Source organism: Pan troglodytes, chromosome 17 (assembly GCF_028858775.2).
Source record: "Pan troglodytes isolate AG18354 chromosome 17, NHGRI_mPanTro3-v2.0_pri, whole genome shotgun sequence".
Lineage (NCBI taxonomy): Eukaryota > Metazoa > Chordata > Mammalia > Primates > Hominidae > Pan > Pan troglodytes.
The window spans coordinates 35,830,975-35,975,153 of record NC_072415.2 but is presented as its reverse complement, the minus strand read 5'-3'; the positions used below and the strand labels follow the sequence as shown (position 1 = coordinate 35,975,153).

Below are 144,179 nucleotides of genomic sequence, written 5' to 3'. Positions count from 1 at the left end.
ATGACTGTGCTACTACTCTTCACATCAAAGAATCAAGAACTATTGAAAACAAAGTCTATACCTGCCTCTCCTAACTGCCTGTCTGACTGGCAGGGAGCAAAATGAACTTCCTTCAGTATTGGTGAAGGAAGAAGCAGGGTGGGATGATGTTGAAATCTAGAGTAAAAACTGTCCAAGGTGTCCTGTAATGCTGAAAAATGCAGTTTAATCAGAGTGCCTTTAAAAAATGATTTTAGTTATTTGTATACACAATTTCTTAAATAAAATTTAGCCTCTTCAAAAAAAAATAGACCTATTCTCATGGGTACTAATAATACCCAGTTTTAAATAATCTCAATCCATAATTGGAATAAAGCCGTAGTTTTCAAACTGTGGCCCACACATTTTTGGAGGTGCTCAAAAACCTTTCAAGGGATTGACAATGACAAAACTATAGTAAAAATATTAAGACAGTACTTGCCCTTTTCACTGTGCGGATATTTGCATGGACAGTGCAAAAGCAATGATGGGTAAAGCTACTGAAACCTTAATATAACTCAAGGCAGTAGCATTAAACTTATTCTATGGGTTCAGTATTCCTTATCCAAAATGCTTGGGACCAGAAATGTTTCAGATTTTGGATTTTTTACATATTTTGGAATAATTGTATATACATAATGAAATATATTGGGAATAAGACCCAAGTTTAAACACGAAATTCATTTTTATTATGCTTTATAAACATAGCTTGAAGGTAATTTTATAAAATATTTTAAAATAATTTTGTGCATAAAACAAATGTTGTGTATATTGAGCCATAAGAAAGCAAAGATGTCATTATTTCAGACTGGACAATCTGGTTGTTTGACACCCCCAGCATTCCTGACTGAATTTATATGCTACTGATGAGCAATCATTTTCTTACACGTATTCACATAAAAGTAATTAACAATAAACAATATGACATACCATTAATACAGTGAAAAAATAACGCTTTCAGGGCAATGAATCAGCACAGTATCATTACCAGAATGCCCATTAGTTGTCAAACAACAGCAACAACAAACAACAACAGGCTTTCAATCTCCACCTGCTATGCTCTGATTTGACTGAAAGGTTACAATGCACTGTAATTTTTTTTTTTTAAGTGAGAAGAAACGTCAGAAGCAGTTCAGGGACCAGGAAGTGGGTCCTCTAGGAATAAGGAGGCATTCTGCTGGATGCTTTTTAAAAAGGTTTCCTCCAGAGTCATCTGCCTCATTAATAACTGTTTTTGTGTTAGAAGTCTCTCTTTGATTTTATAAACGGACATGACTTCTTGTTCTGTTATGAATGCATCTGCTTTAGTTCTTCAATAAGCCCATTACACATTTTCACCATGTTGTCTACAGGCACTTTTTCTTTAGTGTTAACGACATCACCTTCTTCGTCACTGTTATCACAGTCACCTTGATTCAGAACCATTTAGCATTTATCATTAGCCAATGAATGAACATCTGGAGCCTCGTTATCAATGTTAAAAACTTCTTTGATATCCACTTCTTCCAGCTAAGTGACTGTATTAGGCTGTTCTTGCATTGCTATAAAGAAATACCCGAGCAGGATAATTTATAAAGAAAAGAGGTTTAATTGGCCTAGGTTCTGTGTAGGAAGCTGTATTAGGATTCTCTAGAGGGACAGAACTAATACATATATTATATATATATATAACATATATATGTATATGTGTATATATATGTATATATGAGTTTATTAAGTATTAACTCACATGATCACAAGGTCCCACAATAGGCCATCTGCAGGCTGACGAGCAAGGAGAGCCAGTATGAGTTCCAGAACTGAAGAACTTGAAGTCTGATGTTCAAGAACAGGAAGCATCCAGCATGGGAGAAAGATGTAGGCTGGGAGGCTAGGCCAGTTCCTCTTTTCACATTTTTCTGCCTGCTTAGCTTATATTCTAGCCATGCTGGCAGGTGATTAGATTGTACCCATCCAGATTAAGGGTGGGTCTGCCTTTCCCAACCCACTGACTCAAATGTTAACCTCCTTTGGCAACACCCTCACAGACACACCCAGGATCAATACTTTGTATCCTTCAATCCAATTAAGTTGACACTCAGTATTAACCATCACAGAAGCATAACAGCTTCTGCTTCTGGGGAGGCCTGAGGAAGCTTCCAATCATGGTGGCAGGCAAAGGAGGAGCAGGCGTCTCACATAAGAAGAGCAGGGGCAAGAGAGAGTGAGGAGGGAGGTGCCACACACTTTTTAATGACTAGATCTCGTGAGAACTCGCTGTCATGAGAGCAGCACCTAGGGGATGGTGCTAAACTATTCATGAAGGAGCCACCCTCATGATTCAGTCACCTCCCACCAGGCCCCACCTCCAAATTACGATTTGACATGAGATTTGGCTGGGACACAGATCCAAACCGTACCAGTGATGGACTCTGAAGATGTATTTTTGCATATCTAAGGAGGGCAGATGTCATTTTTTTCCTCACTTGACATATGAAACCCTTCAAAGTCACTATTTTGTTCATCATCATGACTGAACATAGTCACAGGCCACAGGTTGTGCCAGGCATGCACAACTGTGTCTTCAGTTACTGTTCCTAGCGTCGGCAACAGCGTGTATGGCATCCTTTATGCTAAACTCCTTTGAAAACCTTCCTAACCCATGACTCTGTTCACTGCTGCTGGCATGCTGCTCAAGAAAGTGTTTTTAAAATATGTATATTTCACTGGTCTAAGGATACCCTGGTCAAATGGCTGAATTAATGAAGTCACATTTGCAGGAAAATACATAGCATAAATACTATTATTATTACTATGTTTTTTGAGACAGAGTCTCTGTTGTCCAGGCTGGAGTGCAGTGGCGCAATTTCAGCTCACTGCAACCTCCACCTCCTGGGTTCAAGTGATTCTCCTGCTGCCTCAGCCTCTCAGATAGCTGTGATTACAGGCATGCACCACTATGCCGGGCTAATTTTTGTATTTTTAGTAGAGACGAGGTTTCGCCATATTGGCCAGGCTGGTCTTGATCTCCTGACCTCAGGCGATCTACCTGCCTTGGCCTCTCAAACTGCTGGGATTACAGGTGTGAGCCACTGCGCCTGGCTATACATATTTTTTAAGAGAATTTCAACTGGAGGATGAGCAGAACTGTTGTCAAAGAGTAAAAAAACTTTCAGTTGTCATTCAGTGTAGTTTGCCTGCAGTGAGCATGAGCTGCTGGTACAAAATGTTTGTAAAACCGATCTGAAGAGATGTCTCTGGTGATCCATGACTTTTTCTTAGCATAATAATGGACTGGTAAGAGTTCACTCCTTGAAAACAGCAAGAATACAAGTTTTTGTCTATCACGTCAAGTTTATATTTATATATGTCTGCTACATTAGCACATCCCAACACAGTTATTCGTCCTTGACATCCTTAATTCTTTTAGGGGCTGTTTCATCAGCTATAATCAGGTTCTTTCTGGTGCAGTAATGCCAAAACAATGATGTTTTATCAGCATTATAGACTTGTTCTGGGATAAGATTTTCATCAGCAGTAACTCTGGGATAAGATTTTTATCAGCAATGACTTTGGCAAAGTTGTGAATGATTTTTTCCACTGCTTTGTGGTCATCAGATACTTTATCACCACAGAGCTTTAAAATTTTAATGCCATGTTGTTTCTTAAATTTCTGCAACCAGCTTGTTGAGTATTCACAGTCCTCCTCAGTTTTCAGTTCATCATGATAGATCTTTGCTTGTTTCCTGATCAGCATACCATTAAGAGGCATGTGTTTACTGCCACACCAGTGGATCCACTCTTTCAATACATAATTGTGATCCTCATTTTTAGCTTTATGTAGCATTTTTCTATTTTTGTTTAACTTCTGTTAATCATTTTCAGCATAAAACCTCAACAGTTTATTTTTCTGTTTCTTCAGGTCATAGATAGTGGTCATTCCAACACCATACTCTTGTAATTCATTTAACACTTACACAGCTGTCCAGTTTTTCCAACGGTTTGACTTTTTATGCTATAGATAAACATAAATGCTTTTTTTTTTTTTTTTTTTGACATTTTCTGTAATATTTTTGTACCACAGAGGAGAGAATAAGCAAAAAACAAAAACAAAAACCAGTGGGTAATACACATAGATCTTGGCCCATGTAGAGCACGGTGGGGTACCTGGTATTGGTGCATCTGGCCTGCATATGTGCAATTTTATTATTATTTGTGATCGTGCTTGGGTGGGGAATCTGGGCGTGTGTGGAAAAAATATAGCTGAAGGGGGCTGAGAGGAATTTTTTCCATTGGAAACACTGAATAAACTGTATTGTGCACTGTGTTTTGATTGCAACTTGTCATATGAAGCCAGGTGTGGAATTTTCCACTTGTGGCATCACATCAGTACTCAAAATGTTTCAGATTTTGGAGCACTTCAGATTTTGTATTTTTGGATTAGGGTATTCCACCTTTAATACACATTATATTCTTTACCACTTTTTCATTTTCATGAAAAAAAGCCAATTTAATTCTAGAAGGTCATTGTATACATAGTAAATTATTATATTCGGTTTTGACTTTGAGTAACTATTTTTTTTGATATTCAGAATGACAAAATGAGAAGTACACATAAAGCACTTCTGCTGCTGCCTTCAAAGTAAGATGGTTAGCTTGAAGAAAAAGTAGTTGTGTGAATCTTTGCGTTGCTAGCTGAACCATCTCCCTTTCTCATGGAACACTATTTGTACTTTAAAGAATGATGGACAGGCTGTTCATGGTGGCTCACGCCTGTAATCCCAGCATCTTGGGAGGCCAGGGTGGAGGATTTCCTGAAGCCAGGAGTTTAAGGCCAGCTTGGGCAACAAAGTGAGACCTCATCTCTACATAAAATTTTTTTAAAATTAGGTATGCATCTGTAGTTGCAGCTACTTGGAAAGATTGCTTGATCCCAGGAGTTCAAGGCTGCAGTAAGCTATGATTGTGCCACTGCACTGTAGCCTGTCTGAGAGAGTGAAACCCTATCTCTAAAAAAAAATTAATAATTTAAAAAATGAACAAATTTTGGTTATTTAGAGTTAGATACTTATGCAGACATTTGAAAATGAACAAAGTGAGCTTGTCACTTAAAAAAGAAACAAAACAGGTCTTATCAGTTTCCTAGGATAAAATTCAAGTTTTTAGTAAGAAAGTTTTGAAGAGTTTTATTCATCATGATGAGGCTTGACAACTTCTGAATACTTACTTTACTTTAGAGATCAGACTGATACTGATATTTATAAATGTGATTTTCGATATAGTACATTTAGAAGATATGCATAACTCTCTGAATCAGTATTTTCCAATAACCAAAGCATGATACACACTTATGCATCATAAGTTAAAGAGACATTCACATAGATAGAACAATGTATTTTAATTTTTTTTTTTTTTTTTTGAGATAGAGTCTCACTCTATTGCCCAGGATGGAATGCAGAGGCGTGATCTCGGCTCGCTGCAACCTCTGCTTCCCAGGTTCAAGCAATTCTCCTGCCTCAGCCTCCCAAGTAGCTGGGATTACAGGCACATGCCACCACACCTGGCTAATTTTTGTATTATTTAGTAGAGATGGGGTTTCACCGTGTTGGACAGGCTGGTCTTGAACTCCTGACCTCAGGTAATCTGCCTGCCTTGGCCTCCCAAAGTGCTGGGATTAGAGGCATGAGTCATCGCACCCAGCCAGAACAATGTATTTTAATGTAAAAAAGTACTAAAAGTTCATAGATATCCTTTTACATTACACATTTCTTTGTATTTCCAACTTTTATTTTAAGTTCAGGGGTATGTGTGCTGGATGTGCAGATTTGTTACCTAGGTAAATGTGTGCCATGGTGGTTTGCTGCACAGATCATCCCATCACCCACATATTAAGCCCAGCATCCACTAGCTGTTCTGATTTTCTCATGATCCTCTCCCTCCTCCCAACTCTCAACCTTCCAATAGGCCCCAGTGTATGTTGTTCCCCGCAATGTGTCCATGTGTTCTCATCATTTAGCTCCCACTTATAAGTGAGAACATGTGGTATTTGGTTTTCTGTTCCTGCATTAGTTTGCTAAGGATAATGGCCTCTGGCTCCATCCATGTCCCTGTAAAGGACATGATCTCATTCCTTTTTATGGCTGCATAGTATTCCATAGTGTATATATACCACATTTTCTTTATTCAATCTATTATTGTTGGGCATTAGGTTGATTCCATGCCTTTGCTATTGTGAATAGTGCTGCAATGAATATACACATGCTTATGTCTTTATGATAGAATGATTTACATTTCTTTGGGCATATACCCAGTAATGGGATTGCTGGGTTGAATACTATTTCTGTCTCTAGATCTTTGAGGAATTGCCACACTGTCTTCCACAATGGTTGAATTAATTTACATGTCCCAACAACAGTGTAAAAACATTCCTTTTTCTAGCTAGCAGTCTATTTTATTAATTTTTTCAAAAAACTAGCTCCTGGATTTCTTGATTTTTTGAAGGTTTTTTTTGTGTCTGGATCTCCATCAGTTCAGCTCTTACCTTGATTTTTTTTTTTTAATCTTCTGCTAGCTTTGGGGTTTGTTTGCTCTTGGTTAGCTAGTTTTTTTAGTTGCAATGTTAGGTTATCAACTTGAGATCTTTTTAACTTTTTGATGTGGGCATTTAGTCCTATACATTTCCCTCTTAACACTGCTTTAGCTGCGTCCCAGAGATTCTGATACGTTGTGTCTTTGTTCTTACTAGTTTCAAAGAACTTGATTTCTGCCTTAATTTCATTACTTACCCAAAAGTCATTCAGGAGCAGCTTGTTTAATTTCCATGTAGTTGTAAGGTTTTGAGTGAATTTCTTAATCTTGGGTTCTAATTTGATTCTGGTGTGGTCCAAGAGACTGTTTGTTATGATTTCGGTTCTTTTACATTTGCTGAGGAGTGTTTTATTTCCGATTATGTGATCAATTTTAGAGTAAGTGCCATATGGTGATGAGAAGAATGTATATTCTGTTGTTTTGGGTTAGAGAGTCCTCCAGATATCTATCAGGTCCATTTGATCCAGAGCTGAGATCAGGACCTGAATATCTTTGTAAATTTTCTGTCTTGTTGATCTGTCTAATATTGTCAGTGGGGTGTTAAAGTGTCCCACTATTATTGTGTGGGAGATAAAGTCTCTGAAGGTCTCTAAGAACTTGCTTTATGAATCTGGGTGCTCTTGTATTAGGTGCATATATATATTTAGGATAGTTAGGTCTTCTTGTTGAATTGAACCATTTATCATTATGTAATGCCGTTGTTTATCTTGTTTGATCTCTAAAGTCTGTTTTGTGAGAAACTAGGATTGCAACCCCTGCTCTTTTTTTTTTTTTTTCTTTTTTTTTCTTGTCATCATGATGCTAGCTGGTTATTTTGCAGACTTCTTCATGCGGTTGCCTCATGGTGTCACTGGTCTGTGTACTTCAGTATGTTTTTGTAGTGGCTGATACAGTTTTTCCCTTCCATATTTAGTCCTTCGGGGCCTCTTGTAAGGCAGGTCTGGTGGTAATAAATTCCCTCAGCATTTGCTTGTCTGAAAAGGATCTTATTTCTCCTTTGCTTCTAAAGCTTAGTTCGGTCAGATATGAAATTCTGGGCTGGAGTTTTTTTTTGGAGACAGGGTCTCGCCGTGTTGCCCAGGCTAGAGTGCAGTGGCGCAATCTCAGCTCACTGCAACCTCCGCCTCCCAGGTTCAAGCAATTCTCCCACTTCAGCCTCCCGAGTAGCTGGGAGTACAGGCAGTGTGCCACCATGCCCGGCTAATTTTTGTATTTTTTGGTAGAGACAGGCTTTCACCATTTTGGCCAGATTGGTCTCAAACTCCTGGCCTCAAGTGATCTGCCCACCTCAGCTTCCCAAAGTGCTGGGATTACAGATGTAAGCCACCTCACCTGGCCTGGAATTTCTTTTCTTTAAGAATGTTGAATATTTGCCCCCAATCCCTTCTGGCTTGTAGGATTTGTGCTAAGAGAGGTCCACTGTTAGTCTGATGGGCTTCCCTTTGTAGATGACCCAGCCTTTCTCTCTGGCTGCCCTTAACATTTTTTCTTTCATTTTGACCTTGGAGAATCTGACGATTGTGTACCTTGGGGATGATCTTCTCATGGAATATCTTACTGGGGTTCTCTGGATTTCCTGAATTTGAATTTTGGCCTGTCTAGCTAGGTTGGGGAAGTTCTCCTGGATGATATCATAAAATAGGTTTTCCATATTGATTCCATTCTTCCCATCTCTTTCAGGTACCCCAGTCAGTTGTAGATTTGGTCTCTTTACAAGCCCATATTTCTTGGAGGTTTTGTTCATTGCTTTTTATTCTTTTTTCTCTATTCTTGTCTACCTGTCATTTCAGAAAGACAGTCTTCAAGCTCTGAGATTCTTTTCTCCACTTGGTCTATTCTGCTGTTAATACTTGTAATTGCATTGTGAAGTTCTTGTAGTGTGTTTTTCAGCTCTATCGGGTCAGTTATGTTCCTCTCTATTCTGCCTATTTTGGCTGTCAGCTCTTGCATTGTTTTATCATGATTCTTGGCTTCCTTGCCTTCGGTTGCAACATGCTCCTTTAGCTCACTGAAGTTCATTTTTATCCACATTCTGAAGCCTGTTTCTGTCATTTCAGCCATCTCAGCCTCAGCCCAGTTCAGAACCCTTGCCGGGGAGGTGTTGTGGTCATTTGGATGAAAGAGGGCACTCTGGCTTTTTGAGTTTTAAGTGTGTTTTATGCTGATTCTTTCTCATCTTTGTGGGCTTATTGACTTTCAGTATTTAAGGTTGTTGACTTTTGGATGGGATTTTTGTGTTGTTGTTGTTGTTTGTTTATTTTTCTTTTAATAGTCTAGCCCCTTTTCTGTAGGGCTGCTGCAATTTACTGGTGGTCTGCTCCAGACCCTAGTCACCTTGGTTTTTCCAGTACCTGGAGGTATCACCAGTGAAGGCTATGAAACCATTGAGGTAGCAGCCTACCCCTTCCCTCTGGAAGCTTCATTGTAGAGGGGATACTGACCTGTTGTCCGCCCAAATGCACCTGTAGGAGGTTGCTGGAGACCCCGGTTGGGAGGTCTCACCCAGCCAGGAGGAACGAGATCAAGGATCTGTTTAAAGAAGCAGTCTGGCTGCATTTTGGTAGAACAGTTGTGCTGTGTTGGGGGATCCCTTCAGCCCCTGATCAGTTTGGGCTCTCTAAGAACTGCAGGCTGGATCAGCTGAGGTGTATAGCAGCAAAGGTAATGGCCCTCCTTGCCCTCCAGGCACTCCATCCCAGGGAGAAATTAGAACCTCTGTTCACTGTAGAACACTGGTGGGGGATAGCTGGAGGCCCCAGCTGGGAGGACCTGCCCAGTGAGGAAGAATGGATCAGGGTTTTTCTTAAAGAACCAGTCTGGCCATGCACTGAAAAAACAGCCGTGCTGTGCTGGGGAACGACCTATGCCTCAGTTGGCTTGGACCCTCCAAATCCTGCAGGCTGGAATAGCCAAGTTGCCCAAACAGCTAAGGTGGCAGCCTGTCCCGCCTCCCAGGTACTCCGTCCCAGGGAGAAATCAAAACTCTGTCCATAGAATATAGGCAAGGGAGGCTGGAGGCCCCAGCTATGAGATCCTACCCAATGGGGAGGAATGGATCGGGGTCCCACTTAAGGAAGCAGCCTGGCTATACTTTGGGAAAACAGTTGTGCTGTGCTTGGGGGTCCCTTCCTGTCTGGACCATTTGGATGCCCCAAAGTTGGCAGGCTGGAATGGCTGTGTGGTCCAATCAACAAAGGTGGTGGCCCACCCCTTCCCCCAGGCACTCCATCCTAGCGAGAGATCAGAGCACTGTCTATAGAATATGGGTGGGGGTGGCTGAAGGCCCTGGCTAGGAGATCCTGCCCCATGAGGAGGAATTGGATCGGGGTCCTGCTTAAATAAGCAGTCTGGCCATGTTTTGGTAAAGCAGCTGTGCTATGTTGGGGGATCCCTTTCTTGTCTGGACCGTTTGGACTCTCCAAAGCCCATAGGCATGCTGGAACGGTTGAGTCTCCAACAGCAAAGATGGCAGTCCGTCCCCAGCCCCCTACCTCTGCCCCCACCCAGTCCCGGCTCTGTTCTGTCTCAGGCAGGGGCTACCCTGTTGCCAGTGGCTGGCTGGAATTCCAAGCCAGTCAGTCATATGAAGTGCTGTGGAAGTGAGGGCCCCTGGATTCAGCCCTCTTCCTAGGGGTATGTACCGACCTCCCACCTTGCCTGAGTTGCAGTCATTTTTGCTGGAGATCCCAGGGCTGGAATATGTAAAGCTCCTGGGTCTTTGTGAGTGCCTGAGCAGTTGCTTTGCTGAGGCTCTAGACAGCTTTGTGTGTTGGACCCCCAGGCCCTAGTGGAGTGGGTTTACGAGGGGGTCTCCTCATCCAAGGGTTGCAAAGATCCATGAAAGAAGTGTGGTTTCCTGGGTCACACATTCACTCACCGCTTCCCTTGGCTGAGGCCAGGGGTTCACTTGGCTCTGTGTAGCTCCTGGGTAGGCTGTCACCTTGCCCTGCTTTTCTCTGTTCTCTGTGGGTCGAGTTGTTTCCCTGATCAGTCCCAATGTGAGTACCTGGATGTTTCAGTCGAAGGTGCTGTATTTACTCACCCCTTTCATTCCTCTCTGACACAGCAGGAGCATTGCCATCTTGGACAAACAGCACCATTTCAAGTTCCCTTTGATTAAAAAACTGCCTAAATCCGGCCCCAAACACATCAGCCTAATGGCTAATGTCAGCATGACCATAAACCACAAAGACGTCTCCGACCAAAAATATTCCAACCCCGAGATAAATTCCCTTCCACCCAGAAACATTCCGAGCCTGCGATAAGCTCTTCCTCCTTAAAGCCTTAAATACACTTAGTCTGTAAGAGAGATGCTCCTGACCTAAATCGGCCGGAAGCCCCTCTCAGGTTTATTCTCCAAAAGAAATCTGTCTTTGTCTGTTGAGCCATTTTCATGTTTCTTTCTGCTTTCTCTGACCCTGGTACTCTCCATGAGTGCCAAGCACGGTAGCTGCTTCTAATTGACTATCTTGACCCCACTGAAACTAAGTTATACATTTTAACTTAAAGAAACTACCACTTTTTGAGTGTTGGTCTAGTATCAAGGAATATCCAGTGATTTGAAATCATTGAATGATTGATCTGAAGTTATCTAAAAAGGCTACTTAAATAATACTCCTCTCTTTCCTAATATATATCTTTGTGAGGCTAGATTTTTTCCCCATATTTCAACTAAAGTAACATTTTAGCCATTTGAATATAGAAGCAGATATGAGAATTCAGCTGTATTCTATTAAGCTAGACATTGAAGAGATTTGCAATGTCACTCTTTTCACTATTTTTTTTTAATTTGGAAAATATAGGTTTTTTAATAGAAATACATTAATATGCCAATATGTAATGAGTTTATTTTTTCATTAATTAATAAGTAAGATATCAGGCTGTGCGTGGTGGCTCACGCCTGTAATCTCAGCACTTTGGGAGGCTGAGGCAGACATTCAGACTGAGGTCTGACTTGAGGTCAGGAGTTCAAGACCACCTGAGCAAGATGGTGAAACCCTGTCTCTACTAAAAATACAAAAATTAGCTGGGTGTGGTGACAGACGCCTGTAATCCCAGCTACTCAGAAAGCCGAGGCAGGAGAATCGCTTCAAAGTGGCATGGAAAGGTTGCAGTGAGCTGAGATCACGCCACTGCACCCCAGCCTGGGTGACAGAGCGAAACTCTGTCTCAAAATAAAAAAATAAATAAAGTATCTTTTAATTTCTATTTTGGTAATATTGATAGAACCCATGAGGGGAAAAAAAAGCTACTTGAGGTCTTCAATAATTTTAAAGAGGCAAAGTGTTCTTGAGACCAAAAGCTTTAAAGCACTAGGATAAAGCATTGCTAGTGTCCCTGGATGACTAACTGCCTTCCAGAAGCAAAAGTAAATCCTCTGTACAGGAAAATAATATCATGCAGAGTCTCAAATAATTGTTGCAATTTTTCATATGCAATATGTTCTGCTCCATCAAAAATAGCCATGCACACAAAAGACATGTTATCACCAAACAACAAGAGAAACAATAGACAATAGAAAGAGATGAATATAAAGTTCAGATAATGAATTTATCAGATATATATTTGTAAAACAATTAAGATAATTATATTCAAGGGATTAAAGACAAGATAGAGATTTTCAGCAGGGACTAAAAGTGTCAATAAACAGTCCATTGGAAATTGTAGAAGTGAAAACTACATTAATGGAAATTGAGAGCTCAATGAATGGATTTTAAAATGGGTCAACCTAGTTGAAGAGAGAAGTGAAGAGCTAGATGATAGTTAAAAAAAAAACTGTATCAAAGCGGCCAGAGATAAAATGATAACACTGAAAAAAAAACATATTGGATGTGTTGAAAAATCTAATGTATGTATAGTTGGGGTACCAGAAGAATAGAGATTTTAAAATAGAGTAGAAACAACATTAAAAGATACTTGGTTTAGAATTTTTTCAAAACTGACAAAAGAATAAAGCAACAGATTCAGGAAAAACTGTTACCACCAAGCAGAATAAAATTCACACTTAGAAAAACCACAATAAATCTGCTGTAAACCAAAGACAATGAGAAAATCTTAACACTATCCAAAGGAAAAAAATAGACATATTTCCAAAAAAGGAGCCACAATAGGGCTGTCAGATGATATCCAGGCGGTTACAATGGAATTCTATCTTCAACTTGCTAAAATGAAATAAATGCAAACATGATATTCTGTATTTAATAATGTTCCAAATTACAAGGCAAAATTAAGGTATTTTTCAAAAGCAGAAACCAGTCACCGATAGACACTCAGTAAAGGAAACACAAAAGAATCTTCTTTAGACAGAAAAAAATGATCAAAGATGGAAGTTTGGAGATGCAAGAAGAAATGAAGAGCATTAAGGATAATGTACATGCACAAATTCAAATAAACATTAAATAAACTCATGGGTTTATAAGAGTATTAACATTTGTGACAAAATAATATGTAAATTTGGTAAGGGGGCAAATGGAGTTAAAATGTTCTAACCTCCTTTCATTATTGCAGTAAGTAGTAAAACTTCTAATTTATATTCAACTCAAGTGGTCCAGAAGGCATGTTGTAATCTCTGGGAAAACCACTAAGAGAATCATATAAGAACGTTGGCTGGGCGTGGTGGCTCACAATTGTAATCCCAGCACTTTGGGAGGCCGAGGCAGGCGGGTCACTTGAGGTGAGGAGTTCAAGACCAGCCTGGCCAATATGGTCAAACCCTGTCCTTACTAAAAATACAAAAATTAGCAGGGCGCAGTGGTGTGCGCCTATAGTCCCGACTACTCGGGAGGCTGAGACAGGAGAATCACTTGAACCCAGGAGGCGGAGGTTGCAGTGAGCTGAGATCATGCCATTGCACTCCAGCCTGGGCATCTCAGCGAGACTCTGTCTCAAAAAAAAAAAAAAAAAAAGAAAAGAAAAAAAATGGGCCCAGTAGCTCACGCCTGTAATCCCAGCACTTAGGGAGGCTGAGGCGGGCAGATCACAAGGTCAGGAGTTCAATACCAGCCTGACCAACATGGTGAAACCCCTTCTCTACTAAAAATACAAAAAATTAGCCAGGCATGGTGGTGCACAATTGTAATCCCAGCTACTTAGGCTGAGGCAGGAGAATCACTTGAACCCGAGAGGCGAGGTTGCATGAACTGAGATTGCGCCACTGCATTCCAGCCTGAGTGACAGATCGAGACTCCATCTCAAAAAAAAAAAAAAAAGAATCGTATAGGAATGTATAATCATAAATAATAAAATAATCTAAAGAACACATGAGAAGAGAGGTAAAGGAACAATAAGAGACTTGGATAATAGCCAATAGTATTATAGTGGATTTAAAGATGCTATATTAATATTTATATTCTCTATAATGGAATGAGTTTTTTTAAACTTATATTATAAGTTCACGGATACATGTGCAGGTTTGTTAAATAGGTAAACTCAAGTCATGGGGGGTTTTGTTGTAAGGTTATTTCATCACCCAGGTATTAAGCCTAGTACTCATTAGTTATTTTTCCAGATCTTCTCCCTCCTCCCACCCTTTACCCTCTGGTAGGCTCCAGTGTCATTCCCCTCTATGTGTGTATGTGTTCTCATCATTTAGCTTCCACTTATAAGCTTCCACTTATAAGTATTATAAATACATGTGGTATTTGGCTTTGTTGCTGCAAAGGGCATAATCTCATTCTTTTTTATGGCTCCATAGTATTTCATGGTGTATGTGTTTCACATTATCTCTCTTCTGTCTGTCATTGATGGGCATTTAGGTTGATTCCCTGTCATTTCTGCTGTGACTTCTGCTGCTATGAATATATATGTGCACATGTCTTTATGATTTATATTCCTTTAGGTATATAGCCATTCATGGGATTGCTGGGTCTAATGGTAGCTCTGTTCTTAGCTCTTTGATGAATTGCCACATTACTTTCCACAATGGTTGAACTAATTTCTACTCCCACCAACAGTGTATAAGCTCTCCTTTTTCTCCACAGCCTCGCCAGCACCTGTTATTTTTGACATTTTCACCATAGTCATTCTCACTGGTGTGAGATGGGATCTTATTGTGGTTTTGGTTTCCATTTCTCTAATGATCAGCGATGTTGAACTTTTTAAAATTAAATTAAATTAATTAATTAATTTATTTATTTATTTTTGAGACGGAGTCTCGCTCTGCTGCCCAGACTGGAGTGCAGTGGCGAGATCTCGGCTCACTGCAAGCTCTGCCTCCCAGGTTCATGCCCTTCTCCTGCCTCAGCCTCCCAAGTAGCTGGGACTACAGGCGCCCGCCACCATGCCTGGCTAATTTTTTGTATTTTTTTAGTAGAGAGGAGGATTCACCGTGTTAGCCAGGATGGTCTCGATCTCCTGACCTTATGATCTGCCTGCCTCGGCCTCCCAAAGTGCTGGGATTACAGGCGTGAGCCACTGCACCTGGCCAGCAGTGAGCTTTTTTATACACTTGTTGGCTGCGTGTATGTCTCCTTTTGAAAACTGTCTGTTCATGTCCTTTGCCCACTTTTTAATGGGGTTGTTTTTTTCTTGTAAATTTAAGTTCCTCATAGATGCTGGATATTAGACTTTTGTCAGATGTGTTTATTGAACAGATATTTCTTTCCCCATTGTTTATTTTTGTCAGCTGTTGAAGACCAGATGGATGTTAGGTATGAGGCTTATTTCTGGGCTCTCTATTCTGTTTTATTGGTCCATGTGTCTGTTTTTGTACCAGTACTGTGCTATTTTGGTTACTGTAGCCCTGTGGTATAGGTTGAAGTTGGGTAGCATGATGCCTCCAGCTTTCAACAGTCAAGCTGAGAGCCAAATCAGGAATGCAATCCCATTCACAATTGCTATAAAAAGAATAAAATACCTAGGAATACCCCTAACCAAGTGTATTAGTCCATTTTCACATTGCTATAAAGAGCTACCTGGGACTGGGTAGTTTATAACGAAAAGAGGTTTAATTGACTCACAGTTTTTCAGGCTATAGAGGAGGCAAGACTGGGTGAGGCCTTGGGAAACTTACAGTCACGACAGAAGGCAAAGGGGGAAGCACACACGTATTCATGTGACAGGAGAGAGAGAGAGAGAAGGGGGGGATGCCACACATTTTTAAACCATGAGATCTCATGAGAACTCACTCACTATCACAAGAACAGCAAGGGGGAAATCCGCCCCCATGATCCAGTCACCTCTGACCAAGTCCTTCCTCCAAAAGTGGGAATTACAAATCAATATGAGATTTAGTTGGGGATACAGAGCCAAACCATATCATTCCACCCCAGCCCCCCTTAAACCTCATGTCCTTCTCATGTTTCAGAACACAATCATGCCTTCCCAACAGTTCCTCAATGTCTTAACTCATTCCAGCATGAATTCAAAAGTCCAAGTCCAAAGTCTCATATGAGACAAGGCAAGTCCCTTCCACTTATGAGCCTGTAAAATCAAAAACAATTTAGTTACTTCCAAGATACAACAGGGGTACAGGCATTGGGTAAATGCTCCCATTTCAAATGGGAGAATTGGCCAATATAAAGGGGCTACAGTCTCCATGGAAGTCTGAAACCCAGCAGGGCAGTCATTAAATCTTAAAGCTGTGAAATAATCTCCTTTGACTCCATGTCTGACATGCAAGGCATGCTGATACAAGGGGTGGGCTCCCAAGGCCTTGGGCAGCTCCACAAGCCTAGGTGACAGAGCAAGACTCCGTGTCAAACAAAACAAAACAACATTAAAGAGTAAAGAAACTTTGAAAGTAAAATGATGAAAAAGATACATCATGCAAACACTAAACAAAGAAAGCTAGTATAACAAAGTAGACGTTGGATCAAGATGCATAGCAAGAGAAACTGAAGGACATTTTGTAATGATAAAAGGTTTAGTTTACTGGGATACCTAACAATTCCTAATTTGTACCTAGTTCCAATCCTTGTTGTAGGAGATTTTAACAAAGTGGTTTTTTTTGGTAATTGATAAAATAAGCAGACAAAAAATTAAAACCGTATAGAATATTTAAACAACCCAACTAATAAACTTGGCATCTCTTTCACTTCTGTCTATCTCTCTGTCTCACACACATACCCCAAACAACTGTGGACTAAACATACATTTTGAGCAAATGTGGAACATTTACAAAAATTGGATATATGGTAGACCATGAGGCAAGTTTTGCAAATTGTAAAGCATTAAATGCATATAGAATTTTTGCATCCCTTCCCCTAGTGCAGTTAAGCCAGGAATCAGTTACCAGCACCATAACTAGAAATTGTTTCATAACATTTATTTTTGAGACAGGGCCTTACTCTGCCACCCAGGCTGGAGTGCAGTGGTACAGTCAGATCTCACCATAGCCTCGAACTCTTGGGCATAAGTGATCCTCCCACCTCAGCCTCCCAAGTAGCTGGGACCACAGGCACATGCCACCATGCCCACTTAGTTGAAAAAAATGCTCATGGGCCCAAGCAATCCTCCTGTCTTGGCCTCCCAAAGTGATTATAGGCATGAGTCACCATGCCCAGCCCACAACATTTTCAAAGTGTATTTGAAAAATTTGTAATGTATTTTGAAATAACCAAGGGTCAAAGAAGAATTCACAATGGAAATTAGAAAATATTTTGAACTGGATCATAACAAAAATATAATGTATTAAAACTTGTGTGATGCAGCCAAAGCAATGATCAGGAAGAAGACGATTGCATTAAGTGCACACATTAGAAAAGAAGAAAAACTAAAAATCAATTACCTCAGTATCAATTTGAAGATGTTATATTAAACAATAAGATACTTGAGATTCAGGAAAATGTCAAAACCCATTTCAAGGAAGCTAAGAATCACAATAAAATGATGCAAGTGCTCATAGATGAAATAGTTATTATAAAAAGGAACCAAACTGATCTGATAGAGCTGAAAAACAGACTATAAAAATTGCATAATGTATTGTAAGTACTAACAGCAGAATAGACCAAGCTGAAAAAAGAATCTCCAAGCTCAAAGACTGGCTCTCTGAAATAATTTACTCAGTTAAAAATAAAGGAAAAAGAGTAAAAGAGAATGAACAAAACCTCCAAGAAATACATGTTTATGTAATGAGACCAATTCTATGACTGATTGGCATCCCTGAAAGAGATGAGGAGAAAGCAAACTTGCTTGCAGCTTGGAAAACATATATTAGGATTTCATGTATGAAAACTCACCCAACCTTTCTAGAGAGGCCAGCATTCAAATCCAGGAAGTGAAGAGAACACCCATGAGTTATTACACAAGAAGACCATTCCCAAGACACATGATCATCAGATTCTCCAAGACTGAAATACAAGAAAAAAATGTTAAAGGCAGCTAAAGAGAAGGAGCAAGTTACTTACAAAGGGAACCCCATCAGGCTAACAGTGGACCTTTCACCAGAAACACCACACCACAAGCCAGAAGAGATTAGTAGCCTATATTCAAAATTCTTAAAACAACAACAACAACAACAATAATTTTGTATCCAGCCAAACTATGCTTCATAAGTGAAGGAGAAATAAGATCCTTTTCATTCAAGTAGATGCTGAGGGAACTTGTTACCACCAGACCTGCCTTACAAGAGGTCCTGAAAGGAGCACCAAATATTGAAAGGAATGACCATTACCAGCCACTACAAAAATACACTGAAGTACACAGACCAGTGACACTATAATGCACAAACAAGTCTATATAATATTACCAGTTAACAACACAAGTGCCTTTTAATTGGGGCCTTTAGCCCATTTATATTCAAGATTAGTATTGATATGCACAGATTGAGCCTGCAGATTTGATCCTGTGGGCAGATTGCTTGAGCTTAGGAGTTCAAGACCAGTCTGGGCAACATGGTGAAACACCATCCCTACAAAAAAATAGAAAAATTAAGCTGGGCATTGTGGCATGTGCCTGTGGTCCCAGCTATTTGGGGGGCTGAGGTAGGAGCCTGGGAAGTCGAGGCTGCAGTGAGCTGTGATCTTACCACTGCATTCTAGCCTGGGTGGCAGAGCAAGACCCTCTCTCAAAAACAGACAAACAAACAACAAAAAAGGAAGACCCAATGGTATACTCTCTGCAAGAGACCTGTCTCACACACAATGATATCCCATTGGCTCAAAATAAAGGGATGGAGAAAAACTACCAAGCAAATGGAAATCATAAAAAAAGCAGGAGTTGCAACCGTAGTTTCAGACAAAATAGACTTTAAACCAAACATATCAAAGAAGACTAAGAAAGACATTACATAATGGTAAAGCATTGAATTCAACAAGAAGACCTAACTATCCTAAATATATATGCACCCAACACAGGAGTGACCAGATTCATAAAGCAAGTTCTTGGAGACCTACAAAGAGACTTTGATTCCCACACAAAAATGTTGGGAGACGTCAACACCCGACTGACAGTATTAGATCATTGAGTCAGAAAATTAAGAAAGATATTGAGGACCTGAAGTGAACACTTGATGAAATTGACCTAATAGACAGCTATAGAACTCTCCACCCCAAAACAACAGAATATACATTCTTCTCATTGCCACATAGGACATATTCTAAAATTGGCCACACAATTGTACGTAAAATAATACTCAGCAAATTCAAAAAAACTGAAATCATCCCAACCACACTCTTGGACAACAGCACAATAAAAACAGAAATTAATACTAAGAAAATGACTCAAAACCATACAATTATATGGAAATTAAACAACCTCCTCCTGAGTGAGTTTTGGCTGAACAATTAAGGCATAAATCAAGACATTCTTTGAAACTAATGAGAACAAAGATAAAGCATATCAGAATCTCTTGGACACAGCTAAGTCAGTGTTAAGAGAGAAGTTTATAGCACTAAACGCCCACATCAAACGGTTAGAAAGATCTCAAATTGGCAACCTAACATCACAACTAGAAGAACTAGAGAAGCAAGAGCAAACCAATGCCAAAGCTAGCAGAATATAAGAAATCACTAAAGTCAGAGCTGAACTGAAGCAAATTGATATATGAAAAACCACAGAAAAGATCAATGAATCCAGGAATTGGCTGTTTGAAAAAATTAGTAAGATCAATAGACTGCTGGGTAGACTGATGAAGAAAACAAGAGGGAAGATACAAATAAACACAATTAGAAATGATAAAGGGGACATTACCATTCATCCTACAGAAATACAAAAAGCATCAGACACTACTATGAACACGTCTAAACACACAAACTAGAAAACTTAGAAGAAATGGATAAATTCCTGGACACAAACAATCTTCCAAGAATGGACCAGTAAAAAATTGAATCCCTGAACAGATCAATAATAAGTTCCAAAATTGAATCAGTAATAAAAAGCCTATCAACAATAAAAAAAAAAAAAAGCCCAAGATCAGAAGGATTCACAGCCAAATTCTACCTAATGTATAATGAAGAGCTGGTGCCTTTACTACTGAAACTATTCCAAAAAATTGAGGAGGAAGGACTCCTCCCCAACTCACCGTATGAAGCCAGCATTATCCTGAATACTAAAACCTGGCAGAGACATGGCAAAACAAAACAAAACAAACTTCAGGCCAATATCCTTGATGAAAATTCATGCAAATATCCTTAACAGAATACTAGCAAACCAAATCCAACAACACATCAAAAAACTAATCCATCACAATGAATTAGGCTTAATCCCTGGGATGCAAGGTTGGTTCAACATATGCAAATTGATAAATTTGATGAACCACAGAAAAAGAATTAAAAACAGTCAAGGCATGGTGGCTCATGCCTGTAATCCCAGCACTTTGGGAGGCTGAGGCGGATGGATTACCTAAGGTCAGGAGTTCGAGACCAGCCTGGCCAACATGGTGAAATCCCATCTCTTCTAAAAATACAAAAAATTAGCTGGGTATGGTGGCAGACACCTGTAATCCCAGCTCTCAGAGGCTGAGGCAGGAGAATTGCTTGAACCTGGGAGGTGGAGTTTGTAGTGAGCTGAGATTGTGCCATTGCACTCCAGCCTGTGCAACAAGAGTGAAACTCCGTCTCAAAAAATAAAATAAAATAAAAATAAAAAAAGAATTAAAAACAAATCATGATTAATCGATGCAGGAAAGGCTTTCTATAAAATTCATTATTCCTTTATGTCAAAAATCCTCAATAAGGTAGGTAGTAAAGGAACATACTTAAAAACAATAGCCATCTTGAGAAATCCACAGTGAATTGAATGGGCAAAAGCTGGAAATATTTCCCCCTGAAAACCAGCAAAAGACAAGGATGCCCTCTTTTACCACTCCTGTTCAACATAGTATTGGAAGTCCTGGCCAGTGCAATCAGATAAGAGAAAGAAATAATAGACATCCAAATAGGAAGAGAGGAAGTCAGAATACTCTTGTTTGTAGATGACATAATTTTTTTTTTTTCTTTTTGTGATGGAGTCTCACTCTGTTGCCCAAGGCGGAATGCAGTGGCGTGATCTCAGCTCACTGCAACCTCTGCCTCCTGGTTTCAAGCGATTCTCCTGCCTCAGCTTCCCGAGTAGCTGGGACTACAGGTGTACACCACCATGCCCAGCTAATTTTTCTGTTTTTAGTATATTTGGGGTTTCACTATGTTGGCCAGACTGGTCCTGAACTCCTGACCTCGTGATCTGCCCACTTCGGCCTCCCTAAGTGCTGGGATTACAGGCGTGAGCTACCACACCTGGCCACATGATTCTATATCTAGAAAACCCCATATTCTCTGCCCAAAACCTACTTGATCTGATAAACAACTTCAGCAAAGTTTCAGGATACAAAATCAACATAGAAAAATCAATAGCATTTCTCCCAACAACATCCCAGCTGACAGCCAGATCAGAAATGTGATCCCAGTTACAATTGCCACAAACAGAATAAAATACCTAGGAATACAGCTAACCAGGGAGGTAAAAGATCTCTACAATGAGAATTAAAAAACACTACTGAAATCAGAAATGACACAAACAAATGGAAAAACATTTTGTGCTTATGGATTAGAAGAATCAATATTGTGAAAATGGCCATATTGCCAAAGCAATTTAGAGGATTCAGTGCTATTTCTTTCAAACTACCAGTGACATTCTTCACAGAATTAGAAAACAGATGGTGGCTCACACCTGTAATTCCAGCACTTTGGGAGGCCAAAGCCAGTGGGTTACTTGAACTCAGGAGTTTGAGAGCCTACCTGGGCAACATGGTGAAACCCTGTTTCTAAAAAAAAAAAAAAAAAACCCACTATTTAAAAATTCAGATGGAACCAAAAAAGAACTCAAATAGCTAAGCCAATTGTAAGCAACAAGAGCAAAGCTGAGTTATCACATTATCCAACTTCAAACTATACTAAAGGGCCACAGTAACCAAAACAGCATGGTAGTGGTACAAAAACAGACACATAAACCAATGGAACAGAATAGAGAGCTCAGAAATAAGGTCACACACATACAACAATTTGGTCTTTGACAAAGCTGACAAAAACAAACAATGGGGAAAAAAAGAGTCCCTAGTCAATAAATGTTGCTGGGATAACTGGCTAGCCATATGGAGAAAATTGAAACTGGCCCTCTATCTTACATCACATACAAGAATCAACTCAAAATGGATTAAAGACTTAAATGTAAAACCTAAAACTTTAAAAATTCTGGCAGATAACCTAGAAAATACCATTCTGGACATAGGAATGGGGCAAAGATTTCATGATGAAGATGCCAAAAGCAATTGCAACAAAAACAAAGATTCACAATTAGGATCTAATTAAACTAAAGAGCTTCTTCACATGGAAAGAAACTATCAACAGTGTAAACAGACAACCTACAGAATGGGAGAAAATGTTTGCAAACTATGCATCCAATGAAGGACTAAGATCCAACATCTGTAAGGAACTTAAACTAATTTACAAGAAAACAACAAACAACCCGATTAACAAGTAGGCGAAGGACATGAACAGACACTTTTCAAAGGAAGAGATACATGTGACCAATAAGTGTATGAAAAATGCCCAAAATCACTAATCATTAGATAAATGCAAATCAAAACTGCAATGAGATACCATTTCACAACAACCAGAATGGCTGTTGTGAAAAAGTAAAAAATAAGAGGTACTGGCAAGTTGGTGGAGAAAAGGGAATGCTTATACACTGTTGTGGGAGTGTAAATTGGTTCAGCCATTGTGGAAAGCAGTATGGTGATTCCTCAAAGAACTTCAAACAGAACTGTCATTCAACCCAGCAATCCCATTATTGATTGTATACCCAATGGAATCTAAATTATTCTATCAGAAGGACACATGCAGATGTATATTCACTGTAGCACATCTTTTACAATAGCAAAGACATGGAAATGCTAATTAATGATAAATGCTCATTAGTGATAAACTGGATAAAGAAAATGTGGTACATGTAGACCATGGAATACTCTGTAGTCATAAAAAAGAATGAGATTATGTCCTTTGCAGTAATGTGGATGGAGCTGGAGGCCATTATCTTGAGCAATGTAACACAGGAACAGAAAACCAAATACCACATGTTCTCACTTACTAGTGGGAGCTATACGATGAGAACACATGGATACTAGGATGGGAACAACAGACACTGGGGCCTACCAGAGTATGAAAAGTGGGAGGAGGGAGACGGAATAGAAAGAAAAAATACCTATTGGGTACTATGTTTATTACACAGGTGATGAAATTATTTGCACACCAAACCACCATGATACACAGTTTACCTACATATCAAACCTGCACATGTACCTAAACAAAAGTTAAAAAAAAAAAAAGGAAGATACATTTGAAAGGACAAAAAACAAACTAAAAAACAAAAACCTCCCCAAACCCAGGATATTAAACCCAAGAAAGGTGGAAGAAATGAAATAATAAACATAAGGATCGGCTGGGCGTGGTGGCTCATGCCTGTAATCCCAGCACTTTGGGAGGCTGAGGCGGGTGGATCACCTGAGGTCAGGAGTTCAAGACCAGCCTGGCCAGCATTGTGAAACTCTGTCTCTACTAAAAATACAAAAATTAGCTCAGTGTGGGTGTGGCTGCACGTGTAATCCCAGCTACTCGGGAGGCTGAGGCAGGAGAATCGCTTGAACCTGGGAGGCGGATGTTGCAGTGAGCCAAGATCACGCCGTTGCACTCCAGCCTGGGTGACAATTTTATGGCTGACTACTACTTGATTGTTTATACACGTCACACATTTTTTGAGACTCTGTCTCAAAAAAAACAAATAAAGATAAGGGTAGATAAAATGAAATAAAAAGTGTACAATAGAGAATGATAAGAAAGCTGAAGTTTGGATTGTTGAAGTCTAGTCTTGAACTCCTGGGCTCAAGCCATCTGCCCACATCGGCCTCCCAAAATGCTGGAATTACAGGTGTGAGCCACCATACCTGGCCAATTTTAGCTCTTAAATATAGGTCTTTGTTTATATTTACATATGGTATTAGGTAAAAGTCACCTTCATTCTTGTGTACATGGGTATTCAGTTGCCCAGGACCATTTCTTGACAAGACTGTTCTTTCTCAATGGAATTATGTACAAGTGGTGGCTTTTTAAAAGGTGTATTCTGGTATGTAATCTGAAACCTTATCAGTGATTTTTTTGTGTGTGTATTCTGTTACATTAAAGTTCATTGGTCTGTTTTGTACTTGAAATAGAGTGGTATTCATCTTTGTTTTTATTTTCTGAAGTTGTTCAGGTGATTTTAGGTCCCTTAACAGCTGCCAAATAACTCATAATAAGTTTGTTAATTTTTACAAAATAAAGCTTGCACTCTATCTCTACTATCTGACACGTGAGAACACAGCAAAAAGATGGCCATCTGTGAACCAGGAAGAGGGCTCTCTCCAGAATTCCATCATGCTGGATCTCAAAACTTCCAGCCTTCAGATTGTGAGAAATAAATTTCTAGTGTTTAAACTATATAGTCTATGGTATTCTGTTATAGTAACCTGAACTGAGAGAGAAATTTTCTACTGTGCCATTTAACCCTCTGTTGTTTCTTTAATATATTTTAAAAAGTCATTTTCTTTATGGTTTCCTTGGGAATAACAAATAACCTCTTAATTTATAAGAATCTAGTTTGGCTTACTACCAACTAAGTTTCAAAGCACACCTATGTGTGCTCCAGTGTAGCTTGTCTTTCTCCACTTCTTTGTACTCTTTTTGTCATACACATTACATCATTATACTTTATCAGCCCATCAGCATAGCTTTATAATTGTTGCTTCATGTAGTTGTCTTTTAATATGAGAAGAGGAGAGAGTTACAAACAAAAATATATTTATACTGCCTCTTATATTTATCTATGTAGTTATCTTTGCCAGTACTCTTTATTTCTTTGTATAGATTCAAGTTACTTTCTAGTATCATTTTAGTTTAGCATGAAGGGTTCCCTTTAGTATTTCTTTCATGACAGGTCTGCTAGTGATAAATCCTCACAGTTTTTGTTTATATGGAAATATCTTAATTTCTCCCTTTTTTTGAAGGATAGTTTTGCTGCGTATCAAATTCTTTGTTAACATTTTTTCTTTTTTTTGAGAAATATTGATTTTGATGAAACATAATTTAAACTCTAGGCATCCACCGTCTTTCAGCCTAACATTAGCAAAATTGTTGATATAAGGCACAGTTTTTTCCCCATACTTGTTACCTGCCTCTAGCTTTTTTAAAAAAAGGTTTATGGAAATCTTAAAGATGAAAATAGAAGTCGAAGGCTGGGTGCAGTGGCTCATACCTGTAATTCCAGCACTTTGCAAGTCTGAGGTGGTAGAATCACTTGAGGCCAGGAGTTCAAGAGCAGTTTGGACAACATAGTGAGGCCTCATCTCTATTTTATTAAAAAAAAAAAAAGTTCAAGATTTTAAAATGTGTTTTAAAACTCCTACAAAACTTGTCAAAGTTGTTCCTTATTTTACAAAATAGCAACCAGTAAGGACAATAAAGGATATTAAAAACCATTACAACAGCATTTAAAACATGCAGTTTGTTTGATGTTTACCTTAAAAACATAAGTTGTTTTAAATAAAAAAGGAATTTACAAGCTCTAGAAAGAGGCTTCACATTTTATGGCAATTTTTCTTCTGCCATCTTTTAGTTGACGGTAAAGAATGAGGAATTTGCTTCTGCTCCTACTGTCACTGTTTCTCAGTTTATAAAAGGGATTTTTTTGCTCCTAATCTGTCTGGGGACATCTGGCTGGGTAGGGAGTCATAGGGGGTGGGTTGTATCATTTGGAGGAGGGGCCTTGCTTAAATTTTCTTTACTCCCCTCACATGGGGAGATGGGGGAAGATATTGAGAACCTGTACTTGTCTATATAATGTATGAGAGTTTATAACATCATTTCCTGATCTCCCCTGAGGACTCTACTGCAATCACTGGGAGGGATTTAGTTAAGTGTGGTCCTGTCCTTAAGTGTTAGTAATATTAGCCCTGACTATAATGATGACATCATCCCTACTAATATCATCATCATTGTGGAAAATACTCTAAAAGGACCCTGGCAGCAGACTCTAGCCCTTAATTGAGGCAAGAGAAATGTGTTTAGTAAATGTAAGTGTTACCAGTGGAGGGTCTTGACTATGAGTCATCCAGGTTCTTGGTGTGTTGGACAAAGAATTGGACAAAATACCAAACAGAGCAATGGGAGACGAAAGCATAGATTTATTGAAGTGAAAGTACACTCCATAGGGTGGGAGCAGGCTTGAACAAGCCAAGAGCCCCAGTTGCAAATCTTCTGGGGTTTAAGTACCCGTTAGAGATTTGCTATTTTTTACTAAGTAATGAAGACTTGGCCCATGACCAGTCGGACTCAGAAGTGAAGTTATACCTTACGCAAATGAAAACTTGGCCCTCAACCAATCTGAGGCTGATGTGAAGGCTTGGCCCTGGACCAGTCAGAGACTGAAGTGAAGTTACGCCCTCTGCAGGTGAAGACTTGGCCTGCGACCAATTGGAGGCTGAAGTAAAGGCTTCCTGTCTCTAGACCCTATTCTCCTGCCTCACAAGAACATTTGTGTGTGTGTGTGTGTGTCACACACACACACATAATGTCATGTATATACATAATATATATACATTATATATATATACACATTATATATATATATATATATGATTCCCTCTTATGCTAGTGCTAGAAGAAGCATCCTAGGTCCTTAAAATGTCCCTTAGCTACATGTCTGCCTACAACTGCATGCTCCTATAAACATGGAATAGCAGACATTTTGAAACCTAAAGTTTTGGAATAACTGTCCTGGGTGATCTTTCAGCATTAACCCAAATATTGGAGAGCTGTTGGCAGTTTTGTTCTGTCCCCTGAGATTTCTGATGAGAAGTCAGTTGTTAATCTTATTAAGAATCCTGGCCGGGCACGGTGGCTCATGCCTGTAATCCCAGCACTTTGGGAGGCCCAAGCGGGTGGATCACGAGGTCAGGAGATCAAGACCATCCTGGCTAACACGGTGAAACCCCGTCTTTACTAAAAATACAAAAGAAAATTAGCCGAGCATGCTGGCGGGCGCCTGTAGTCCTAGCTACTCGAGGCTGAGGCAGGAGAATGGTGTGAACCCAGGAAGCAGAGCTTGCAGTGAGCCGAGATTTCACCACTGCACTCCAGCCTGGATGACAGAGCGAGACTCCATCTCAAAAAAAAAATATATATATATATATTTGTATGTAATGAGCTCTTTTCTTGCTTTCAAGGCTATTTCTTTGTCTTTCAACAGTTTGACCATGTTTAGGCATGGATCTCTTTTGGGTTTATTTTACTTGGAATTTGTTGCGCTTCTTGAATACACAGTTTAATTTTTAAAAATCAAATTTAGAAATTATGGGAATTATTTGTTCAAATAATCTTTCTTTTTCTCTTCTTTTTTCTTCTGGAACTCCCATAATGTGTATGCTGGTGGGCTTGATGGTGTCCTGCAGGTCTCTATGGTTCTAAATACGGTTAATTTTTAAAAATTGATACATAATGATTGCCCATATTTCTGGTTTACATATGGTATTTTGACACATGCATACAATGTATAATGATCAAATCTGGGTAAGTGGGATATCTGTCACCTCAAGCATTTATCATTTCTTGTGTTGGGAACATTCCAAATCTCTTCTAGCTACTTTGAAATATACAATAAGCTATTGTTAAATGTATTTACCCTACTGTGTTATAGAACACTAGAACGTCTTCCTTTCCACTGTAATTTTGTACTCATTAGCCAGCTTCTCTTCATTTTCCTCTATTTTCTTTTTTTAATTTTTTTTTGAGTTGGAGTCTCACTCTCTCCCCCCAGACTGGAGTGCAGTGGCGCGATCTTGGCTCACTGCAAGCTCTGCCTCCCGGGTTCACGCCATTCTCCTGCCTCAGCCTCCTGAGTAGCTGGGACTACAGGTGCCCGCCACCATGCCCTGCTAATTTTTTGTATTTTTAGTGGAGATGGAATTTCATCATGTTAGCAAGGATGGTCTCGATCTCCTGACCTCGTGATCCACCCGCCTGGGCCTCCCAAAGTGCTGGGATTACAGGCATGAGCCACCACGCCCGTCCATTTTCCTCTCTTTTCTATGCTTCCCGGACCGTTGTAACTGGCATTCTACTCTGTACCTCTATGAGATTAATTTTTGTTTGTTTGTTTAGCTCTTACATGTGAATGAGAACAAGTGATACTTGTCTTTCTGTGCCTGGCTTATTTTATTTATTATAATGTCCTCCAATTCTATTCATGTTGTGTCAAAGGATAGGATTTCATTTTTTTATGGCTGAATACTGCTTGATTGTTTATACACACCACACTTTTTTTTTAATCCATTCATCCATTGATGGACACTTACATTGATTTCATATCTCAACTATTGTGAATAGTGCTGCAATAAATGTGGGAGTGCAGATATCTCCTCAACATACTGATTTTCTTTCTTTTGGAAATATACCCAGCAATAGGATTGGTGGATCAGATGGTAGTACAGTTTTTAGGTTTTTTTCGAGGAGCCGCCATACTTTTTTTCATAATGGCTGTACTAATTTACATTTCCCTCAGCAGTGTGTAAGTTTCCTTTCTCCACATCTTTACCACAATTATCTTTTGTCTTTTTGAAAATAGCCATTCTAACTGGGGTGAGATAATATCTCACTGTGATTCTGATTTACATTTCTTCAATGATTAGTGGAGTTGATCAATTGCATGTATTCTTTTGAGAAATGCCTATCAGATCATTTGTTCATTTTAAAATTGGATTGTATTTGCTTTTTTGCTATTGAGTTCCTTATATATTCTGGTTATTAATCCCTTATCAGATGAATAGTTTGCAAATATTTTCTCCCATTCCTTAGGTTGACTCTTCACTCTTGATTGTTTTCTTTGCTGTGCAGAAGTTTTTTAGCTTGATATAATCCAATTTGTCTATTTTTGCTTTTGTTGCCTGTGTTTCAGGGGTCTTATCCAAAAAATCTTGGCCCGGCCGGGCGTGGTGGCTCATGCCTGTAATCCCAGCACTTTGGAAGGCTGAGGTGGGCGGATCACGAGGTCAGGAGTTTGAGACCAGCCTGGCAAACATGGTGAAACCCTGTCTCTACAAAAATTAGCTGGGCATGGTGGTGCACGTACCAGTAATCCCAGGTACTTGGGAGGCTGAGGCAGGAGAATTGCTTGAACCTGGGAGGCGGAGGTTGCAGTGAGCCGAGATCATGTCACTGCAATGCAGCCTGGGTAACAGAGTCTGTCTCAAAAAAAAAAAAAATTTAAAAAAAAATCTTGCCCAGATCAGTGTTCTGAAGCGTTCCCCAATGTTTTCTTCTAGTAGTTTCATGTCTTACATTTAACTCTTTAATCCATTTTGATTTGACTTTGTATATGGTGAGAGATTGTGGTCTAGTTTCATTTTGCATGTGGTTATCCCGTTTTCCTAGTACATTTTATTCAAGATAATGTCCTTTTCCCAATGTATGTTTTTGGCACCTTTGTTGAAAATGAGTTCACTGTAGATATGTGGATTTATTTCTGGCTTCTCTATTCCGTTCCATCGGTCTATGCATCTGTTTTTATGTTAGTACCATGTCTCTTTTTATGTTAGTACCATGTCGTTTTGGCTACTATAGCTTTGTATTAATAGTATATTTTGTATTAATAGTATTAATAATACATTTTGTATTAATAGTATATTTTGAAGTCAGATAGTGGGATGCCTCCAGCTTTGGTTTTCTTTCTTTCGTTTCTTTCTTTTGGTTTCTTTCTTTGGTTTTCTTTCTTTTCTTTCAAAGCTTAAGATTGCTTTGAGTATTAAGGATCTTTTTGTGGTTTCATACAGTTTGTTTTCTATTTCTGTAAAGAATGTCACTGGTATTTTAATGGGGATTGCATTGAATCTATAGATCACTTTGGATAGTATGGACATTTTGACAATATTAATTCTTCTAATTCATTAGCATGGAATATCTTTTCATTTTTTGGTGTTCTCTTCAATTTCTTTCATCAGTGTTTTACAGTTTTCTTTGTAGATATTTTTTACTTCTTTGCTTAAATTTATTCTTATATTTTGTTTTGTTTGGTAACTATTGTGAATGGGATTGTTTTCTTGATTTCTTTTTCAGATTGTTCACTGCATATATAAATGCTACTTTTTTGTATGTTGATTTTGTATCCTGCAACTTTACTGTATTCGATCTTATATGTTTCTAAATATAAAATCATGGTTCTGCAAACAAGTATAATTTGACTTTTTCCTTTCCAATTTGGATGCCCTGTCTTTCTTTCTCTTGCGTAACTGCTCTGGCTAGGGTTTCCAGTACTATGTTAAATAGGAGTAGTGAAAGTGGACATCCTTGTCTTTTTCCAGATTGTAGAGGAAAGGCTTTCAATTTTTCCCTGTTTAGTATGATGTTAGCTGCAGGTTGGTCATATATGGCCTTTATTGTTTTGAGGTATGTTTCTTCTATACCCAGTTTGTTGGTTTTTTTTTTTTTTTCATGAAGGAAGGGATGTTGAATTTTATCACATGCTTTTTTAGTATCTATTGAAATGATAATATGGTTTTTGTCTTTGTTCTGTTAATGTGATATATCACATTTATTGACTCATGTATGTTGAACCATACTTGCATCCCTGGCTAAATGAAGTTAACTTTTTCCTAATTATTTTTTCTGTTTCTCACACTATATAATCTCATTTGACATATCTGCAGTTTACTGATTTTTTTTCTTCTAGTTCTAATCTGCTTTTGAACCTTTCTCATGAATTTTTTATTTCAGATTTTGTGCATTTCAATGATTTTTTTGTTTTTTGTGGTTTTTAATAATATTTATCTTAATATTTTTGGGGGTGAGAAACATTGTTTTCATGTTTTTCTTTAATTCTTAAGTTTTTTTCAGTTTATTAATCCTTTTGTGAAAAATCCATGCAGTCAGCACAGATGAAGTCATTAGTCATTGCAGAATCCATACTCCTACTGTTACCCAATCTCTAGCTCACTTTTTGCTGGCACCATTGGCCTTTGCAGTCCACCTGACTTTCTTCATTCTGTTCTTGCATTTCTTTTGCTGTTTTCTTAAGGTCTTTTTCTTCTCATACAGGCCATGTCTTGTAAGTCTATATTTGCGTTCATTTTTCTTTGCATAATCCAAAGAATTATAAAATCATGCCAAAGCCAGTTGTCTTGCCACCACTAAAATAGGTTCTGAATCCAAATTCAAAGATGACATCCAGTGTGGTATTGTACATTTTGGCTAGTTTCCCCCAAATTTCTGTCTTAGGTACTGTTGCCTTCCCAGGGTGAAGGACACTGATGCCCATTTGTTTCCTCTGAAGTAGTTGGTAGGTCATGAACTTCCTCGTTGAAATAGTTACTGTTTTGTTTGTGATGGCAGTCGATCCTTAGGCAGCCAGGAAGTAGGGGAAAAGTTTCTTTAATTCTTGAAACATCATTTCTTTTAGTTCTTTGAATATATTTACTATGGGTGATTTAAAGCCTTTGTATAGCAAGTCTAATATCTGGGCTTCCTCAGGGGCAGTTTCTATTGATTGCTTTTTCCCCTTGTTTACAAGCCACACTTTCCTGATTTTTTTGCCTGACAATTTTTTTGTTGACAAGCGTACATTTCATGGTACCATTAATATGGCAACTCATAGTCTTCCCTTTCCATCGTTTGTTGTTGCTCTTCGATTAGGACTTTGCTGTGATAATTATCTAAAGTCTATATGAAATTTCTACTTCATTAGCTAGTTATCAGGTGATGTGTGGGTTAAGACTTCTTTTTAAATGCCTTGAACCAATATATCTCTCTCCCTTTGCCAGGGCTTTATGTATATGTTGGGGCATAATTTCAATTCTCCATCAGTTAAAAACTCTGCTTTCATTTTAACTTCCTGCTTTCTCAGATCCTCAGGGTCAAACAAAAGTGAGAGATTAGGGCCTTTGCAGGTTGTACCTGGGCATGTGCACAATTCTGCGTATGCACGTGGCCTTTTACATCTCCAAGAATATGACAGAACTTTTCAAAGCAAGTCTCCTGTGTACATCTCATTTCCCTAATTTTCCTTTTCAGTTTTTTTTTTTAACTTATTATTATTTTTTTGAGACAAGGTCTTGCTCTGTTGCTCAGGCTGGAGTGCAGTGGTGCAATCCCAGCTCACTGCAGCTTTGATCACCTGGGCTCAAGAAGCCTTAGGCTCCTGAGTAGCTGGGACTACAGGCACATGCCCCCATGCCCAGCTAATTTTATTTTTTATTTTTAGTAGAGATAAGGTCTCACTCTGTTGCCCAGGCTAGTCTTGAACTCCCACGCTCAAGCAGTCATCCCACCTTGTCCTCCCAAAGTGCTAGGATTATAGGCGTGAGTCACCGCACCTGGCCTCTTTTTCAGTTTTTGGACCAGTCTCTTGTTTACTCCAAATGGGATCTCTGTCTCAGGCAGCTGCAATGTTAAGCAATTGCCACTGTATATTCTTAGGTCAAGTAAAGACATGTCCTACGAATCTAGTTTTGTCAGAGACCTACCTGACAGGTCAACTAGTGACAGATCTCTGGGGATGCAGCTTTGTTGTTATTAATTCCAACACTGTTCTGTCCCCTCCAGTGACTGGTATACTGCTGATTTTTACAAGTACCATGGTTGTGAGTCTGCTGGTTTTCAAGTATGCCATGGAGCTTGGCAGAGATGGATGAGTATAGGGCAAGTTAAAAAGTTACAAAGCTCACTATTCTTACTGAGATTCAGCCATTTTCTTAAATATACACTAGGCTTTGCAAGACTTTGGTTAATTTAGGATTTCCGCAAAAGTTTATAAAGACCTTTTTTCCCCCGTTTTCCTGTTGTTTTATGGAGCATTGGATTTACTGAGGCAAAGTTCTAACTTCAACATTTAGGAAGTGAGGCAGGAGAATAGGGTTTGGAAACAGGGAGCCTTCAGCCTCTGATTGGTCACAGGCCAAGTCTTCATTTGCAATAGGGTGTAACTTCACTTCAGCCTCTGATTGGTCAGAAGCTGAACCTTCACTTCAGCCTCTGATTGATCATGAACCAAGTCTTCATTTACATAGGGTGTAACCTATAGGAAACCTCTAAAGGGTATTTAAACCCCAGAAGATTTGCAACCAGGGCTCTTAAGCTGCTTGCTCAAGCCTGCTCCCACTCTGTAGAGTGTACTTTCACTTCAATAAATCTGTGCTTTTGTTGTTTCATTCTTTCATTGCTTTGTTTGTGCATTTTGTTCAATTCTTTGTTCAACATGACAAGAACCTGGACAACTCCTAGTCAAGACCCTCCACCGGTATCAGAAGTGCTTCTCCCAATGTCTGCCTTTTTTTTTTTTTTTTTTGAGATGGAGCCTCGCTCTGTCACCCAGGTTGGACTGCAGTGGTGTGATCTCTGCTCACTGCAACCTCTGCCTCCCAGGTTCAAGCGAGTCTCCTGCCTCAGCCTCCCGAGTAGCTGGGACTATAGGCGCATGCCACCACACGTGGCTAATTTTTTGTATTTTTAGTAGAGATGGGGTTTCACTGTGTTGGCCAGAATGGTCTCATCCCTGGACTTCATGATCCACCCACCTCAGCCTCCCAAAGTGCTGGGATTACAGGCATGCGCCACTGTGCCCAGCCATGTCTGCCTTTTAACTGGAGTCTTTTGACTATTTATTTTTAGTATATCAATAGCTTGGCTTGAAATCTATTATCTTACTTTTTTTGTATTTGTTTCATAAAAGTTTTTTTCCTATCCTTTCTTGAGTTATTTGAATACTTCTTAGTATTCTGTTTTATCTTCCTTATTGACTTAATAGTTATACCAGTTTTGTTTGTAAATATGATTATTTTAAAGTTTATTGATGCTAGGAAGTATCATGTTGGGGTCCCTGGAGATCCTCTGTATCCTTTTAGAGGTCCAAGGGGTTAAAAATATTTTTGTAATGACAATAGAGGTTTTTTGTCTTTTAAAATTCATTTTCTCTTATGAGTGTACAATAGTTTTTCCAGAGTATACATGATGTGTGATGATCTCATTCCCCTGACAGCTAATGGAGTCTCTGCTTATGTTTAAAAGTTTCCAAGTTTTAATTTTTAATTAGGTAAATATTAAGAGATATTACCCAGCTAAACAAAAGGGCTTTGAGGCACATGATAATTTTTAAGGATGCAAAGTATTTCTGAGACCATAGAGTTTGAGAACCACTGTTCCTGGGTTTGCAATGTGCATATTGAACTTATTATAGTGTACTTATAAATAAAATTGTACCCAACAGTGCAATTTTATTTTCTTCTATGTTTTGTACTGGCTTTAGCATGAGTTTTATCTCTATAGGGTATAATCTCCACAATATTATATTATTTTTCTTTTAAGGAAAACATATAATAAATATAACTGTTAGGTTAGTTTAAGACACCATATTTTGTAATATATTTAATAATTTATCAATTTTTACTGCATAATGTCTAATTCAAACATAAATGTTATATTGGAAAACAACATTGTATTGGCTTCCTATTGCTCATCTAACAAATTACGACAAATTTAGTGGTTTAAAACAACACATATTTATTAATATCATAGTTTTGGAGGTCACATGTCTGAAATAGGCCTCACTGGGCGAAAGTCACGGTGTCAGCAAAGCCAGGAATGGCCGATTTAATCTTTCTCTCAAGAAACCCTCTAATTCTGACTCTTCAGCCTCACAGATTCCCATTTAAGGACACTTATGATTTCACTGGGCTCACCTGGATAATCCACATTAATCGCAGTATCTCAAAGTCAGTTCATTAACCATCTTAATTCCATCTAAAACCTTAATTCCACTTTGCCATGGAACCTAACATAATCACAGGTTCTGGATTAGGAGGTCGTCATTTTTAAGGTGATGAAATTATTCTGCCTACTACACGCATTCGTAGCGAAATTAGTTAACAGATAGTATATTATAATCCTCTCTATAAATTGTGAACTAGTTCAAGAACAGTAATATTCTTTTACTAAGTGCAGAATAACCGCATATCATGCCCAAGGGCACAGAACATGCTAAATGTGAAAAAAGAACATTTGATATTTAAGGTCAGCAGATTTCCCAAGGGTAGACTGCCCTATCAAGTACTTTGGATTATAGTCCTAAAATGTCCATTTTTCCTAATTATATTATTACATTGCAAATCTTGTCCTTGTTTAGTAATTTACAATATCCCATTAATTTTTACACATTTTATATGTTAAAATTGAGACAGTCTTAAAGGATCTAATGGAAGGTAATTGTTTAATTAAGGGATCTAATGTAAGGCACAGAGGCTAGTGCATAATAAATGCTAAATAAAAAAACATTATTTGTAATAGCTTTTTAGATATGGCAGCTGTTTTTCAGGAAGTCCAGTGAGATACAGAAATGACCTGTCCAGTATTATGCCATGGGTAGAAGAATTGGGAACTCCAAACCTATGCATCTTTCACAAAGAGTGAAAGCTTTCCATAGGAACTAATTTTTTTAAAAAGCAATACTTTTCTATATCATTAAACCCAAAAATATAATTGATTCAGTTCATAATTAATTCTGTATTTGGTACTATAAGAGGAGATGAAAATGCCTCCAATAGGCTTTGTTATAGTCTACTTTGAATGAAATCTTCCATAGTATCAAAAATAAAAGTCCTTTACGGAGAATTGGGAAAGGTGATTTGTTCTTGCCTGAATAATGATTATATAAATATATAGATGTATGCTTCTTTCTTTACAGTCTTGAAATCTGTGGGAGCCACAACTCAAATTGACTCATCAAATGCCACAGGGACTGTGAACAGAAATATTTTGAAAGATATTACCTGAAGGGTTTTGCTCTGAGCCCAGTTATGAGCAGACAGGCTTGGTCTATGCCTTCTCAATGTATTCTAAGAATTTATGACAGCTCAGGGGCTTAAAATATCAGCACATTTGGTAGTGCAGATACTCTATTAATTCTAAAACAATACATATTAAAGAAATGCTTGTATGAAAGCAAGATTATTTTAGTTACCTATTCGTACATATTTTTTGTGGATTAAGATAATTTTTAATGCCATGATTATATAGTTTCATTAAATATTGAACATATTACAGGAGCACTTCACTTTGTCAATTCATAAAAATATATTTAAGGAATACACGGTCAGGTGTGGTAGCTCATGTCTGTTCTCCTAGCACTTTGGGAGGCCAAGGTGGGTGGATCGAGACCAGGAGTAAAGGAGTTCAAGAACAGCCTGAAAAAAATGGTGAAACCCTGTCTCTATCAAAAAATACAAAAATTACCCAGGCATGGCGGTGCATGCCTGTAGTCCCAGCTACTCAGGAGGCTGAGGTGAGAGGATCGTTTCAGCCTGGGAAGTCGAGGCTGCAATGAGCTAAAATTGTGCCACACTCCAGCCTGGGTGACAGAGTGAGACCCTGCCTCAAATATATATGTGTGCGTGTGTATGGGGGGCGGGGTGTATTTTAAGGAGTACAAATTTATATAAAACAGTTTAAAAATTGAAACAAAAAATCAAACATGAACAATTTTATTTTTTTAATCTTTGTTAAATCTGCCTACTTCATATTCATTAGTGTGAGTAATCAAGAATTAACTGTTCACACAGATTATTTTTCTTATTCTGACCCACTCTATATGTTCTTCAATTTAGGATTCCAAACTCCTTCTACCTCTTGGTTATGTGAGTTGGATTCCTTCTTTAGATGTCTCTCATTCAAGAGCAGTTTAAATAGTGGGACTGATTTTTTTGGTTGGGGAGATGGTTGCCTGAGTAGCTTACCTTTAAGTCCTTAGAGTCCTTTCCCAGTCTTAGGCCAACTTCCCATATTTGTTCTCCTTTTCTTCGTAACTAAATGCTAGGGACTGTTTATTCTCCTTCTACCAACTCTGCTGCCACTCTGTCTACCTTGGGATTCCTCTTAAAACTAGTGGTCAGGTGAGACGGGACTTATTATGTTCCCCTAAGTATCCCCTAGCTCAGGACTCTTACATTACAAAGGCCCCAAAATTTTAAGAAAGATCTTCCAGGCTTCAGTCTCAATCTTTCCTCTTTCCGAATTTTCTATTTTTCCAGGTCAGGCTAACTGATTGGATTGATTGGGTTTTAGCAAGGAAGCTTGAGGGTGAAGTAGTTCTTTTTAAGTATCCTCTCTCAAGGAGATCATTTGTATTTCTGGCTGGACTTATAGAACAATGCTTTTCAACTGATTTCATGTGATCAGACACAGAAAATAATGGTATCTTTATGGCATACATGGTGTCACAGAAAAGACTGTGGCTATCCATGCCTGCAGGCTATGGGTTCTCTGGGCCCTACCCTGCTACTCTGAAGAAATAAACATCTCAGGCCAACTGTAACCTGTTTTCAGTGGATTTCCCTTTCTCACCTTTGGGGAGCTGTAATTTAAATAAAGAAGGTAACTAGCTCCAGGTGCCTCCCTGGAATAGAAGCCCCCTTGGACTACTTATTTTTTTGCTGGGATATGGAAATTAGACAAGTGTTCCTACTGGTTCATGTTGCTCTTTGAAGTTTCAGTGCTATCTGCCAAATGCACAGAACTGGAGCAGTAGGACTATTTACGATTCATGTTTCCTATTGAAATACTGTTCTTAGCTACTAAGTACTAAGGTACTTTTGTGTAAAGCATTGAGACATGACTCTGCATGCTAGGTGTTGAGTGCACAGTGATAGTGGTAGACAAGTATTGGTTTCCAAATTTGACAGAAGTTTTCCAATTTGGTGTGATTGCCTTAAGTCCAGCTATACCAGAGTGTTTTCTTCAAGGCTTACAATAGTGAAAGATAACAATTAAATTTTTAAGAGTAATTACTGTCAGTAGGAGCATAAACTTTCTTCCCTTTATTCTTATGACAGCTTGAGTCTTCATCCTTTAGGTCCCAGTTTAAATATAATCGGGAAGACTTTTCACACTAACTCATGTAAGTGTCCCTGTCATTCTGTTAGTCCCCCCCCCCCTTTTTTTTGGCTAGTTTTTCTTGGGACTTTGCATATATACATATTTGTTTGTTTCTGGTCTGTTAGTCCCACTAGTGTATAAGCTCCTTGAGAGGAGGTTCCATGTCCAGCTTATTCACAATCGTACCCTAGGTTTCCAGTATAAAGCCTAACAAACAATGCATTTAATCAATGAAATTCTTGACATTTTTGTGAAGAGCATTTATTTGATACTTGATTTTTCTTTCTTTTTTTTTTTTTTTTTTGAGACAGGGTCTTGCTGTGTCACCCAGGGTGGAGTGTGGTGGGGCAGTCATGGCTTACTGCAGTCTCCACCCCCTGGGCTCAAGTGATTCTTCCACCTCAGCCTCCTTAGTAGCTGGAACTACAGGTGCACACCACCATACCCAGCCAATTTAAAAAATTCTTGTAGAGACAGAGGTCTCACTTTGTTGCCCAGGCTGGTCTCAAACTCCTGGCCTCAAGTGATTAAATTTTTAAAATAATGTATTTTTTCTTTATTTTTCCAATTTATATAAAAAATGGAAATATTTTTTATTATTCATTAACGTTGGGTAACACTTTATATAAACTTTCCCTTTGTGTTATATGGAAGTCTAAATTTACAGAATACTTTAAAACCCCACGGCAACACAAAACCCACATTTGTCCGTGTTCCTTCCATAATTTGAAAACTTTGCCTTTTTCCCTTACACTGACTTGAAGCCTGGCAGCTTGGGCCTAATTTACAAGGCACTAAGTAAGTACTCTCTTAAAAAACAGAGAGTGAGGATGCCCTGTTTCACAACTTAATTCCAAAGAGCCAAGTCAGACGAAATCGACCCACTTTCCTGCTAAGGGTTTGTCCCAAGAGGCGAGCTCTTCTCTGTCCGCTCCAGCCAAGCTGGCCGATTGCCCCTGAGCACTGGACACAACCTTGGTGTCCCGGTTTCGGGTCAGGGTTACTTTCCAATTGTTAGGCACGACTTTGTGCGTGCGTGCGAGACTGTGGACTCGGAGGTGCGCATTTGGGGCGTAGCCGAGCCATTTAAACCAGCGAATCCGCGTTCACCTTGTCCTTCCACCTCTGCCCTATCTCGGCAGATGCTCCACGGATTTGCACGAACTCCCGAGTCTTGACCTTCCTCCCCTCTCAGGGCTGCCGGGACAACTCGGGGCGGCCACTTCTTGCCAGGAGGCGTAAGTAAGGATGAAGTTGGAAAAACTGAACTAGGTCTAGGGCACGCTCTGCAACACAGTCGGGGAGACGCTTCAGAGGGCCGGAGAGGGAGGCAAGTTGCAACGGCGCGAAGGGGGCGGGCCGGCTTGGGCCGCTCGCATTTCCTGTGACAGGGGCTGCCCCAGCCTGTCCTTCTCCCGCGGCGGCGGGACCATTTCCTGAATCGCTGAAGCGGAGGGAGGACTAGGGCGCGACTCTACCATTAGCGCAAAGGGCCAGGGGGTGCCCATAAGGAGAGCTCGGGGGATGCGAGGACGGTCAAGAAAGTTCGGCCAGGGCTAGGGGTCCCCCAGAGTGCGCAGAAGCGAGACATCCCTGGGCCAGAGTGCCTCCTTCAGGCCTGCCCCGCCGCCCGTCCGCTTGGCCCCGGAGCATCCCCCCTCCCCGCATTCCCGAGGTGGTTCAGCCCGAGAGGCCGGCGTCTCTCCCCCAGTTTGCCGTTCACCCGGAGCGCTCGGGACTTGCCGATAGTGGTGACGGCGGCAACATGTCTGTGGCTTTCGCGGCCCCGAGGCAGCGAGGCAAGGGGGAGATCACTCCCGCTGCGATTCAGAAGGTGAAACCGCGCGGGGTTGCGGATGCCAGGCCCTTCCCGCCTCTGGGAGGGACAGATGCGGGGGGAAGGGCCGGGCCCGGAGTCGACCGGGCCGGGCCAGGGGCCGAGGCGGAGGCGGGCCTGCTGGGAATCAGCAGTGTTTGGGAACACGGACTGCTGGCTGTGCCTGAGTGGGTGGCGGAAGAGGGTGAACCGGTTTTTCTCGGAGTCTTTCACGCATTTACGCGTTTTTCTACAGACACAAAAGCCCAAACAGCCGCCGCCTGATTTCTCTAGGGATGGGGCGGTGTTCGGGCTGCGGGGCGCGTGCGCCCGGCGGCGGCCGCTCAGGGAAGGGCGTGTGTCGGACCGGCGGCCCCGCGGCCCCGCGCGTTGCTCCGGAGTTACTTTGGCGTCGCCCCGCCCCGCGTGCCGCGGCTGCTTCGTGCGGACCCCACCGCGGGTCGCGGCAGGCAGAGGGGAAGTCGGAGCGCTGGTCGCCGCCCTGCAAACTCAGCCGAGTTTGGGAGCTCGCAGGAGGACTTGGGGAACGCTGGAGGGAACCTTAGTATAGAGTTTGAGGAGCGGGCAAGGAAGGTCCCCATGGACTCTGGGGTTATCCCCAGAGCCTCTTCTTCCCTTCTGCATCGCCGCCTATTCATTTGTTCTGCAGCAAATATTTATTGAGCGCCTATTTTAGGCGCTGAGGCTACTGTGGTGAGTCATGGTCCTTGCCTTCCTGGAGCTTACAGTCTAATGGTGGAGACTGTCGTGACCAGTTAATGTAAGTCGTGATAAATACACAGGGAGCTGCCTCCTTTTTAAAGGATAGAGCTGCTGTAGTCGCTGCTGTGTTACTGCCAGTCGGAACACAAAGGTTTTTTATTGTGCTCTACCCCTTGTTGCCTACAAGCAAGGCAGCATTCTAAATTTTACTGACCTAGACTTTCAGAAGTTGCTGCTGTATTTAGCAGTTTACTTTAAATATTTTTGTTTTGTTTTATGCTGTGTAGCAAAGATCAAAATAGGAAAAAAGGTCAAGTTTTAGTACCACTCAGACCACGTAGATTATGCTAATCGGTTTTTGTTTACTGTCAGGTTCTTCGTAGTGTGGCTTTTGACATTTGCCCAACTGTTGCTTTATTTTATGAACAAACGGGCTTGGCAGTGCCTGGAAATGCAGTGCTTTCATATAGTGCTCTGAGTTAAGTCTGCAGCCTGGCAAACAGCTCCAAGTACGCACTCACGCAAAACTGCGTTTCTGGAGGGCTCACCTTTTTTATTTTTGTACACAGGAAAAGTCCAGAGTTTTTCTTTTTTTCTATAGTTTCTGTTACATAAGTCTGAAGATATTTATCATGGATAATGATTAATTCGGAGGATGCTGATCAATTATTTTCCATTCTCAGCTGAACAGAAAAATGGGCTCTAAATTAATTGCCTTATTCTACAATGGGAGAGATTGATATTAGATGTGAGACAGATATTTTAATGGTGAAGTTCAATAGTTTGAGGAATATACTGGAGATAATAAGTTGTGAAATCATTAGGTTGAGGACTGGATTCGTGCTTTTTAAGGACTTTTTTTGGTCATCCAATGGTTCTATTTAAGAAATAACTGCATTTATTAGCAGATCATGTTAGTGGTTTTTTTTTCCCCCAGTAAGTGAAGATTATGATTCACGTGCATAAAAAAGTGACAGTTAATGTTAAATGGATGTTCCTTTTATTTAGATTGCGTGATTATGGTATTGTGCTAATACTTTTGAATACTGGTAGGGTGGGGCAGGTTCTGGAGGAGCATCTCCTGAGTCCCTTGATCTTACAGCTGAATCAGCCCCTGAAAACTTAAGTGACTTGCTCAAAATGGCAAAACTGGCACTGAAACTAACTGGCCTTTTAATTGCTACAATCAGTACTCTTTCTTCAGCTCCACTTTACTTAGATGAATTATTTAACCCTCAAAGCCAAGATTGCTTTGAATGTTAAAAGATGATAGAATGATAAATCGGTATGTTTTTCCTCTTAAACTTTTGAGACAGCATAATTATGAAGTAAACTCATAAAGTCTGTAACAAATATACATGCATAGAAATTATTATGTTTAATTATTATCTCATAATTGGAGAGTCACAAAACCATGCTGTTATAAAACTTGGAAACTAACCAGCTACCTCATCAAGACTCCTGGGCTGAAGTTTTCATGTATTTATTTCATTCTGGAGAAGGACAGAATTTTTCTTTACTGTTCCAAAGCATTAGAATGATGAAAAACCAACTCGGACTCTTAACTTTTAGTCTTAATTGGCTAAAGCTTCTATTACAGATAGCAGAGGTAATTAAATGTTTGATATAAAAGAATTCAGATTTTCCCTTCTGGGCTTGTTTATTCAGAGGGAGAATAATTGGAATATTAAAACATTATTGATTAAACACGATATCATTCCAAAGGTGTAAAAATAAGATTTTTTTGCGGTGAGCTGTCATATATATTAAAAGGACCCAAGGGGATTCAATTTCTGTATAGATGAAACATTTCTAGAAATCTGAAGGGAAAAAACTCAGTTATTGAAAAGATTGTCCGTATGAACTGTGCATGGCATATTTTTACAAGAGATTTAAACAGTACGTAATGAAATTTTATGCAAGAGAGCTGCTGATACACTAATCTTGCTTTAAATTATATTTGTTATTAAAATGAATTTTAAAATACTTTGTAACAGCGGGTAGCAACATTAACAGAAAGTCATTTTAAGGAAATTTTGTTTTTTTTGTGTTTCCATGTTTGCTTAATGATTTATGATAGTAATGATTGTTTGCAGGGGACAGTATTTTGTTAAGGGATACGCTTTAGAGTTCTTGTACAAGCAGTATTTACTAATGCCCTCCCTTTCTGAATTTTCTAGTTTTTTATTTTACTTGATGCACTAGTTTTATGCTAAACCTTTTCTAATTCTGTTTCAGATGTTGGATGACAATAACCATCTTATTCAGTGTATAATGGACTCTCAGAATAAAGGAAAGACCTCAGAGTGTTCTCAGTAAGATTGATAAGAAACTTTTTTTTTATTCAGTTTTTTGTATTGGTTAATTTTTTACTTTTTACTAACAGCTTTATTGAGATATAATTCACATACCATACAATTCACCTATTTTAATGTGTACAATTCAATGTTTTTTAGTATATTCATAGAGTTGTGCTGGTATTACGTGAGTCAGTTTTACAGCATTTTTAACATCCCCAAAAGACACTGGGTATCCTTTGGCAGTCACTGTCCCCCACCCCTCACCCCGTGACAACCACTAATCTACTCTCTGTGTGAATTTGCCTGTTGTGACATTTCATATAAATGGATTGATATACTATGTGGTCAGTTTTGACTCACATTTTTCACTTAGTGTAATACTTCCGAGGTTCATCCATGTTGAACCATGTTTCAGTACCTCATTCCTTTTTATTGGCAAGTATTTTTTTCCGTTATGCAGCTGTACCACATTTTATTTATCCATCGGTGATGGCCATTTGCATTGTTTGTACTTTTGACTAATTTTGAATAATACTGCTATGAACATTTGTGTACAAGCTTTTGTATGACTTGTTAATTTATAAAAGAAAACTTTCTTTGGGAGGAGATTGGGTATCACTTCGTTTCTTATACTTCTTACCCTGCATTATACAATAATGACTTCAAATATATGTATAGTCTTATCTGTGGGAAAGTTAGATCTTCATTTATATAGGGTATTGAGTTGCATCCATGTATGTGGTGAAAACAAAGCTTATATCTAATAAATAGAGAACTGATTGTCATTCATAAGGGCCAAACTTTCTTACTTTGAAGTGATGTATCTGAAGTAAATAATATGCCCTAATAGAATCTAATGTGGTAGAATAAGTTGAATATATTATCAAAAGTAATTAGAATAGAACAGCACTGTCCATTAGAAATATAAATGGGAGCCACATGTGTGATTTTTAAATTTTCTAGTAGACACAGTAAATGAGTAAAAAGCAGATGACATTAGTATTAGTAATACATTTTATTTAACCTATTATTTCCAAAATAGTATCATTTCATCATACAATTAGCATAAAGATATTGAGATATATTGCATTCTTTTCTTTGTTGTTCTAAATCTTGGAAACCTATTGTGTATCTTGCTTTAATAACACATCTCATTTTGGATTAGCCATATTTTACTGTGTGTAGTGGCTGCTATATTGGTCAACACAGCTGTAGAATACAGTTGACCCTTGGTAGCCATGGTGAATCGATTCCAGGACTCCCCATGGATACCAAAGTCCCAGATGCCCGTGTCCCTGATATAAAATGGTGTAGGATTTGCATATCACCTACTCACGTCCTCCTGTAAACTTTAAATATCCTCTAGATTGCTCATAATACCTAATACAATGTAAATACTCTGTAAATACTTGTTATACTATATTGTTTAGGGAATAATAAGAAAAAAGCCTACATGTTCAGTAACAACCATCCATTTTTTTTTTTTTCAGAATATTTTCAATGCATGGTTGGTTAAAGGATGTGGAATCTGTGGATACTGAGGGCTGACTATTTTATTCTCACCCTTGTTTTGGGATGCATCTGTCTTTCCTAGAGACTTCACTGGTGTATCCTCAGGCAGATAATTCCCACCAACCTTGGCCCTTGCTTTGTTTGGTTTTCACATTGTATTGGTCTCTTGCTGTCATTTGATTTACCCTCTATTTAATTCCAAGTTTCCATTACTTTTTCCCCTTTGTTTAAAAGTATTTTTAAATGTAAAAAGTCATATATGGTTATCATAAAAAAAAATTATAAAGTATAAGTTTGTGGAGATAAGTCACCTTTTACATGCCACTGTCTTATCTCCTTCCCCTCCATAGGGGTAACTGCTTCTAATGCTTTAGTATGTATCCTTCCAAACATTTTTCTGTGTATTTACATATATGCATTCATATTTATGCATACACGTTTATAGATATTGTTGTTTTTAATATTTATGTAGGTTCAGTTTTAGAAATGGAATTACTGGGTTAAAGACCATACTAAGTTGCCAAATTAGCCAGCAAAAAGATTGTATTGGTTTGCTTTCTCCCAGCCAGGTTTTTAGAGTCCTAGCTTTCAGCTACCCCTGTGAGCAGTGGATATTAGACATCTTTAAAATATTTTTGCATATCCAGTTGCTGAAAAGTGGTGTCTTAAAGAACTTTTTGTTTTGGCCAGGCACGATGGTTCATGCCTGAAATCCCAGCACTTTGGGAGGCTGAGGTGGGAGGATTGCTTTGACGACATGAGTTTGAGAACAGCCTGGGCAACAGTGATATCTGTTTCTACTTAACGCCGCCAACAAGAAAAAACAAAAAGCCTTTTTGTTTTGAAATAATTTCACACTTACAAAAATGTTTCAAAGATAGTACAAAGAATTCCTGTATGTGCTGCATTGAATTTTTCAAACGATAACATAGCCCACTTGCTTTTTTATTCATTTCTCCCCCATATTGTTTTTTAGAAACATTTGAGAGTAATTGCAGATATGAATCCCTCTTACTTTTAATAACCTCAGTGTGTATTTCCTAAAAACAAGCACATATTCTTAAATTACCAGAGTATAATTGTTAAAATCAAGAATGCAATACTATTATCTAATATTTAGGGCTTTTTTGAATTTTGCCAGTTGTCCTATTAGTGCATATTTTCTGGTCCAGGGTCCAGTACAGGATCTGGTGTTGTATTTGTCTTGTCTCCTAAGTATACTTTAATCTGGGGGTCTTTTAAAAATATTCCATGATTTCGACATTATTGAATAGTATAGACCAGTAGTTTTGTGGAATGTCCCTCATTTAGGATATGACTGGTGTTTCCCATGATTAAATTCACACTATACACTTTTAGCAAAAGTACCACTGACGTGATATTGTGTCCTTCACAGTGCATCCTCAGTAGCCATATGTTAGTAGTTTGTCCCAATATTGGTGATAACTTTGATGACTTAGTTAAGGTGGTATCTTAACTAAGGTGGTATCATAACTTTATGGTTTGTTCACCATAAAGTTGCTATTTCTTGTAATTCATATGTATCTAATACCTTGAGGCACATTTACATTATTTCTCATCATACTTCAACACACTAATTTTAGCATCCACTAAAAATCCAATGATTTGCCTAAAATAGTTATCACTTTAAGTGGTTACCAAATGATGACTAAATCTATCATTCCTTTTACTTTTACTTAAGTCCTACTGTGAGGAAGAAATTTGTTCTTCTCCTATTCCTTCATTCTTCACTTATTTATCTCTAAATGGACTTAAACATTATTACTGTATTCTCTAGGTTATAATCTCTTACTTTATTATTTATTTTCTTTAATTCTTCCAGATCTGGCCAGTGGGAGCCCCTCAAGCTGGCTTCTTGATATGTCTTCATTATTTTTTGAACATTTACTTATTTTCTTATACCACAAAATGTTCTAGGCTCATCCTGGTTTTTTTTTCCTGTGCAGGTGGGTAGTCACCCGTTTCTCCAAGCCCTGGTTCTTTTTTTGGAGAATGATGTTCAGAAACTAAGATCTGAGTGCTAGGTTATCTTACTGTTCAATCTCTTGTATGTTTTGCATTTTATATGATTGTTTCCATTACATATATTATTGCTTAGATGAATCTTGTGCATATATTTGAGAATGTTCTTTAAAAAATTAACTAGCTGATCTACTTCTTTGGTTTAACTGTGGATAGTAAGGAGATCAATTCCTCAAGTCAGCCATGGAATGTTAAAGCTTAGAGGCACTTATTAGAATACAATCATGCGCTACCTAATGCTCTTTTGGTCAACAATAGACCGAAAGATTATAATACCATATTTGTACTATAATACCCATAAGATTATAATACCATCTTCCTACTGCACCTTTTCTATTTGGATAATTGTAGATAAACAAATACTTACCATTCAGTTCAGTACAGCCAACAGTATTCAGTACAGTAAAAGGCTTTTCAGGTTTGTAGCCTAGGAGCAATAAGCTATACTGTATAGCCTAGGTATGTAGTAAGCTATACCATCTAGGTTTGTGTGAGTACTCTTGATGATGTTTGCACAACAACGATGAAATCACCTAACAACACATTTCTCAGAATGTATCCCCATTGTTAAGTGATGAATAACTGAAATTATTTTTACCTTTGGTTTTTAAGAACTCCACACAGAGCCAAGGGTAGTATATGTCACGGATAGTGTATGTTTAGGTCTAGAACCAACTGAGTCAGCAAAATTTTCAACTTTTTCAAATATATATATATATGATCATTTCCCTCATTCTCTACATATTGGATTAGATCTCATTTTCTCACATATACTTGGTGAACAATTTAAGCAAATAGGGCTTAAACTGACTTAGGGAGAATCTTAAATTCTGCCCTTTTTGGTGGATTTAATTTTATTCTTTTGTTCTTCAGATATTCTTTCTTTCTCAAGTTGTCAGTATTGGTTTGTGAATAAAGAGAAAAACAACTCCTCCTCTCGACCTTAACAGGTGTTCTTGTTTCTCATTGTAGGAGAAGCAAAAGGAAAATAAAGAGAAACGTTAATACATGACAGCCATCTGGGAATTGATACTCCAATTTTAAATTAACAACTCCTTAAGATGTGATAACTTTGCCTGAAACTGTGTTTTTTTTAAATTAAAAATAACTATGTATTTTATGAAAGCAGTATGTGCAAATTAGAAAACAAAAATATGTAAAAATAAGAGAATGAATACCATATTCTTACTACCCAAAGACTTTTCAGTGGTAGTACCTTTGTGTATGTTGCTTTATCAACGCTATCTGCAGACACACACAAATTCAAATATTACACTCATGAGTCAGTGGTCTGAATCACTTGTGGAGCGCATGTGCCTGGACCCTCTTCCTTTAAATTCTGGTAACACATGTGAGAATGTGTTACTGATTCACTGTGATGTTTAATTTGAGCATTTTCTAAATCAACCTATGTTTGCTTAAATCATTTCTTATTTTTTGCATTTTAGGGTGAGTCCAAACTATTCCAGAGTTGCATAAATCTCAAACAACAAAAAAAATTAGTGTCGATCATTCATCGTAATTTAAAAGAGTTGTTTAAATCTGTAACTTTTATTCTATAAAGTGCATTCCCGTTGTCTAATAAATATTCATAGCTTCTAGGTAAGGTTTATTTTATAAAATGAAATTACTTCCAGCTTAATTTTGTAATTATGTTAACAAATAGAGTGTCCATTTTACTTTATTCAAAGTAATTGATGAGTTACTCTTAGTGGCCTCTGTGGGAGGTGAACTGGCTCTTTTAATAGGTTAATAATCATGAGTATTTGAGAATATTTGTCATATTTACCAGGACAGTACCATCATCAAAAATAAAATACTAAATATATTTTATAACAGCCCTTAGCTTATATACTCCTTTTTTTCCTCATATCAACATATACTCTTTTTTTTTGTTTTGTTTTTCGAGACATAATCTCACTCTTTTGCCCAGGCTGGAGTGCAAGTGGTATGATAATGGCTCACTGCAGCCTCAACCTCCTGTTCTCAAGTGATCCTCCCACCTTAGCCTCCTAAGTAGCTGGGACTACAGGTGCGTGCCACCATGCTCAGCTAATTTTTCACTTTTTCATAGGGATAGGGTCTCACTTTGTTGCCCAGGCTTGTCTTGAACTCCTAGGCTTAAGCGATCCTCCTGCCTCAGCCTCCCAAAGTGCTGGGATTACAGGTGTGAGCCACTGTGCCCAGCACAACATATACTGTTTTAGGAATAAAACATTAAGAAAGTAAACTGTTTCAGTGAGAAACGTAACTATATATAGAATAAAAATATTCAAAGTTTCTGAGGAAAATATATTTAATATCATTTTTATTATCATTTCAATATTGTCACCTGAGTCCAGATTCTCCTAGAGTATTTGCTGATTGCTTTTTAGGTGACCTATATACAAAGTTATAAAATAATATGAGTACTACTTTTTTGTTAATGTTCATCTTTGAACCTTGAGTCATCTTAGAATATGTTTAATTGGGCTGAGTGTGGTGACTCACGCCTGTAATCCCAGCACTTTGAGAGGCCGAGGCGGGCAGATCACCTGAGATCAGGAGTTCAAGACCAGCCTGGCCAACATGGTGAAACCCCATCTCTACTAAAAGTACAAAAATTGGCTGGACGTGGTGGTGGATACCTGTAATCCCAACTGCTTGGGAGGCTGAGGCAGGAGAATCACTTGAACCTGGGAGGCGGAGATTACAAGTGAGCCAAGATCGCACCACTGCACTCCAGCCTAGCTGACAGTGAGATTCTGTCTCAAAAGAAAAAAGAATATACTTATTTGATGAATGCTATAAAATAATGCAATTTTACAGAAAATAAACATACTGAAGTTAGAAAAGGCCAATTAAAATTTTTCATTTTTACCTACCTCCTTATATGAGGGAAAATGACTTGGAGGTATTAGGGCAATTGGAGAAATTTGAATGAGTTCTGTGGATTAAATAGTAATGATATATCAATGTTAATTTCCCCATGATGGTTGTCCTGTTATATGAGGGAATAGCCTTGTTTTGGGAAAGCCAGTACTGAAGTATTAGGAGTAACGTATTACTGACTCACAAATGGTTTTGGAAAAAAGTGAGTGCATATGTGTGTCTGTGTGTGTTGGTGTGTGTATTTAGAGATGATAGGAAAAATGTGGTAAAATGCTAATCATTAGAGAATCTGGGAGAAAAAATATACAAGACTTTTTGCTATTGAAACTTTTCTGTAAGTTTAAAATTATTTCACAATTAAAAATTGAAAAGATTTGACAGTTGAGAGAAGGTCGGGCAAATGTCTTGAAATGAAACTACTTCATAAAAGATGCTGGGTTTATAGATTTTAAAACTGCAGGCAACTTCAGTGTCCTGCTTTAACTCCATTATTTTACATATGAGACCTTAAGAGTGTGGCAGATTAGATGTAATAGTAGTTTCACACTGGCTTTGTCAAGTACTAATCAACATGATACTAAAATTTTTTCTTGAAGGGTCATGAATAAACCACATCTGTTAGTATGGTTTGGTCAGTGGTCCTCAGCAAATCTCATGTCGTGCAACCATACTAATACCCAAGCAAAGGAAATCTTGAAGGCCTAGACTGAAATAGGTTATGTGTTCTAATTAAAAATGGCTGGTTGGTTTTTTAAAAAATGGCAAGATATGGAACACTATATTTTAAGTTCCTTCCTAGATCTCTACAGAATAATGAAATAGTTCCAGCTAGTGGTCCCTGTTAGTGCTGCTTGAAGAATTTCAACAACACAATTAACCATTATGTATAATTTAGTACAATATAATTATTACTTTGTCCATTTAATGTGAAGTTCACTATCAAAGATGTATCATGTCTCATTGGGCAACATAGCGTCCATGTGACGCAAAGCATTAAAAGCATGGCCTTGTTTGTGAAAGCGTTATTTTAAGGTCAGCAAGAAATAGTGTTTTTTCCTTTCTTATTAAAAAAAAAAAAAGCTGTGAAACCTGTTGTTTGTAACAGGAGAAAAATAAGTAGCAAAGAATATGCTAGGATTCGACTGGGTACAGTGGCTCACGCCTGTAATCCCAGCACTTTGAGAGTCTGAGGCTGGCTGATTGCTTGAGCTCAGGAGTTTGAGAGCAGCCTGGGCAACATGGTGAAACCCTGTCTATTAAAAATGCAAAATTTAGCACCGTGTGGTGGTATGTGCCTGTGGGCCCAGCTACTTGGGAGGCTGAGGTGGGAGGATTGCTTGAGCCCAGGAGGTCAAGGCTGCAGTGAGCCATGATTACGCCACTGCACGCTCCAGCCTGGGCGACAGAGTGAGACCTTGTCTCAAAAAAACAAACAAAACCAAAAACGAACAAAAGAAAAACTCGGATTCCTTTTATGGTGTCTATTTTAGAAAATGAATTAATTTGGAATCTGAATTAGAGCACTTTAGCTGAAAAAACTTATTTTTATTATTTTAATTTGTATTTAGCATTTTTAGTAAATGAAATTTTAAGAAAGCCTAACAATTTGATGCAGGTTTTAAGTTTGTTCTCATGGGGCTTGTATGGCTGCACTGAGACAAAACACTAGTGATTGGATCACTGCTAATTTTAATATGGCTTTGTCAGTTAATTTGTTAAAATTGTGAAGAGAAGCTTAGCTAAACTAATTCATAGGTAAGATTACAATAAGCATGTTTAACCACATAATGCTGATAATGAATTTGCTTTATTTTCTTAAAGTTAATCTTGAGTGTTGTTGGTGTTATAACATTTCCTCCATCTTTTGTTTTAGCATATCTCTTTTTTTCTGTAGTTGGAGATTGCCTATTCATTGCCTTCTCTATATGCTGTGTCCTGATAGATGGGTAGTATAAACACAGTGGGCATAAGTTGTTGGTCATTGCTACAGTAGTGAAAAGGAAAAAAAGGTGTGGTTCCCACCTCCTTTCCTAAATTTTAGCAGAACATATTGACTGTACTTGGGTTTGAGGTTTTTAGCAAAATGAAAATGGCAGAAGGAAAGGGATAAGCATATTTCTTTTTTTTCTTTTTGAGATGGAGTCTCACTCTGTTCCCCAGGCTGGAGTGCAGTGGCATGATCTCGGCTCACTGCAACCTCTGCCTTCTGGGTTCAGGCAGTTGTCCTGCCTCAGCCTCCTGAGTAGCTGGAATTACAGGAGTGTGCCACCATGCCCAGCTAATTTTTGTATTTTTAGGAGAGACGGGGTTTCACCATGTTGGCCAGGCTGGTCTTGAACTCCTGACCTCAAGTGATCTGCCCACCTTGGGCTCCTAAAGGGCTGGGATTATAGGTGTGAGCCACTGTGCCCAGCTGAGATAAGCACATTTCACTGGATTCCTTTATTTAGTTCTTTTTAAAAAAAACTCAGTGTACTAGTATGGGCCTATTACATATGTCAGTTATTCCATCTACTAGCTATGCAATCATGTACAAGTTATCGACCTCTCTAAACATTAGTTTCTCATCTGTAAAATGGAGAAAAGAGCTCCTGCCTCGTAGTATTGGTTTGTGGATTGAAATATATATGCATATAAAAAATTATAACACTAGCATACATGGCAAGATCTCTGAGCTCATTATATTTAAATATTTATTATTTGGAACTTTTGCAGTGTAGGAAAAATTGAAGTGCTATTGATGTTCGGGTAACAAATTTTTAATGAAACTTTAGAAATGATTATAGTGCTGTTTGTACTTAGGCAGGTAGGAAGAAAATTATTTTTTAATACTGATACTTGTTTTGTTTTAATAGGTATCAGCAGATGTTGCACACAAACTTGGTATACCTTGCTACAATAGCAGATTCTAATCAAAATATGCAGTCTCTTTTACCAGCAGTAAGTACCTTTAAAATCATGTGAAGTAGACAATCTTTATAGTTACATATGGTATGGCACATTTTTGTTGAATGATTTTTAAGTTTTGTTTAGTAAATCCTGCTTTACTCTGAGAACATGAAAGTATTCTATGTTATCTAAAAGCTTTGTTTTGCTTTTATATTTAATTTGAATTCATCTAAAATTGATTCTGTCCCTGAGAAGGTTATATTCGTTTACCTGTTTACCTACCTACCTATTTTAATTTTTAATTGCACAAGTAATTTGTTAATCTGAAGTGTTTCACAGCAAGTCCCAGACATCTTACAGTTTGACCAGTAAATACTGTATTTCCATATGCATCTCTGTCAGACAGGACTATTCTCATACCCAACTAAGTTAACCATAATTTCTTTCTGTCTTACAATATTCAATCTATTTTCAATTTTTATCCGTTATCTAAAACAAACCTAAATGTTTTACACTTGATCTTAGCCAAAAGGCCGAGCAGCGATTAAAAACTCTAAATTTTTAAACAGTTGTTTGCCTCAGAATCCAAACAAGGTACACGTAGTGCATTGGTTGATATGTGTCTTAGTCTCTTTTAATCTGTATCATTTTATCTTTTTAAATCTTCATTTATTTGTTAAAGGAACTGGGTCATATATTGTGTAGAATTTTTAACATTCTGCATTTGGCTAATTGTATTCTCATGGTCCTTTAACGTGTTCCTTTGTTTCTCTTATTTCATGTAAACTGGTAATTAGAGAGGCTTAATTAGTGAGGTTTAGATTTTTGGTAAGAGTATTTTGTTGGCGGTGCTTTGTATTTCCCATAATATCAGATCAGGAAGAACATGTTTGGTTGTTCCATTTTTAGTAATGTTAAGATTGATCAATGGGTATACTTGATACCAGCCTGATCAATCCATTATAAAGTTCTCTGTCTACCTATCACTTAATGGTTTTAATGGTCATTGATGCTTGTGGACCAGATCCTGTATTTCACTTTGGGATCACAGAATGGTGAATTTCTAATTCTATAATCCCTCTTGCATTTATTAGCTGTAATTATTTTAAAAAGATAAACTTCCTTTCATTAAATATTTGGTTATCCTGAAACTAGAGAGTCCCCATAGGAAAGTCATGATAAATGCTTGATTCTGTCCCTTTATCAATTTTCAGAATGAGTGGGTCTCTAGCAACCTGTGTAGGTTACCATTTTAATATTTTTGTTTTTATTATCTGAATTTAATACATTTTTGGATTTTTAATGTTTAAATCCCTTGCAGTCATTCTTTGTTAAGTTGAAATTTTGTTTCTCTGATCAATGGAAGCCTCTTCATTTGGCTCCTGTGTTCCTCTGACATGACTCAAGTATTTCATAGCTTCTTTGTTTTTGTGATTTGCTGTATGCTACTTTATATAAAACATATAACAATGTAATGGTACCAAAACTAACACTAACAATAAGATGCTTGTCCCTAAGATACATCCCACTGGGGATATTTTAATCAGTATATTTAGTTTTGAAGTTGAAATAGTTCTTCATGTGGCAGTTGTCATCAACTTGACTACCAGCTAGGTAGAATTTATTTTCGTGAATAATGTGAGGAATAGGTTCAGTTTCATTTGTTTCCATGTGGATGGTTTTTTGTCCCATTATTATTTCTTGGAAAAACAAGATATTTTGTCATGCAATCTATGTTGTATCAGGTGTCCGTATATATGTGGGTCTGTGTCTGATCTGTTTATATCGTTTCCTTGGTCTGTTTTTATGAATTCCACTCTCTTGTTATACTTAATCTTATTCCTTTTTTTTTTTTTTCCCAAGAATATCTTGGCTGTTGGTTCTTTGCATTTCCATATACACTTAAACATCAGTATGTCAGGTTATATACACATATACGTAATCCTGTAGGGATTTTCATTCAGATTACCTTGACTGTAAATCAATTTGGGAAGACTTGATATCTTTACAAAATTGAGTTTTCCAAATCGTGAGCATTGCATATATTTTCATTTATTTAGTTCTTTAATGTCTGTCAATGAAGTTTTATAATTTTTCCCTGTAGATGGTTTGCACATCTCTCATTGGGCTTATTGCTAGATATTTAATACTTTATATTTTTTGAGGCCATTTTAAATCGAATCTTTGTCTTTTAAGTTTTATTTTCTAGCTGCATTTGCTGTTTACATGGAAATGCAATTAATTTGAATCTCACATTCTTGTTCAACTCTTGCTTCTGAGTTTTTCTGTAGATGCTTTCAGTTTTCTGTATTCATGATCATATCATTTGTGAATAATCAGTTTTGTTTCTTTCTTGTCAATCCTTACACCTTTTATTTCTTTTTCTTGCCTTACTTCTCTGGCTATGACCTCCATTACATTCCTGAATAGAAGTGGTGATAGAGGACATCCTTGTCTTGTTCCTGATCTCAAAGGGAAAGCTTTCACTGTTTGACCATTAAGTATGATGTTTGCTGTAGTGTTTCATAGATAACTTGTCAGATTAAGGAAGCTCCTTTCTGTTTCTGATGTGCTAAGTAAAAATTTATATCTTGAATGGATGTTAAATTTTATCAAGTACTTTTATTGCATCGAATGAGATGATTAGAAGACTTTTTCTTCTTTAATCTGTTAATGTGGTAAAATATACTGATATACTTTTAATGCTCAGTCAGTCTTGCATTCTTGTAATTAACCTACTTGTTGATGACCCACTTGGTCATGATGTTTTTAAAGAAATTGCTATATTCAGTTTGTTAAAATTTTGGTTAGGATTTTTGCATCTTTGTTTGTGAGTGTGATTGACCTGTAATTTTTCTTTCTTATAATGCCTTCGTCTGGTTTTTATTTTGAGGCTATGCTAGCTTTATAAAAGGAGCTGGAGAATTTTCTACTTTTTCTTATCCAGAAGAATTTACATAATATTTCTATTTCTTTGTTAAATGATTGGTACAATTCTTTAGAAAAGCCATCTGAATCTGAAGTTTTCTTTGCAAGGAAGTTTTTATTTACTTACTTCTTTAATTGTTATAGGACAATTTCTATATTTTAGAAATTGCCTATTTTGGTAAGTTGTGGTTTTTAGCATTTTAATAAATTTGAACATTAATTAGCATGAAAATAAAGTAAAAGCTCTTGAAATAATCTTGTTTTCCTAATGTCAACACTATCTGTAGTGATAATTTTCTTTTTAATGTCATTATTTGTGACTTCTGCTTTGAAATATTTTTTGATCATTCTTGCCAGATGTTTATTATGGGTTTTTTAAGTCTTTTCAAAGAATCAACTTTTGGTTTTGATTGTGCTCTGTTGCAGCATTTTTCAAACCTTTTGGTCTCAGAACCCTGTTACGTTCTTAAAAATTACTGAGGACTTAAAAGAACTTGATGTAGGTTATATTGTTAATATAAATTATAAATTTTTCTCAGTTGTGAAATTAAAACAAATCTAAAAAATTTGTTAAAAATAATAAACTTATTGCATGTTAATATAAATAACATTCTTTAAAGGAAAAATAACTATCTTTGTGAGATGAATGGCGTCATGTTACGTTTTTGCAAGTTTCTGTTAAATGTCTGGCTTAATAGAAGACACTATATTTTCACATCTACTTCTGCATTCAGTCTATTGTAGTATCTTGTTTCGGTTGTAGCAGAAAATGCAGTCTCACACAGACATGTAGTTAGAAAGGGGAAGAATATTTTAATAGCCTTTTCAGATTTTTGGGGATAACCTTGTTTGATATTACAGCAGATCTCAGTAAGTTTTTTTTTTTTTAAGGTTAGTTGTGGTGTGGAATCTTAAATTGTATCATTACATTTTTCTTACTCTGGTACATTTAAGCCCATTGGTCTTTATTACACTTTGAATAGATTTTTACTCATGTATAATTTTATAACATCATGCTTTGGTGATTTGGAAAGTATAAGTTTACTGAGTTAAACAGTTCTTCCAAACATTAACATTTTTCTGTGTGATACCAAAGACTACATTGGTTAAAATCACCTCTAATCTCATCAGAAAAGTGCCTAAGTATGGGGATGCTGTCAAGCTCAAGGTCATAGATAAGTTTGCACATTCCAAGTTCTTGCTTGGAAATTCAAATGTGATCTTGGCAACAAATGTTATTAGTTGATTTTCTTGCTCACTATGTTTGTTTTTGAGAAAATGTCTGCCAAATACCCATGCCTAGATAAATACAGTTAACAATTGTTCTTTCAAGTAAAAATGGTATTCAGTGAAAACCGTGCCTAGTTCAGCTGGCAACTCAATCACAAACTGCTTTTTCTTGATTATTTTACTTTGTGACAGATAATGTTTTTTATTTTCCCATTTTGTCACTGAATATTTATTTACAAGACATGGAGAATTTACAAAATAATTTTTACTGCTTCATCAAGCACATTTTTAACTGAAACTATCTTTTTCTTTCTTCAACTGCAAGTGTGTGGCAGCCAGTAATACATTGACTAATAATAGTTTGATGTCATTGCCTTGATTCATAATGAGGTTCCAGCAATTATATCCACTATTGCTTTTGTACCATCATTATAAATGTGCACTTAGCATAAAAGGCAAACATCATCTTATGGAAATAGTTTTGCCCTTGGGCACCTCATGTATGTTTTTGTTTATGATTAATTTCTGATCTTTATGATTTTCTCCCTTTTACTTTCTTTTGATATATTTTTTTCTGCTGAGTTTTAGATGAATGCCTCTTTCATCAATTTTCACCTTTCTAAGGATGCATTTAAAATGGACATAAGTTTTCCTCTAATCATAGTTCTGATATGTAGTATATTCATATTTATTTAATTCCAAATATTTTCTAATTTTCATAATTATTTTTTAATGCATTGGTTGATAAAAATACATTTCTTAATTTCCAAACATGGATATTTTATTTTCTTGATTTCTGGCTTTATTGCATCGTGGTTAAATAACATTTTACGATTTGAGTTCTTTGGAATTCCTTGAGATTTGTTTCAAGGTCCAGCATATGGTCAGTTTTTACAGATGTTTCATGTGTATTTAAAAAAAATATGTATTGTTTAGCCACTGAGAGCAGAGTTCTATATATGTCTATTAGGTTAGGTCAAGTGTGTTAATCTTGTTTGAATCCTCTGTAGCCTTAATGATTGTTGTTTTTTTAGTCTTTCCAATGTTTTGTTTGTTTGTTCTATCGATTACTGAGAGATGTATGTTTAAAATGTACAAGTCAAATTGTGGACTGACTGATTTTCCTTTTAGCTCTTTTAAGGTTTCTTTTTTTTTTTTTTTTTTTTGAGACGGAGTCTCGCTCTGTTGCCCAGGCTGGAGTGCAGTGGTGTGATCTCGGCTCACTGCAAGCTCCTCCTCTTGGGTTCACACCATTCTTCTACTTCAGCCTCCCTAGTAGCTGGGACTACAGGCGCCCGCCACTACGCCTGGCTGATTTTTTGTATTTTTAACAGAGAAGGGGTTTCACCTTGTCAGCCAGGATGGTCTCGATCTCCTGACCTCATGATCCGTCTGCCTTGGCCTCCCAAAGTGCTGCGTGCCGCCTGCAACATCATTGTGAATTATCCCTTCTTATCTTAGTAATGCTTTTAAAGTCTACTTTATCTGATATTAGCATAGCTAAATAAGCTTTCTTTGGTGTTTGCATGGTATTATCTTCCTTTCTGTTTTCTTGTGTTAGAGATACGATATTATGAGTAGGATGTAGATTTTTTTTTTTTTTAACTCAGTCTAGCAATCAAAGTGCTGGGATTACAGGTGTGAGCCACTGTGCCCGGCTAATAATTAATTTGTTTTTTATTATTCCTTTTTTTTCTTTCTAGTTGGGAAATCTTACATATTTACTATTCTTTTAGTGGTTACTGTATAGATTATAATATACATCCCAATCAAAGGACCATAAAATACTTCATTTCTGTTCCTTCCCTCAATGACCTTTTCGTTGTTGTTGTAATGTATTTTAAGTCTCTTTATGTTTCCACAAGTGGTTGTTATTACTGTCTTTTTTTTGAAGTCAGTATTCATTAGATCATCCACATAGTTACTTACCATTTCTGATGCTTTCTGTTCCTCCTTTCATTTATGACCTTCTAGCGTAGATCACTTTTTTTTTCACCTCCTAAAGAACATTCCTTAGTATTTCCTTTAGCACAGCTTTGCTGGTGAGACATACCTTCAGTATTTTTGTTTTGTTTTGGTCTGGGTCTGAAAATGCCTTTATTTCACCATCATTCTTTTTTTTTTCCTCTGGAGACAGCGTTTCACTCCGTCACCCAGGCCAGAGCGTAGGGGCATGATCATAGCTCACTGCAGCTTCGAACTTTTGGGCTCAAGAAATCTTCCTGCCATAGCCTCCTGAGAAGCTAGGACCACAGGCATACACCATCATGCCTGGCTGATTTTTGTATTTTTTGGAGAAATGGGATCTTATATCGCCCGGGCTAGTCTTAAACTCCTGGCCTCGAGTGATTCTCCTGCCTTGGCCTCCCAAAGTTCTGGGATTGTAGGCATGAGCCACCACACCTGGCTCACGATGATTCTTAGAAGATATTTTCCAAGGACAGATACTAGGTTAGTTGTTGTTTACTTAGCACATTACATTTATCCTTGCGTTGTTTTCTGTCTTGTATCTATTGAAAATTCAGATATCAATGTAATTGTTGATATTTTGAACATAATCTGCTTATTTGACTGCATTTAAGAGTTTTGCTTTGTCTAGGATTTTTAGTGGTTTTAGTATGTTTAGGTGTGGATTTCTGTTTTCTTTAATTTTTTTTTTTCTCACACTGTAGTTAGATATTGGAAGATTTCTTTCTAATTATCTTGCTTGGTGCCTGTTGGGATTTCTGACATCTGTAGGTTCATGTCTTTCATCAGTTTTGGGAGTTTTCAGTCATTATCTCTTCAAGCAAATAATTCTTCCATAAGACTCCAGTTAAACTTAGACTAGACCTTGTAACTGTATCTTTATGTTTCTTAATCCCTTCAGACTTTTCCAACCATTTATCATTCTAAGTATATTTTTTTCTGACCAGTTTTCCAGTTCATTTTTCACTGGGCCTAATCTGTTATACCTATCCCTTGAGTTCCTAATATATATTTTTCTATTTCTAGAATTTCTATAAGTTCTTTTTTAGATCTGCTCTGGCATTTTAAAAATATTTTCTGCTCTTTGCTGAGAGGATGTTACTAACTATAGTTTGAGATACTTGAGTCTGAAAAAGAACTATTATGTTTTAGGATGATTTTACTTAAGTTTTCTAGAATGGGGTTTTTCACTTCATTTCAGTTGAATGGGGTGGGAATTAGAAATGTGTTCATAATTATATATAAGTTTAACTTTCAGTTTTTTCCCATGTCATCTCAAGAGAAGAATTATTTATTTATAGTTCTATTTCGTGTGTTTGGAACTGGCCAAGATCGAGCACTAGCTAGAATCTAAAAGTCAAGAATCTAAACACTGAGAATAAAAGGAGAAAAATAACTTCTAATGCCAGTGCACTAACACTTAGGCATTTTACTTCTTAGTTTCAGCCTTGTGTCTTTTTTCTTAATGCCAAAGCATTATAACTTTATAATGGAACTACTCTTCACCTTACACATATTTTAACAGACTTGTTTTCTTAATTTTAAGCCAGGAGACAGCAAATAGCAAAAATGGGAGAAGTTGTTCTATAAGCAGACATATATACATGCAGTGTTACCTGACAGCCAAGATGGCATAGAAGTAGACATAAAATTTATAAAAAGCTGACAATTCAAAATGTGCACTACTCTGGCTCCATTTAGTGTAGATAGATCGGGTCCTATCTTGGTAAACCTTGCAGGCATCATTTAAATGTTGGTTCTCAGTTGGTGTTTACTTTCTGAAACAACAAACTATTGACATAATTATTTTCATAATTAGGAACCATTTTTAATTTATTTTTATAGGTTTGTGGGTACAAGTGCAGTTTTGTTACGTGGATTTCTTGTGTGGTGGTGAAGGCTGAGCTTTTAGTGTACCCATTACCCCCAGTAAGGAACACTGTACCCAATAGGTCATTTTTCAATCCTCATCCCCTCCCCGCACCTAGGAACAATTTTACCGGTAGAAAGTGTGACTATTTTTTTGTGTATGCAGATTTTTCCTTCTCAAACATACTTTGAAGAAATGGCATTTCTATGTTTTAATTTCATATTAGTTACTGTTAATTTATTTTTTATCATCTGCTAGTATTAGCATATACAAAGTGGTAGGCACCATTTGTTTAGAAAAGAATTATGAGAGAACAATTTCATTCAAGAAAAGTTTTTATTCATTAATGTTTCTTTGAGAAAAACTTGGGGAGAAAATAGTTCTTTCTATTGTGGTAGTTCATTTTAAGGCTCACAGTCTGAAAATATTTCTGTATAATCAAACATTTTTAAGCTAGAAAGAACCTAGATAATCATATAGTCTAGTGTTTCTTAGCCTTGGCTACACATTAGAATTATGTGGAAAACTTTAAAAAACTTCCAGTAACTTAATCGATCTGGGCTGAGGGCCCTGTCACAGTATTTCTTTCTTTTTCTTTTTCTTTTTTTTTACTTTGGTAGGTCTTTGTGGCAGACCTGTCGCAGTATTTCAAAAGCTTCTTAGGTAATTCTAATGTACAGTTAGGTATAAAGAACCTTAAATTTATCTGCCTTTCAAATGGAGTATCCAATGACATTTTGAGAATTTCAGAAAAATATTCTGAAAAAAATTCCTGTTCCTGTGGTGTCAGCTTCATTTGATACTGTTTAACATTAATCATTTTTATAATATGAGAAAGATAATACTTATTATATATTTTATTAGAATGCTGTAAAACAGTTCATGGTGTCCAACATGTAAAGGTACTCAGTGAATATTGGCGATGATGACGATAATAAAGATGTAGGTACACATTGGAGGATATCAATGGAAAGGGGCATTAGATTCTGGAGTATTTGAAGTAGAACTAACAGGATTCAGTTACTGAGTAGATATAAAGTGTAGAAGAGAGTGTTTGGAGACTCAACTGATGGTGATGCCATCCACTAAGTTGAGTACATAAAAGCATGTCTTGATTTTAAAAGGCTGAAAGCTGATTGGAATTCCTTATCTTGTTTTTACTTAATTCATTATGAGTACTGCGTTTGAAATATCCCCAGTTTAGCCAAATATACTTCGTGAATTTTAAATTTATTTAAATATATACTTAAAATTTTTGTAAGTATCTTTACAAAGATATCTGTACAAAAAATAAAAGTCTGACCTGTTAATAAAAATTGATTGAGGCTATGTAGTCTTACATTTTATATATTGTTTGAAATTAAGTTGCATTTTTTTTGGTAACATCATATTTGACATTCTGAGCAGAGCCCTTGGGTAGCATGTGATTAGCTGTTTCTTCCACACGCTTTAGTAAAGATGATAATATTAGTCTTCAGGTTCAGCAACTGTCCTGGCAAAGCATCTGTTAAGGTACTTCTCTGACTAACATTTGATCTTACAGAGTTTCCTTTTTACAGGTATGATTCAAGTAAGGTGAAGGAACACATGCTTAGAGCTGTGGAACATTTTGAAGATTAGCAGGTTGTATTACATTTGTAACATTTACTAAATTTTTAGCATAGGTAACTTTGTTATGGTTAGAACACCAAGGACTACAAAAAGCCATACAAAAACCTACTGTCACTTCTGTCTTCCACCTGCTTTTTATGCAATAAAAGCCAATATAAATATATACCTTGCTGTTTTCTACACAAGTAGAACTTGCCGTGTACCCTGTTCTGTACCTTGTTTTTTAATTACAGTAAAAAAAAGAAAGCATCTATATTCTCATTTAAAGTTATAGAAATAACTTTTCTTAAAATTTCGTATTTTAATAATGTTTTCAGTGTTTGATAAACAGGATAATGTTATCTTATTTCAGGGATCCCCAAACCCTAGGCCATGGACTGATATGGGTCTGTGGCCTGTTAGGAACTGGGCCGCAAAGCAGGAGGTTAGCAGCAGGTGAGAGAGCATTACTGCCTGAGCTCTGCCTTCTGTCAGATCAGTGGCAGCATCAGATTCTCAGGAAGGTGAACCCTATTGTGAACTGTGCATGCAAGGGATCTAAGTTGCATGCTCCTTATGATAATCTAATGCCTGATGATCTGAGGTGGAATAGTTTTATCCCGAAATCATCCCTCGCCTCCCCCTCCCACCATCCGGCCACCATCAGTGGAAAAATTGCCTTCTACAAAATCAGTCCCTGGTGCCAAAAAGGTTGGGGACCACTGGTCTTTTTGGTAAGCATGATAATACTATTTTCTCCTTTGAAACTTATTCTTTAGCTTCCATGATAGTTATCTTTTTCTCTCTCTGGCTGCTCAGCTCGTCATCTTTACCACGCCCATTAAATGTTGCTATTCCATTCTTGAACATTTTCTCGTTATATGCACTCTTCCTGGGAGATTTTATCCAAACTCATGGATTCCTATATTCTTGACTTCAGGTGTTCCATCTAAACATTGATGGTTGCCAAATACAGATCTTTTTTATGAGTATGAGCCATGAATCCAGCTTCCAATAGACATACCCATTTGGACATTCCACAGGCCTCTCAAAACAATATGGACAAAACTCATTTCTCCTCAGTTCCCCCTCTGTTGTTCCCTGCTGTAAAAAGGGGGAAAAAGTTCACAGCCAGTATTTTCATATTTTCTGTCTCAAGCAAGTAGTATTAAAAACACTTAGTTCTCTTAGTCAGAAGCTTGGTGGTCATCTCAGAGTTCTCCCCTTTCTTTCACCTGCCATAGCTTGGTGTCCACGTGTTTTTCTTTCACTGGTACCTAGCATGGTGCTGCACAATTAAAGGTGTCTAGTTAAAACATTTTGATATTTAAAAACAGGAAGCAAGACTGTGGGTGAAATGTCTCTGAAGTGTTATTTTTGTGAGTTTTAGTACAAATTAAGACATCAGTATCTTTCTGATATTGAGGTGAGGAAGGCTGTGTTGAGAATAAAAAGCAAAAGAGAAAACTATAAAGAAAAATAATTGATTCCTTTAAGAATGTATAACAAAACTTTTTATATACCAAAAAATTCTATAATTGAAAGACAACTCAATAGTTATTTTACAGTATAACCTGCTGTTTTAGAAATACTTTGTATTCAGAGTACATTTGAAACAGCAGAAGATGTGATTACTTCTGCCGTTAAGGATTATGGAAAGTTCCACAAAGGCAGTATTCCTGTATTTCATAGATAATTTGTCTATGGGGGCACATTTTTCTGAATTGATACTATACGGAGCATTTTACCAACATCATTGCCTACCTTCTTTTTCAAATATCGTAGGAAAAAAAATCATGTTTACTGTTTGCTGGACAGTATATATAAAATTCAGAAGACTAATTGAGTCCAGAAAGGTAAAGAGATTGAATATATCTTACTGTGAAGAACAGAAATGTGTGTGTGTGTGTGCGCGCGCACAAATTTCCAGAACTATATTAAAATCAGCGAAAGTAACTTGCAAAAATGCTAGGGAACTGGAAGACTGTCCCTTTGACATTAGGGATGACTCCATGGTTTTCAGAAGGGCAACTGGAAAGATGGAATTACCATCACTGAAACTACGGATAAGGCGGCTTGAGGGTGAAGGGAAATATCAGAGATTTCATGTCTGATAGACTTCAAATGGAGATGTGAAGGTGGAGTAGGCAATTTTGATAATTAAAAAACATGAAAGTTGGCAGAATGATACTGCCTCCTGATTTAATTCTCAAAGTGTTCATACTGCAAAATCATTTTTCATTCAACAAATATTTATTGAGTACCTCTATTTGCTACTAGATGATTGGGGGCTCCAGTAATAAGCAAATATAATCATGGGCGCAGTCCTTACAGAACTTAAACCTGTAACGGGGAAGACATACCTTAAATCATTACACAAACACATTTGAAATTACAGCCGTAGTAAGTGTTATGAAGGAAGAATATCTGAAAATGTTGGAGCAGACAGTTGGGGACCTTATAATTCTGGTGCTCAGGGAAAAAGTGACATGAGGTGTAATTCACATGCAATAGAATTCATTCATTTTAAGTATATAGATAGATTAGTTTTGACAAATCCACGTAATCACCACTATAATCAAGATAACAATGTTTATCCCCAAGAGGTTTTCCAAATATCCCTTTTCTGCCCATTTTTAAATTAAGTTCTGTGTATGTAGACTGAAAAAAAGGGCTTAAAATTTTTAAATGATCATATATATATAAATATATATATATATGGATTTGTAGGCATTCTTTATATATTCTGGAACAAGTCTTTTGTTGGCTATATATATTGCAGATATCTTCTCCCAGTTTGAAAATTGTCTTTTTATTCTCTGTGGTGTCTGATGAACAGTTTCTAATTTAAATGAAGTCCAACTTACCAATATTTTGAAGGGATAATTCTGTATCCTGTTAAAGAAATATTTTCCTGTGTCATAGTCATGATAATATGAAGATACATGTATATTTTCTTGTATAAGTTAGTTTATTCATGATCCATTGCAAATTAAATTTGTATATAATCTGAGATAGGACTCAAGTTTCTTCTTTTCTCCATGTGATAGTTAGTTGATCCAGCACCATTTATTGGAAAGATCATTCTTTAACGATTAAATGTAAGTTGTTTCGTTGTGATAGTATATGTGGGTTGTTTCTTAATTCTCTGTTCTGTTGGTCTGTTTGTCTGTCGTTGTATTAATTATGTCTTATTTATTGTAGCTTGTGATAAATCTTTGTATATTCTAGTGTTCTTCCCCAAGATTTTCCTGGCCATTCTGGGTCCTTTGCATTTTCATGCAAAGTTTAGAATCGGCTTGTGAGTCTGCAAAAAGTCTGTGGAATTTTTATTGGGATTGCATGGAATCTTGAGGTCAACATCAGGGAATTTGATTATCCTCTACAATATTATTAATAAATCTTCCAGTCAACAAAGATGGCATATCCTTCCATTTTGTGAACTCTTTCTCTCAACAGTATTTCAGTGTGGAGGTATTGCACATTTGTTAGATTTATTCCTAGTGTTTTGAGTTTTTTTGGATGCTATTATGCCATCAGTTTTTAAATTTCACTTTCTAATTGTTTTTTGGAAATATATAGAAATATAGTTGATCTTTATATATTGACCTTAGTTATTATATTCACTTATTCTAATGGTTTATTATAGGTTCTCTTGGGTTTTCTATGCACTTAATTATGTCATCAGCAAATAATGACAATTGTAAGTCTTCTTTTTAAATCATTATTTCTTTTTACTTTGTTTTCTATTTTCTTTTAGTCTTTATACCATTGATTTGTGTTGGTTTATTTATTTTGTTGAATAGAAATGGTGATGTATATTCTTGTCTTATTCCTGAATTCAAGGGGAAAGAATCCAGTATTTCATTAGTAAGATGACATTGGCTGTAAAATTTTTGTTTTAAGAGTGCTCCTTTTATTCTTAGTTTCTGAAAGATTTTATTGTGAGTAGGTATTGAATTTCATTAAGTTCTTTTTCTTTATCTGTTGAGATGATTATATGGATTTTACTTTGATGATTTGGTGAATTACACTGATTAATTTTCAAAAGTTAAATCAACTTACATTCCTGTAATAAATTTCATTGGTTATAATGTATTATCTTTTTAATAAGTCTGGATTTGATTTGCTAAAATTTTGTTTAACATTTTTGTGTCTGTGTTCATGAGAGATGTTTTGACCTGTCGTTTTCCTTATGTCCTTGTCAGGTTTTGGTAGTTTCATAAAGAATTGGGAACTGATCCCCTTCTTTTTGTTTTCTGGAACAAAAAATTGGTGTGAGGTATTATTTATTCTTAATGGTTTAGAAGAATTCTCTATTGAAGGTATCTGAGTCAGGAGATTACTTCAGGGAAGATTTTAAATGATGGATTCAGTTTCTCTAATAAATAGAGGATTGTTTCAGTTTTCTATTTCCTGTGTCAGTTTCTATAAGCTATGTTTTTCAAAGAAGTTGTCCATTTTACCTAAATTATTAAATACATTATCATAAAGTTGTTCTTAATATCTCATTTTCCTTTTACTGCCCATATTAATATCCCCTTATTTTCCTTTTACTGTCCATAGCATATGTACTGATGCCCCCCCTTTTAATTTTTCTAAAATTGAAATTTCTGTCTTTTCTTGATTATTTCTGCTAAGGGTTATTAATTATTAATATTCTCAAACAGCCAGCTTTTGGCTTAATTTTCTCTTAATGCTTTTTATTTCATTGAGTTTTGTTCTTGTTTACATTATTTCCTTCTTTGTACTACTTTGGGTTTGATTTGCCATCTTTAGCTACTGAAAATAAAGGATGATAGTGTTATTTTTCAACTTTCCTTCTTGTAAATACGCATTTTAAAGCTATAAATGGTCCTGTAAGCATAGCTTAAACTGCATCTCACAAATTTTGATATTACATTTTCATTACCAATTAAAAATATTTTAAAATTTCCATTGTGATTTCTTCTTTTATGAATAATTTTGTTACTGATTTCTTCTTCTTCTTATTTTTTTCTTTTTGGAGATGGAGTCTCGCTCTGTCGCCCAGGCTGAAGTGCAGTAGCATGGTCGGCTCACTGCCAGCTCCACCTCCCGCGTTCACACCATTGTCCTGCCTCAGCCTCCTGAGTAGCTGGGACTACAGGCGCCCGCCACCACGCCCGGCTAATTTTTTGTATTTTTAGTAGAGGCAGGGTTTCACCTTGTTAGCCAGGATGGTCTCGATCTCCTGACCTCGTGATCCACCCGCCTTGGCCTCCCAAACTGCTGGGATTACAGGCATGAACCACCGCACCCGGCCTACTGATTTCTAATTTAATTCCACTGTGCTCAGAAAATATATTTTATATGATTTCAATCTTTTGATATTTATTGACTTGCTTTATGGCCCAGTATGTGATTCAGTTCAGTCAACATTCCTTGAGTACTTGAGAACAATGTGTATTGAACAGTTATTGGATTCTGTAAATACAAATTAGTCAAACAAATTGGTTACTAGTAATGTCAAAATTTTTTTATATTCATAGGGTTTTTTTTCTTCTATAAATTACTGAGAGAAGTATCTTAAAATCTCCAACTGTTATTTTGGATTATTCTGTTTTTCCTTTTAGTTCTGTCAACTTTTACTTTATAAATTTTTGAAGCAGTGTTGTGAGATGTATACACATTTATGATTGTTAAACATTCCTGTTGAACTTTTATCGTAATAAAGCATCTCTGTTTATCCCTAATAATTTAAGCCAGGTATTCAGTATTAACGTAGCAACATCATCATACTGTTAATTAGTATTTGCATGATATCTTTTTCCATTTTTTTCTTTTAATATATCTGTTCCCTTGACTTTAAAGTAGTTGTGTTGTACACAGAATATAGTTGTGTGTTTTGAAATCCAATCTAATGTATTTGTTATTTAATTGGAATGATGGGTCCATTTACATTTAATGTAGAACATGATATAGTAGGATTTGTGTCTTACAAGGCAGATATTTTTTTTCTATTTGTTCCTTTCTTTAATCAAGCATAATTTTTTCTATTTGATTTTACATATAATTTTACAGTGTACATCTTTAATATGTGTGCATGTATTTTTAAGTAGTTGCCCTAGAGATTAAAATATTCTTCATTAAAATATTAAAATATTAGTTTATCAGGTTGTAGTCTAAATTTATACTTTTAACACTTGTTGAAAAATGCAAGAACCTTATAACGGTTTAATTTCATTTACCTCGCTGTCTTTTTCTTTTTTTAGACAGTCTTGCTCTGTTGCCCAGGCTGGAGTGTAGTGGTGTGATCTTAGGTCACTGCAACCTCCGTTTCCTGTGCTCAAGCATCTCTCCTGCCTCAGCCTCTCGAGTTAGCTGGGATTACAGGTGCCTGCCACCACGCCTGCTAATTTTTGTATTTTTAGTACAGATTGGGTTTCATCATGTTGGCCAGGCTGGCCTCGATCTCCTGGCCTCAAGGGATTCCCCCGCCTCGGCCTTCCAAAGTGCTGGGATTACAGGCATGACCCACCTCACCCGGCCTAACCTAGTCTTTTGTGTGTCTTGTCCTATACTTTATTTTTCTACATTTGTTTAAACCAGTAGAGTCATTATTACTGTTATTTTAAATGTTAATATATATTTATCCACATATACTTTTCCATTCCTCTTAACTAACTCCTCTAGTTCTATGCTTCCATGTGGGGCCATTTTCTTTTAGCTTGATATATTTTGTTCTCTTATAACAAGTGTTTTCTTAACTTTTGTTCATCTAAACTTATTTTTATTTCATCTTCATGTTAGAAGGTATTTTTTTCTTAGTGTGGAATTCTGGGCTGGTTGGTTGATTTTCTTTTTTTTTTGTCTTAGCACTTTACAGATGTCATTTTGTCATCTTCATTTTCTATTATTTCTGATGAAAAATTAGTTGTTAGTTTTATTGCTGTTCCCTTCCAGGTGATATGTCTTATTTTCACTGACTGCTTTTAAGATTTTTTCTGACTTTAGTTTTTAATACTTTGATATATCTGGGTTCAATTCATTACTTCATTAAATCTCTGTTTTGCTGTTTCTAAACTAATGATTTCTTAATTTCAATGATTATATTTTCCTTTTCTGGAATTGTCATTTGACTTTCTTACAGAATTACAGGGCTTTGCTGAAATTCTCCATCTGTCCTGTGTTTGTTTATTTATTTATTTATTTTTTGAGACGGAGTCTCGCTCTGTGGCCCAGGCTGGAGTGCAGTGGCACGATCTCGGCTCACTGCAGCCTTCGCCTCCTGAGTTCTAGCAATTCTCCTGTCTCAGCCTCTCGAGTAGCTGGGCCTACAGGTGCACGCCAGCACGTCTGGCTAATTTTTTGTATTTTTAGTAGAGACAGGGTTTCACCGTGTTAGCCAGGATGGTCTCGATCTCCTTACCTCGTGATCCACCTGCCTCAGCCACCCAAAGTGCTGGGATTACAGGCGTGGGCCACTGTGTCCAGCCTTATTTATTTCTTGAACATACCAATCACAGTTATTTTAAGTCTTTAGTAACTCCATAATCTGTTTTTTTTTTTTTTTTTTTTTTTTTTGAGACAAAGTTTTGCTCTGTCTCCCAGGCTGGAGTGCAGTGATGCGATCTCAGCTCACTGCAGCCTCCACCTGCCAGGTGCAAACGATTCTCGTTTCTCAACCTCCCAAGTATCAGGGACTACAGGCACGTGCCACTGCGCCTGGCTGATTTTTTTTTTTTTTTTTTTTGGTATTTTTAGTAGAGACAGAGTTTCACCATGTTGGCCAGGCAGGTCTTGAGCTTCTGGCTTCGAGTGATCTGCCTGCCTTGGCCTCCCAAAGTGCTGGGATTACAGGCATGAGCCACCACATCTGGCCTGGAACTCCAAAATCTGAATGACTTAGGTGTCTTTTTAAATTTTCTGTTATTTCTCTTGGTTGTCCATTCTTTTTTTAATTGAGATACAGTTTATATAAGATTTACCATTTTAACCATTTTAAAGTACAGAATTCAGTGGTTTTTAGTATATTCACAATTATGTAAGCATCATAACTATCTAATTTCAGAATGTTTTCACTACCCTAATAAAGTGAAAACTGTTGGCAGTCAATCTCAATTCTACCCCTCTCCCCATCCCTTGGCAACAGCAAATCTACTTTCTGTCTCTCTGAATTTGCCTAGTCTGGACATTTCTTATAAATAGAATCATAAAATTTATGTGGCCTTTTGTGTCCATCTTCTTTCACTTGGCATAATGTTTTCAAGGTGCATCCATGTTGTAGCATGTATAAGTATTTCTTCTTTGTGGCTGAATAATATTCCATTGTATTCATATGCCACGTTTTGTTTATCCATTCATCAGTAGGTGGACATTTGAGTTTTTTCCAGTTTTTAACTATTATGAATAATGCCACTGTGAACATTTGTGTAGAAATTTTGTGTGAATGTATGTTTTCAATTCTTTTTAGTATGTACCAGGAATGGAGTTGCTACATCATATGGTAACTGTTTAAGTTCTTGAGGAACTGTCAAACTCTTTTCCACAGTGGCTGTACCCTTTTACATTTCCACCAGCATATATGAGAGTTGCAATTTCTATACATTGTTCACAACACTTGTTATTTTTCTGGACTTTTAATTTTTATGTTATTGCAGCTATCAAAGTGGGTGTTGGTCATTTATTTTTGTTTTTTAGAAAGCCTTGCAATTTTTAAGAGTGTTAGACCTTGTGGTTGAACAATTATAGAAGCTCTAGTTTGTGTTACTTTGCTCCAAAGAGAATTAAGTTTTCCTTTGGTATGTGAAGTACTAGGAGGTTACCTTGAATCTATTAAAGGTTGTTTATAAGACTTTTTAGGGCTGATCTATTTCAATTTCGACCTTACTCTTAAGGAGTAGCTGGCCCTTCTGTAGTCTCATCAGGGAGTTGGAGTTATTTATGAAGGCTCCTCTAACTTGGTGGGGCCTACACTCCAGTCTTTGTCTCCATAGCAGTGAGCAGCAGCTGGAATCTCTGCTGAGCTCTTTAGCCTCCTACCTGCTATTTCGACTAGTTTTCTTGAATGTTTCCCCTCTTGTGGTCCTTTCTCTCTGGAAATTTATTCTTTAGTTTCCAGCTCTTTGATAGTCAAAAATTCTGATTCTTTTTTTTCCTTAGTCCAATTGGACTGCACTTTCTACTTGAGCTGTATTTCCCTGTTACTCAGCAAACTCAAGGAAAAAGCCAAGATAATTGTGGAGCTGGTCTTACATGCTTCCATTCTTTCAGGAGTTGTAGCCCCTTCTGTTCCTCTTTGTGTAAGTCACTCTTTAGTGGCTTCAAACAGTTTTTACTTTTTGTCTAGATTTTATGAGTTTTATTTAGCTGAGGGTTAGTTTGATACAAGTTATTCTAGCATGGTGGTAACAGTAATGATGTTTTATTAGTTGAATTACAAGAAAATGACCTCACTATTAAGAGTGAGAACATGAATTTTTAACAGAAAATTTGGACAAGAATAGAGGAAGGAGGATTTCTGTTTTCAGACAGAAGAGGGCTAAGGTAGCCAGGTTTGAAGGATGATAAATAAGGATGATTAAAAGTTAGATAATATGACTCAAATTAGTGTTTTTTGTTTGTTTTTTTGTTTGTTTTGGTGAAAACTGAACAAGGTTTTTAAGTGTTTAAAGAATACAAGTTGGAGAAATAATATGAGAATTTAAGAGAAAATAAGAGCATTCATCTGGATTTAGTTGTGAAGAAATTAAAATTCTGATTTTAAAATGTGTGCTATTAGAGTAGACTTGTTTATTTCTGTAAATGTTAGTGATTATTAACCGTTTGGAGGTTTGAGTATTTAAATGTGATGGCCAAATAACAATGTGTATCTGTTAAGTGTGCCAAAGAGAATTGTGTTCACAAAATGGAAAGGTATACAGTAACTGGCCATTTTTAAATGTAGGAGGAAGAGAACAACTGATAATACAGGAATGGACATTACATTTAGAACATCAGAGTACAGAAAGAAGGCAGAAATAGATTCCTAAAGAATAATGCCTCCCTCTCCTCCTACAAGATTAAAAATGGGGGATTGGAGCGAAACTAACCGTTTGCTTTCTCCACCAAAATATCCCTAAGAAGGGACCCAGGTGTGGCAGACCACCTCATATCTGTTTTTCCTTTTGCCCTTTTGTGAACTCTGAAGGTTAGTCAGTGGTTTTCTTCAAAATTGCATTAGGAAATTTGCCAAGGGCATCCTTTTGAGGCAGCTGTCTCTGTACCCTTGGAGGCCATCAGTAATGTTTCCAATCTATAGCAGTAGTCGGCACAAAAATGTTGAACTGTTGTCTTCATGTTTTAAAACATTCCTCTGCTGCCACTATCCTCCACCCCGAAATAGTGTAAAATATGGCACGTTTTGGGACTTAGAGTCCTTTCATCATTTTTTGTTACTGTACATTTTTAGGTAAAATCCATCATTAATAATAAGTATATCCAATACATCAATAATGAAAGGACATTTAATTTTTTTCACATAATTTAGATAATAATAGACACATTAGAAATGCTTAATATATAAATAAATGAGAATTTTTTGTATAGAATGTTAACATTTTAATTTTCACTACTGAGATTTTATAAAGTAAATATGCTTTAAAGTTTTGGGGATTATTAACTATGTTCATGATGAAAATGCATTAGAAGAATTCGAAATGCATTTGTGTTTTTGTTCTTACTGCAATTTAGTAACATAAGCAACTCTTTTACCCTATGCATCTTTCGTATATTAGTCTGTTTCTCTTGTTTTACTAAACTGTCTTCTTTCAGCCACCCACACAGAATATGCCTATGGGTCCTGGAGGGATGAATCAGAGCGGCCCTCCCCCACCTCCACGCTCTCACAACATGCCTTCAGATGGAATGGTAGGTGGGGGTCCTCCTGCACCGCACATGCAGAACCAGATGAACGGCCAGATGCCTGGTAAGTTTTTCTCCTCTAAGACATTAACACCAGAGTTGCTTAGCAACTGAAACGACATGGGGGCTCAAGGGATACTAGATTGTTGATGACAAAACTGCTTTGAATGCCCCCGAGTACAAGCTCTCTTAGAGTTTGTTAGCTACAGAGCTACGTGACCTGTATTCAGTGTTTATCAGGCTGCCCTTGGGCTTTGATGTAGCTGACACACACCATTCCTCTGATGAACAGAACTGGCTAAATTTAGTCTGTCTGAAACTGCAATACAGTTGGCTTTAGAAGCTTTTTGGAAAAAAAGGCGTTGCACCATGGCTTAAGAATTAAAGTCTGTTTAAAAAAGATATTATAACATTTCCCTGAGTTTTTATTTACTTAAATATTGATTGATCTCAGAAACAGTATCACTGGGAAAAACACATGGGGAAAGAAAACAGTCTCTGAAGTGCTGGTGTATTTAGTATTTCCTTATTGATATTGAAGCTGAATCTAAATTTTTTTAATACATAGGTTTATAGCATAACATAAATATTGGAATTGATTTTAAAGCAAAAATTAAAGGCTGAAAAATAATGTAAACTTCCTTACATTATTTATACACTGAGCCATTCTCTTTTCTATTTGTCAATTTTAAGTGTAGGGTCACTAGGTTGATATGTTTTAAGACATTGGATGCTGATTTAGTTACCTTTGGCTGGTTTGAAATTTTAATCATACAAGTACCTTTACACTATTTTGTTTTTGTAACAGTAGCATCAACCCATGGCCGTAATTTTTGGTAGAATATTATCTACATTAGGTATCAGAATATTTTTACTTTCTAAGACAAAAGTTATTTTCATTGATAAAGAAGACATTATACAACTAGCAGTAATGGAAATAAAATAACAGAACAATTATTAAAATTAGTAATTAGCATCTTTAGGATACTGTTTTCTGTAGCCGATTGTGTTGATTGATAGCATTGGTGTCCAAGGATGATGGGTGCAGTAAGGAAACAAAAGAGAGCACAGAGCAAAAGAGGTAAGGTAGCCTGGCTTATAGAAGATTGAGGTGTGACTGATCATATAGGAGGGCAGTGGTGTTTCAGTGGCTGTCTCCTATTTCCTGCTAAGGCTTGCAACATATATGGCACACATCCAGTATGGAGGTAGGAATAAAGACATCACTGCTTTTCAGTTTGTAGTCATATTGTAGTCAAGAGAAAGCTTCTTGACAAGTCCACATTTAGTTCACCAGGACACACTGTTTTTAGAACTGGAAAGGTAGTGATAGTGCAGGTTAGCTACTTAGGAGTTTTGTGACTTTTTATGATGGTACTTTGAATTAGGATTTTGACTTAAATTCTCTGTGTAACATTGAAGCCTAAGGCCAAAGAAGCATTTGAGCAGCAGTACAGTTATGGTTAACATGACATTTTGGTTTTGTGTAAGGCCTTCTGAAGTATATTCTTTTATAAGCTAGTTATTATCAACCACTTATGACCTGGGTTGTTCAGAATACTATAGAGCTTCCGAAACAATAGTTAAGAATTTCTCCAGGCCAGGCGCGGTGGCTCACGCCTGTAATCCCAGCACTTTGGGAGGCCAAGGCGGGTGGATCACGAGGTCAAGAGATCGAGACCATCCTGGCCAACATGATGAAATCCCGTCTCTACTAAAAATACAAAAAATTAGCTGGATGTGGTATTGCACGTCTGTAATCCCAGCTACTCAGGAGGCTGAGGCAGGAGAATCACTTGAACCCAGGAGGCGGAGGTTGCAGTGAGCCGAAATCACGCCACTGCACCCCAGCCTGGCGACAGAGTGAGACTCCATAAAAAAAAAAAACAAAAAAAAAAACCCCAGAAAGAATTTCTCCTAACAATAGTTACGGAGTTACAGTTAAGTGTAGGAGAAATTGGAAGGCCAGTAACTTATATTTTCTTTATTTGTTCCTTATAGCATTTAGCCAACCTTTTTATGCACACAAATTTGCATCTTGGCTGTTTCCTATTTCAGTTTGGTTTTTAATGTATATTTCATTATGTAGACTCAGTTTTAGAGCTACTTATGTTCTCATTGATCTGGGTCAAATCACTACTCAGCCTCAGGTTCCCTTTTTTAAAAATTACTATTTTTTTCTTTTTGAGACAGAGTTTTGCTCTTGTCGCCTAGGTTGGGGTGCAGTGGCACAATCTCGGCTCACTGCAACCTCTGCCTCCCGGGTTCAAGCGATTCTCCTGCCTCATCCTCCCGAGTAGCTGGGATTACAGGCGCACACCACCACACCTGGCTAATTTTCGTATTTTTAATAGAGATGGGGTTTCACCATGTTGGCCAGGCTGGTCTCAAATTCCTGACATCAGGTGATCCACCCGCTTCGGCCTCCCAAAGTGCTGGGATTGCAGGCATGAGCCACCGAGTCCAGCCTAAAAAATTAATTGATTTTTTAAAAACTAGGTAATACATGCCTATGGGACCAAAATCAAAGAATACCAAAGGATGCCTAGCCGCCACCTCTCCAGACAGTTCTAGAGAGGCATTGGTTTCTAGTTGTCCTTCAAGAGATATTCTCTCGCTGGGCATGATGGCTCAAGCCTGTAATCCCAGCACTTTGGGAGGCTGAGGTGGGTGGATCAGTTGAGGTCAGGAGTTCAAGACCAGCCTGACCAGTGAGGTTAAACCTCATCTCTACTAAAAATACAAAATTAGCTGGCGTGGTGGCACACACTTGTAATCCCAGCTACTTGGGAAGCTGAGACAGGAGAATCGCTTGAACCCAGGAAGTGGAGGTTGCAGTAAACCAAGATTGCACCATTGCACTCCAGCCTGGGCAACAAGAATGAGACTCCGTCTCAAAAAAAAAAAAAAGAGAGAGATTTTCTCTATATAAAATAATGCATGTATATTTCGTTTATTTTTATTCTTTTTTTTTTTAAAGTACAAATGATAGCACTCATTAAATACTATTATGTATCTTTTCTTTCTCAAAGATATATCTTGGAGACCATTATTTTATTCCATATGTAAATAGATGCCTTATTCTTTTTGGTCTCTATCATGTTCTTTTTTACAAGTTTAATTTATTCGAACATTTAGGATGGAAACATAGGCTTCTAGTCTTTTGTTATTATGAATTATACTGTCATGAATTTGCCGTAAAAATATATATACACATATATATGTGTTCTGTGTGTCAATACACATGCACACAAAAATTTGTATATCTCTAGCATAAATTCCTGGAACTGAAATTGCTGGGTTAAAGGTATATATATTTTAAAATTTGACAGTTAGTGCCAAATTGCTTTGTGTAAAAATAGTAATATCCATCAGTTCTGCATTTATGAATTTCACATCCACGGATTTAACCAACAGTGGATTGAAAATACTTGGAAAAACAAATTGTGACTGTATTGAACATGTACATACTTTTTTTTTCTTGTCATTATTCCCTAAACACAGTGTAGTGACTATGTACATAGCATTTACATTGTGTTAGGTAGTACATGTAATGTAGAGATGATTTAAAGTATATGAGAGGATGTACATAGGTTATGTGGAAATACTGTGTCATTTTATGTCAGGGACATGAGCATTTACGGATTTTGAAATCTGTGGGTGGTTCTGGAACCAATCTCCCACAGATATTGAGGGACAACTACTTTATTTGAATTGTTGTTTGTCATCACAAATTTCCTCAAGCTTGATCCCACCCTTGATTCCACAAGCTTGATTCCCCATGAAATATAAGTAAGATTTCTGTTCCTTCAACAATGGATGAAAGTGCTTCTTTGTTCACAATATAGTTAGATCGAACTTTTGATTTTTGAGAATCTGAGAGGTGAAAGTTCGGTCTCATAGTTTTAATTTGCCTTCCTATTTTAAGTGAAGCAATCAATCTTTTAATGTTGATGAACCTTTTTGTAGTTTTTGTGTGAACTAGTCATTCCCTCATTATGTCCTTTGCCCATTCTTTTACTGGTGGTGGTCTTTTACTTACTTCATATGTTAAGTAATTAATTTGGTCTGGGTCTGCGATCTATCTTATAAATAATATTTTCTTATTTACCTTTTTATTATTTAATTTTGAGTTTTTTATGTCGTGCAAATTTTTAAATTTTGTATAGTCTAATTTATCAATGTTTTATGGCTCAGGGTTTTCTGGCATACTTAAGAAGGTCCTTCCATTATTATTTTTAAAATTCTCCTTTTTGAAATTCTTTTATGGTTTCTTCTTTTTAAATGTTTAAGTTTTCTATTCATCTAGAATTAGTTAGTGGAACAAATGAGATAGTGATCCAACTTGTTTTTTCCAGATGGCTCCCCAGTTGTCACAATACCATTTACTGAATTAGTTTTCTATTGCTCACTAATACTTAATATTACTGTGATTATTTACTCAGCTATGTATTTGGGTCTACTTTTAGACTCTGTTCTGTTCAATCGATCTGTTAGTCTGTTCATTTATGTTCATAGTTAATTACTCCAACCTTATGATATGTTTTGCTCTTTTATGAAGAAGCTAGTCCTCCCTTCTTTTTCAGAGTGCTCCTGACTTCAAAAGCATCAATTTCTTAATCCAAAAATGGGAATAACTACTTCACAGTATTTGCTGTCTTTTCCTATAAACCATTTACTTTGCTATCGATTAATTATTGTTTGGTATTACTATAATAATGCAAAAAAAATTATTTCCAGGTACTTTTGTATGGACCATCTGTTTAACTTTCATATTTTGCTTCTCATCATTTTTCTTCAAAGGGCCTAACCATATGCCTATGCAGGGACCTGGACCCAATCAACTCAATATGACAAACAGTTCCATGAATATGCCTTCAAGTAGCCATGGATCCATGGGAGGTTACAACCATTCTGTGCCATCATCACAGAGCATGCCAGTACAGAATCAGATGACAATGAGTCAGGGACAACCAATGGGAAACTATGGTCCCAGACCAAATATGAATATGCAGCCAAACCAAGGTAACTAAGCTTTATGTCCTTCTTGACTAGAGTGCTCTATTAGCCTTTGAAAAGTAAAATGATTGTTGTCAGGTTCTTAGCTGGTTCATAAAAATAAAAGTTTAAAGTGAGTGACAGTCATGCCCATAAAAAGGAGATGTTGAGTTTGAAGCTAGTTTAAATCTCTTTGCTCAATGTAGCTTTTTAAGCTTATTTATTTTTATGTCTTTTGGACAGTTTGTTTGAGGTTCTGTATTGTTGAGAATTGTTTTTTAAAGCCAGTCAATGAAGAACCAAACATTTGGTTTAGCTAGAAAGTTGAGAAAATAAACACCTGCTCCTTCATTTTACTTATTAAGGATGTATTAATTTATATGAATTCCCCTTGATTTATATGGATGTTTTCTGATGCTGTGTTTCAGCGTTAAAAGGTAATTCTAAAATAATTTGCCATTAGAATGTTCAGTGGAGGTGCTGCTGTACTTGTCTTAGAGTGATGTAAGTCCATTAAAGTTTATTACCAATCTCAGAATGAAATTGTACCATGTTTCTCTTTTAAGTATTCTGTGAATAATAACTAAAAGCCAGTAAGTGGCGCTCTGTTCTGCTAATTGACTGTTAAAACATTTGGCTTATTTCCAGGTTAATGCTATTTCAGTTACAAAATGTAATGAAGTTAAGACTGTAAGATAGAATTAAATGTATTTGGAATAAAATTTTCTAGATTTTGATTTATAAAATAAACAGAGCACTAAAATGTACCCAGATAAAAGAAGTTAGTGTTAATCTGTTGATAATTCCTTATGATGAAATAATATAATTTTAAAATAATACAGATTTTTAATAATTTTCATGAGATATACTGAAAGCAAAAGGAGATAATAGAAAAAATTGCCAATCATTGTAGCTTCACAAAACTGGCACTTGCTACATTTTTTTCCCCCAAAGTTACTTAATGCTTACGATAGAATTATTTTTTTGTTTTTATTAGGTCAATTAAAAGTCCAAACAACAGCAAGATCCAGTCAGTGCTAGATCAGAAGGGAGTTCATGTGTTTCTCTATACAGTTTGGTTACCAGGAGAGAGAACAGGAAAATTGATGATTCTGACAGCAACTCCATTAATGATGGCACACTTCTTAACTTCTTAGAAACCTATAGTTAAGAAAAGGTATGGTGTGTACAAAAAATGGATGTTGCTGCAGCATGGTTTGATATGACATAATAAGATTCGAAGAAAAAAATAATGCATATAGCAATGTGCATATTGACTTTTTGGAGAAAAGTATTGAGGTGTTTTTAGAAATTTTTTGTTCTTAGGGACCAACTTTTATTTTTAAAAATGTCGTATTTTGTAAGTATGTGTAGGTCTTCCTTTTACTATAGTACAGTAGTTATATCACTTTTTGCCTTGTTCTCATAGTTATAAATTTCTTCTTTTTTATTTTTATTTTTTGTATTTTGTTAAAAGAATAGAAACAACGTCTTGGTATGTTGCCCAGGCTGGTCTTGAACACCTGGGCTTAAGTGATCACCTGCCTTGGCCTCCCAAAGTCCTGGGATTACAGGCATGAGCCACTGCACCTGGTCAGTTTATGAACTTCTTAATAGAAAATAGGCTGTACAGAAATGACCAGGTAGAGATCTGAAGAGATTAAAGACAATTTTCAAAAAGAAAATATGGTTAAAATCATTGAGGAAATTTTTATTTGTTTATTTATTTTTTATTTTTTTTGAGATGGTGTCTGGCTCTGTTGCCCAGGCTGGAGTGCAGTGGCACAATCTCTGCTCACTGCAAGCTCCGCCTCCCGGGTTCACACCATTCTCCTGCCTCAGCCTCCCAAGTAGCTGGGAGTACAGGCGCCCACCACTACGCCCGGCTAATTTTTTTTTTTTGTATTTTTAGTAGAGACGGGGTTTCACCGGAAATCTTTATTGTTTTAAAAATATCTTTAGGACAAATAAAAATCTTCATTTAAATTTTGATATTTCAGAATCAAAAGAACACAAAATTACAGTTACCAAAAAAGAAAGTTATACAGTGTTCTCGCAGCATCTAGTTTTTTAATCATATGAGTTTCTTATAAAAGCATTTTAATTATATGTTACCTTTTAATAAAGAAGTTCATGGTGAGTTTTATTAATGAATTTTTTTACTAGATGCTAGAGGATGATTGAAGAGTTTTATTAATGAAGTTTTAATATTCATTTCATTATAAAACATTTTCTTAGTTTTTGTAAAAATAAGCTGCATATTTTACATTGAAAGTTTTTCTGTTTATTATTATTTATTTTTATTTGTTTTAATTCAGCAACTAAGCTAGTATTGCAAAATGTTTTTCTCTGTGTTCTCTTAGAGGGTCTATTGCTTCCAGGTGAGCGCTTTAGCACAAATTTTTTTTTTTTTTTGAGATGGAGTCTCACTTTTTGTCGCCCAGGCTGGAGTGCAGAAGTGCAGTCTCGGCTCACTGCTGCTTCCGCCTCCTGGGTTCAAGCAATTCTCCTGCCTCAGCCTTCCTAGGGGCTGGGATGACAGGTGCCTGCCACCACGCCCAGCTAATTTTTGTATTTTAGTAGAGACATGTTGGCCAGGTTGGTCTTGAACTCCTGACCTCAAGCCATCCATCCACCTCAGCCTCCCGAAGTGTTGGGATTACAGGCGCAAGCCACTGCGCTGGGCCCAATTTTTATGTTAATTTGTTTCTTAAACTGCTGGCAAAATGTTGCTTAAGTGTAATAGTCAATCCAACATATATTTTCCCATGTTATTATCACTGTTACCCAGATAAAGTTTATTTTTTTGTCATTTTGAACCTTAAGAGAAAGATCTGGCTGGGCGTTGGTGCCCTTGCTTGTAACCTCAACACTTTGGGAGACTGAAATGGGAGGATCACTTGACCCCAGGAGTTGAAGACCAGCCTGGGCAAGATGGCGAGACTTGCATTTTTTACAAAAAGAAATGTGAAAATTAGCTGGGCGTGGTAGCTTGTGCCTGCAGTCCCAGCTACTTGGAGGTGGAGGCAGGAGGTTCACTTGATCACAGGACTTCGAGGCTGTAGTGAGTTTGCTGGTGTCACTGCACTCCAGCTTGGGTGACAGAGCAAGACCGTCTCTAAAAAAACAAAAAGAGTAACTCCAGTTTTCAGAGTAAACCACCATCTTCCTGCATAAACTTATTTGCATATAGAGCATAAACTTCACTAGAATTCAACAAGCTCTATAAAAGCAGGAAGTGTGTTCTCTGCTGTATCCCAGGTGCCTAGAAAAATGTCTGAGGATGGACACACAAAATCTTATTTATTTCTTTCATTTCTTCAGTAAAAAGCAAGTGTTATATGATCACCTGTCTGAAAAGTGTTTATTTAATAAAGCAACAAGTACATTCAGTGTATGAAAAGGCAAATTGTGTAGAAGGGATTTCTGAAGATGTTATATTGGACAGATATCTGTGTATTTTTCATTATCAGTCATTAGTAATTATAGCTTTCCACATTTAACAGAATTTTACTAATTATATATTCAAATATAAAGAATTTTACAAATTGCAGTGCTTGTGTTAAAGAATATGTTTTGTAAGTTCCATGTGTGTAATTCTTTAGATTTGGATATGTCTTGGCCCCCTGTAGCTTACTGTATGTGGGACCTTTGACTAAATTACTTGATTTCTCCAAGTAAGATTAAGTGAAATGATGCATGTAAAAATCCTGACTTGGTAATCATTTGCATAATTTTTATAAAATCAGTTGGCCAATCATCAAGCTTTTTAAAAAAGGTGAACACAAAAACATTTGAGATTGGTTTATCAGCTACTGTCTTATTTGAGCCACAGCATCTAATTTATTTCTGGGTGTTTTAATAGTATTAAGAAAGTGTTGATTCACGTGGCTAAGTTGCAAATGACAATATCTTCAAAACACTGTGCTTTCTGTCAGTATACTCTTTGGTTAGACTGACCCAGAGGCTTGACATGAAAGTAGAAGGAGATTTTTCTTTCAGTACCTAAACTGTTCACATTCGTTATATAAGTATGAAGGGCAAAGAACATGTATTGCCACAGCTGAGATTGTTTTCTCTTATTATTATCTTATTATCTCTTACTATTACACAATGGATTATTAAGAGAGACCAAAAGGAGGTGCTTGAGATAGGCCTAGCATTTACTTTTACATATGTATTTTTACATGGTAGTTTATTTCCTTGTACCTCCGCTATTCGTATATATAGATCTTTCTCATTTTTTAAATGGCAACATTCTTTGTATGGATGTATTATAATACAACAAAGCCATTTTCACTTTTGATAGATGTTTCTAGTCTTTTACAAATACTTCTGGAAAAAATGTCTTTGTAGCTATGTCTTTGTTTACTTGTACAAGATTTTTGTAGGATAAATTCTAGAAATAGAATTATTAAAATATATGAATACTTGAAATACTTGAGAGACATTGCCAAATTGTTTTCAATAAAGGTTGCATGAGGCCACATTCACATTCCTACAGCATATAAAAGTGCTTACTTTACTACATACCCAGTTACAGTCTTCCTATTTGCTAAATATGTAGGGGAAAACTGTAAACTTAATTTCTTCAATTATTAGTCAGGTTGCATAACTTTGTATGTTTATTTGCTGTTTGCATGTTTTCTATGAATTGCCTGTTCATGTCATATATTCTGTGGTTTGTCTGTTATTGAAGGAGTTGTTTATAGGTTAAGTCTGTTTGCCTTATGTGAATTTCACATGTAAAAACATTTTGTTAGTTTTAAGAGGTAGGAATTTAACTTTTATTTGTTGTTGTTTTTTGAGACGGAGTCTCGCTCTGTCGCCCAGGCTGGAGTGCAGTGGCATGATCTCGGTTCACTGCAAGCTCTGCCTCCTGGGTTCATGCCATTCTCCTGCCTCAGTGTCCCAGGTAGCTGGGACTACAGGTGCCCGCCACCATGCCCGGCTAATTTTTTTTGTATTTTTGGTAGAGACGGGGTTTCACCGTGTTAGCCAGGATGGTCTCAATCTCCTGACCTTGTGATCTGCCTGCCTTGGCCTCCCAAAGTGCTGGGATTACAGGCATGAGCCACCGCGCCCGGCTGGAATTTAACTTTTTAAAATAGTTTGTTTTAGTGATAGGATTCTGAAATGGTAATATTCATGAAAAAATGTGATTATTTCCCAATTATATCAGAACTTTGACCCAGCATTTGCTAAGTTATGGTATTAATAGATTTACTAATTACTAGTAAAATACTTTGGAAGGTTCAGCATGCTTATTAGACTATTAAAAGGCCTGAGAAGATTTTTATTAAAGAAACTGATTTGATTTCAGTTAACATGAGTATATTACCATGGAGCTTTTCTTCTTCTTCTTCTTTTTTTTTTTGGCATATTACTTACCAAAGGTAACAGCTAATATTCAGTAAGTACCTGTTAGTGCCAGGTGCTAACAGAAACAAAACTATCAAAATGCTTTGCATGTCTTTAATTCTCACATCCTTGAGGTAGTAGGTAAGGTACTATTACTATCATTCTGTGCATGAGGAAACAGACATCCTATGGAAATACAGGCAGGCCTTGCTGTATGCAATTCTGATATACATGAATATCAGTTACTGCAGTTAAGCTAAATAACACCTGTTCCCCCAGCACCACCATTTGAATTTCAGTTACCATAGCACATTAAGAGTAATTGTATAAAGTATGAACTCTTAGCTGCTCTTTCTTCAGTCTACAAATCACTACATAAATAACAGATGCCTGTCATGATAAGTGATGGATGTTACTTTTAGATTTTGTCAGTGATTGGTCACTGTGCATCTGTCAGTTCATGCACATACAGCAAAGCTTGTTGTTGTGTTGCTTCCTTGGCTCCCAGCAGTAAACCTATATGAGATTTTACAAACCTGGATAATTGAAAGAGGGACTTGGCCAACATAGATAAAAGTGCAACAAAGAAATGAAAAATGATAATGCTAGAAATGAAACCCAAATTCAGTGTAAATGGAGTACTGAAGAAATTGCTGACTGTGGAAATGTTGACATTGCTGCCATTTCGGAGAATCTGGATATGCACTGCAGGTGCTTAAAGAAGGAGAACTCATTGATACAAATGAGAGAAGTAGTTGTGATGAAAAGGATGAAAATGTCCCAGAGGAAGCAAGACTGGCAAAATATTTCACATTAAAGAAATTCTTGGAAATATTTCACAACTTTGAAAGTGTAAAGGATAAAATGTTGGATGCCAATCCAAACTTAGAAAGGAGTGTGACAATTTGCTAAGCCGTGGAAAAGAGACTTACTCTAAATCGTCATATATACATACCATTAGGAGAAGGGAACTACTTTTCAAATTATTCTTGACAGGATTTTTACAAAGAAGCGAAACACTTTAATTCTCAGTGTTTCTTTTTTTTTTTTCTACTTTTTTTTGTTGTTGTTGTTGAGACGGAGTCTTCCTCTGTCACCCAGGCTGGAGTGCAGTGGTGCAATCTTGGCTCATTGCAACCTCCACTTCCCAGGTTCAAGTGTTTCGATTCTCCTGCCTCAGCTTCCCGAGTAGCTGGGATTACAGGCACATGCTACCATGTCCAGCACATTTTTGTATTTTTAGTAGAGATGGGGTTTCACTATATTGGCCAGGCTGGTCTTGAACTCCTGACCTCAAGTGATCCACCCACCTAGGCCTCCCAAAGTACTGGGAGTACATACAGGCGTGAGCCACTACATCTGGCCAATTCTCAATGTTTCTAATGTTTAAAATTACAGTGAATTAAATATTTTCTCATTTCCCTATGTATTTTAACTGACAGTAATAGAGTTTTCAGTGTTTTGACCAAAATTTTAAAGGCCATGGAATAATTATGATTTTTTTCCCTACTGATTATTAAGATCGTTTTGCATGATTTCTGCTTGCATGGTCATTGATATGGTCTGATCCTACTATGCAAAGTGAAGACTATAAGGTTTTATAGACACTTTGGGAAATGCTAGTAAGTTCCTAACAATATGAATGTTATAAGGTTAAAAGCTCCTCATTTATCTTAAGGATTCAGATACAAATATGTCAGATGATATGTGTTACGAAGAGAAATATGCAAAGGAAAAGGAAAAAGAAAAATAAGGATGTATGCCATTTTAGGGTGGTGAGCAGATACCTAGAAAAAGAATGTGGCACAGGCAGATGGAACAGCAAGTATGCACTGGAGCATACTTGGTGTGTTTGAAGTATAGCAAGGAGACCCATCGAACTGGAGCGGAGTGAGTGAAAGTGGGAAGTCATAAGAAATAAGGTCCAAGAGATAGTTGAAGGCTAGGCCTTGAAAGTCTTTTAGTCCATAAGGATTTTAGATTTTATTCTGTGGAAGGAGATATACTGCTGGAAAGTTTTGAGCACTGGAATAACATGATCTGAATATATGGTTTTCAAAAAATGCCTTTGGGCAGCTGTATAGAAAATGGGCTGTAATTGGGCAAGGGTGAAATAGGGAGACCTGTTAAAAGGCTCTTGTTGTATTTAAGAGATGATCGTGGCTTCAAATAGTATGGTAGCTATGGAGGTAATCAGAAGTAGTCAATTTTGGGATATTTACCATGTATTTTGAAGGTAGAGCGGATTTGCTGACTGATCAAATGTGGAGGACAAATGCAAAGTTTGTGTTGTCCTCTCCTTGAACAGTCACTATGTGTTGTGTTCCTCTCACAGATGTGTGATAATACACACAGGGTATATTGCTGACCAGCGGAGTTTCCCTTAGCCTTAGTGTTCAGAGTTTTTATTGGGACTGTATTATGTAGATTTGATTAATCGCTTGTCCATGTGGTTGATCTCAGTCTCCAATCTCGATCCTTTACCCTCCTGCTTGGCCCAAAACCCCCATCCAGGATGAAAGGAGCTACAGGAAATCCCAATTAAGTAAATTTACTAAATTTTTCTGATTTTTTTCTGATTTTAGTAATCAGTAAATATTTCTGATTATTAAAATAACTAATGTTAAATTTGAAAAATCTTGGCCAGGTGTGGTGGCTCATGCTTGTAATCCCAGCACTTTGGGATGCCGAGGTGGGTGGATCACCTGAGGTCAGGAGTTTGAGACCAACCTGGCCAACATAATGAAACCCTGTCTCTACTAAAAATACAAAAATTAGCCGGACGTGGTGGTGTGCAACTGTAGTCTCAGCTTCTCGGGAGGCTGAGGCAGGAGAATCGCTTGAACCTGGGAGGCGGAGGTTGCAGTCAGCCGAGATTGTACCATGCACTCCAGCCTGGGTGACAGAGCAAGACTCTGTCTCAAAAAAAAAAAATCTAAAAAAATATTAAAAGCATCCAACATAAAATAAAAAACACCTCTTACTTCACTATATTTTAAATTATTAGGCAAATTCACTTAAGTATAGTAGCCTATACTTAGAATCCTTTAAGCAGTACTACTTATAATTACATAATTTTAAAAAATATGTGTTTAATTATTTTTCTTTAGACTCTGAGTTCTATGAAGTGAAGAACTGTGTCTTATTCTGTTCACTGCTTTATCCTATTTGTTGATTGATTAGCTAGATAGGTATCCTCTTGCTGTAAGTGTCCCCTGAGGGACAAAACTGCCCACAGTTGAGAATAACCAGCTTGAAGAAATGGTTAGTATGAATAACTGTGTGTAAAGATGGTCTGTGTCACTAAAGAAACAAATGACAATAACAAAATTGTTATTGATATTATTTTTAATACCTTTTAAAACTTTTATGAGATTTTTTCTAAAGTTCTAATGTTATGAAAGATTTTGTATCTTTTAATGAGCTGTTGTTCTCTTTACTTGCTAGAATCATGTTTCCATTTTTTCATTGGTTGCTGGAAACTCAGCTAAATTTGTGCTTGGCTGCAGTGACCTTACTGAACTGGGCTAGTCATCCTACATTTTCTTACTTGCTCTTGTTCTTTTATCCTTGATATTGTATCTAAACATCTTATTAACTACTAAAAATTCTTGATGTGGACAGGTGTATAATTTAGGTAAGTAAAGAATCCTATTCTTTTTAAGCAGCTATTTAAGCAGATAGTAAGTTAGCTAATTGAGTTTTTTGGAATACAGGGATTCTTGCAAATAAATTATTAGAAATAACTCCAAATAAGAGCTATAATTGGGTTAGTTTGAGATTAAATGGTTAAGGAACAAATAGTAAAATGTAAGCAGTAAATGATGAAATATGAATGTGAAAATAGGCCTGAGGAGGGTATTATCTATGGAGTTTCATGGTCTTAAGATAGGTGGGGTGAAGAAATTTCTTATATTTTAAGGTTTTTATATTACAGTGATAGAGATATATTATACAGAACTGTTTTCATGGGAGATAGTGGCATGGGAAAAGTACGATTTGAATTTGGAGAGGAAGTACACATAGTGATTAAGAGCACGGGCTTTGGACCATTTAGTAGCTATGCTACTTTAGAGCCTTTCGTAGCAGTACAGCTTTGGGTAAGGTCCTTAATGTTTGTGAGCCTTAAATGTTGTTGTCTGTGAAGAAGTCGATAATAATACTACCCGTTTCATAGGGCTTTGGGGAAGATAAATAATACAGGTAAAGCTATTAGCTTAGTGCCTGGCTAATAATAAGTGTTCATTAAATGTTAGCTGTCATTTTAAACAATATTATTTAAAATAATTTGTAGATTAATGATACAATTTTTATAAAATTTTAGTGTATTGGTTTGCATCTGAAGATGTGAAATACATGTGTATATGTATGAATGTTCTATATATATAGAATATTTGTAAAATTACATTATTCAGAATTGACAGATTAAAACAATGTTTTCCTTATAGTTAAGTATTTAAAAATTATTTTTTTCAGTCTACCTAATTGTATGTCACTATAGACAGTGACAGTGCTCATCACATCTCTATATTACCATGGCTCCTAGCCTGGGGTGTTGTACCTAATAAGTACTCAATAAATTTGATCCTTGACTTCAAAAAAAAAATTTTTTTTTTTTTTGACCACCGACTTAAGATAAAATTAAGTATTAACCATCTCATTGGAGAAAAGAATGCCAATAATATAAAATATGGTAATTTGGGAGGTTTTTACATGTGTTTAAAATAAAGGATGTTATTTTCATAGAATATCTATTAGAATATAAAACTCAAAATGGGAAGAAATAATGTGCTAATGATAAGTGTTTGTTATATGCCCTTGCAAAACACTTGGAAAAATATATTCTGGGTAATTAAGACATCAGTAGGGTCTTTGCATATGTATTATCACGCTTTGTAGTGCGTCTTAACATCAAAATTGTTTATGTAAAAGGTGAAGAATAACCTTAAAGTCTGTAGTAATGTATGATACCATTGTTTGCAGAAAATGGTTGTAGAAGATGCATTTTATAATGCTATTTCACTCTGCAGTACAAATTTTTAGAACATATTTTGGGGTAACCTTTTGAGTTTGCTTCTCTTAGTTTCATTAGTATCTTAAGAGATAATATACATTGCCAGTGTAGGATAATTTCATTATCCTAAGAAGGAAAATAATATACTTCCTAAACAATCAGAATTGAAGTCATAGTCATAATTTTTTTTTTCTTTAATGGATAAGGCTTCAAGGAAAATTATGAAATGTATTGTGCTTTAGTAGTGTTAGCTGACTGCATTCTCTCTGTGGTTTAGGCTTGATCATGAATGATGTTGGGATCCTCTGAGGGAGAGAAGTGACAGTAAAAGAAGGGTAGTAATTGAACTCTTCGGGATTGGAACTGCTCACAGTCCCAAAAGATAAAGCACAAGTGGCATGGTCTTTTCTATCTAGGGCTTAAGCTACAATTACTTTGCTTTCCTTTAGAGCAAGGTTTAGTGTTTTGTTATGTATCTTTTTGGATTTTTTTTTCTTTTGGCTATTGTGGTTTTGCTTTCTTTTTGTTTCTAATATTATAGGTTTTAGTTATATAGTTACCTTCTGTTAAGACAAGAGGTCTTTAGACAGTGTTGGAGAAGAAAAGGCAAAACCTTCATTTACTGAAAATGAATTACATAAATGTCCGATCAGGTTACCTATTAAATTATGAATGTTAGTGTTTAATAGTTTAGTATATGCAACATATATTTGAAAATTATAACTGCTATTAAACTAGTGTTTTGGAACTTTTTTGTTGCAAATTATTTGCTTCGGAACTACTGAATTTGTTTTGTGTTTTGTTTTGTTTTGGTTTTTGAGGCAGAGTTTCACACTTGTCGCCCAGGCTGGAGTGCAGTGACATGATCTCAGCTTACTGCAACCTCTGCCTCCCGGGTTCAAGCGATTCTCCTGCCTCAGCCTCCCCAATAGCTGGGATTACAGGTGTGCACCACCATGCCTGGCTAATTTTTGTACATTTTAGTAGAGTTGGGGTTTCACCATGTTGGCCAGGCTGGTCTCGAACTCCTGACCTCAGGTGATCCACCCACCTTAGCCTCCCAAAGTGCTGGGATTACAGGTGTGAGCCACCACTCCTGGCTTACGAATTTGTTATAGCTTATGTTTTAATAGAGGCAATGAAAAATAGAACAAACATGTGCTTCAAAATAAAATTTGAGGTTTGTCTTATTCTCAGTTTTTATCTATTAGCTGTGTAATCTTGATTTTTAGATTCCTTGGCTAAAAAAATTGAGAATTAGGGTCCTTACCTCTGGTAATTGTTAGGAGTTTGTAGGAAATGACTGTGAAACCATGTAACTGGCAGTGTTGTAGGGTACCTTCAGTATTAAGTTCTCTTCACCTCTACTCTCACCCAGCCACTTTGTCTCTACTAAGACTGTATTTCCTTGTTGAAAGAAAGGTCCCAGAGTTTTTGAGAGGCTTACATTCACATTTATGAGAATAAAATTGAAAAGAAGGAAAAAAGAAACAGAAGCACGGAAGGCAAATAGGAGAAAAACAGTTATCTCTGATAAAGTACTCCTTCAGATAAAACAGTTCTTCTGATTGGAAATGTGAAGTCTTTCTGCTTACATCATTGCTGCTGTTGTAAGTCAGTAATATATTTGAAGAGGTGGGCTTGTTTTGTTTTTAGTTGTTTGTTAAGTAATTAAATAGTGAACTTTTGGCTCATTTGGGCAGTTTCATCTGTGAAACCTTTCCAGGCTGTCTAGTACTTTGCCTTTTGTACTTAAATTTTCTCCATGTCACTCAAGGGGGAGGAGGAGTATGTAGCTATATAAGCAGCAAGTTGGGAAAGGACTCATCCATACTTCTGAGACAGTAATGTTATAATGACAAAATGATGAGTTCCCCATACCGTAACTTGGCCCAGTAAACCTCTCAGGAGCTGCTTAACATTGTTAGATGGCAATGTGGGACTTTATGGCCATTGTTTATTGTTTCCTGTGATACATTTTTACTGTTGCCAGTGTGATACTATAGCAGTGGTAGTTTGGCTACCCCAGTATTGCTCACTTTGGAAACTCTGTAGTTCAGATTTCTTAGCCTACAGCTTGTTGCATGTCTCTGCCTGTTTTTAGAGGTGTGAGAGTCTTTATGTAATGTATGTGTCTTTTAACATATTAAGCAGTATAGCCATTTGATTTCAAGGAGGCCTTTTTAGGTTATAAATCTTGTAGTTGGGAAAGGGAAAGAAGACTTTTTAAGATTTTGTCCTAAATTAAAGCTTATGAAATTCTATTCGGTGTTTGTGTAGTTTTCCTGTCTACCATTATATAATGAGTGAGTATTGAAAAAGAGAACAAAGTAAAAATCTAGAGATTTGGTTTCTTTTCCTTAGTTTGACCACTGTTTTGCTGTGTGATTTTGTAAAGTTTACTTTTGGTGTATTTTCCAGTGTAGCATAAGGATGATATCTTCACAAGAAAGATGGTATAGGTAAATACTAGATAGTGTTTAATGGAAAATACACACATTCAGGATGTTCATATATTGTATGCATTTTATTTTAAAAAATGACTAAGAATCATCTTCCAGTGGATTTCAAGTTCACCACCATGGATTGGTTATTTTCTTTTGTTTGCAGATTATTTTAGGCATGTGAATTTTAATTCAAAGACTTATTTTTATTATTTGAAATCAGTTTTTACTGCATTTAATTATATATTTTTGGGACTATATGATAAAAGATTATCTTATTTCTCTTGAGATGTTAAAGTTATATACAAAAAATTATGTGTATAATGTTGTGTCTTGTTTCAGGTCCAATGATGCATCAGCAGCCTCCTTCTCAGCAATACAATATGCCACAGGGAGGCGGACAGCATTACCAAGGACAGCAGCCACCTATGGGAATGATGGGTCAAGTTAACCAAGGCAATCATATGATGGGTCAGAGACAGATTCCTCCCTATAGACCTCCTCAACAGGGTAAGATTCCATTTGGAAAATTTGCTACTTAATGTAATTGAAAGGCTTTAAATTTTAATGACCTTTTAATCTAGACAAAGTCAGGGCGTTTTCTTTTTTTTTTTTTTTTTTTTTTTTTTTTGACAAAAGGTAGGGTTCTAGTAGGTACAAAGGGGTCACGAAGAAGATAGGAACTTCTTATCTGTTATTTTCTGGAATAAGTTATACCATACAATTTTATATCGAAAGCTCACTAATTCACAGCAGAAAATACTGTTCTGTTTTTGAAAAGTTATAAAGGGTCAGGAATAAACCCAATTTTACTTCACAGCACTGTAGTATCAAAATTAAAAGGAAATAAATTTGCTACTAGTTTGAACCTATTTTTAAGAAGTTAGCATTTGTTTTTCTGAGTTGGTATTTTTTGATACTGCATGTATGGTGTTAACATTGATTTTAGTAAATGTGGTCTGTGGAGCTGCTGTGTATGTATGCATATGTATATGAATAGCTAAAAGTATCTGAAATGCCAAATTATGAGATGGGAATCTATAGTTGAGAAATAATCTTTCATAATATCAAATTAGAAAGAAAGCCTTTGATGACATAGAGAACTCATTATTTATATCTTGACTGGTTGTGGTTTTTCAGGCCCACCACAGCAGTACTCAGGCCAGGAAGACTATTACGGGGACCAATACAGTCATGGTGGACAAGGTCCTCCAGAAGGCATGAACCAGCAATATTACCCTGATGGTAATCTCTCCTGATGTTAACTTTCCCATTTTCTATCCCTGCCTAATATTAATGTAGAGAGTTATTTAAAACATTTCAGTGAGGACGAAGAAACTAACAATTTGTTTCTTCTAAATTTTGAAACACTTCAGTACTCTAAAGTACCAATGATAGCATTAGTTTATAATCTAATTCAAAGTATATTTTAGGTGTTCCATTAGTACCATCAGGCATCACAGTCTGTCATTGGAATCCTTATGTAAAAGAGGATCTTTTTGTAATATGTTTAGGGTTGTTTGATTTCAGCCAAAGCTTACATTTATTGATTTACTCTTTTTTTTTAATAAGAGCTTCATTAAGATATAATTCACCTGCCATAAAGTTCACCCATTAGTTGACTTGTATTAATTGTACAAATACATAGAGTATATAGTTCTTAAGTTATTTTTCCAAGTCTCATCATTTTAATTAATGTTTCATACTTCTCAACAAACTAAGGTTTACATTAGTGCTTGCCTTTGAGAAAAATTTGGGAGACTAAATTATATCCATAATATAGCCATATAGAGATTGAGTAGAATGGGAAAGGCAATTTGGAAATAAGATTTTTAGTTAGGGTTTTTTGTTTTTTGTTTTTTTGTAGAAGGTGGCTTGTGAAAAATTGGTTAGTAAGATGCACTGTACTTTAGGAAAATTTGAATAGCAATAATCCAAGCATACAAGTAGGTTTTCACAGTACAGTTTCATCAATTTTTCTGTATGCTTGAAAATTTTATAATACAATGTAGAAGAAAAAATAATTCAGAAATACATTACAAAATGATGTGGGTTGTTAGGATTTGCCAAAAGCCTTATTCATGTATATGATCCTTTGATGTAAATATAAATTACTGAACAGAGAAACTAAGAAACTTAAAGCTAAAGTATTAGCAGCCATTGACTAGCAGCCCATGTAAGCTAGCAAGAAGATACAATTTAGGATATTTGAAAAAACATCTCACCTGTCATTTTTTGTTAATACATAAAACATAAAGGTACATTTGTACTTAAGGACATTGGTTTTTGTTTTGTTTTTTCTTTTCATATGTAAACATGGTATTAAGATTTTTTTAAATTAAAAACTTTAGTAAGATTGCTGTAGACTATACGTATTTTAAAGACGTGAAATCTACTTTGTTAAATTATATGTATTAAGAAGTCTGCTGAAAATAAATGATTGTTTCTGTTTTTTAATTTTTAATTACATTTTAAAGAGTTAAACTTGACATTGTTGTTTTGATCCTGGGTATCTCTTGAAATGTGACATGTGTATTGTTATAACCTTTCTGTTCAAAATATATTGGTTTGTTATTTTGTCAATATCAAAACATTAAGGTTACTTTAATTCATTTTATTAGTGAATTTTAATTTGAAGGGTACCATTTTTGCATAGGTGTGTATTACTTTATATCTGACATTTACATAGAGTATTCTATTTATGTCGACAATTAATATTTGTAAACAACATTGGCTCTTTTCTCTCATGTCCGGATATTTATGTTAGTAAATATATAGATTAAGAATTGGCAAACTTTTTCTGTAAAGGGCCAGATAATAAATACTTTAGTCTTTGTGGGCCATATGGTTTTGGTCTCAGCTACTGAACTCTTATTGTAGCATGAAAGCAGCTATGGACAATACTGAAATGAATAGGCATGACTGTATTCCAATAAAATTTTATTTACAAAAACTTGCCACTGGCCATATTAAGACTGCAGGCCATAGTTTGCCAACCCTTCATGTAGGTATTTATGAGGTGGCTTGGGAACATTAGAATACTAGAGCACTGAGTATAATGTTCATTTGTAATTTTATTCCTGTGTCCTTAATTAGGCATTTTTGTAAAATTGAGTTTAGATTTTAGGTAACTAAAAGGTTATTTCCTACATTTTCTTAGTGAAACTTAAAAAAAAAGAGTGAGAGTATTATTTTTCACTAGAGTCCAATTATCTTGCAGGTAAAATTTATTGTGCTTTAAAACTAAAGATATACTCTGTCAACACAATATTAATTTTATGAAGATGTATGTTTATGATACTTGAAATATTTTCTAAAGATTTCCAAAATGGCAGCATTAAGATATATAATTTTGCATCTGAAGATACTTTGAGATACTTAACTTTATGCAAGTAAATGTTAGAACTTGAAAATTTTTCAGTTTCTTTCAGGGGAAAAACTTATGGAACTCTTTTATATTTTGCATTGTTTTTAGCATATGCTGTGGAATTGGAGACCAGCAGAACAGGTGTTTGACAAAATATGATAATTGCTTCCTTTGTTCATTCTAATTTAATTTAGGTTATTTACATGTGAAAGACTTTTATTCTCTTTTTTTTTTTAATGGGAGATAGTTTTTTTTTCCCTCAATGAGGATTATCAGATTTAAGACAATAAGTGTAATGTTTCTAAAACTACTGCTTTTTGCTTTTAAAAAAATTTGCACGTTATCTCAATATGAAAACAATCACATTGGTAAATCTTTGGCTAATGCAATTGAAATTATTTTTTATGTTCCATTTCTTTTTCTTTTTTTTCAATTTTATCTGAAAGTTTAAATATTTTTAGGGTTTTCACTCAGTGGCCATTAACGTTTCTTCCTGTCTCTTGTCGAATTGATGTAGGTCATAATGATTACGGTTATCAGCAACCGTCGTATCCTGAACAAGGCTACGATAGGCCTTATGAGGATTCCTCACAACATTACTACGAAGGAGGTATCTATATACCTTCACACACATACACATATATATCCCCTTCTACAGGAATGAAAATTCTTGCATAAGAAACTTCTACCCATGCAAAGCTCTTGTAGAATACTAGTTGCTGGCTTTCTTGAAAGTTGCAGGGAGCCCAAAACAATCAAAATAATTTCCTTACAAATATTTAAAATGTATAACCATGACTTGCCATTTCTAACAATAATAAAAAGACTAAAACATTAAAGATAATTTTTTCCTCAGTGGAAATTTTCTATTTGAACATAAATCCATCAAACTTTTTTTTCTCGTGTGTGTTTACATATGTATAATTTTACATATAAGTATAGTGCCTTTAGGAAACAGCTTGCTGATCTCGTGTAGCTAGTGTGTGCTCTTGTAGCTGTCTTTAATTTTGTCTTTTTTATTTTATTTAGCATAGTCATGATCTTATGACTGTGATGTTCCAGTAAATGTAATGCTCGTATGGCAGAGACGCTGAAAATGCTGCAGTTCAACCTTGCAAAATTGGCTTTAACTGCAGTTTGTTTGGCCGAAATCCTTCTGTTTGGTTTGAGTTTTTTCTTTGTTTTGTTAACTTCTAAAAATCAATATGGCATTTCATTTTGTTCTTGTGTTGTTGGCTATGCATCTTAGAGGGAAAAAAGTTACTTAAGCAGACTTCTCAGTTTTTTTTCCTCTTCTCCAATTATCCTGTAGGAAATTCACAGTATGGCCAACAGCAAGATGCATACCAGGGACCACCTCCACAACAGGGATATCCACCCCAGCAGCAGCAGTACCCAGGGCAGCAAGGTTACCCAGGACAGCAGCAGGGCTACGGTAAAGCTTTGTACAGTGTATTTTTATCACCAAAAAAATGTGCTGATTGTTTTAAAATATGGAAGTGGATATTTAATACTTACTTTTACAAGAATTATCACTTGAAAATTCAGTTTTAGACTAGTCTACTGTTAAAATGTTGGTTTAAAATGTTGCTCTTAGATAAACTAGTAATCCATTTAAAAAGAACAACAAACTGGAGATGGTTCATTGACCAAAGGTAATGTGTGGAGTCATTTAAAAGACAAGAAAAATGAACTATCAGACGTATTTGTCATGCCTAGCCCTGTGTGTGCTGGGAAAACTGATGATTGGGTAATTATTGACCATATGTATATAATCTGCTTAGCAAATTTATTTTGAAAAACTAGTGGCCAATACAGTTTTTTTTAAGACATACTGATTTTTTTTTTGAGTACAAATGAGATCTATGCAGAATGCATAAAGAAAATGTTTTTGTCATTCCCTAAATAGCAATATACGTATCCATCGGGATGAATTATTGCAGCTGTGTATCATACAGAATTTGGGGGAAGTGTAGCAATATTTTCCTATTATATACTCACTTATAATACCTGCTACCTGGATATCTGACTTTAACTTCTTAGATAGGGAGTGGGGAATGACGAGGACCTGATATTTCAGTCTTAACTCTCAGGCTACTATAACCACTTTAGATACAACTCTATTGAAAGAAAAGTAGCTGCTTATGAATACTGACTCCGTCTCTTCCTAACAGGGTCTCTTTCACATCGGTAATATCTTATTATTTTTATTCATTGACTTAAGCTCTGCCATTGCTGTGGACATCTTTGTCTACCTGTGATAGCAAATCTTAGAACTCAGGTCAGACTGAAATTCTCTTGCCCCCTCAGCATACGTGTTGAAACTCAGTCAGATATTGGGAGTCAGGTATTTTTCTAAAAATGTCAAGTTCTGATTTCCAGATTCTAGATGTGACTTTAGAAATATTCCATGGATTTTTTTTCTTTCATAAAGGAACTTTCTTGCCCTTCCCAAATGGCCTTTTCATTTTGTGACTACTTAGTATTTATACTTTGAATAAATACAATATTCTGGTTTTATTGCCTTTGGATGAAAACAGATGTAATGCAGCTAAATCAGGTAAATTCATTGAGTTAAGATAAATACCTTCAATGGTAAGAGAGGGTGAAAGAAAGCTTAATTTTTGTTGAAGTATTATAGTTAAATGCTGTTTTGTTAGACATCAGGAATCCTAAGAGAAATTTCTATTTTGTTTATCCATAGGCTTGTGTTGTCCAAAAAAAACTTTATTTCCACTAGAAATAAAGTTTTAATAATTGAATATATAATAAATAATAGGCTGATATAATTTATTTAAGCTTGAAAACTTGTTCTCTTTTGACACTTTTCTCTGAAATCAGTGTTTTTATGGCAGGTTTTGAATGGCTACGATAGAAAACATTTAAGTGTCAAAGCTTTTCAGCTTATGCTTTTTTTTTTTTTTTGGACGGAGTTTCACTCTTATTGCCTAACCTGGAGTGCAGTGGTGCGATCTCTGCTCACTGCAGCCTCTGCCTCCCGGGTTCAAGCGATTCTCCTGTCAACCTCCCGAGTAGCTGGGATTACAGTCACATGCTACCATACCCGGCTAATTTTTGTACTTTTAGTAGAGATGGGGTTTCATCATATTGGTCAGGCTGGTCTCAAACTCCTGACCTCAGGTGATCCTCCCACCTCAGCCTCCCAGAGTGCTGGGATTACAGGTGTAAGCCACTGCGCCCAGCCCAACTTACGCTTTTTAAAGCATTCTTTACAGTGGAAAGTAGTAGAGTTTATAAAACAGACATATTGTTTAGCAAGCCAAGTCGGTCCCTTGCCATCTCTGGAATTTGTAATCATTTTTATGGGTAAAGTATTAAAGGTGATTAATTCTCAGTGTGACTTTTGAATCAAGTTTTTTCACATGTAACCTGTGGGTTTTCAAGTTTTTAGTTTCTGTTTTAAAATATTTTGGTAATAAATTTGTCAATGCATAGTATAGACATATACTTTTGGTGATTGCAAATAAAAATCTAGAGTCATACAGTTGTAAATATCGTTTATTCCTCCACTTTATTCAGAAGTTATTTCAGTATTTTTCTTTGAATCTGCCTCTTGCTTTCTCTTTTTCCTCTTGCTTGTGCTGGTTAACGCTATCAGACGTATTGATTAATTTTCTTATCATCATGGAGTTAACCTGCTTTACAACTCCCTGAGTCTTTTTTACCCATTTTGAAATATATTTTGTAATGGCTAGGGCATAGTACGATAATTATAGTGAAGTAACATTACGGTATTTTTACTCTTATTATTACCATCCAGATTTATTTCAGAAAGCATTTGAGGAAATCAAGGTACCAAACTATCTTTTTTTAGCTTAGATAGAAAAATACAGTAACATCTCTCTAGTTCACATCCTTCCCTGAGTTCTAGGGACTTACCTTTTTATGTGGGTTTTTGTTGTGTACATTATTTTCAGGTCCTTCACAGGGTGGTCCAGGTCCTCAGTATCCTAACTACCCACAGGGACAAGGTCAGCAGTATGGAGGATATAGACCAACACAGCCTGGACCACCACAGCCACCCCAGCAGAGGCCTTATGGATATGACCAGGTAAGTAGTTTGACCGGCTGCAGAATTGCCACATTGTTTCTTCACTCTTGATTAGGTGAACTTTTTTTTAAAATTTATTTAACTTGAAGCCTCATGTTTCCCTCATGAGGGAATGTTTATGGCACATTTGTTAACAAAAAGTGTATCACTTTTGAGATTCATGCTGTTTAATAACAAAGTTGATCATAGTTACTCTATCATATAAAACATGGCCTTATCATAAGACAACAACATATATATTCTGTCTCTCTCTCTCCCCCTCTTGCTCTGTGGTCTTTACCCTCAGGCATACTTTGTTTACTGAGGTAAAGTATAGATAGAGAGTTTATCATATTTACCATTTTTGAGTGTACATACAGTTCAACGTTAATAAATTCATTTGGTTCCCCCTCCGTGATCCCTTCTCATCCCTTTTCTTCCCAACCTCTGGTAACCTTAGTGATTTCTATGATCCTCCCTGATGTTTATTGCTGAGACTTTGCCTTGACCTACTGAGATGTGGAGTCCATCTGTGTCGATGCTTTCATGAGCACTCCACTTCACTCCAGCATATGCACTACACTTCCTTCACACCCATAATATCTCATCTCTTTAAATTCAAACTTTCCGCCCTCTGTTGCCTCCTTCCACACACGTAACTATTATTTCAACTGTTATTTCTCCCCTGTCATTCTTCTTTCAGATATGTAGAAGTGTATCTCATCCTAGGATGACTGTATTCCCTTGAACCCAGTGTTCATTTAACTTTCTTATTTTTGTCATTAAACTCCTCAGACTTGTACCACAGTCATCGTTTTATGAATGTACTCATATATACTCTGAATTATTATGGAAATGATTTATTATTATGGCAGTTCCTTTAGGCTGGTTTCAGGTTTGTCTGCACTTTTCAGTGAAGGTGGTCTGGTTTGTTCACCACTTAAGCTATCTAAAATAAATTATTTTTTAACATGGAACTGTCTTTAATATGCAGTTTAGGCTTTCAGGGCCAACGTCAGTATCTGGTTTGAGGAAAAACTCAGATGCAGTGGTAACTAGAATTTGAGGCATGAGCACTTCTTTTATCAGCCCTCTCTCATGCCTACAACCCTCTTGTATTGACACTTCTTATTTAAGACAAAGGAGATACAAAAAGCGTAAGAACAGATAAGTAATATTTTTCAAAAATATCCTCAAACAAAACAAAAGGATCAGTTGGAGGTTTTATTAAGTTTTAGAAGTGAAATAAGTCATGGCTAGTGAGTATTTAAAGGCAGGATTCCTGAGCAGATAAAATTTAGGCTCATTGTAATCTGCAGGTGAACTTTTTAAAAAGTGAGATTCTGTCCATGTATTCCATCACTCAACAAATATTTATTCTCCACGTGTTTGATACTGCAGTAGGTCCTATGGAGGTAAAATAGTCAACCAGCTGTCTTGATCTTCCTTGACCTCACTTTAGCTATTGGCACATTTTCCTTTTTCATTTTTAAATGGTCTTCTTTAGTTTCTATATTTCTGAACCATTTTGTTCCTCTCACGTTTACATTGATTCATTCTTTATTGTTTTTATTGGTTTTCCTTTTTATTTTACCGTAATATCAATTCTTGACTCTGTATTTTTTTTTCTAGCCTCTGAATCATACTGCCCTCTATTTTCAGTATTCTTAGCTCTTACTTCTCAACCCAGTTTCAGCTCCTTTTTATCCAAATGTACAGAACATCTCTTGTCTTTGGATTCCCTCAGCTTTAGCATGTTGTAGACTAAACTGATCATTTTCCTTTCTAAGTCAATATATTTCCAAATCTCCTAAACTTCAAGCCATTCATTAAGCAAATGTTTATTGAGCAACCATTATATGCCAAGTGCCATGCTAAGATTGGGAACATATTGGGAAATAAGATAGACATGGACTCAGCCTTTATGAACTTAAGTGTAGATGGCATACAGGCGGGTAAACATATGATATGATACAGTGTGATAAGTACTTAGATAAGGAAAGCTAAGATTTATGTGGAAGGAGCTTCTAACTCAGATCTTGAGAAATATTCCTTCGGAAATATTATATATAAGTGTGAAGTACCAAGGATGAGCCAATATTAGCCAAGTAGATGTGGATGATGAAAGAAGAGCATTCACAAAGGGACTAGTGTTAAACCATGTGTAGTTCAGTAAAGCAGAAGCATGGGGAAGAAGAGACAAGACTGGAGAGAGGTGTTGGAGTTAGCTTAGGAAGGCTCTTACAAGCCATATTAGGGGACTTGAACTTTATCCTGACATCAGTGTGGAGCTTGAAAAGCAGTGTATATAAAGTGTGTAGCAGTGGCTAGCACTTGGTAGCTATGATAGATACATGATTTACTTCTTTTATCATCATAATTATTCCACTCTCTAAAGTTCTCAGGAATTTGGGACTATACTGTGTGGATAAAGACTCATGGTGTTTGAGTAGTTGCCAACCACTTCTCCTTCCCCACTAGAAAAGAATATGAGGGGGGGACCATTTTAGCTATTTTAGTGCCAGTAGTGTTTCTACATTAACCTAATGTTTAACCTTATCTTTAGCCCCCACCCAAAGACCTATTGATCTCTTTATTTTAGGAAAAATAGTTCGTTCACCTCTTGATGGTTGAGGCAATGGAAAACTAACGAAGATTCTGAAACCCAATACTAACATAATTATAGTTGTAGTTTAGGCAGATGAATCTTACAGCAATATGCAAGATAAAAGGGGAGAAATTAAAAGGGTGGAAATTGTTAGGATACTTCCCCATCGGTCCTCCCTATCCCGGTAAACAGTGGTTCCATTCTTCCTGTTCCTCAGGTTAAAAATCTAGAGTCATCTTTGACTCCCCTCTTTGCAAAGCAGACATCCAATTAGCAAACCCCTTCACCTCTTCCTTCAAAATATATCTAATATCTAGCCATTTTTCACAGTCTCCTTTCACCCAAGTCAAAAGTCACAACTAGCACTCATCTGGACTGTTGCAATATATCCTCCTTTTTGCTTTTCTTGATTTTATCGTGCCTCCTCTACAAGATACTCTGCACATGGGACCCAGAGTAATGTTTTAAAGACATTAGTCACCTCTCTGCTTACAACCCTGTGGTGTTTTAAGTAAAAGCCATATGATATACTGGCCTACAAGGCCATATAGGACTTGTGCTCCCACCTCCTATGCTACCCTCCTTGTGCCTGCATATTTATATCCCAACCACTTGCTGCCCTCATTCACTCTGCTTCAGTCACACTGGCCTATTTGCTGTTCCTTACATGCATCAAGTGAGTTTCTACCTGAGAATCTTTGTATTTGCTGCCCCTTTTTCTGCCTGAATGCCCGCAGTGCCTCCAACCTCACTTTATTAAAATCTCTGCTTAAATGTCATCATGTCATATCAGAGAGTCCTTCACTGACCACCTAAGTAAGACATAACACCCTCCATTGCATCACTCTTTTTCCCTACCCTTTTCATAGTTTTTTGAACAGCTTAATTGAAGTATAATTTATATACCATTAAACTGCATGTAATAAAAGTGTACAGTTTGATCTTTTTTGACACGTATATACACACCTGTGAAACCATCAGCAGAATCGAAGTAATGGGGTATCTATCATGCCCAGAAGTTTTCCCTGTGCCCCTTTGAAATCCCTCCACTTGCATCCCTTCTCCAGACATTGTTACTGATCTTTTAACTAAACTGTGGATTAGTTTACATTTTCCAAAATTGTATAGAAATTGAATAATATAGTATGTTCTGGTTTTTATCTGGCTTCTTTTACTCAGCATAATTGTTTTGATACTTATGTTGTTTGTGCCAGTAATTGTTTATTGCTAAGTAGTGTTCCATTATATGGCTATTTGTTTGTCCATTGAGATGGGGCATTTGGGTTTACAGACACAGTACTATGAACATTCATGGACAAGTCCCTGGGGACATTTTTCTTGGGTAAATACGTAGGAGTGGAATGGTTGGATCATATGATAGGTATATATTTAATTCAACAAACTGCCAGAATGTTTTCCGAAGTAGTTGTACCATTGTACATTCCTATCATTTTACATTCTTACCAGCAGTGTATGATTTCACCCATATCCTTGCTAACTCATTGCCAATATTTGGTATGAATCAGTCTTTTAAATTTTATTTATTCTAATAGGTGTGTTATAACACCTCATGACTTTAATTTGAGTATCCCTAAGGACAAATGATGTTGACCATCTTCTCTCACTTATTTGCTCCCTATATTTCTTCTTTTCAGGAGTGTCTGTTTAAATCTTTTGCTCATTTTTAAATTGGAGGTTCTTTTTTTTTTTATTATTGAGTATTAAGAGGCCTTTGTATATCCTAGATACAAGTCCTTAATCAGGTATCATTTGCACATATTTTCATCCTGTCTGTTTTTTCATTCTATAAATAGTGTCTTTCAAAGACAGGAGAGTCTAAATTTTGATGAAGCTTAGTTTATCAGTTTTTTCTTTATGGATTATGCTTTTGGGATCATGTGTAAGAAATCTTTACCTAACTGAAGGTCACAAAGATTTTCTCCTGTACTTTCTTCTAGAAGTTATATAATTTTAGAGTTTACATTTAAGTCTATGATTCATTTTGAGTTGATTTTTATGTATGGTGTGAAGTATGAAATAAAGTTTGCATGGCTTTTTTTCTTTCTGATGCATAGCTAATTTTCTCAGCGTCATTTGTTGAAAAGACTGTCTTTTTTTTTTTTTTTTTAGACGAGTCTCGCTCTGTCACCACCAGGCTGGTGTGCAGTGGCGCGATCTCAGCTCACTGCAACCACCGCCTTCCGGGTTCAAGCGATTCTCCTGCCTTAGCCTCATGAGTAGCGAGGACTACAGGTGTGCGCTACCATGCCCAGCTAATTTTAATTATTTATTTATTTATTTTTATTTGTATTTTTAGTTGAGACAGGGTTTCACCTTGTTGGCTAGGATGGTCTTGATCTCCTGACCTCGTGATCCGCCTGCTTCGGCCTCCTAGAGTGCTGGGATTACAGGCGTGAGCCACCGTGCCCAGCCAAAAACTATCTTTTACCTACTGGATTGTCGTTTTACCTTTGCAAAAAATCAGTTGTCCATAAACATGTGTCTGTTTCTGAACTCTATTCTGTTCCATTGATCTGTTTATGTATCTTTATGCCAGTACCACACTGTCGTCATTAGTATAGTTTTATAAGTTTTATAGTTTTAAAATAAGTTTTATAATCAGGTAGTATTAGTTTTTGAACTTCGTTCTTTTTATACAAAGTTGTTTGGCACTGTAAGTTCTTTGGATTCCATATAAATTTTAGAATCAGCTTGTCAGTTTGTACGTAAAAGCTTACTAGGAGTTTCATTGTAATTGCCATGAATTTATAGATTAATTTGGGGAGAACTGACAGTATTATTTAGTCTTCCAACCTATGAACATGGCATATGTCCCTTAAAATTTTTTTAACAGTGTCATATAATTTTCACTATATAGGTCTTACATTTATTTTTCTAAGTATTTTATGTGTTTTGATGCTATTGTAAATTTTTTAAAATTTTAGTTTCCAGTTATTAGTTGCTAGTATATACAAATACAGCTTATTTTTGTGTATTGATATTTTATCAAAACTATAACTTTACTAAAATCACATCTAGTAGTGTTTTTGTAGATTTCATTGAATATTCAAACATAGAAATCATGTTGTCTGTGAATAAAGACAGTCTCCTTCCTTTTCAATCTGAATGCTCCCCCATGTTCCTTCCCCACCCTCCTGCTTGCCTCAACTAGAAACTCCAATACCATGTTAAATAAAAATGGTGAGAGTAGACATCTTTTGTCTTGTTCCTGATCTTAGAGGGAAAGTTGTCATTTTTCATCCTTATATAAGATGTTCATGTAGGGTTTTTTGTAGATGTCCTTTATCAGGTGTTATATTTCTAGTTTGCTGAGAATTTTTATTGGGAATGAATGTTGAATTTTGTCACATGATTTTTCCTTATCTATTGAGGGAATTATGGTTTTCCTTTTTTAGTTTGCTAATTTTTGAATTACATTGTTTGAGTTTCCAATGTGAACCAACTTCATACCTGGGATAAAATCTATTTGGTCATGATATATATCCTTTTTATATATTGGGTTGATTAGCTAAAATTTTGTTAAGAATTTCTACATCTGGGGCGCGGTGGCTCACGCCTGTAATCCCAGCACTTTGGGAGGCCGAGGCGGGCGGATCACAAGGTCAGGAGATCGAGACCATCCTGGCTAACACGGTGAAACCCCGTCTCTACTAAAAATACAAAAAATTAGCCGGGCGTGGTAGCGGGCGCCTGTAGTCCCAGCTACTCGGGAAGCTGAGGCAGGAGAATGGCGTGAACCCGGGAGGCGGAGCTTGCAGTGAGCCGAGATCGCGCCACTGCACTCCAGCCTGGGCGACTGAGCGAGACTCCGTCTCAAAAAAAAAAAAAAAAAAGAATTTCTACATCTGCATCGCTTGAGTCCAGGAGTTCAAGACCAGTCTGGGCAACAAAGCAAGACCCCCCACCTCTATAAAAATCTAGCCAGTCATGGTGGCATATGCCTGTAGTCCCAGTCAGATGTGTCCTGACTTAACAGTGGTTCAACTTAGGTTTTTTGACTTCACAATGCTGTGAAAAGTGGTGTGCATTTAGTAGAAATTCTACTTCCAGTAACTGTACAATCATTCTGTTTTATATTTTCAGTGCAGTGTTTAATAAATTACATGAGGTATGCAAAACTTAGGATATTTTCAACTTACAGTGGGTTAATTGGGACATAACCCCATGGCAAGTCAAGGAACATCTGTGTTTTCATGACAAATTTTGGAATCTGTTTTTTTTTTTCTTGTAACGTGTTTGTCTGGTTTTGTTACTGAGGTAGCACTGGTTTCATAGAGTGAGTTGGGAAGAATTTCCTCCCTTCAGAAAATTGGCATTATTCTTTCTAAAATGTTTGGTGCAAAGTTACCAGTGAAGCCATCTGGGTTTGTAGTTTTTTTTGTGAGAAATTTTTAAATTATAAATTTAATTTATGAAATATAGGGGGTATTCAGGTTATCTATTTTTTTCTTGAGTAAATGTTTTGTGTGTTTTTCATAGGAGTTGTCCATTTTATCTGTGTTGTTGAATAATTTCTTTATCATCACTCAATATCTCCATAATCTGTAGTGATATTACCTCTCTCATTTCTGATATTAATAATTTGTGTATTCTCTCTTTGTCCTCATTTATCTGGCTAGTTTTAATCTACCTATTCATTTTTCTCAAAAAGCAGCTCTTGATTTTATTTATTGCCTTTTGCCCATTTGCTTTTCTGTTTCTTTGATTTCTGCCCAGAACTTTATTATTTCTTTTTTTCTGCTTACTTGGGTTTTATTTGTTCTTATTTTTCCAGTTTCTTAAGATTGAAGTTGTAGTCCCATTGATTTAAGAACTGTCTTTCTTTCTAATATAGATGTTTCTTTCTAAGTACTCTTAAACTGCATCTGATGCTGTTATTTTTAATCAGTTCAAAATACATCCTGGTTTCACTTTTTATTTCTTTTTTGACCCACAACACATCAGAAGTGTGCAATTTCATTTTCAAATATTTGGAGATTTTCAAATCTTTCTGATGAATTTACTCCTTTACCATTATCAAATAACTGTCTTTATCCCTGCCAATATTTTTTGCTCTGAAATCTAGTTTGTCTAGTATCAATACTGCGATACCACTTTTCTTTTGATTAGTATTAGAATAATATATTTTTCATCCTTTTAACATTATTTGTTTTTATATTTAAATTATATTTCAAGTAGACAGCATATGTAGTCAGTCGGATCTTGCTTTTTTTAAATCCAGCCTGCCAATTGCTGCCTTTAAATTGGGGTTTTTGACATGTTTAGTGTGATTATGGATATGATTAAGTATATCATCTTTATTTTTTCTATTTGTCACATCTGGTTTTTGTTCTCCTTTTCCTCTTTTGCTGCTTTCCTTTGATTTTTCTCCTGTTTTTAACAAAAACATCTTTATTGAGATATAAATCACATATCATACAAGTCACCATTCTAAAGTATACCATTCAGTGGTTTTTAAGCATATTCAAAAAGGTAGACTGGGGGTGGTGGCTCACGCCTATAATTACAGCACTTTGGGAAGCTAAGGCAGGAGGATTGCTTGAGCCCAGGAGTTGAAGACCAACCTGGGCAACAAAGCGAGACCCCCACCTCTACAAAAAACTAGCCAGGCATGATGGCATGTGCCTGTAGTCCCAGCTCTTCAGGAGGCTGAGGCAGAAGATTGCGTGAACCCAGGAGGTCGAGGCTGCAGTGAGTTGTGATTGTGTCACTATACTCCAGGCTGAGTGACAGAGCTAATATCCTGTCCCCCAAAAAAAGTGCAGCCATCACCACCCTCTAATTTTAAAACATTTTCACTAGCCTGATAAACTGTGTACCTATTAGCAGTCACTCCTCATTCCCCTTTAACTACTCAGCCTTAAATACTTAAATACTCAGTCTGTAATTTCGTTTTCAAATATTTGGAGATTTTCCAGCAACAGTAGTTTACTTTCTGTCTCTATAGATTTGTCTATTCAGTACATTTAAGATAAATGGAATCATACAATATGTGGAGTTTTGTGACTGGTGTTTTGTTTTTTTACTTAAAATAATATTTTCAAGGTTCGTCTGTGTAGCGTGTATCAGTGTCTTCAAGTGATAGTATGCCTATATATAGTGTAAGAACCTTAAGGTAGTCTGCTTTTCTTCTCTATCTTTGTGTTATTGTTACAAATTTTACTTCTGTATATGTTATAAACCCCACAGTGTATTGAATTTATTTTTGTCTAAAAAAATCAGTTAAAGATACTTAAATAATAAGGAAAAAATTTTTAAATTGACCCATGTAGTTACCGTTTTTGGTACTCTTCATTATTTATGTATGGATTCATAGTACTATCTGGTATCATTTTTGTTTGCCTGAAGGATGTTAACATTTCTTGAAATGCAGGTGTACTGGTAATAATCAGCTTTTGTATGTCTGAAAAAAATGTTTATTTCGCCTTTATTTTTGAAAGATATTTTCTCTGGGTATAGAATTCTAGGCGGACAGTTTGTTTTTGTTTTCTTTCCATACTTTAAAGATGCTCCACTCTTTTCTTCCTTACATTGCTTCCAAGGAGACATTTGCTGTCATTTATCTTTGTTCTTTTGTAGTTAATATGTCTTTTTTCTCTGTTTTTAAGATTTTCCCTTTATCAAATTGTTTGATTGAAGAAATTTCTCTCTTGCCCAAATTGTTTTGAGCAATTTGATGAGAGCATGCATTGGTGTTGATTTCTTCATGTTTCTTATGCTTGGAGTTTGTTGAGTGTTATCTCAGACTTTGTCATTTTCATCTCTACAAGTTTGGTTTAGGTCTTTTTAATATCTTCCGTGTCTGTCCTTAATTGTTTTGAACATATGGAATACAAATATAATTCTTTTAATATCCTCTTCTGCCAACTCTAATAATCTGTGTCATTTTAGGGTCAGTTTTAATCAGTTTTTTTTCTCTGTCCTTTGTGTGCGTGATAATCTTTGATTGGATTCCAGACATTGTGAATTTTATGTTGGGTGATGAAGATATATGTATACCTAGAGATATTCTTAAGCTTTGCTTTGGGATTCAGTTTAATAAGTTACAAACAGTTTGAACTTTCTGAAATTGCTTTTAAGATATTTTAGGCAGGACAAAGAGCAGTGTTTAGTCCTGGGCTAAATACTCATCACTGATAAGGTAAGAGCCTTTTGGGTGTTTTGCCCAATGCCCTTTGAATTGTAAGGCTTTTTACTCTGGCTGGTGGGAATAAGCACTGTTTCTGTTCCTATGTGACAAACAAGTATTGTTTCCCCTAATCCTTTTGGGTGTTTCTTGCCTCAGCCTTGGGTATTTTCCTCACACATTTGCATATCTGTACTATGCTGAATAGGAGGAGGGTTCCTCTGCACATCTCCACAGTTGTCTCTTTAGGCAGATATTTCTTCTAGGGTACTCTGTCCTGTTAACTCTAGCTACCTTTTTCTCTCCAGACTCTAAGCCTTATCTCCTTAAGTCAGAACATCTGGCAGACTCAGCCTCAGTTCCCCTTCATGCACTGCAGACTGGAAACTCTCAAGGTAGTAGCTGTGGTAGTCAGAGGGCTGGCCTCATTTGTTTACCATGTCTCAGGGATCATTGTCCTTTGTTGGCTCTGTCCTGTGTGTCCTGAATATGATTATCATATGCTTTGTGTAGTTTTTTTTTTTTTTTTATTGTTTCAGGCTGCCAGATAAATCCATCTTGAATAGAAACATGCATTAATTTTTCAACATAACATTTCTCTTCATTTGACAGATTATTTTGTTACTGTTTATTGTCATATTCTTCTTCCCCAAGAATGTAACCTCTTTAAAAGCATCGCTTTGTCTGTTTTTATTACTGTTGAGTCTCTGTCACCTAGTAGAGCACAGCACATAATCAGTAAATATTGGTGAATAAAGTATAAACAACTGAGTAAATAAGGCCATTACTTTCTAGATTTGAATGCGTGATCACAAGACCAGAGTTAAGAGGAAACCCCTAAAATGTTGTGAAGGAATAATGTTAAGATTTTAAACTGATTAGGTAAATAGAATGAAGGAAAGAAATGTAAAGATTTTGGTATTGCTCAGATTTCTACCTTAGGAACTCTTCTCATTCAATATACTCTCCCTAGGCATTCTCATTTATTCACAAGATCTCAGTTCACCATGCTGTTGACTCCCAAATCTCTATTTATAGTCTCAATCTCTCTTCTGGAAATTAGATGCCTACTCGACAGCTCTGCTTAGATGTATCATAGGTATTAATTCAGCAGAAACAAAATAAATTTATAATTTTTTCTACCAAAACTTTTCTGTGTTCTTTATCAAAGAGAGGGGTACTATCACCAAGCTAGAATGCCAAGTGCCTTTTTGATATTTAAGTGTCCCTCCTTTTCCTCCCTCGTCTAATAAATGACAAATGTTATTGATCTTCCTTTTTGAAAAGCTTTTGAACCCATTCATTTCTTTCTAACCTACACCCTTATCTTAGTTTAGACCATGTTCATCTCCTGTCTTCATCGCAGTAGGATCTTCCATACTGTCTTCTTTCCCATTAAAATTCTTTATACTGTAGTCAGAGGAATTTTTTTTAAAAATTGAAGAAGCAAAGAGAGAGAAGGTGAGGCTTAGAGTGTTCAAGTGATTTACTCAAGATGACAGAACTCAGGAGTGGTGAAGCTGCATGACTACTGCTGAGTGCTGAAAGCCCATGCTCTGTTCACTGTACCATGCTGCCACCCATACTGTTAATGAGTACTTGAGTAGTTCACAGAGCATTTTCATGTTTTTCTTCTTGAATAACTTTTTAAAATAGAGATTATAATTACCCTTGTCAGATGATAAAATTGAAACTCAAGGGAGGTTAAGCAACTTGCCCAAGGATAAGAAGCTGTTAAGTGGTGACGTTAGCACTAGAAATTGGTTTCTGGCTCCAAAACCCGTACTTTTAATCCTTAATGCCACCTTGGAATTTGTTAATGGTTGCAGATACACAGCCTACCTTTTTAGGCATGATTGTGATTTTGTTTGGTCCTAGCATTGTGATCAAGTATGGGCCAAGTTACTTAGACTCTCAGTGCCTCCATTTCTTCTTCTATAAAATGGAGGTAATATTTACTATATATAGATGGACACAAAGCATTTAATACAATGTGTGACACATACTGAGGTATTATTATCAGGGTATATTATTAGCTTCTACTCCTCATTATTGCGTATTCTTTCTTCCCACTTCCCTAAGCATTCTATGTTTTATCCTCCGTGCCTTTGTTTCAGCTATTTCTTCTATTTGAATTGCCCCCTTTTCTTTTCTTCTTTTCTGCTATTCAGATCTTACTGTTTTCTCAAGGCTCCCACATTCTTGGGAATATTTTTCTAATTAATTTAGGCTGTGTTAACCTTTTCCTTTCTGAACTCTCTTAAGTTTTCTAAGACTTAGAGAACTTACCTGTTTTGTAATTATACCTTAATTTCTGAGTCTTCTCTGTTTTCCATATTTTTGATGATGATGAGTATTTGTTCCATAAGTGTTCACAGTTGCTTGGATATAATTTATTTGGTATACATTATTGACCTGGTCTCTTTCTTCAAGTAGTTCATAATACAGTAGATAAATTATAGCTTATATACTATGGTACAGTGGTTCTTAACCTCTCTTTTGCTTTCACATCATTTATATTTGCAACTCACTTTCATCATTAGCATCTCATTTTATACATTGACTAGGGGAGCATTTCCCTCCATCATTGAGAGTCACTGATTTATAATTCTAAAAAGCGCTTTCTCATGTCCTCTCTTATTTAAGCATCATAACAAACAGATGAGGTACAGGAATTAATGTAGCCATTAACAGAAGGGAAATTGTGATCCAGAGATGTATATGTTACTCTCCCACTGATGATTGAAGAAACCGAGTCTCACAGAGGTTTTTTTAGACTCAAATAAGAAGTTAGCAATAGAGTTGGAACTTAAACTCAGATTTAGTATTTAGACAATCTAACAATGGAATAATAAGCTCCAGTATGCTAACCAATAACTTTCTTATTTTAAACCTTTTATTATGTTTATTTTAAACACATATAGAAAAGAGAGTAATATAGTGAACCCCTGTGTACCCATCACCCAACTTCATCAGTTTATCAACATTTTGCCAATGTTGTTCTATCTACCCCTCTACACTATTTTTTTCAGAGTATTTTAGAGCAAATCTTAGATGTGATATCATTTTACTCATAAATCCTTCAAGATGATCATTGATTTAAATTTAGCTGAATATAACTATGTAAAACACACTAGTGTAAAATCCCTAATCTCTCTCTTTTTTTTTTTTTTTTTTTTTTGAGACAGAGTTGCTCTGTTGCTTAAGCTAGAGTGCAGTGCAACCTCCACCTTCTGGGTTCATGCAGTTCTCTTGCCTCGGCCTCCCAAGTAGCTGGGATTACAGATGTGCGCCACCACGCCCAGCTAATTTTTGTATTTTTAGTAAAGACGGGGTTTCACCATGTTAGTCAGGCTGGTCTCGAACTCCTGACCTCAAGTGAATCACCCGCCTTGGCCTCCCAAAGTGCTGGGATTACAGGTGTGAGTCACCATGCCTGGCCCATAAAATCCCTAATTCTGTTTAATTCATTATTCCATCATATATATGGTGACATTCAACACATTATCATGTGTATTTACTTCTGTGGAAATGTAGATTTTTAGGGTACCGTTTCTTATGGTAGAGAAGTATTTCAAGTCTAGAATGTTTTTGAGTTATATTGTTGTGACGTGGAGAGAGAGTTGTTTAGCCAAAGGAAACAGTTAACTAATTATATGCTTCCAGTGAGTCATGCTTTTTGAAAATTAGTGCTTTTATGAACATCTGTTTTAAACACATTTAAGAAATTTTTAATAAAATACATATTTCATAGTATGTCTTTCTTTTTTTCTACCTTCTGTTTTAGAGGAAAAGATGTTGCTTATCTTCTCCAAAAGTTAATCTGAACAGATGTATACTGGACATTGTTTCCCCCCCACTCACAGAATTGTGCTGCTTCATCATGTCCCTTCGTGCTGCTTCATCATGTCCCTTTTGTCTATATTCCCTTTCTGTCTCATCCTGTCATCCTGAGGGTCTTCAAGTCTACCTTATTAAGAAAACAAAACAGACAACACAAAACAACTTTCCTTGATTTTATGTCCCTGTGGCCTGTCTAAATACCTCTGCTGAACTTTGTTGACCTCAGGGAAAGGCTCAATTATTTTGGTATGGATAGAAGATTCTTTACCTTTTATGTCCCACATACCTTTCCATTTTCACTTGCCACTTATTGCAAATACCCTTGATGTTCATTTGTAATAATTATAACAAGCTAAACACTCACAAAGTTGTCACACTAGCATATGATTTACACCCTAATATATATATTATTACATCAGAGTTTAGAACTAGAACTTCTCACTCAATGCCTGCTCAATTCATTCAACAAAATTCCTAAACATTTAAGTTCCCACTCTGACAAGTATTATTCTAGGCTCATTTGCTAATCCCTAGCATATTTTGGACTATGAAATTCATTTGCAATTGAATATAATATCAGAAGAAATTACAGGGTGATACTGTATACCTAACGATATAAAAAAATTTTGTTTATTGTAGGTATGGCTGCTTTTTTGTGGTATGACAGTGTTAGAAATGATTCGTTTGTAATCTTCTTTGCCTGTTATGGTCAAACTATTATCTAATTATATTTTTAAATTTATCTTTTAGGGACAGTATGGAAATTACCAGCAGTGAAAAAGTACTTACATTCCAGTAGCCAGTATCTATTAGCAGCCATATTGTCACCTCAGCACTGTGGACACCTCCCTGTGAAGAGATCCTTCCATTCCATCTAGTTTTTGGAAAAACCTTGTGGATAAGTGGCTGTTTCATCAGTAAGCAGCCTTTGTGGTTTAGTTATAAAAGGCTTTAGTAGCTCAAAAATACTCTTGATTTCACATTTCTACTCTAGATGGCAACATTGGACAGAAAATGCAATGACATAACCAATTCGTAATGATTTTGGAACTGTGTTTCAAATGGACTGTTACAGACTGAAAGGTGTGAACAGCTTTGTATGTTTATGAAGGGTAAGGGAATTTAATACTTTTCCACAGATTTTTTTGTAAGGGGAAGAGGGAAATGTACACTTTTTACAGCAGCAATATTTTGTATATTATGTTTATTTCATGTGGTGAATATGCAAGGCGGTACACTACGCACTGGACAGCATCAGAAATCCTCTGTTAATGTGGACTGGAGCATGGTAGATGCTTGATTGTTTTGGTCTCAAAATGGTGTGCTATAAAGATAAAGGTGAGGGGAAGACAAAGCACACCATATGTCCACTGTTCTGTTCTCATAGAGGAAATTCAAATCCCTTTTATCTATTAGATAATCAAGGGCACTGTGATACAGTTTTGAGTAAAAAGACATTTTTTAAAAGCCTTCCAGTTTTGTGGATTAAACCTTTTTATAAAGATCATTTATAATACTGTTTTAAAATGTGAGGCAATAAGAATTACTTTGTGTTGGATCTGAGGAGGCTTTGGTAAAACGGTTTCATCTAAATGAAAGTGGTAATCCTCTTCTAAAATAGCAATAACTGAAAATGAAAGTGTTAATTTTACCTTGTTTGAGTTATCAGGGAACTTAGTAAGTAATATCAAAGCATTTTATAAATGATATCAAAGAAGAGTCAACATTGATCCAGTCATTTTATTTTGTAACATTGAGGGATAATTGGTTATTAAACTGAATAGTTCAGGAGACTTTACAAACCTTTGTTTCAACTTTCTTATCTGGAAATAATATCATTTATAAAGGGACACTTTTATGTTTTTCCCTTTTTTATGTTGGTTAATATAACACAAAGAGATATTTAGGAAAATGCTTATTGATGAGGTTTATTCTATCTGTTTTTAAAGCACAGAGGTTGCATTCTAGATAACCTTGTTTATTAGCATGGCATATTTTAATCATTATTTGAGACTGTCCTGTGCCTGATTATTTTAGCTAAATTCAGGGAGATTGCGTGGGGCAGGAAAGCATGCATTGAAAAATTTCTAACCACGGTTATTTAAGCATAATCTGAAAACATCTAGCCCAAAGGTAAGTTGCTATTTTCATCACAGTTGCCTATGCCCAGGGAATAAGATGTATTCTTTATAATTGAATTGGTTTTTCCCACGTCTAACTGGAAACAAAACAGAAGGGGCGTCATAAATTTGAATAAGCAGAACATACTGTTCTCAACATACTGTAATCAAAAGGAGGAATTTCAGTGGGTCTCTGTGTGTGTATGAGAGAGAGAGTGTGTGTTCGTGTGTTTCAAGGTCAGAACAGGTTTTTTTGTTTTTGTTTTTTGTTCTTTGTTTTTTTTTTTTGAGATGGAGTCTTGCTCTTGTCGCCCAGGCTGGAGTGCAGTGGCGCAATCTCAGCTCACTGCAACCTCCGCCTCCCAGGTTCAAGCAGTTCTCCTGCCTCAGCCTACTGAGTAGCTGGGATGACAGGCACCCGCCACCACACCCAGCTAATTTTTGTACTTTTAGTAGAGACGAGGTTTCGCCATGTTGGCCAGGCTGATCTCGAACTCCTGACCTCAGGTGATCCACCCGCCTCGGCCTTCCAAAGTGCTGGGATTACAGGCGTGAGCCACCGTGCCTGGCCAGAATAGGTTTTTTCTTTCAACTTGATCAGTAGAAAATGGACATCAAGTTTGAACAGATAAATCATGGACAGCCTTATTGTGATTGAAATGCTTGTAGGTTCTGTGCCAATTTTCCACCACTGTGTACTTTGTTGCTATTTAAAACTGTATCAACTCTAACGGAAGAATAAATTATTTGTGATTTTAATTTTCTCATTTGTTTCTTTAAATTAGATCTCTTTGACTCTCTTGTCTTGTCTGGAGACTATGCTGTGGGTTTTTATATAAGTTAGTCCAGTATAAGCAGACTATATTTGTATTCTAGGACTTTATCAAAATTCTCTTGCCATGCCCAAGTTAATTAGAATTAACCGTTCAGTAATCAGCATGTTGTGTAGGCTGTTTGTTACAGAATTCTTTCTCCGAAAATGAAGTCCATGAGGCTATAATCAAGATGACTGAATTAGATAAATGAGTTGAGGAGACAAAATTGTACTGAACCCAACCTGGTGTAGTACGTTATCTCATTTGAAATAAGCTCAACTGACATTAAGAAATAATTTGTCTTGCCAACCCATCTTCTGTTGTCTTATTCTCCTTTTAATGGAAACTAAAATTGCAATTTTAATAAGCAGAATTTCCTCCAGGACTTTCTTCCTGGAGACTAGTGCATTTGCAAGGTTTAATTGTTTTATAACAGTCCTATTTTGTAAAAGTTTTTAATTGGTGGTGACAAAAATTACCTTACTCCTCTGATACCTAGTAAGAGGAATAACTTTACCAGTAGCTGTCTACTAGATTTGACATTTCTGTACAGACTATATATTCTACAACTGAAATTTGCATTTTATCAAAGTAATAATATCATACTATCCCATAAAATTCCAGAAACAAAGTATTACCAAGAAAAGAGTGGGGTCACTATTAAACATTTCAAAATATGCTAAGTGTGTTAGTTCTGTTATTTGGGAATATGTTATTATTCTGTAGCATTATTCAGGTGGCACATTGTTTTTGGTTTTGTCTTAAAATTTTTTAATGGAATTTTTAAACATACACCCAAGTGTAGAGCAGAGTATGGTGCGATGGGCCCCCATGTAATGGTAACCCAATTTATATACTTAGCAACTCATGGCGAAACTTCTGATTGTTCATACACTAACCCCCAAATAGAAGCAAATGCTATATTATTTAATCACTTAAATATTCCAGTAAACATATCTAAAAGTACTTGAAGATTCTTCTTGCTCCTAAATTCTGTGTTTTCAATGTTAACATTGAATTAGAAACCATCTGAGAATTTGTACGTATAAGTCATTGCCTTTTCTTTCATTTTAAAAAGTCATTCATGTTAAATAAAAGATTAATAGACATACATTATACAAAGAGTTAACATTTTTCATAATTTCATCCATTAAAAGTCACAATTATTAAAAATTTGGTACTTTTCTTCCAGTTTAACTTTACACAATAAGCCAACCTATATGTTGTTTTTTAAAACAAAAACGGAATTATACTACATACTATTCTGCAACTTTCTTTTCTTTTTAACTTAGAAATATCTTGAATGCTCCCTGTTCCCTTGTTGCCTCTTAATTTTTTACTGTTGTAGAAACAAAGCTTTTATAAGCTATATTGCAGAGTTGTTTTTTTGGGGTTTTTTGTGTGCTGTTGGGGTATTTCTTTACAGTAAATTTTTAATATCTTAGATGTAAGGCTATGGATGTTGAAAAAAGTATCACCATAAAAGGTATATCACTGGCAACACCAGTTTCATTAGTCTTACTAATTTTTGCAATTCTCATCAATTTTTTAAAATGTTATCTCTGAATTTTATTTGAATTGCATTTATTTGTAAGTTGAGCATCAATTTAAGTACCTATTACACTTTCTTTTTGGCTATGAAATGCCTTTTAATGTTCTTTGTCTGTTTTTCTGTTGGGGTGTTTGTTGTGTAAGAGAGAGGAAATTACACACACACACACAGAGATGTGTGCACATACATGTAAAATTACATATGTCCCTGCACAGTTAATCCTTTGTCTCTTCTATTGTTGCAGGTCTCTTCTGTCCATTATTTTGTAACTTATGATGTCTTTCACTGTATTAAAGCTTTAAGATTTTATGTAGTCAAAAGTTTGGTTTATGACTCCCCCCAACTAACAAATTTGTAAAAATATTCCTCATATTTGCTTCCATTTTTCTGAAACTTACTGTACATGATATAATTTAGGACATTAATTTTTTTCTTATGGATAACATTGCTTAAGCATCATTTATTGTATCATTTTTCTTCCAGTGATTTGAGAAGCCACTCTATTCCTTTAATTTAAAAAATTAATTATAGTTAAAGCTATTTATTTATGTTTTATGTATTCCATTTCAAGGACTAGTTAAATGCATTTAACTGTCTAATTGGCATAAACTTGTGAGTTGTTTTTCTCTAACACAGTGTTTTTTTATTTGATAAAAGTTATCTGCAAAATTATACATAATCACTAGCTTTTTTGTTGTTTGTTTTTGGTAAAGACAGAGTCTTGCTTTGTTTCCCAGGCTGCAGTTCAGTGGTCCCATCTTGGCTCACTGCAGCCTCCGCCGCTCAGGTTCAAGCGATTGTGGTGCCTCAGCCTCTTAAGTAGCTGGGATTACAGGAGTATGCCACCATGCCTGGCTAAATTTTTTTGTATTTTTAGTAGCGATGGGGTTTTGCCATATTGGCTGGTCTCGAACTCTGACTTCAAGTTATCTGCCCACCTCAGCCTTCCAAAGTCCTGGGATTGATTACAGGCATGAGCCACCATGCCTGGCCCTTAGCTTCTTAATAGTAAGAAAATTATTGAAGTGTGTTTTTATAAAGAATGACTACAACTTTTAGAGATTTTTGCTTGTTGATGTTTAAAAGCTCTTTAATTTTTTTGTGCCCTGCTAATGGACTGTCTTTTTAGCTGCCCCAAAGTATCTCTGTTTGATTACTAAAGAAATCAGTAGAAAACTTTTATTGTTTACAAATTGAAGTCTCAGAAATAGACAATGCAATATCATTTTCATTAATAAAGACCTATAATTAGAGTGACAATGTAATTTATTGCCCAATTTGATAACCTTGAGAATGGGAGATTGTTTTACATATATATACACACACATATGTATATATGTACAAACGTGTGTTCATTACATATATAAACACAAATACAGGTGCATATATGTGTGTATATGTGTATTATATATGCGTATATGTTAGATATATGAGTATATATTTTTTATTTTGTCTTTTCCTGATAGAGATCCGTAGTTTAAAAACTTAGAGCCGGGCATGGTGGCTCATGCCTGTAATCTCAGCACTTTGGGAGGCCAAGGCAGGCAGATCACCTGAGGTCGGGAGTTCAAGACCAGCCTGACCAACATGGAGAAACCCCGTCTCTACTGAAAATCCAAAATTAGCTGGGGTGGTGGCACATGCCTGTAATCCCAGATACTCAGGAGGCTGAGGCAGGAGAATCGCTTGAACCCGGGAGGGTGGAGGTTGCAGTGAGCTGAGATTGTGCCATCTGCACTCTAGCCTGGGCAACAAGAGCGAAACTCCGTCTCAAAAAAAAAAAAAAAAGAACTTAGATATGTGAGTTGATGCATTTATGTTATAATTTTGAACTGTGATATCATCCTGAGAGGGTTTCTCATGATATAGTATATTAAAATATTATTTAATATTAAAATAGATGAAAAAGAAATCCTGAATGTTCTGAAAGGTTATCATTTTTGTTCTCTCCTAGGAATAATGATTTTCCTCCATTATTATTATTTTTATTTATTTATTTATTTTTTGAGACGGAGTCTCGCTGTGTTGCCCAGGCTGGAGTGCAGTAGTGCTATCTCAGCTCACTGCAAGCACCGCCTCCTGGATTCACAGCATTCTCCTGCTTCAGCCTCCTGAGTAGCTGGGACTACAGGCACCTGCCACCACGCCCAGCTAAATTTTTTCTGTATTTTTAGTAGAGACGGGGTTTGACGGTGTTAGCCAGGATGGTCTCGATCTCCTGACCTCGTGATCCGCCCACCTCAGCCTCCCAAAGTGCTGGGATTACAGGCATGAGCCACCGTGCCCGGCCCCTCCATTATTGTTTTGGGTGGGTGCATGGTTGCCTACCTAGAGACATTTAACATCCTCCTTTGTAGCTTGGTGTGGTCATATGACTTTAAGTTCAACCCAGGAGGCTATGAGTTGTAATGTGTACAGCTTCTAGACCACATTCTTAAAACGGTGCTTTCGTTTTTCTTTTCTTTTTTCCATGGGCTGGAACATGACCTATTGTTAGGGAGCTTTGGCTTTATAGATAGAAAGATACTCCAGAGAATGACAGTGTAGGTAGATAGAAGCAAAAGTCCCCTGAAAATGGTTGTCATGAAGCCCTCTCCTCTCCCGCTTATCAGCTTGGACTTCGACATGAGAGAAGTAACACTTCTATGTTATTAAGCCCTTTGTGATAGGAGCAAATCCTGTACTCTGATGTAGGGTGATGCAGTAGTGGCCAGTTCATATTACTCTATGATATGCTCTGTATGGAATCAATTTTTAGGAATGACAAGTGAGTGTACTGTGTGTTTAGCATACATTATAGTAATTCCTTTCATGTTTGTGACTAGTGAAATAGGCCAAAATTATGTAGCATTTTCTGTACAATCACTCTCTGCTTTCCATCAGTTGAATGAATGGGAATGCCACATTTAATAACAATAAATTTGGTTAATTTGAAAGTATTGGTAATATAGTTAATATTGATCTTTTTTGGCATATGTATAATTATAAACTTTATAAATATCATGTTTTCTATGTACTTATTTTGAGCATTTTGTAGGTAGGACCTCATAAAATCTCTCAAGATTTCAACTTCGTTTTGACTTATCACTTTAATCGATTCTTTGAATTTTTTTCTCTAATGCTTTCTTGCTGCTTCCTTAGTTTTCTGACTTTGACTCTATGGCATGTGTACTTTGATTCTAGTTTCTCTGCCATCTTTTCTTTGAGGATAAAAAAACATGCACCAAAAGTATTTTGATTTTACTTTAATAGCTCTTATTCAGCTTAGGTAAAATGTAAAGAGTTTTATGTCTACAGAAGCTGTAACTATATTAGCTATGGAATGATATTTAGAAATGATATTTATCAGGACTTCTGGTATCAGTGGACCAAAATACTGCATATAGCTATCAAGGATTTTACCTTCTTTTCTATCAATATGGCTATACTAGGGAATTCTGTCTGTTATTGCCTTGAAAATTAAGAGCAAGGAAGTGTAGTTTGGCTTTCTCTTCAGCACTAATATTCTTTCCAAAGAAATCCTATTTCCTGTTCATTAATTTCAGTATTCCATTCTTTCCCAAGATCTTGCTTCACAGCAAGCTTTCATACTTCAAGCTCTACATGTTAGTGTTCAGTCCTCATTCCCACATAAACACAACCATTTTGAAAACATGAACTGATATTAATTACCCCCTTGGCACCAAAAAGTCAGGATTTCCTGATGCGGCACGCTAATGTTAAATGCATTAGTGCAAACGGTGGCTCCAAGGGGTAATACTCTCTAAATAAACACAGCATTTTTTTTTTTATTCACAACTCTGGGGCTAGTCTGAAAGTTATTCATCCTCCACACCCCCCCAAAAAGCATTTTGATTTTTAATAAGTTATAACTGGGATTTTTATAAGAAGAAATTGAATTCCAAGCTGGAAATCAGTGGCACTTAACTCTTTTTGGTTCTGTGAAATAAAATTCTACCTGAATGTTCGGGTGATTAAGTGGCTTTGAACCATAATTTTCAACAATCTATTGGAAGATAATAACAGTTCATGTTTAGTCAGTATCACTAAAAATGTGTATCTTACATTTTTACTTAATAAATTCTTTATTTCAAATAGTCATTCAAGGTCAGAAAGTGTGTGTGTTTTGGTGTATGTGTTTATTTGAATATTCTATATAAAGACTTCTGATCAAGAAGGCATTATATCATACTTTGATGTAACCCACCATACACATAATACTGCTACTACTAACAGAAACCAACCAAAGAAGAATTAAAGTACAGAGAGTCAGGTTCAAAGAAGGTAAGCATCTCTATGGACCAAAAGCGGAATAAAAATGTAAATAGGGAAGGCAGAAACCATGAGCCTCCTGGGTTCTGAGTGTAGAAGTTGACAGTGAAACTCGAGAAATTGGTTCCTGTGGAGTAATTGAGCCAAAAAATACTATACATAATCATATAATAAGATAATGGAGCCAGGTTTGCTGCTTTAAGGCAGAGGCTAGAATGTGACTCTCTCCCACTTTCCCTCCTGTTTATAAAAGAAAACTAACAAAAGCTCCCTTCTTGCTAGCCACCACCTAGGGCCTTGTTTTGAAGAAGCTGGACATAATGATGCTAGAAGATACATATTTAGCCTCTCGATCTAGAACGAAACCAAGCTATTTTGAAGCTTAGTATTGGATTTTAAATAATTTCTAAAATCATTAGGAGAATAGGAAGAAATTTTCTCAAAGTTTTGATTCTAGACTTGATTTGGGATCTGGGAGACAAAGGGATGCACAGAAGGAAGCAGGAAGGGTGGGGAAGAGAGAAAAAAAAAATGAACCTCCTGCTTTAAGCCCATGAACCAAACTTTCAAAATATGTTAACTAACTTGGAACCTGCATTCAAACCACATAACTCATTTTATTTAAAAGTCTGACAGATTTTAAAATAATGTATTTTAGAATGTTTAAAGAGATAACCCATCCATCCACATAGATTTTCAGATATTATAAAACAAAAACAAGTGAAATAACAGGTACGTGTAAAAACCATTTGGAAATCGTGTAAGTGCAACATAGTGAGACCTTGTCTCTACTTACAAAAAAAAATTGTTTTTAATTAGCTGGGTGTTGCACCTGGAGTCCCAGCTACTCCAGAGACTGGGGCCAGAGGATCACTTGAACACAGCAGGTGAAGCTGCAGTGATCTATGATCACACCACTGCAGAATAGCCTGGGTGATAAAGCAAGACATTGTCTCTTACAAAAAAAAAAAAAAAAAAAGCTTTTGAGTGAAAAATGTAGTAATTGGACCAGCTCAATTGGCATAAACTATAGGCTGGACACAGTTAAGAAAATCTGTGAAACAGATGAAGGTATGAGAAATTGCCCCATACCAGAGCACCAAGAAATAAGATTTTAAAAAATGTATATATATGTGAAGGAAAAATTAAGACATGAGTGCAGAGTTTTAATATGGGAGCTTCAGCAAAAGGAAATTGAAGCATTGGTTAAAAAAAATATATATATATAAAAAACAATGAAAGCTCACAGTTTTCCACAACTGAGTCTGTGAATACACGGATTGTAACTTAACCAAGTTCCAACGAGGGTGAATAAAAATGAATCCTGTCCATATTTAGACACATTATATTGCTGTTAAGAAAAAATCTCAAAACTACCTGAAAGAAAAGGCACATTACCTATAAAGAAAATTTAGACAGAATTCTCTGCAATAATCAAAAGATAGGAGAGTTAAATACTGAGGGAAAATAAGTCTAAATGTTACACCCAGCTAAACTATTAGGTTGGTGCAAAAGTAATCGCAGTTTTTGCCACTGAAAGTAATGGTAAAAAGCACAATAACTTTTGCACCAACTTATATAATTCTGAAGTGAGGGCAAAATGAACATTTTCAGGCTTGCAAAGACCAAGAGAATTCATCATCCATGGAAGATGTACTGGAGCAAAAGAAAATAATACAGTAGAAAGGTGTAGGATGTAAACAAGAATAGAGACTATATAAAATTTGTCAAAACATAATTATGGGTAGGGAACATTACTTTTTTGGGTGTGAGAAAGGGTACAGTTAAGTGTGATAGGTTGGTTCCATTAATGGCCTCATTTTTTAGCCCTCTAAGTCCATGACCCCTTTTTATATAAAAGTCAGACAGATTTTAAAATATGTTTCTCTCAGGAGTGGGACTTACTTTCCTGCCACTTGATTCTGCTTGGCCATGTAACTTGCTTTGACCAAGGGTATGTTGTTGACTCATAAGGAAGTTTGTAAAAGTGCTTGTGGAGTTCTGCTTCCACTCTTGTACCTCTGCCCTTGCCATGGAAACCTGCCCAGGCTAACCTGCTGGAGGAATGTGAGAGACACATGGGGCAAAGCCGAACTGGCACAACCAACACCAGCTAACCCCTAACCAAAATCAGTAGAGCCACCTAGCCAACCAGCCTGCTGACTGCAGAAGCATAAGCAAGTCTAGCACAGATCAGCTGGACTATGCAAACTCTTAAGCTAAATAAATGTTTATTGTTATACAAGCTGCTGATTTGTTTGTGTGTGTGGTTCTTTGTTATGCAGCATTACTGTGGCAATAAATAGCTGATACAATACTAAGATACAATGACAAGATAGGAAGCATGACCAATGAATAGATTATAGGTCATGATAAAGGGTTGCATGCATGCAACTAAAGGGTTAACATGCTAAAGGGTTTTCATGGTCAGGAGAATAGGAAAACTGAAAAACTTAGTTGGAAAATTTTCAGGTAAAACAACAAAACGTAGGCCAGGCATGGTGGCTCACACCTGTGATTCCAACACTTTGGGAGGCTGAGGCAGGCAGATCACTTGAGGCCAGTAGTTTGAGACCATCCTGGCCTACGTAGCAAAACCCTGTCTCTAATAAAAATACAAAATATTACCTGGGCATGGTGGCATACGCCTGTAATCCCAGCTACACAGGAGGCTGAATGAGGCATGAGAATCGCTTGAATCTGGGAGGTGGGAGGTTGCAGTGAGCCGAGATCGCACCACTACGCTCCATCCTGAGCAACAGAGCTAGACTCTCTCAAATAATAATAAAATGTAAAAGTCATTTTTAAAAGAAGACATACAATTCAGAAATTTAGAGCCAGTAAAGAGAAGAAAGGAAAAAAGCATGAGAATAGAGAAAATGTACTCATCCAATGGGAGGAATGAATGGAGAAAAAAGTGAGGAAGGTGGTTAAGAAATACAAAAGAAGATAAAATGGTGTAAATACATCAGTAATCACAATAAATGTAAATAGATTAAACTCATTTAAGGACATTAGGTTGGGTGGACCCCAACTTCTGCTTATTAAGAGATGTTACTAAAAATACAACAAAAATCTAGAAGTTAGATACAGGTATATTATCAAACTGTGAGGCAAAAACATTAATAGGGATAAGAAAGGATCCTAAGTATTTAAGATATAACTTTGGATTATATAAGCAAAAACTGAGAATTATAAGCAAAATTTAAAACTCCAAAATCATAATGAAAATATTTTAGTCCATTTGTAGCAGAAACTCTGTTTAAAACAGACAAAACACTAATAAGGATGCTTTTTTTCTTTTTTTGAGACAGAGTCTCCCTCTGTTGCCCAGGCGGGAGTGCAGTGGTGCAATCTCGGCTCACTGCAACCTCTACCTCCTGGGTTCAAGTGATTCTCCTGCCTCAGCCTCCCGAGTAGCTGGGATTACAGGCGGTGCCACCATGCCCAACTAATTTTTGTATTTTTAGTAGAGACAGGGGTCTCACCATCTTGGCCAGGCTGGTCTCAAACTCCTGACCCCAGGTGATCTGCCTGCCTTGGCCTCTCGAAGTGCTGGGATTACAGGTGTGAGATACCTTGCCAGGCTAAAATTTTCTAGTAACTCTGTTTTAAAAATGTATAAACAGGTAAACTTCATTTTAATAATATATTTAACCCAATATATCAGAAATGCTATTTCAACATGTAAATTCATGAGACACTTTACATCCTTGTTTTCATAGTAAGCCTTAGAAATCTGGTTTGTATTTTATACTTACAGCCTATCACTAATCACATTTCAAGTGCTCGATAGCCACATATGGCCAGTGGATGTGGAATACAGGATAGCTTTGATGCAGAAAATCTAAAAATGAATGTCGAATCCTGTACCTGACAGAATATCCATTCTTTTTAAGTATATGTAGTAATTTTAAAAAATGTACTCGTGCTAATTTACAAAAGAAGTCTGATCAAAGTTCAGTCAGTATTCTATAAGTCATTTTCTTTGACAACAGTAGTACATGTGTTAAGAACTTTCAAAATTGATTAAACAGCTTTTGGTTAAAGAAGGTCTCAGCAGAAATTTAGAAATGAGATACAATAAAAGTTCTCTATCAAAACTGGTATCTGTAGCCTATAGTTAACAAAAATATATTGTACACGTAAAAAAGAGGAAGGAAAAAACATGAGATGCTGATATAGCAATTCTTAGAAGTAAATTGATAGCTTTCAATGGTTTTATTTAAAAACAAAAAAGACTGAAATTTAACTCAGGAATATAGATGAGGATTCCAAAATTGAATGCAGATAAAACATTAGAATTTTGAAGAAGTTATTAAAAAGCAGAAAGTAATACAATTTAAAAATTAGAGGATCATCAAAAGCTGTTTTTTTAAAAGATAAAAATAAATTGATCAAGAAAAAAGATATTAAGGCACAAGAATCTTTGTCTGTTTAGGCTGCTATAGCAAAATACCATAAACTGGGTGGCTTATAAACAATGAATTTATTTCTCACGGTTTGGGAGACTGGGAAGTCCAAGTTCAAGATGCAGGGAGATTTACTGTCTGGTTAGGGCACCATTGCTGGTTCACAGATGGGGCCTTCTGTCTGTGTCCTCCTATGGTGGAAAGAGTGATGGAGCTCTCTGGGGTCTCTTTTATATGGGCAGAACCCCACCCATGAGGGAAACCTCATGACCTAATCACCTCCCAAAGATGCTACCTTCTAATACTATGACCTTAGTGATTAGAATTCAACACATGAATGTTGAGAGAACAAACATTCAGACCATAGCAGTCCATCCCTGGCCCCACAAAATTTATATCCTTCTCATATGTAAAATACATTCATTTCATCCAAGTAGCCCCAAATGTAACTTGTTCAACATCAACATTAAAGTCTAAGTCCAAAGACTCATCTAAATATCTAAAGCAGATATGGGTGAGACCCAAGTTACAATTCATCTTGAGACAAATTGCTCTTCATATGTGAACCTGTGAAATCAAATAAGTTGTGTATTTCCAAAATACAGTGGTGGGACAGGCATAGGATAAACATCGCCATAACAAAAGGGAGAAATAGGGAAGAAAAAAGGGGTAACAGTTCTCAAGCAAGTTCCAACCCTAACAGGGCAAACAATATTACGTTCTAAATTCCCAGGATAATCTTTGACTCAAAGTACTGCCTCTGGACACACTGGGGCAGGAGTTCCTGGCGCCCTTTCCCTCGTGGCTTTGCTGGGCACAGCCCACATTGCAGCTGTCAGGTTATAGTAGGGTTGTAGTTGAGTGCCTGTGGCTCTCCTGCTGGGATCACGGGCCGGTGTCAACCCATCTGGGGTTGCAGGCATGGCAGTTTCCAAGACGACGTCTCGCTCTGTTGCCCAGGCTAAAGTGCAGTGGCGATCTGGCTCACTGCAATTTGACGATCGCTTCCTAAGCTCAAGCGATCCTCCCACCTCGGCCTCTCAAGTAGCTGGGATTACAGGGAAGCGCCACCATGCCTGGCTAATTTTTGTATTTTTAGTAGAGATGGGGTTTCACCATGTTGCTCAGGCTGGTCTTGAACTCCTGGGCTCAAGCAACCCATTGGCCTCGGCCTCCCAAAGTGCTGGGATTACAGGTGTGAGCCACTGTGCCCGGCTGGGCTGGCAGTTTTAATAAGCAGTTTTAGGGAGGGACAGGGGGATGTGACTACATACATGCTACATATTCTAAATGTTTACTAAAAGAATAGTACAAAAAAAGCTGTATGGAAAGCTTGATTATGAATTTCTTGTGTTTGACATTGACATGATAAAATATAAATAGCTGTGTTATATGATGTGGTCTCTGGTCTTTTTGGCAGCCATGAATAGATTTAGGAATGAAACACTGAACTCTTTAATTATTTATAGCTCATTTATGAATTCTCTCATTGTCCCAGGGGAGTCATTGAAAGCTCCCCGAAGGCAGGGGTTTTGTTTTGTCTACTACTAGTCACTTGATGTCTAGAATGATGCCTAGAATAATGCCCAGTTATGTAATGGGAGTTCCATAAATATTGATTATTAGAAATGTTATTAATTAGGATATATATAGACATTTAGGATTCATACATTGAAAATGAAGTAGTAAAATAGATGGATTAGAGGTAAAAGTTAGGGCTTTAACCTGAGTCCACAGTGCCTTAGCCAAAATTCCAAAATCCTGACCAGCCCTGAGGTCATTTGGCTATAAAACCTGGTCTGAATGGTGAGGTTATAGTCTCTTTATCTGACTCAGCGTCCCCTGGAGGTGCCATGTAATATACTGCCTATGCACACATCTGGCCCCACGAGGCTGGAGAGGAGATTGTGAACCTGTATAAATGTCTATACTTAAGCTGTATACTAGAAGGGTACGTTTCGTTTTGAGTAGGTCTGGAGTAGATGCTTGGTCATACCAGTGATTTATTAATGAATCATAGCATTGCAATAATTAAAATGATAAACATAGCTAACTGTCCCATTGCCCCTCAATTAAAAAAAAAGTCTCCTTGGTGGAAGATATTTTGTGGGAATGCAGATGGAACGATGACATATATGACAACATTTTCTCTCTTTACTGTCTGTTTTCTGCTAGTCTGTGCCCAGAGCTAAACCATTAGAATCCGACTTGCTAGGAAAGCATGCACTATTTTGCTCTTTTACCAGTATAGACAACTATATGATACCTGTAACAATCTTACCATCATGAGCTTCCTTCTGCCTCTGTGCTTCACAATGTTCTCATAGCCTTGGCTCCATGCCAGTTCCACCTTAACAATACTCCTTCTATTTCCCAGTGTTTCTCTATCCCTCTGTATAATCCTCCCTAAATAATCTGTGATATTCCAAATGGCTTTCCTTACTGCATAGTATTCACTCAACCGTGTTCTTTCAAGCCACTTGTTAAACCTGTTTTCTTTTTAATATTTTATGGCTTTGAAGAATTCTCAAGTTCCTCTACTATAAAGTTTCCTTACAGTGGGAGTGATGGGCTTCTGGTCTGGCATGTGTAATTGTTAGTAATAATTTCTCCTCTTCTTGCCAAAAGAGATAGCAAGGGCTCCTTGATGTGAAGGATCTGTTGACTCATATTTGGGCTAATGGATCAATAAGGTTGCCACAATGGAGAAAGGACTTTGTATAAACATTCAGGCCTAAAAGAATAGCCACACTGCATTGAGTTTCATATTTGGGAACTCAGATCAAAAATTATCTTCAGAGAAAGAATACCTCCTAGTTGGAACTAAATCTGAGATCCATTGAGTTCACATTTTAGTATCTCTGAAATTGGGATTTGTTCTCTTTCTTTATAACATAAAATAATGATATGTCTTACTCTTATAATTGATAGTGCTTTAGACTAGAGGAAGAACAATATAAGTGTTTTTAAAACCAAACCATATTATTTGCATTTTCAGTACAATCATTTTAATTTTCTTAATAAAGTTTCTTAGAGTCTATAATAACCTAAATAATAACCTATAATTTTAAAACTATATTAAAAAAATAAGTATAATATGTTATCTACACTGTCTTTTGCTTAGTCATTTCCCCTATTGTAGAATATTTGGCTTTTCTTCTGGAAATTCCTATCATCAGTATTGCTGAGGCGAACATCTTTGTATTTCTGTTTATCCTGAGAGGCAGTGCAGCAGAGTGATTAAGCACATAGAACCTGGAGTCAGACTGCCTGGGTTTGAGTCTTGCCTTTTTAGTTTCATCACTAACTAGTTTTGAAACCTTGGGCAACAATTGAAACTATGCTGCAGTTGCTGTATCTCTAACTAGAGAGAATAGTATACTTACCTACCTCAGGGTTGTAAGGATTAAATGAGTTAATATATTACTCAAATTTCTCAATGTTATTGCATGTTAATACATTAGATATAGTAGTTCCTGGCATGTGGTAAGTGCTAAATAAGTAAATTACTGTTATTTGGGGTTATTTCTTTAGGATAGATTCCTAAAATGGGATTATCTTCTCAAAGGATATAAACATTTTCTGACACTCTGGATAAATACTGCCATATTTCTTTCCAATGAGATTATACTAATTTATACTCCTAGAATAGACTGAGTATATATTAATCCTCCTTTGTCAATTTTTAGCATTTTAATTTTTTAATTTTTAACTAATAACATTTTTTTGGAGACAGGCCTTGCTCTGTCACTAGGCTGCAGTGCAGTGGCGTGATCATAGTTCATGCAGCCTTCAACTCCTGGGGGCAAACGATCCTCCTGCCTCAGCATCCGGAATAGCTAGGACTACAGGAGTGCACCACCACACCTGGCTAATTTTTTAAAATGTGTGTAGAGTTGGGGGTCTCCCTATGTTGCCTAGGCTGATCTTGAGATCCTGGCCGTAAGTGATCCTCTGGACTTTGCCCCCCAAAATATTGGGATTCCAGGTGTGAGCCACTGGGCCTGGCTTAGCATTTTTTAAAAGTAAGTCTTCATTAATCTCACAGATAAAAATGGTAGTTTATTCTAATATTTATTTCTTTGGTTATTAGTATGAGTTGAATTGAGTATTTTCTATGTGTTAGCCATTTGTATTTCCTTATTTGTTCATGTCTGCCTATTTATCTGTTGCTTACTGGTTTTAAATGGTTCCTTATGTATTTGGATAAGCTCAATAGATAATAAGTCATGCTTTTGTAATATAGTTATTTGGATAAGTTAATTAAGCAGTAATTTATACTTAAAAAGTAGTTTTTTCATTTTGGTATTTTATGTGTATATAACATTGATTATCTAATACAGGCAAATATGTCTATTTTATTGCTTGAAAGCTTGAAAAGCCCTTTAACTTTTACCTATGTTTTCTTTGTTTTATAATGTTTAGATTTTTAAAACATATAACTTTAATCTGTAATTTTTAAATAAAATTTTTCCTTAAATATATTAACCAATACATTTAGACTAATTCATTGCCCTTAAAAACATTTTTAAAGTAATACATGCTAATTTTAGAAAAATTCAAAAATACAGAAAACATAAAGAAGAAAACTAAAATTGTCTATAATTCCACTATCTATTGATAAACATCATTAACATTTTAAAGTTGTTTTCTCCCTTTTTTTCCCCTTTGCCCCCTTTACGTGACATCATTCTGGTTTTATTATTGCTTCTTTTATCATATATTAAAGTCTTTCTCTGGGCTATTTATCTTGTTTTGTTGTTTTATCCTTGCCCTAAAGCCCACCCCTTTAAATGTTTTAGGTTTAAAGTATGTTTTAATGTAAGGAGGTCACACATGTCTCCTTGTTTGTTCTTGAACTTGCCAATCACACTTCTGTCTCGGGGCCTTTGCTTTTTCCATAGGTATCCACATGGCTCACTCCACTCTCCTCTCTTCCAGTCTCTGCACAGTGTCACCTCAATTGTATGGTTTTCCCTGACCACCCATTTAAAATAGAAACCTCTTCCCCCTGGGTACTCCATATTCCTCTTTAATTTTTTTCCAATTTATTATCATCAACTCACATACTATATTATAAACTTGTAATACACACACACACACACACACATCTTGAGTTTCATTTATTGCTTATTCCTCTCTACTAGAGTATAGGCTTCACAAGAACTGAGATTTTGTTTTCCTTTGTATTCAGTTACAGTGTCTGTGCCCAGAACAGAGCCTGGTATATACGAGTATTCAATAAATGTTTACTGAAAACATGAATGAATGCATATCTAGCAGGGCAAATCCCCCTTCCTATTATTCTTATTTTGACTGTATATATTTATTTTTGGTTGGCCACATAATTCTATCAGCTTTTGGTTTTTCAAGTACTTGAGAAAGCTTTGCTACTTAACACAGAAATATTCCTTTCTTCTGCTTTTCTTGCAGTAGTGAGAATAGCACTTTTCTTCTTTTCTTTTTTACTTCTACTCATGTTCATTTGGATTTCTCTCTGACTTTCAAGGGAGTGGTCAAGTGAGTTATTTTCAATTCAGTCCACCTTTTCAATTGATTCTATTACTCTTTTAAAAAGTCGAGATAGGATCTTGCTATGTTGCCCAGGCTGGTCTTGAACTTCCGGCCTCAAGCAATCCTCCTGCCTCAGCCTCCCTAAGTGCTGGGATTACAGTTGTGAGCCACAATGCCTGGCCCATATTACTCTTTCTACTATATATAAGTGTCTACTGCTGCTTGCTAGACCTGAGTCTCTTGCTGCCCTTCTGTTTTGTTTAAATCTTTAGTTTCCTCTGTTATTTTAAAAAATAAATTTCAAAGCAGAGTATATCTGTTATTTATACTGTTAAATATATTTAAATATGTGTAAAGAATATAATTCATTTCACCTTTTACCCCTGAGCTAATCAGCAGTAATGGAATGGTGTGTATCCTTCCAGAGTTGTTTCTGGGCTCACACAGATGTAAATATTACATTGTGTTTATTTTTTAAACGATTTAGTGCTGCTATGTGCGTTACATACTACTCTAAAACTTCCTTTTAAACAACTTTATTGGTGTATACTTTACATATCATAAAATTCACACATTTTAAGTGTACTGCTCAATGAATTTTACTAAATTCATAGAATTGGGTAGCTGTCATCACCAATCCAACCTTAGAACACTTCCACCAGTCCAAGACATTTCCTCATGCCCATTTGTACGCAAAACCTGTCCCCATCCCTGGCTCCAGCAACCACAAATCTGTTTTTTGTTGCTATATAGTTTTGCCTTTTCTAGAAATTTCATTTAACTGAAGTCATACAGTATGTAAACATTTGTTTCTGAATTTTTCACTTGGCATGATGATTTTGAGATTGATCTATGTCGTGTGTAATGGTTTTCCCCTTTTTAGTGCTGAGTAATATTTCATTGTATGGACATACCCCATTTTTCTTCTCCATTTATCAGCTGATAAACATTTGTATTGTTTCCAGTTTTAGGCTATTATGAATAATGCTGCTATGAACATTTGTTTACAAATTCTTTTGTGTGTCCATACGTTTTCATTTCTAGGAGTGAATAGGAGTAAATATCTAGGAGTAGAATTTTGGATTTTTTGGTAAAAGTTTTTAATAAACTTCCGGCCATTTGCAAATATTTTAGAGGGAAGGTGTAGGGTTCAAGTTTGATGACCCCATGAGACAGCTAATTTAGAGTTGCTTATAGTCAATTGGGAATCTAAGTACAGAATCAAAGAGATAGGATGGGCTGGAGCTATAGGATCTCATAAAACACAGGGGTAACATTTGACGCCATGGGAGAGGATGATATCACCAGGGGAGTTCCTGAAATATAAGGAGGACTGAAACCTTGAAGATGTAAACACTTGGAGGGAGTGGGTAGATAAAGAAGAACTAGTCAGACAATGTGAGAAATCAAGAGATAGAAAACCAGGAGAAATTGTGTCACAGAAACTAAGGAAAGAAAATTCAATGTGGTAAATGTGCGGCTGTGTCCAATTCTGGTCCTGAGAATTTTACTGCTGGCTATTTTCTGCCCTTGATCTCCACATCCAGACATATGATGATACCCCCAACATTTATGCAGAGGTCACCTAGCCCTCTGGCAAAACTCTCTTAAGCATGATACCTTACAAAATTTCCAGGCTGAGGTTCCTATTAGAGGTAGTACAGTAAGTCCTCAAATGTAGCCCTGGACTCTGTGTCTATGGAGTGTACTCTGTGCCACTTCAGCCTGTCTCTCATCTGTACACTTTTTTTTTTTTTTCTGGAATGAGTCAGACATCAGTCTACTGTGTCTCCCAAGCCCCAGAAACTTCAGATGATTCCAAGGTGGTTCTGAATGGCATCCTGGACTTGAAGTAAGTGAAATGCACATGGAGTTATCATACACAGCCCCTGAAAACTCTTCAGAGAAATTCCCATTTTGATATGACTTTAATTTTACTCTTTTTATGCCCTTCAGATGGGGGTTAGGAGGAAAGTCTTGGCAAACCCTGTCTAGGTGGGCTGGCACCTCATGTGGAGTGTGTTTTGGGTCTCAGCCTACAGTAAGATTGAAAGGTCCCACTTTTTGATTTCCAGGCATTCCAGAACACTCATTAAAAGTGAATTCTCAGAAAACGTTGAATGAATAACAAGTGAACCCATAAATGACTGCATAATTTCCATTCCTGGTCATCATCTCTTGGTTTTCTTTTACCCTCTGACCACTCCCTTTTTCTCAATCACTCTTCTCCACTGGCTTCTGGACCACCTTGTCTCCTGGCTGCACTTCTACCTCTCCATCTGCTATTTCTCATCTCTTGCTCACTTCCTACTGCCTGCCCTTTAAATGTTGGTATCCCTCGCGCCTGTAATCCCAGCACTTTGGGAGGCCGAGGCGGGTGGATCACGAGATCCGGAGTTCGAGACCAGCCTGGGCAACATGGTGAAACCCCGTCTCTACTAAAAATAAAAACTTAGCCGGGCGTGGTGGCGGGCGCCTGTAATCCCAGCTACTCGGGAGGCTGAGGCAGGAGAATCACTTGAAACTGGAAGGCGGAGATTGCAGTTAGCTGAGATCACGCCACTGCATTCCAGCCTGGACGACAGAGCGAAACTCTGTCTCCAAAAAAAAAAAAAAATATATATATATATATATATATATATATGTGTATTCTCCAGGTTTCATCCTTAGCTGCTTTCTCTTACCTTCTTACTAAATATATTCTCCCAGGAGGAATTTCATCTATATCCCTGGTTAGACTGCTACCTGTACGCTTAATGTCCCAGCCTACACCTCTCCACTTCACCTTAAACCAATAGTGTGTGTTGCACCATCTCATGAGAGCCAATCGTTAAAATTTCAAGAATTTTATAAGCCAGTTGCTAAACCCAGACATTATTAAAATTGTGTAAATTTACAATGAAATAAAGTATATTAAAGACAAAAGTAATAAATACTTAAAACTCATTATTTTCTAGTTTGCTACATTTCTGTATTATCAATGCTGTTGAGATTATGTATGTCTATTGCATCTGTATGATAGAAAGAATATTTAATGGTATACTACCACACATCATTTCCAACTTTGCATTTAGTGATGTTACGTTGGTCACTTGAAAACTGCCACAGTGGGAATATTTACACCATGGAAATTGGGAAATGCTACAAATTGGAGCTTCATTTATTATTTCTGTTGATTGTCTAGACTTCAGAAAATGATCAAGAAAATGTTGACAGAAGCACAAAGTAGTGGGGAAGATCAGAGGACAGTGAAGCATTTTATCAGAGTCAAGGAGGAGAATTTCTATGGCTTCACATAAAGGAGGCAACATTTGAATTGGCTCTTGAAGGGACAGTGGAAAAAAAATTCTCACTGGGGGAATATGGAAGGGAATGAAAAAAGTGCATGAAAGCAGTCTGGTTAGGGACCTGTGGTTTAGAAATATGGTAAACCCTGTAACAAGACACCCACAATAAGTGAAGTTAGATAGAGGGATTGGTATTGGCTGTTGTCCTCATTCAGCCTCCATTCTTAAACAGGGGCAGGCTGAGTTTCTTATACTGGGGGTAGAGGGGTGAGAATGGTTTGGGGTGGAGCCTGGCCTGGGAAGGGGCAGGTAACCCCCCTCTTTGGAACTGGGAAGGCAAAGGGTGTGTTGCCACATCCCAGTAGCCTTCTAGACTTAGAAGACTTCTAGATACTGGTTTTCTAGATACTAAGTCTTCTAGACTTAGCATCTGTTTCATGGCTATGAAATGGATACTGATTAACCAGGATATAAGGATATAACTGGAATTGTTGGTACTTTCTTTGACGTCCCAGCCAGGCACAGAGCCCAGAATTGTCTCTATTGATATTTAAACCAGAATAGACACAACCACTAGTAGACAAACCAAACCACAGCTAAACTACATTTGGATCTGGCACCTGACCCAGAACTACCAGTGGATAGCTGTGTAGGCTCCTCAACATTTTGTTTACCTTACAATGACACATTTTACCCAAATATTTTGGTTTCTGCATATGTGGGATTTTGGCAGAACTTTTTTTTTTTTTTTTTTTTTTTTTTTTTGAGATGGAGTCTCGCTCTGTCTCCCAGGCTGGAATGCAGTGGCGTGATCTTGGCTCACTGCAAGCTCCGCCTGCTGGGTTCACACCATTTTCCTGCCTCAGCCTCCGGAGTAGCTGGGACTACAGGCACCCATTTTGGCATGGTTTTATTGTGTTTAGATGGTATGGAGGACAGAGGAAGTGAAAACAGTTGAAAGGATTTTTTTAGTTGAAAAAGTATTATAAAAGTAATACACATGCTTTACAAATAATCCAAATAATACAGAAGTGCATGAAAAAAAAAAACAGAAGTAACGATTACCTCCACACTACTAAAACAACCCTTTCCCCCAAGAGATTATTATTGTGAATAGGTTGGTATATAGCTTTTCATACATACATATGCACATATAGAACGTACATATAATATATGAAAATATACACACAAATTTATGTATGTATGGCAGGATGGAGTAGCTCATGCCTGTAATCCCAGCACTTTGGGAAGCTAAAGCAGGAGGATCTCTTGGGCCCAGGAGTTTGAGACCAATCTGGGCAACATGGCAAAAACGATCTCTACAAAAAATATACAAATTAGCTGGGTGTGGTGGTGCATGCCTCTAGTCCCAGTTACCCAGGAGGCTGAGGAGGGAGGATCACTTGAACTCTGGAGTTCGAGGCAGCAGTGAGCTGGGATCATGCCCACTGTATTCCAGCCTGGGTGACAGGGTGAGATCTTGTCTCAAACAAATTATATATACTATTACAGTTTTTAATCTGCTACTCTTCAGTCAATAATACATCTTGGGTTTTTAACATGATTAGATAAATAGTTTTGCCTTTTTTCATAGCTGCCGAATATTCCATGGTATGGAAGGAAGTACTGTTACTTATTTACCAAATTTCCCATTGATGAGGATTTAGGTAGATTCTGCTTTTTTATTATTATGAATAATGCAACAATGAACATTGCATATATACTTCTTTTTACACTTAGCTAATTATTTCAGATAAACTCTCAGAAGTAGAATTACTGTATCACAGGATATGATATTTTCACATATCAGCTAGCTAACTTCTATATACATCACCAGATTGCTTTCAAAAAACTTGTATAAACTTACTTCTTAGCCAACAGTGTTAAAGTATGTTTCTTTACGAAAATGGAACATTACTGATATTTTTATCTGATTGGTTAAAGTTATATCTTAAGAAGCCATTTTTAATATTTCTGGTGATAAAGAGGAATACTTGCATGGGGACAGTTGATATTGCAGATGGAAAAGATTCTCTGGGTAATTGAGCTTAAAAGTGTGTCTTTAACTCTTTTGAGAGTTATCTCTTCTGAGAGCCTTTAACTCTTCTGAGAGCCTGTTGTGAGTTTCATTGGGTTAATGAAGATGGAATATAAATCTAGGGGCTGCTGCCTCCACTCTTCATTTAGTTTGAAATGCTCCCAAAATTCATGTAGTGGAATTAGTCTCTAAGGATGGAGGCAGTAACATGGTAGAACCCTTCTTAAGAATGTACTTGTAATTTGCAGAAATAACACTTTCAAAACCTTTCATTGTATGGGGAATGCATCTCACGGGATCTAATCTCTCCATATTATAGAACCATTATAAAGTTCTTTAAGTTTAAAAAGAAAAATGCCTTAGTTGTTTTTTTGTTTTGGTTTGGCTTGGTTTTTTTGATGGAACCTTGCTCTGTTACCCAGGCAGAAGTGCAGTGGTGTGATCTTGGCTCACTGCAACCTTTGCCTCCTGGGTTCAAACGATTCTCCTGCCTCAGCCTCTCTAGTAGCTGGAACTACAGATGCATGCCACCATGCCCGGCTAACATTTTGTAGTTTTAGTAGAGATGGGGTTTCATCGTGTTGACCAGACTGGTCTCGAACTCCCTACCTCAAGTTGATCTGTCCACCTTGGCCTCCCAAAGTGCTGGAATTACAGGCATGAGCCACTGTGCCTGGCTGCTGTAGATTTTTTAAGCAGTTATAACAAAATAAGTTAGTGTCAGCCATTAGAATTATTATATGCACAAGGGAAAATACACACTTAGATGAAAAGGAAATTGGAAACATCATCATTATAACGAATAGTTTGTTAAAAGTGTGTGTCTCTGTATTCAGGTCCATTTCAATCTCTGACTGGACCATTTTTTCAGAGCTGTACTGATATATAACTTTGAAACAAAATGTGGTTGATTGAATTCTCAGTTCTTTACCCTTGTTGGATCCTCACGACATGGATGGAGTATACTTCCATGCTCATGACTTTGGGCTTGTCCATAGTCCTTACTTTGGCTAACAGAATTGGGTGAAAATTCTAGTTTTGAGCCTAGACCCATGATGTGAGCATGCCTGGCTAGCCCACTAGTCCAAGGAGGATGAAAGACACATAGAGCGGACACAGTCTTTGTGAAGCAAAATCACCTGTCTGATTCATAGAACCATGAAAACAAGTGCTTCTTGTGTGCCACTGGTTTTGGTGGCACAAAACCAGTGTTTTGTTTGTTATGCAGCATTGTTTTTGGCAATAGCTAACTAATACACAATTTTTTTTGTAGTTCTCAGTGTTCCTACAAATTTTCCACTGATTTTTCTTATTTTATTTTATTTTTTTGAGACAGAGTCTCACTGTGTCACCCAGGCTGGAGTGCAGTGGTGCAATCTCGGCTCACTGCGACCTCTGCCTCCCAGGTTCAAGCAATTCTCCTGCCTCAGCCCCTTGAGTAGCTGGGATTACAGGCATGTGTGGTGGCCGGGCTAATTTTTGTATTTTAAGTTGAGACAGCGTTTCGCAATGTTGGCCAGGCTAGCCTTGAACTCCTGACCTTAAGTGATCTGCCCTCCTCAGCCTCCCAAAGCATTGGGATTACAGGCATGAGCCACTGTGCCTGGCCACCACTGATTTTTAAATTTGACATACCCACTTCTAATATGTTTTGTATTTAATGCTATGGTTTTTATTTTGTATAAGGATTTCTTGGTCTCATCAGAGCCCAAAAGAAAATTCATCCAACTTTGTTCTCGCATATGCTGGTAAAAACAAGAAAGCAAGTTTGATTTTATTTTCCTCAAATCTCTATTTAAGTGTAAATAAACTTTGCCGCTCTTTTAAAATTCTGTGCCAGGGTGATGACGATGAGAAATGGATACTGAAGTTCATAAAATGTTTTCTCTTTGCATTCAGTTTTCAGAATTCTCCTTATGTCATGTAGGTCTGAAAGGTTAAAAATAACTGTACCTCCAGAGACTTCTTGGGCTATATTCTTCCTTGAATGGATTCTCTAAGCTTTTCCCACCCAAACTGGGTCATCATCCTTGCCTAATTTTAAAATCTCCCAGATCCAGTGCTCTATAAAAATCAATGAGATCCTTCCCACCAGATAATCCCAGCAGCCACACATTATATTCTCTGGTCTGATTCTGCATGAGTTTGATTTTATATGCTGTATTGTAATAATTTATTAACTTGATAAAATCTGCTGACTCCTCATGGAAAATATTCTGTTTATATTTTATATTTCCTGCTGCTTTCTTTCCATAGCCTTTATTGTGGAGTATTTACATGAGAATAGGGCCTTTGTTTTTTAAAAGTTCATTTGTGCCTGCTGTTTCTTGTCTCCCCTGAAGTCACAGCCCTGTGTTTGTGACATACGTCGTGCTTTTCATATTGAATGCACTCAATGAACCCTAAATAGCTAATTTTCCCATCATGTCTGAGTTATCTAGGTTAGTTGAATTAGCCCTATTTTCCAGGTAGGGCAACCTAAAGAGATAGAGAAGGTGGTCATTTGAGGACATCTGAGTCCAAGTAAAGAGCCCTTGCATCTCTTGTACTAGATGAAGCCGCTCTCCTTGGTTACAGTTCATTCTGCTGGGTTATGATCATGTATATTATGTTAAGCTTACTCTTCCTCTGCAATATTGCTGAAGAAAAGGGAAAGGAAAGATGCACAATGTATGATGAAACTTCACTAATAAATAGTTACTACTACTATTTCTCAGGGTAGTGGTTTCTGAAAAACCTGTTGCGAAAGTGGAGGCAGTGGCTCTACGTAATACCATGTGTGCATGAACCAAGGGGTGAGTTCCAACTTTGAGCTCTCCTTGTCTACATGTTGTCTATACCTGGACCAGAACTTTGGGGTCAATTGGCAGATAACAAATTGAATCATTAAAAGAAAATCCAGTGTATTCATATTAGCCATTAAACTAGCTCGATTTATTCAGATTCTATTGATATGTTCACAGATTTAAGGATTTGCTTACTGATTTGTGATCAACAGCAGTGATGATTAAAACAAAATGTAAAAAAATCTATGGAGCAGTTTTAATACTCAATTTGTTTCTGCAGAGAAAGATAAGTCATGCAGTTTTTTTTTTTTTTTTGATATAGAGTCTTGTCCTGTTGCCTAGGCTGGAGTGCAGTGGCGCCATCTCAAGTCACTGCAACCTCTGCCTCTCAGGTTCAGGCAATTCTCTTGCCTCAGCCTCCTGAGTAGCTGGGATTACAGGCACACACCACCACGCCCGCTTAAGTTTTGTATTTTTAGTAGAGACGGGGTTTCACCATGTTGGCAAAGCTGGTCTCAAACTCCTGGCCTCCCGCCTCGGCCTCCCAGAGTGTTGGGATTGCAGGTGTGAACCACTGCATCCAGCTAAGTCATGAAGTTCTTCTAAATCAACAGTAAGAGTGTCCCATGCATTCCTGCCCTCTGGGACATCCTCAACTTTCTATTCTTCTCCTCCCAACCCCCATAGATTACTATTAAAATCCTTCAAGGCTCTTCTCAATTGCAACAACCTCTATCTCTCAACCCATCTTTTTCTTTAGAATCCACATTGTATTTTGAATGAAGCTCTCTCATATAAGTGATCACAGCCTACTGTCTTAGCCTCCTGCTAGATTATATACTTCTTGGGGGCAAGGACAATAATTAATTCATCTTGATATTCTCTGAAGGCCTAGGCTTCCAGAGGTATTCTTCTATTCTTTCTATTTGAATAGTATTCAATTCAGTGCTAAAGTACTGAAATGTGATATTTTAAAATATATATGTCCTCTTCCCCAGTTGGGTTAGACTTGGATAGAGAATCTAGTCTCAGGGTAAATCCATGAGGAAGACCGAATGTTAACTGTTACTAGGAGCATATCCAAACCAAATCCAGGATGACAGTTTTGGTGAATTTCATAATTTTGTAGCATCCTTGTAATACAGATTCCAAAACCTTGCAGTTCCAAATTTCCAAAGGATCATGTTACCTTGGTAGGAAACCAGGGACGACTGTAAATGGAAGCTCTGCTAAGTGTCATCTATTAAAAAAAAAAAAGGGACATAAATAGGGGGAGAGCATGTTTGTTCTCATATGTACCAAGAATTAATTCCACTGTTATTCACTAACCTTTAGGAATCTGAAAATAATGTGCCTGTTGGCTATTTATGTTAGAACAGATGTAAAATTAATCGGTCTGCCTAACAGTACTAGGTCTGCCTGATGGGTGAAAGACTTTAAAATAGTTCTCTCAAAACAGGAATCATAAAAAAGTCCTCCAAATCACATTATTAGTAGGCCAAAATATTGTCATTGTGTCATGTCTATTCATGTTTCCCCCTCTTGTGAATCATTTTTACCTTCTTCCGGGAAACAAAGGATCGTTTTCTCTGAATACCTCGCCCTTCCTGGAAGGCAGTTTTCTTGCCCACTGTTATCAGTGCCTTCGGTCAGAACAATAAGTCTAATCTGAGCAGCCGGGTATTAGGCTGCTCTTCCGGGTACTGGGATCCTCTGTACCCAGCAAGACTGGGCAGCAGGGGCTAGCCCTGTTGGAGTCCAGAGAAGGCAGAGTGCACCCTGTTTGCCATCGTATTTGAAGCGACGTGCCCCCTAATTCTCTTTCTGCCTCGCTTGCCATTTTGCTGCTAACATAAAGATGGAAATGAATATTTTATTAAATATTCTATTTCTACATTGATTCTGAACCTTGAGTCACATAGGAAAGTTATCGATTAAATTTTTAGATGAGAATGACCCCTATAACCCATAAAAGTGGATTAAGGTAAGCCAAGAGCTTTATACCTTAAAAAACGATGTAAACAGCATTTGACTTTGAAGGAGAGAACCTCCACTTGAGCCCTGGCTTCAACATTTCCTGAATAATCCCACCCAGTTGCCAGTAAATATAAATCTTGGACGTGTGAACAGTTCTATTGTTTCATGGCTATTATCCAGAACCTTCCTTGCTTAGTTAATGCCCACTTGCTCCCAAGCATTGTATTTTTCTGTCTTGTCCCTCTCTTAACTCCCAACATTGTTTAGAATATAGATTCACACTCACTTCACTGCAATTCAGACTTACTTCCCTCTGACCCTCTTTTAGCTCAGTTATCCAGCACAGCACCAACCCCTGGTGACCCAGCACCCAAGAGCCTGTAACATGAGAGTTACACATAACTTCTCAGCGCCTCAGTTTTCCTCATGCGGATAATGGAGCCAATGAGCTATCTTTTATTTTGTGAAATTAAAGCACCACGTTAGTTCAATTTTATTCATAAACTTATTAACCACTGTACTGGGCACCAGGGGTCTACAGATGAATAAGTCACAGTTTTCTTTCTTTCTTCCTTCCTTCCTTCCTTCCTTTCTTTCGAGTCTCACTGGGGGTCTACAGATGAATAAATCACAGTTTCCTTTCCTTCCTTCCTTCCTTCCTTTTCTTCCTTTCTTTCTTTCTTTCTTGACAGAGTCTCACTCTGTTGCCCAGCCTGGAGTGCACTGGCGCCATCTCTGCTCACTGCAACCTCTACCCCCCGGGTTCAAGCAGTTCTCCTGCCTCAGCCTCCCGAGTAGCTGGGATTACAGGCATGCGCCACCACACCCAGCTAATTTCTTTGTATGTTAGTAGAGGCAGGGTTTCACTATGTTGGCCAGGCTGGTCTCAAACTCCTGACCTCAAGTGATCCGCCCACATTGGCTTCCCAAAGTGCTAGGATTATAGGAGTGAACCACTACGCCTAGCCTAAGTCACAGTTTTCTGCAGAGACAAACAAAAGTCAAGGCTTATGGAGGAATATACGGGAAGTTATGGGAGTAAGGGGGTGCTCAGTGAAGTGTGAGTTTATCAGCTGGGATAGTAGAGAAGATGTGTATATGAAGGCTTTCAAAAATCACACTTGAGCTGAGTTTCAAAGCACCTTTAGGAGTTTGACAGGTGAGGAGACAGGATAAGACCATTCTAAGTAAAGGGAACAGAGAGGCATTAAAAAGCAGTGGCCACACAAAAGAGAACTGGCCTCTGTCATTCTAGGCAAGTGGCTTAATCTTTATGCACTTTAGTTGCCAAAACTGTAAAAAAAAAAAAAAAAAAAAAAGGGAGGGCAGTGTTGGGGAAGGGAGGGCATTATTTGTGATCATGGTTTTAGTTAATAGGTGTTTGTTAATTTTGTTATTATTTCCCCTCCCTTTTTGGTTATACTGTAGGCTAATTTTGCTTTGGGGAAACCATGTCTCATCTGTGGGTGAACCTCGGAGTTCACTCTCAGCTTTGAGGGGAGGTGTGTGTCTTGGACACAGGGCAATTGGCGCCTTGCATCTATTGGTTCAGGAATGGACACATGAGGAGGGCCAGCCAGACTCAATTTTTAGATTTTTGTTTGAATTCTCATTTTTTGAGTTCTCTCTTCTGGATAATCTTGAACCTAAAATTACACTGGGCATAGGAAGTTTGGAGCCAATATAAAGAAACCAGAGCTCAGAAGCGGGAAAAGGAAAACCAGGCCCCAAGATTCTTGCTCTTTCTGCAGTGAGGCCAAGCCTGACACCGATTTTACCCCTGGACTCTGCTGCTATTAATCAGTAGGTCTCCTTTATGCATAAACCGGTTTCTGTCCCTTGACATAAAAACAAAACTTCTGACTGAGATAGGTTGTTTTGAGGACTAAATGAGATAATATATTAAACATTCCTGGTACCACATTTGACGTATAAGAGATCTCAAGAAATGCTAGCTCCTGCATAAACAAAGGCCTAGAGAGCTGAGAGCATGCCATGCATTTGGGGAATTGCTGGTAAGTTGCTGTGGTGGGGACAGATTGTGCTCACGAGGAAGTGGCAGAACATGAGCTGGGCCCATGAGCAGTCGCAAAGACTACAGATTATACCTTGGTAAACAGTTTGAACTTTGTCCTTAAAAAGTTTCAAGAGTGATGAAGACCATAATGAAGAAAGGCAGGACACTAGGAGGACAGCTGTCCTGGGCACCCAACCCTGTTTAAGGGTTGAGGAAAAACACATGGCTTTTCAGCTGAGGCCTGAAGGTTGAGCGTAAAGTTTGGAACGTCATTCATTCTGACCTCATTGCGGAGAATGAATTAAAGTGAGGTAAGTATGACCCACTTGGATGTCACTTCCATGACAGCAAGAATTTTTGGGGTCTGTTTTGTTCACTGTCATGGCCTCAGATTTTTAAATAGTGCTTAACACAAGGTAGGTGCTTAAATATTTGCATGAACACCGTGGTACAAATGGTAGTAGGAAAAGCTTTTTTTTGAGATGGAGTCTCACTCTGTCATGCAGGCTGGAGTGCAATGGCGTGATCTCGGCTCACTGTGACCTCCCCGTCCTGGGTTCAAGTGATTCTCCTGCCTCAGCCTCCCGAGTAGCTGGAACTACAGGCACATGCCACTACACCTGGCTAATTTTTGTATTTTTAGTAGAGACAGGGTTTCACCATGTTGGCCAGACTGGTCTTGAACTCCTGACCTCAGGTGATCTGCCCGTCTTGGCCTCCCAAAGTGTTACGATTACAGGCCTGAGCCTCTGTGCCTGGCCTGGAAAACATTTTAGAAGGTGAGAAATTCCAGCAAATAATTCAGGCAAAAAATATTAAGAGCCTGAACTGAGGTGGGGGGTGGGGCAGGAAGAAGGGGGTTGGTATGGATTTAATATGTATTGATAGGGTAGATTTAATAGATCATAGTGACTGGGATAATAATAAAAATAGCTTCCATTTGCTGAGAATGGAAACTATTCTCTGTGTTCTGAGCTCTGTTAGATTAAGGATAAAAAGCTGTACCTCATTATCTCACTTGTTCCAGAGAGCAGCAGCTTATTTTATTCACTGTTAAACCCTACTGCCTAGCATAGCACCTGATGCGTACCTTTTTGTAAAATGATTAAATGAGGCCTTATGACAAATTTAAAGCCAGATATTGTATTAGATAATAAATATCTCCACTTTACATGTGAGAAGGTTAAGGCTTGGAGAGTGTAAGTGATTTGCCCAAGATCTCACAGAGTTTAGGTTCGAGCCTGGCTTTGCTCCGCCCCCGTAAAGCCTCTGCTTTTGCCCTTGGTTTGCTGACTACTCTCACATGGAGGTAGTTTGAGGGTGAGCGGAAGGTCCAAGGCTTTTAACTGGTCAAGCGGGCAGATGGCGATGCCCTCCCGTGAGAGCACCTGGAGACGAGCAGGACGGTTCTGGGTATGTGGGTCCCGGGGGTCGGGGCTGTGGGACAGCAAGGGGAGGTGACATGAGCAGGTAGAAATACAGGCGTGAAACTGAGAGGCAAGAGCTGAGCTGGAGGCAGACATTTGGGAGTCATTGATTATAGGCGATAGGTCGAGCCCTGAATAATCTAGCATTTAATGGATGTGCACAGCCGGCTGAAGATTAGCCAGAAATCAGGGAGACAGCATTTAGAAGCCAGGAGGGCAAGATGTATGCAATGAAGTAAGCTGCCAACCCAGCAAATGTGGTATGTTGGCTACAAAAAAGGAAAAGGAAGGGAGGGAGGGAGGGAGGAAGGAAGGAAGAAAGGAAGGAAGGAAGGAAAGAAAGAAAAATTAAGAAAAAAGAGAGAAAGAATTGTCCATGTGGATTTAGTGATTGAGCAAGAATTAAAGTGGTGTTGTGTGGCCTGGTGGAGACAGTCAGTGCATACTGAAGGACTTGAAGAGGGAGGCTGTTGAGGAAATAAAGCCATTCAGTAGTCATATAAAAAGCTTGGCTAATTACTTCCAGTCAAGTGCAGAATTCAGGAAATCCATTTTTTCCCACCTCAGACTTTTCTATAGAGATGAAAGC

General features: G+C 36.9%; 1 protein-coding gene and 1 pseudogene across 1 annotated transcript; one reads left to right on the top strand and one right to left on the bottom strand.

Moving 5' to 3' along the window:
• Positions 1-31,010: 31,010 nt before the first annotated feature.
• On the bottom strand, positions 31,011-32,507 carry LOC745162 (small ribosomal subunit protein eS24-like; annotated as a pseudogene).
• A 7,114-nt stretch (positions 32,508-39,621) lies between these two features.
• On the top strand, positions 39,622-112,843 carry SS18 (SS18 subunit of BAF chromatin remodeling complex; the record flags this gene model as incomplete). Its single annotated transcript, NM_001246581.1, is given in 10 exon segments — positions 39,622-39,771; positions 42,715-42,791; positions 52,058-52,142; positions 72,451-72,604; positions 77,344-77,565; positions 90,700-90,867; positions 91,498-91,602; positions 95,037-95,159; positions 97,663-97,796; positions 112,124-112,843. Coding segments are annotated over 10 exon segments (1,164 nt in total). The 3' UTR covers positions 112,151-112,843.
• Between the last annotated feature and the right edge of the window lie 31,336 nt (positions 112,844-144,179).